This window comes from Carassius gibelio, chromosome A18 (genome assembly GCF_023724105.1).
Source record: "Carassius gibelio isolate Cgi1373 ecotype wild population from Czech Republic chromosome A18, carGib1.2-hapl.c, whole genome shotgun sequence".
Lineage (NCBI taxonomy): Eukaryota > Metazoa > Chordata > Actinopteri > Cypriniformes > Cyprinidae > Carassius > Carassius gibelio.
Genome location: NC_068388.1, coordinates 24,864,211 through 25,008,389, shown reverse-complemented (window position 1 = coordinate 25,008,389; position 144,179 = coordinate 24,864,211). Strand labels below are relative to the sequence as shown.

Sequence of the window (144,179 nt, the reverse complement as noted above, 5' to 3'; positions counted from 1 at the left end):
CACTCTGTGCTGTAAAGTGATGTGACCCCACTACAACAACCTCTCGAACGACACTGATGTTACTGAGACTGTTTCCGTTCCGCTCTGGGTGTTAGAAGGAGACGCTGAATTCAGTGAACTAATGTAACGGCGCCTCCCATCTGAAGAGAAGACGCCCGCGCGCACTTCACAGCGCAACTTTGCTCGTAGGATGTGAGTGTACCGCGCGCTTGATCTGGGGAGAGAGGGAGGGACTTTCCGGACAGTCCGCAGTCACTTCACGGACGATCTTTGTGTTTTTAAACTGTATCTAGATACGTGCACCCTGGTAAGTCTCAATCCAGTTAACCGAATGCGCTTCCTTCTCAATGCTGAGGATGCCCAAACATGATGTCTATGTAGGGAGATTTGAGATCGTTTGCATTGCATCCGAAAATAACGCATGCATGATTTCTTAGTATTCTGTTCCCTTAACTTTGTCAAACCCTGATCTTTCTTGAAGAACTGTGGCGTTTCTGTCGGCTGAGAACATTCAGATCTAAGCTTCTTGTTGCCAGTTGTGCAATAGCTAAAACGTTTTTTGGTGGTGATGAAATTCTAGTTAGTTTGGCTTTAGCTGTGTTACTGACATCCAGAGCCCTTGAGAAACAGCTGAGACCAGTCTAGTAAACCAGCAAAAGGTGAAGCTTTGATAAAACTTGATCAAGGAAACAGTGGTTATAAATGAAGACGAACCATTCCTGCGGTGTGAACTTAGCACTTGAACTTATCGCTTTCATCTACCCATGAATCAGTTTTTCTTAAAAAAATAAAAACACATTATCACATCAACACTTATTGACCATGATACTGTTAACGCAATGTAAACTACTTGAAGTTGAGCCCATTGTTGAAGTTAATGTCAATGGCAATTTGCAAGACAAATGTAAAAGATGTTGACTTGCAAACATGTTTATTTGATGCAAATGCATGCATGTCAGGTTAAAATTAAGTGTAAGGTTTGTAACTCTTTTAAATTATTTAGCATGTGTAGTCATTTACAATTTACTGTATCCAGCCAGGTGAGCGTTTCCCAAAACCATAGTTGTTTTTTGCAATACAATTTCCCATTGCTAACCAACTAACAGGTTAGCAACTATGCTTTTGGGAAACACACCCCAGGCTGATTTAGATGGTACCACATATAGCACTTTTTTAGTCTAGCTAATAAACTATGAGAAGTTTGACCGTCAGTCTTACACTACGCTTCTCTCCTCTCATACTCATGAAAGTATGAAGGTCTGACTGCCTCATGAACGGCTGGATAAGATAGACAGAACATATCAACGCTACATAATAATTAGCAATTCACTCAAGCTTTTAAAGGCACTTTGTATTGCATTACACAGTTTTTATCAATGTTTTGAAAGGCCATTGCACGCTAATGCATTTTTGGTGAGGATATGAGACAGGATGTTTGAGGCGAGTCTTCCTTTTGAACACTTTTATCGACATATTTAGAGGAACATGTGATGTGTTTTTATTTACAAGACGACAGACATATGCATGAGTCTCAGATCTATGCGTTGCATTAAGGTGTAATAACCCTCGTTTTGCAGTTCACAAATGTGCACTGTGAGATTTGAACATTGCTGTGATTATCACCAAACATTGCTCATGAAAATCACCATTTCTTCAGAAATCAGAAGTCTAGGCCGTTTCCCAAGTCAGCGGTTCATAGCAACGTTTGTTTTTGGTCCCGCTGATAAAAGGGTCAAGCTGTGCATGGTATTGTGAGATAGTAGTGTGGCACTTCAGAGAGAGCTTCTTCTCAGACCACAGATATAAACACTAGTATCAACTTCTTATTCTCATTTGCAAATTACTTTTAGTCAAATTTCCTCATCATTAACAGCCATATGTAGTGTATGTTAACACCATCTGATACAATATATATATATTTTCTTTCTCAAAGACTGAGGTTCCCAAACTTTCTTTGTTAGTCAAACCCTTTACATGTAAAATAATTCCTTGAGATTTTAGGTTCGTGTTTCAGTAATTTAACGACATGTTCATTTGTTAGCAGTCATGCAAGTAAATTAATAAAAATAAAAAATAAATCAAATGTAAATTCATTTCCCAGTCACTTTTTCTTGATTAAATACCCCGAAGCCTCAGCGGTGCTAGAGCTGCATCCATACATTTTGTAAATGTGCGGGTGGAAAGAGCTAGGCCAAACGGAAAAACCCGATATTGGTACGCCCCCGAAGGCGAACCTCAGGAACTTCCTGTGAGACGGAAAGATGGAAATGTGGAAGTATGCGTCCCTGAGATCTGTCGTGACAAACCAATCCTCAGATTGAATTTGGTTCACGATGATGGGAATAGTGAGCATCTTGAACCTGAATCTCCTCAGAGACCGATTCAAGTGCCTGAGATCTATTATTGGACGCAACCCCCAATCCTTCTTGGGAACTAAGAAGTAGCGGCTGTAGAACCCGGACTCCCTGTCTGGAGGAGGAATACGTTCTATAGCCTCCTTTACCAGCAGAGAGTTTACTTCTTGCTCCAACACCTTGGTTGACTACAGTCCAGACCACCCCATTGAACTTTGGTGGGCGGGAACCGAACTGTAGTCTGTACCCCTTTTGAATTGTGCGCAGAGCCCAAGGAGAAATATTTGTGAGATTTTTCAATGCATCAAATTACTCTACTAAGGGGACTCTACTCTCGAGGCTGGCCTCGGGTATTAATCTGGATTTGTTCTTGGCCCCTGAAGTGGATCTCCGGCAGGGTTAGACTGAAAACGATTCTCGATGTGTGGACGGGAATACTGCCTGGCCGCAAGCCTGTGGGGCAGACAGAGCAGGGCGCGCTCGCTGGAGACCGATGCGTCCCGAAGCTCACTTAACGGCGGGAAGTCGACATCGATTTCCTGCGGACTCCGAGGAGCAGACGACCTCGATCGCTCCCCCATGGGTGGAGCCGCCCGCAGAGAGCCTAGGCTGGCTAGGACCTCTTCGTTGAAGCCTTCTTCGCCTGCAGGACGGCCCTCAGGTCGCCTGGCTTAGGCTCTAGAAGCGAAGCTCTCGCCTGTCTGTAGGCGGAGGAGCTGGCGGATGGCTGCGGCTGCCCGCTTGGGGCAGGCTTCTTAGGCCTCGAGCGGCGAGGGAGGTATTGTTTGAAGGCTGGAGACTGTTTCTTTGCCTCCTGAAACCTGTCAATGATGACATTAACTGAGTCGCCGAACAGGCCAGAAGGCGAAATCGGCAAACTCGTTGTGTAAATCTGGAAAGAACGGTAAACCCCGATGACGAGGTTGCTCTCTGTGCTGCAGGAAACGCTCGTCCAACTTGCTTTTAATAAGCGTTTCCTGCCTCTCATGTGGCCAGCTGATATTAAGACAGGCCACTTACATATAACACTTGTTACAATTACTCAATAATAACTCACACAGATAATATTTACAGGCCATTTTAAGTCTTATTTTGATGTACATAAGCGTCATATCCATTTATATCGCGATGAAACATTGCATCTTCTCATGGCACGCTATATATATATATATATATATATATACACGTGTGTGTGTGTGTGCGCACATGATATGTAGATAAATATTATCAAGAAGTCTGTGAAAATAAATCTGCATTGTTCATACTTTTGATCTTTTATATAAATATTCACAAAAATGTAACATATACTAATAGATTTTTTAATTTAAAAGTTGTTCTGTTATCAATAGCTAATTTGCTACAATCAGTATACATGGCCTTATTAATATATTAATATTTATATTTAAAGTACAGTACATTTTCATGGTTCCATGCTTTATTATTATTCTTCTTCTTATTATTATTATTATTTAATTTAATTTCAGCACTATTTTACTTCTAGTATTATATTTGCTTTCATTCTTTATCCATTTTAACAATTGGTTCATTTTCAGTTATTGGCCAGGGTTGATTTTTTTTTTTTTTTGACATCTATTAAAAGTAGGCTTATCTTTGCGTTTGCATCAGTTCCAAATAAAATAATCAACTGGCATCAAGTACTTTTCATTTATAATTCATTTGCACTTTGACTGTTCACATCTTGTGGTGTTTCCTTGTTATTGTCAAATGTGTGTGGTTCTCACTTAGCATCAAGTGTTTCAGAGAAGGGTATTTTATGCTGAGCATGCTGGGACACACAGCAGCTTTGCTCTGAATGAGCCAGGGTTAAAGTGGGTAAACAGAGGAGCTGTGTATTTCTTACAGCTCATAGTTATTTTTATGCCATCAATCTTATGTATTTAAACAAACTTCACTGTTTAACTGCAGGTAAATTAATGTCAATGCATGTTAAAATTACGTGGCATTGAGAATATGGTTGTTTATCACCTCTTTCTCTCTCAGCCATTCTTGCTGCTTATTGCTTGCCAAGTTATGCGCACTTTAGAGGAGTTGTGTCTTTTTTTTAGAGTTGTTCACATGCTCATTGCACAGTCAGAAAATGTGCCGTTCTCTCCCGGAGCAGCCGTGTTCACATGGTTTTAAAAGTTGTGTTTATTGAGCACACTGTTGGTGATTTGTTCGGATAACTCTGTGAAAACAATCCTTTTGTCATGGCTCATTACATCCAGTTACATTACATCAAGTTTCCACACACATTTAGAATGATTCAGCTGCACAACATTAACCTCGTGTTGGCATAGCTCAAGTGAGACTGCCAGGAAAAAAGCATAAAAATAATATTAATACAGTATATACTAAAGACGAGACGTCCATTCTGATGTCCACATCAAATTACATTTACAAAGTGATATTATATACATAGAAAGCATATTCAATGGAAGTAAAGTGTCAGCTTTAATGTCAAAATATGGGTGAAATAATGTTCCATCAACAACAGTTATGTAAAAAAACTAAAACATTCTGACATACTAAATTGTATTAAATTGTTAATAAAAAATGTATTGCTGACAAATTGGTAAAATCGAGTTGTTTGAAGAATAGTAGCAAATATTGGTGAAGATTACACTTTTTAAAAATGGAAATCATATAGTGTTTTTGGGAGCTGTGATCCTTAAATGGAGTCTTTTAATTTCTTTATATGATTTAAATCATCACCATTATTATTATTTGTATACAATATATATATATATATATATATATATATATATATATATATATATATATATATATACATATATGTAGTAGTATTTAATAATGTATTTTTTTCAAGTGCAATGCAATCTCTATGTGTTCCAGGAGGGCTCACACTAACGTGCTTTCGTCATCATGCATAACCTTAACTTGTACAAGGAATGGTGGGAACAGTGACATCCAACAATATTTAAAACTATTTTCAATTTTAACAACAAGAAAAAAATTAAAAACTACTTTAATGTCTTTATCAAATGTGAAAAAAATAACGGGGACAGCTATTCAGTTGTCAGCTGAGCTTAATCGACATCATGGCGAACATTTCCTCAGCGCAGATAAATGCTATCGTGTCACTGAAAGAAATACCATTCAGTCGTCGAATCAATAAGGATAAATTAGCAATTAAAGAATTAAGACCACCAAGAACAAAGTATCTACAGAGAACGTGCAGTCAAATAAATGGGGATTTTCAAGGAAGTGGTTTGAATGGAAAAAATGGCTAGCAGGCTGCGAAGTAGCTAGCGCTTTATTCTGCTACCTCTGCATTTTTTTCCATCCGGAGAGTTTGACAGACATCACACTGGTGTTCTGTAATATAAGTGAGCAAGTAAGCAGTGTAATGGGAGGGAGCAGTGTAATATAAGTGAATCATTTGGTAAATGAGCAGGGTAATTTAAGTGAGTTGTGTAAATATTGATTTAGGTGACTTCATTTATTTCTTATTAAACTGAAAATGAAGTAACATTTTTTGGAAAACCACATCCTGGCTTCAGTCTTCATTTGCTGCTGAATTGTGTTAACACATATATAGAAACACAAGGAGAGCAAGAAATTGATTGTTAGAGTCAGATTATGTTTAATTAATACTATAGTAGTTCAGTTTCCTTTACATCTTTAACTAGCAGTTAATTTATCAATTGAATGGGGGATCTATCCTAATACCACCCCCCCCCCCCCCCCCCCCCGAGAGAATTGGCAGCCGCCACTATATATATATATATATATTCAGGCCATGGAGCAGATGAGTATTTGTTGAGCACAATTTGAACCAGCAAGCCTGGAAAGATGTTAGTTTAACATCGTGATGTCTGACTGTCAGCCATCGTGAAGGATGATGGCATCGTTTATTGGCCCAACCCTGGATTCATGCTCGAACTGGTGTAACCTAGTGAGAGAGGCTATATGAGAAACATTGGGGAATTATGGAATAACAGAATTAATAATCAGTAATCCAGCCATCGGATATAATCAAAAGTGATTTACTATTACTGATAGTTGCCATACCATCCAATTATAACCACATATGTCTGAGAAAGTGGAAGAAACCATGTTTGTGTATATACATATATATATATATATATATATATATGGGGTGGGGTGGATAAGACACATGCCTTTGCTGTGAGAGACCCGGATTCGAATCCACTGTGAGACACCAATGTGTCCCTGAGGAAGACACTTAACCCTTAGTTGCTTAAGAGGCATGCGACCTATGACAAATATAGCAATTGTAAGTCGCTTTGGATAAAAGCGTCAGCAAAATATATATAATATATACATATATATATATATATATATATATATATATATATATATATATAAATTCACCTTCAGAAGTGTTGGAAACTTTTTTCAGAAATAGGGTAACACATCTGCAGTCACACATATGCTCTCCGTTGGCCAGCTTTGAATAACTTGACCCCGCCCACAAACTCTGTAGCTTGTTAACATCATGTTGAGAAGATGCCTACGTTGGAAAGCAAATTCGTTTTATTTTCACTTCTGAAAGATGAGGCTGCAAAGAATGAGTGATTAAAATCCATTTCTTTCCCAATGTTTTGTGTCGATGTGTGATTCTCAAACGCTTACTCTTGAAAGATGAATCAGTGCCGGTTCATGTGGACCAGCTGACTCCACTGTATCTCCAGAGCAGGTTTAGGTTTACAGACCTGTAGCTATTACAGCGACTCCAGGATGAGCTTCGAAGTTGTCAATAAATCAAATCCAGCTGAGTTAGTGATGTATGAAGAACAGGCCCCTGTTGCAGAAGACTCCCAAAACAATATTAGGAAGCTTAAGAAATGGCATATTAGGGGCACTTTAATAGGTGTTTTACTGCTTCTAATGTCCATTTCAACTGGAAACCTCAGCGATTTGTTCGTGTAGGTATGTTTTTTAAGTTTATCAGAAACGTAGGTAGAGGCACCAGTGATTCTGGGCAGCCCATTGTCTAGTTTCAGTGAGCCGTGTTAATTGGGTGTAGCTTGAGTTTCCTTTTCTCAGCTGATATCTGTTGTGATCGTCTGCTACTGTTGCCCAAGTTCCCATTGCCATTATTGCCCACAGAAATGCCATTCATTGGATGTTTTCTCTTTTTCGGGCCATTTCAGGCCATTCTGTATAAACCTTAGATATGGTTGTGCATGAAAACAGACCAGCAGTTTCTGAAATAGCAGACCACATCCATGCCACATTCAAAGTCATTTAAATCACCTTTCTTCCCCATTCTGATGCTCGGTTTGAAGCAAATTGTTTTGACCAGGTTTACATGCATAAATGCATCGAGTGGCTTCCATGTGATTGGATAAAATACCAATAATTGTTGTTGTGCTTTCTTTTGCCTTTCTTTCATTCAGAACAAAATTTTTTCCATACTATAGGTAACTTTTTTTTCATGATTAGGTCACAATGTTTCTTCAACTTAAATGTAAAAATGTTATCAGATAACAAAGGTCTTAACATTTTTGAGGTTATAAGGGTGACAACTTGATGCTGGATTTTGGTTCACAAGGTTTATCCTGAAATTATACGTTGGCATCACGTGAAAAGTAGTTGAAACAAACTTCAATGCTGGTCATCTGACGAAACCGATTTCATTTGTGATTCGCACTGCCACTTATAGTTTTATTGAACTGCTGGGTACTGAGATATAGTAGACCAAAATGCAAATATAAGATCAGGTTTCTATAATAGATTCAGTGTGGTTTATCTTGTGAGGCTTTAAAGTTTTACTGATCATGTAAGAGTTAACTTGGATGCTTTTCAGCTCTGCTAATTAGAGCTCGACGGATAGTGGATTTTACAGATACTGATAGCTAGGGTTTTGTCTTTGTTTGTGCTGTGCAGGCCAATGATATAGAAATACCATGAGAGATATAGAGGACAGATGCTTTCGAATCACTCTCAAAGTACATTGATGTCAAACACCGATCGATCTGCACAGACCTGCTTCAAGTCAAACACACCTAATATGTAGCCTATCGCTTTGACTGTTGTCTGTAGATCACATTGTCTCAGGTGCCATGATTGACATTGGTGAATGTCATGAACAATGCCTGGATGTTAATGTTCAAACTAATATTTCTGTTGTTTCCTTCAGCATATTAAAAGAGGAAAACAAAGACAAGACCTGGATGTGTTATAAATCATGTCCAGGATGTGTCTGGGAGAAATTTCACACAATACCTCACTGGCTGATAACTGCAAATTACCTTGAAGGCAATTTTACAGATAGTGTGTTGTGTGCACCCTCTCAAACAGTATTATAGGCAAATCATTTCATCAGAATTGTAAAATTCTTGTTGAGCTGCAGAGCATGTGCACAATATTCAGGCCTGTGAACAGTTGATGTCCATTCGGTGTAATGTTGGCCTGCATCACATGAGATAAACTTGAATTAAACTAGCAGATATGATTCAGAGAAGTTCATGTTACTGTTTTTATTGTAGTGTTTTATCAATAAATGTAATTGTTACGTATGCATTACTCATAGGGTACATCAAAACATTAGAGTTTATTATTAATCAGTGTTTATGAAATATAATGTAGTCCTAACTCTTGGACATTGTCACTAGGATGGTACATTTTCAAAAGGTAGACTTTTGTACCCTTAAGGTACAAACATGGACTCTTAAGGTACAAAGGTTTGCCTTTTGAAAAATGGACCACCCCAGTGACAGCTGTTGTACTTTTTATTTCTGCGAGTGAATAATAATTATTATATGTCTTAAATATCTGGACAGTACTTAATTTATCAGACATTAATGTTCTGATTCAACAAAAAAACTATGAAGTTAGACATGAAATTCTGAACGTTTATATGATTATCTTGACTGTTTTGTTCTTGTCATGAGTGTCATCTTATGCTCTGTTGTGATAATGATATTGCGCTAGTGAAATTCTTGGGAACTGTTGTTTTTACTACATTATAAAATATGAAACATCTATAATGAAGTATACTACTTCAGTGGTAATGCCATTGCTTGTGTGGCCAAGTGGTTTTATTGTCATTTCCTTCCTGAAAATGAATGAAAGACTCTGAAACACTACAGTGCAAAAACATAAATATGTATGTCATATAAAACATAACAACCAAACGACAATTTAAAGGCTAGGCATTTCTTAAATTAAAATAATTTTTACTTTTTTATTTTACTTTCTTGTTTTCCTTATGCTTTTGTGGGAGTTTACAAGCCCTTAATGAGTCACTGATTTCCACAGAAATGCTGCAAGACATTGATTGAGCAATGATTAATTTCACACGTTTAATACACCCTTTTGAATTAGAGTAAATGGCAGGAATACTCTCAGAGAACAAGTCAATCAGATGTATTATTATTTTTATTTTTGGTAATTGGAGAACTTTGCACATTGTTGTGTCCTAATTTAGTAACCTTTTTATTTTTGCCATTTGACATTTTTGTATAAGAAAGGAAACCATAATATTGTATGTATGTGATCATGCATGTGCACGTGTGTATGTATCGCTCGGTCTGTGAGTGGATAATCTTATCCAGAATCAGTGTTACATTACAATTCTTTAAAGGGGTCATCGGATGCAACATTCATTTTTGTTATTGTTTGAACATAAATGTATGTTGGAAGTGTGTTTACACATCCATCCTATAATGATAAAAATCCACCCAGTGTTTTTTTCTTCCCCTTCCTCAAATCAGGCTGTTCTGAGACTCCTGTTTGAGTGACAGATGTCAAGGTCAACTTTATTATCTCTGAAGGGCAATTTGTTTCACAGCTAACAAACAAGCACCACAACACACTGACTTCCATTAATAACATACAAATATTTGTAATAATAATAAAACAAATATAATAATAATAATAATAATACATCTTAAATCTATTGGTCCTACATCAAGGGAAATAATATATTTGAGTAGAAGGAAGCATCTTAAAAACATTCTGCAAGGCATGACTTGGATCATTCATAATTCATAATTCATCTGTCTTCAAAGTCGTTCATTAACAGCGCGTATTCTCTCAGAGACGACAAGAGAGAAATCATTATTCGTGTTGAACAGGTTGTTTTTGAAAGTTGGTGCATAAAATTGATAAAGTGTAACTGAAGTGTAACAATTTATTTAGACTATAGGCCTATAATTAATTGTAGGCTATAATAGACTTGTTTTAAAATACATTTTTTCATTGAGGAGTAGCCTAAGCTAATAGCCTAATTTTTTTATTTCCTCACTGTGAGTTATAATGTGTCAGTAATGCGGTGATGCACTATGAAATTGTTACGAAGCAAATTAATTGTAATATTAACTTAATAATAAAAGTAACCTAATAATAATAGCCAGAAAATAACAGGTTTAGATTAAATGGAAATGCCAAATACTATTAATAATGACAATATTTAATGATATTGACAATATCTCTGGCTATAGTTCTTACATGCTGGACCTTATAGCCTAATATATTTTATTTACACGTAAGTAATGTTGTCCAGTAACTTTTTTCCATTATTTAAGCATTATTTTATTTATTTTTAAGGCTGCTTTTTGTTTGATTTATGTTGAAGTGTTTAATGCCTTTTATTGATGAGACTTTTTTGGTAATCAGTCTCTCAAAAATGATGTAAACATTTGGATTTAGATTTAACGGCCAACATATTGGTTATCAGCTTTCATATTAAAAGAATTATCGGTTATTGGTATCGGCCCAAATGTTCATATCAGTGCACCCCTACTTTAGGGCCTGGACATTTCCTCTCTTTAACACCAGAGGGGAAAAGTTAAAGAATGTATCTCTATCAATGCTGTTTTGCTCAAAAGAAGCATTTTTAAAAGCTACCAATTCCTGATTAAATTATGAACATTAAAACATTTATAAAAACACAAAATAAATTAATTGAAAACTTTGGCAAAATCAAATTCAAGCTTCCTGTCAAAATATATATATATATTTTTTTACAATGCATAACCATTAAGGAGTTCAACCCTCCCATGCAGAACGAGAATTTCCAGTATCAAACACTTATGACACATCCCATCTGGATATTACACCTATTTGTATGTCATGCTGATAGTATTTAATAATCTGTAAATTATTTCCATAGTACTGCCTTATCTGTGTATTTATTGTACATTTGTAACATATTGTATACACTTTATATCCTGTACTTACTGTTTATTGCACTTCTGGTTAGATGATAACTGCATTTCATTGCCTTGTACCTTACATGTGGGACACAGTGGGGCACAGTGTTTTGCAAATAGTCACAGTTATTTGAGTTTTATTGAACTGCTGAGTATTGAGATATAGTAGACCAAAATGCAAATATAAGATCAGGTTTCTATTATAGTTTCAGTGTGGTTCAGTTTATATATGGACTCTTAGGATTCAAAGGTTTGCCTTTTGAAAAAAATTTGTAGAGTGTAATAACTTCAGTATTACATATCTTTAATATCTGGACAGTACTTAATTTATCAGACATTAATGTTCTGATTCAACTAAAGAACTATGAAGTTAGGTAATTGCACACCTGTTAATTGCACTCAGGTGTCTTCACTTTCATAGTCATTATCCTGTCTATTTAAAACGTTCTGTTTCTGTTTTTGTCATGGAGTCCTTACTTTCCGTCACCTAGTTTCCTCGCATTTCCTAGCACTTTATTTCCTTTTCTTGTTCCTGTTTTTTGTTTGTTTGTTTATGTTTGGATTGATGTTGGTTACGACCCTGGCTTGTTTTTGATTCTGATTTGGATTACCCTTAATAAACCACACTGTACTTGGATCTTCCGTCTCCTGTGTTCCCGTACGTGACAGAAGGACTCCATCATGCTAAGATCCAGCGGTGTGGGATTTTGTATATGTTCCCCAGCCACCATAAAGGAGCGGATGGGGAGACTTTCTAACCTAACCACTCTCCGTCAAAAGGGGAGTGAGGTGGGGGCCTTGGCGCAAATGTTCTGGACAATGGCAGTGGGGATGGGGTATAACAATGTGGCCCTGATGGACCTTTTCAACGTCTGCCTGGATGACCCTTTACCTGGGTGGGAGATAAAGGGGCTGGAGATACTGGATTTTTTGGGGTTCACCAGTTACCTACAGCATCGATCTCGGTGGAATGACTCAGCCACACCTGTCTCTCTCGGTGGGATGGCCGACTCTAGACCGGGGTCTACAGACAGTAGGTCCGCCAGCACAAGATGGCCGCCAGCCGAGAGCCACGGCGCAAGATGGCCGCCAGCCCAGTGCCACTGCCCAAGATGGGATGACAGCCACAGTTGACCCTCCAGAGTCGAGTCAGGTTCCCGTTGACCCTCCAGAGTCAGGGCAAGTCACCGTTGACCCTCCAGAGTCAGGGCAAGTCACCGTTGACCCTCCAGAGTCAGGGCAAGTCACATTGACCCTCCAGAGTCAGGTCAAGTCACCATTGACACTCCAGAGTCAGGTCAAGTCGCCGTTGACACTCCAGAGTCAGGTCTAGTCACCGTTGACACTCTTGAGTTAAGCACTACCACAGTTAGACCTCAGGGGTCAAGTCAAGTCACTGGTGATCTTCAAGGACAGAGTCATGTCACTGGTGTTCTTCATGGGGAAATTCAAGTCACCATTGATCTCCATGTGCAAAGGCAAGTCACCAGTGATCTTCATGGACAAAGTCAAGCCACCAATGATCTTCATGGGCAAATCCAAGTCACCATTGATCTTCATGTGCAAAGGCAAGTCACCAGTGATCTTCATGGACAAAGTCAAGTCACCAATGATCTTCATGGGCAAAGTCAAGTCACCAATGATCTTCATGGGCAAAGTCAAGTCGCCAGGGTTCTTCATGGTCAAAGGCAAATCACCATTGATCTTCATGGGCAAAGGGAAGTCACCATTGATCTTCATAAGCAAATGCAAGGTCACCAATGATCTTTATGAGCAGAGTCAGGTCACCAATGATCTTCATGAGCAGAGTCAAGTCACCATTGATCTTCCTGAATCCAGTCTAAACTCTGCGGAATTACCAGAGCTTCTCCACGTCTCTGCTGAACTACCAAAGGTTCTCCAGGTCTCTGCTGAACTACCAGAGCCTCTCCATGTCTCTGCTGAACTACCAGCGCCTCTCCACCTCTCAGCTAAACTCTCTGAGCGCTCGACTGATCCTGTCGTGGCCATGGAGGACACCCTTAACTTGTTCATGTTCTCTGTTTCAGACTCGCCTATCCAGACTTGCTCTCATGTATTATCGATCCCACTGTGGTGGTCCTCGGTGCCGCCCTGGTGGGCTCCTGTCTCCACCGCACGGCTGTGGTGGTCTTCTGCGCTGCCCTGGTGGGCTTCTGTCTCGACCGCACGGATGTGGTGGTCTTCTGCGCTGCCCTGGTGGGCCTCTGTTTCGACCGCACGGATGTGATGGTCTTCTGCGCCGCCCTGGTGGGTTTCTGACTCAACCGCATGGCTCCAGTTCCACCTTGCTCCACCCTGGATTACTGCCCGGTCTGTTCGGCCCTGGGCTACTGAACTTCCCCATTTTTACCTGGCCCTCCGTCCCTCCCACTGGTCCTCCGCCACTCCACCTCCCTCCTGGTCTCTGTGTTCCTTGGTCTCTTCTTGGTTTCGGGTGGAGCATCTGGTAGCTGCTCTGTGGAGGAGGGGGTAATGTCACCCTGTCTGGTCTCTGTTTCCCTGAGTGTCCACTAGTGGTCTCACTTCCCCATAGGCACCTCACCGCAGGCACTACTATTCCCACAAGCCTTGTCCCTTCATCACGGTAATTGCAAACCTGTTAATTGCACTCGGGTGTCTTCACTTTCATAGTCATTATCCTGCCTATTTAAACCATTCTGTTTCTGTTTTTGTCATGGAGTCCTTACTTTCCGTCACCTAGTTTCCACGCGTTTCCTAGTCCTGGTGTTCCTGTTCTTTTTCCTGTTTGTTTGTTTGTTTGTTTCTGTTTGGATTGATGTTGGTAACGATCCCGGCTTGTTTTTGACTCTGATTTGGATAACCCTTAATAAACCACACTACACTTGGATCTTCCGTCTCCTGTGTTCCCGTACGTGACAGTTGGACATTAAATTCTGAACATTTTATCTGATTGTCTTGACTGTTTTGTTCTGTTGTTTTTACTACATTGTAAAAATGAAACATCTATAATGAAGTATACTACTTCAGTGGTAATGCCATTGCTTGTGTGGCCAAGTGGTTTTATTGTTATTTCCTTCATCAAAATGAATGAGAGACTCTGAAACACTGCAGTGCAAAAACATTATATATATATATATATATATATATATATATATATATATATATATATATATATATATATATATATATATATATATATATATATTATTTATTTAGGATGACATGCATTGGTTTTTATGGTCTGTGATAATGGATCGTCCTTGTTTTCTTTATGCTTTTGTGGGAGTTTACAAACCCTTAATGAGTCAATGATTTCCACAGAAATGCTGCAAGACATTGATTGAGCAATGATTAATTTCACATGTTTAATACATCCCTGTGAATTTTAGTAAATTGTAGGAATTCTTACAGAAAACAAGTAAATCAGTGTATTATTATTATTATTATTATTATTATTATTATTATTATTGGTAATTGGAAAACATTGTTGTGCCCTTAATTTAGCAACCATTTCATTTTTGACATTTTACATTTTTGTACAAACCCGATTCCAAAAAAAGTTGGCACACTCTACAAATTGTGAATAACAAAGGAATGTAATAATTTACAAATCTCATAAACGTATATTTTATTCACAATTGAATATAGATAACATATCAAATGTTGAAAGTGAGTCATTTTTAAATGTCATGCCAGATATTGGCTCATTTTGGATTTTATGAGAGCTACACATTCAAAAAAAGTTAGGACAGGTAGCAATAAGAGGCTGGAAAATTTAAATGTACATATAAGCAACAGCTGGAGGACCAATTTGCAACTTATTAGGTCAATTGGGAACATGATTGGGTATAAAAAGAGCCTCTCAGAGTGGCAGGGTCTCTCAAAAGTCAAGATGGGCAGAGGATCACAGATTCACCCAATGCTATGTCGAAAATTAGTGGAGGAATATCAGAAAGGAGTTTCTCAGAGAAAAATTGCAAAGAGTTTGAAGTTATTATCATCTATAGTGCATAATATCATCCAAATATTCAGAGAATCTGGAACAATCTCTGTGAGTAAGGGTCAAGGTCGTTGCCAGCTAAAATTCTATAGGTCAAAAAAGAAGCCATATCTAAACATGATCCAGAAGCGCAGGCATTTTCTCTGGGCCAAGGCTCATTTAAAATGGACTGTGGCAAAGTGGAAAACTGTTCTGTGGTCAGACAAATCAAAATTTGAAGTTCTTTTTGGAAAACCGGGACGCCATGTCATCCGGAATAAAGAGGACAAGGACAACCCAAGTTGTTATCAGCGCTCAGTTCAGAAGCCTGCATCTCTGATGGGCTGCACGATATTGGGAAAAAATTACATTGCGATATTTAATTTTTCTGCGATATATATTGCGAAATGAAATCTAATCTAATTTTCTCTTACAAACAAAAATGGGGTGAGCACACTTACATTCTCATTTTAAATGATTTAAACATCGACACCATCGTTTCAATTGATTAATATGCGTGAGGGAGAGAGAGCCAGACAGCGCTCGTGTTGTTTGAAGACGTTGAGTATGCGGCGCTCTCTCTCTCTCTTTCGCGTTCTCTCTCTCTCTCTCTCTCGCGCTCTCTCTCTCTCTTTCTCTCTCTCTCACGCTCTCTCTCTCTCTCGTGCGCGCTCTCTCTGGCCCATACAGTTAATGATTAACGTATCAACCAAGACAGCCTACATCGCACATCCTGCGATGTGACTATTGTGGATTCGTACATCGCGATATCGATGCTTAAACGACACATCGTGCAGCCCTAGTGTGTGTGGCATGGGCAGCTGGAAACCATCAATGCTGAAAGGTATATCCAAGTTCTAGAACAACATATGCTCCCATCCAGACATTGTTTCTTTCAGGGAAGATCTTAAATTTTCCAACATGACAATACCAGACCACATACTGCATCATTTACAACATCATGGCTGCGTAGAAAAAGGATCTGAGTATTGAAATGTATAAAGGGCTCCATTACCTTGTATCTTAAGTTATGGTCCCGTAGAAGCATTTTTTTGTAAAAAATAGACTAACGATTGTGTCATAACCAGCGATTGGATTGTGTTGGTAATAGGAACTTAACGTTACCTAATGCTAAAAGTAAGTTTCGTGCTTCTAACAAGTGCTTTCGAACTTCTTTCTGATCTGAATAGTAATAGTAAGTGTGGCGAGTGTGGCGGGGCCGAGAGACATGGGAACGAGGAGTGAGGCCAGGTGTAGTGATTGGAGATGTGCTGCACCTGCGCCCCACCGCCGGTCTCGAGTCCAACGTAGGAGATGGAAGGATATAAAACTGGAGCGACGACCGTGAAGGATGAGAGAGGACCAGGCCTGGGCCATATTTTATGTTTTGGTTTTTATTTGCGCGCACCAGTCATCCGCGAGGGGCTGGTGTGCTGTTTTGTGTTTATTTTGAATTATTAAAATGTTATTGGATTGTCCGCTGGTTCCCGCCTCCTTCTTCCGGATGATTAGGAAGTTTGTATCATTACAGTAAGTTATTTGGAAAACACTTGAGTTGAGGAAGGGAGATACGTACATAGTCTAGCTAGCGTTAGCTAGCTACGATTTCAATACAGTACTATCAAAGATCCTTGCTTGTTCTCAATGCTCTGGGGGGGGGGGGGGTGTGAGTAGGCTTTTGCGTTGAGAGCGTTTGGAAGTTGTGACATTACCGTGAGGAAAAAAAAAACATCATCCAAAACAAATCATGGCTAACAGTCAGATTCAGCCGTTTATTTATGATTATGATTAATTATGATAATGACAACAGCGTCTCTATGTGGTATGTATTGAAACTGTATATATTTGCTTATGTAACCCCTATCTCCCGGGTCCTTTCTGACGCTCCTCGCACTCGCTCCGAGCGGGGCTCGAACCTGGATCTCCTCTAACAAGGAGGCTAAATGGCTACAGCCACTAGCGTCTGTTTCTAGTGCGTCTCTTGAGATCGGGGAGGTTTACCTGCACATCACTACTCGCTGGCCTCCGTTACACTTAGCGGTTTTGGAAAATGACTAAGTTCCACTTTATGTCGTCTTTTTTTTTCTTTAAAGGTGTACAAGGTTTACTTGATGTGCTTACGCGCCGATAGCTTAGTTAACAACACAGAGATATTTTAAGCAGTTTTACTAACCGCCTGCGGTTCCAACACACGATCGTGACCCTTTTTCATTGGGATTGCATTATCCTTAAGAAATAAACGATATGCAAATCCAGCATCAAACTGGGCCTTGTTTGTAAAACAAGCATCTTCGAAATGCAGGGAACAGACAAAAATACTTGCACAACTCCATCGATGCTCTTTAAAAATAGACTCCGTCCACTGCTCCCTTGATGTGTTTTTTTTTTTTTTTGGTAATCTGTGCAGGGTTGTCTTGCCCTTGCAGATAGTAATGTAGATAGTAATGTTAAATCTTAATTGTGAAAAGTAATCCCCCGACCCCTACTTGTGATGGTCCACCGATTAGAACAGGAAAATGATGCACAGTGCTCTGGTATCTTAACTGCTGCTACGCAATGAAACTAGGAGTACGAGCGGTTTAAAATGGCGGACGCAAATCTTAGCGTTCAGCGGCCAGTAGGGCGTCTACCTACATGATGTCTATGACTGTGCGCTCTTGAAGACAGTTTCATAGTTTTGACTGTAGTAACTGAATGACACGCAGTTTGATTGCTGAATGGAGGATAACAGACAGCCGCAGTCTGCAATCTGTTTCTGTTTTTAACATTTAGTGACCCATAACAACACATAGATTAGAAAGAAAGTAATGACAGATTCAATACAACAAGAGTAAAACATCTTCATGAAAGTACTATTCACTTTAAAACTGCAAAGTTTCCACAGGTAGAACAGGCTTTCTTTCACAAAGCATCCACATGAGCCTCAATGGTCAACTTTTCATCTGTTACAGTACCAAGATATTTAAATTGATGTACAACCTCAACAACATGATCATTAATGTCCAAAGGAGAGATGAGTGTAGGATTCTTTCTAAAATCTATAATCATATTTTTAGTTTTAAGTACATTGGTGTCCAGAAAGGACAGTTTACACAAGTCGAAAAAATATGTCAGTACAGGACCATGACCAAGCTGAGACCTATCAGTTAAAAACACCATCAGCCAATTTATCAGCCCAATCAATAGTATAAAACCTATTTAAAATTTCTGCTAAGATATTAGTCTGGATAAATCAATAAAAACTAATCGCACTAAAGTCTTTGCACCCTCAAGATGTGCTAAACGGATCTAAATGTTCCTGTACCATGGTAAAAAGCTTATCCTTCACAACCTTCTCAAATGTTTTCATAATCAAAGAGGCACGTGCTACTGGCCTGTACTCATTTAAACAGTGTGGTACATCATTCTTAGGCACAGGTTCAATAATAGATTCCTTCCTTTATGGCCTGGACTTTTCCTCTCTTTAACACCAGGGAAAAGTTTAAGAATGTATCCCTATCAACACTATTTTGCTCAAAGGAAGCGTTTTTAAAAGATGCCAGTTCCTGATTAACTTATGAACATTAAAACAATTAAAAACATTGGCAAGACGAAGTCAAGCTTCCTGTCAAAAGAAATATCACATTTCTTACAATGCATCCCCATTAAGGACTTCACCCCTCCCATGCAGAACGAAAATTTCCAGTATTAAACATATACTCAACTTTATTTTTGAATAGATGCTTATTTCTTTATTGGGGATAACAAGGTCCTCACAGAAAGTAACATAAGCTGACACAGTCTCTTTAAGTTCATCTTAATCAACACAAGCATTTATAAACACTTGCCAATCTGTGCAGCTTAAACAGTCCTGGGGGGAGTTAAAGGGGTCCTTTTATGCCTTTTCACTTTTTCAACTTCAGTTAGTCATTAATGTTGCTGATTACTTTTCTTCAACAGATTCCTCCAACCACACCAGAACTAAACGACGTTCTGGTTTGGTTTAAGCCTTATTTTAAGCATCTGAAAGTCTCAGATTAAGCATCTGAGGTGTTCTGTTGATAGATGTAATTATAAACATAGTCATTTACTGCCAGCATCTGAGCAGAGGATTAACATACTTTTGTTTTTGAAGGAAATGCGCTGATCCCCGATCTGCCTAAATGCATTTAAAGAGCCAGTAAGATGAAAATTCTAAGCTTCCTATCACTGTTTATAAGTCTTGTACATTAGGTTTAAATCCATCCAAGGTTAAAAAACATTGTCATTTTGTCAAAATATCATTTTAAAATTACCTCAATTCTCAGAGATCCCCAAACGGTTCGCGCGAAGCTGTTCAAAAGATTCAGTTTCCTTAAACCCCACCTTTCGGTAGCATACTGTGTTCTGATTGGTCAACTAACATAACCAGTTTAGATTGGTTGTTCCGCACACACCTCTACGGTAAACTATGCGTTAGCATCTGTTTGGGGTGAATTATGTCTTATTCCTGTCACCGCGAAGCAAACAGTAAAATAAAAAACAGTCCAGCTGCTTTTTCTTCTGTGTGTGTGTATTGAAGCCGAGCGCTTCAGTTTGAATCTGAATAGCGCGTTCAGCGCGGGGGCGTGGTCACATTAGAATGAAGGGAGAAATGAAAAACAGACATTGCGTTGTTTTCATATGGATTACTTTATCACAGAATATCTGTTAGCAGCACTTGTTTAGTTTTAAAGTAGAAATGTCAAGCTTTCTATATATTCTCTCATGTCTCTTCGTTGAGTATTCACGGAGTTACACTTCATTTTAATGACGTGTTTGTACATGATGATCAGCGCAGACAAAGGCTGCAGACAGCACACATACTGATAAGACGCTCGGGAGAAAACAGACACATAACTTCATAATCATACTTTGCGTTGTGATTCGGAGATGCTCGTTGTTCTAAATAAAGTTGGTAATGAACCCTCTTTTATGGCCAAACGCTTTGAAAATCCCGCTGTACTCACCGAGATTAGAAAAGCAGTCATCAGTGAAATGTTGTGAACACAACAAAAGGGATTTGTTGTACTGCTCTGGTAATGTGGTGAAAATTAATTTTAGCCATTGGTTCTTCTGATCTTCATTCTTTGGCAGTGAAAATAAAACAAACGGTCTCCTCGACATGATGCTATCACACCAACCAGAGCGTCTGTGTGTGGGGGTGGGGCAGGTCAGAGATCCGTTTCTCCCAAGACGGTAGGCGGAGATTATTATGCAAAGTGCTCCTAGTGACGTACATAGAGATGGGCAAAAGATTTGAAATCTATAACGACTCGTTTCAGTGATTCAGAGTAGACTACTTACTTTAGAAGTTTAATTATTTGCACATTGTTTACACAGATGGACAGCTACATCATACACTGTAATACAGGTCATTTTTGATTTCCCATCTGTGTGGCTCTTTAAGTTTGCACAAATCATTCATGATCCAGCTTCATCTACAGAAGAACTGAGTATGAGGCTTTTTTAAATGAATCTTTGCAAATCGCTTTATTACTTGCACTACTGTCTGTTCGTCCAGAATACTGAATGATTCATTTGCACACTGGATTTTTCTATGCACCTTTTTACTGTCCATTGCTGTATATTACACCTATTTGTATATCATGCTGATAGTATTTAATAATCTGCTAATTATTTCCATAGTCCTGCCTTATCTGTGTATTTATTGTACATTTATAACATATTGTGGACACATTATATCCTGTACTTACTGTTTATTGCATTTCTGGTTAGATGCTAAATGCAAAATTGAATCTAATCTAATATAATCTAATCTGAAGTTTACAGTCTCCTCGTCACCCCACAGAAGAGAGGGGCGGGGTCAGCAGAGCTCATTAGCATTGTAAAGCAACATGGACTAGAGTAATGTGCTGAAAACGGAGCTGATTTTGACAGGGTAAATTGGTGTTTTTTTTACACTACCATTGAGAAATGTATAGACTTTGCATGTAGACCCTAAAGAATTATATCAACTTGTGTAAAACTGGCATCCGATTACCCCCTTAATTAAGCTATTTTTGACTCTCACTCTGACACTGAGACACAAAGAACCAAGTGGATTTATCATATCAAAAGCGAGGAAGTGAAATGTACTCAACAGATAGGGGAAACACTTGCAATGACTTTTATTTTTAACCTCCTGTGTGCCTTCTGTGGGTTTTTTTGTGGTATTTAGAATTGCACATGTCACGTAGAGAGGAGAGAGAGGGTGAAGGTGTAGTTTCTACATCAAGTGATGTGATGTTGTGTTTCCTCAGCAGAGCAGTATGGGCAGTTCAGCAATCAAAGGGCAAAGGCATGAGTGAAGATGACCTTAAAATCAGCCAAAAGTGAGTATTCAATCACACTCATCAAAAGTATTGGAAATATGGAAAATCTGATATTTTAAAATCTGTATTTTAAATAATTTTATGCAAAATAGACAAATAAATACAAACAAATCTGTGGACTACTACTTTTTTTCAAAGAGAGATTGAATTTTCAAAAGCCTCTTCTTCACAATTTCAAATTCTGCGATTTTAAAAGAACTTGGAGTAAAATTATTCGCAAACAAGATGCCAACTCCTCCACTATGTGATGTTCTATATCCATTCTTTAATCCAATTTGCAACATTTGTATCATCACTATGTTCCTTGTAAAAAATAAGTTGTTTATGTTTAGTTTTTTTGCATTCTCTTTTTATCATCTCTGGCTCTGTTTACTTTTAAAGATGCCATATGAATATTTGCCATGTGTAAAGAAAGAAAAAGAAACGGAAACACAGCCCTTTGTTGCTCTTTTGTTCTATGCTTACAGTATTTATCTTGCTTGCTTTGACCCTTCTTCTTATTAGTGGAGTTTTGAAGACAGCTTGATCCATCTGCAACTTTGACAAATGAATATCATCTGATAAAGATTTCTATACCAGACAAACCATATGTCAAACTATTTTTCGTGTCCATGGATTCTTCTGTAGGCAAGCTCACATTCAACCTTTTTTGATCTCTATCGGTCGAATCATGATCTTCCATGATCTCAGTCATGGTTTGAACATTTGTTTGCTAGTAAGGCACTTGATACACAGATACTGACTCAGATGAACCAGCAACACTTTGCTCATCTTGCACCACCCTCTCAACAATCACGTCATGTTTCATACTTGTACCTTTATTTTCGGAACAGGCTCGAGGCAGATGCCCAGTTCTGCCACATCTAAAATACTTAATTCTATCAGTAGATACAAAGACTGCATCATACATAGACAAAATAATCAAATCTGAATTTCAGATTTAAATTCAGCTCTGTTCTGTTTTTACTCAAAAATCATTTAAGTGAATCTCAGTAATAACTGCACACCTTAGTACATTTGTCAACCAGTCAGATTTAAGCATCCACCAGCCCCATTATATATATATATATATATATATATATATATATATATATATATATATATATATATATATATATATATATATATATATATATATATATTAGAGCTGGTAAGCGATTTACATTTTTTTATCTAATTAATTACGATGTCGTAAATAATGAATCTAATCAATCACACATCAAATTTGGAGAAATTACTCTGAAAAGATAATTTAAAGTCATTGTTGTGTAAAGCATCAAACAGAGATTACAAAAAGTAGGTTCAGCAAGACATATTTTGTTTGATAAAATTAATTATATAAACTCTTTTGGACAATTTGAGTAAATGATGACAGAATTGACATTTTTGGTTGGGTGAACTATAACTTTAATAATTTATTTTCTTAATTTTATTATTATTTATTACTATGAAAATATGAAATGATTTCTTTAATGAAAGGATACTCTAAATAATAAACTAAAATTGCCAGTAGGTGGTGGTAAATGTCTTAACGAATAAGTCATCGAGTCATTTATTCATTCTTTGTTTCGTTCAAATGGCTGATTCAGGAGTGAAGTAACTGGTTCATTTAATCATTAGACTCGTTTGACTTAAAACGGGTCAGTGTGTGACATCAAAGAACCGCAAGAGCTTAGAGAGCAGACGACACCTTGTGCTTTTGATCCGCTCTCGCGGTACTTTGAAATCAAACACTGATCGATCTGTGCAGTGCCACTTCAAACCCAATGCATATGCAATACGCGCCAAATGGTTCACCAAATTCATTCAAAACGTGGATTAAGAAATGAAATGCTGCTGTGGGTTGCTCTGAGATGGACAGTTCTGATTTGTCTTTATATTTTCGTTGGCAAAATTAAAACAGACAACATTGTTTCTAAAATACACAATATTAACTTACTAATGAACTGTATAAGATAAGGGCAACACTATAGAATATGTAACACTTGTTAACTATTAACTACTTTTCTCTCAATACATTTTTTATTTGCTGCTTATTAATAGTTAGTTAGGTAGTTGTTAGGTTTAGGTATTGGGTAAGATTAGGGATGTAGAATAAGGTCAAGTAGAATAAGGCATTAATATGTTCTTATTTAGCACTAATACATGGCTAATATTGTAGTAATATGCATGCTAATAAGCAACTAATAGCTGTTACCTATCTTAGTCTTACCAAGATAAGTATCACATTTGCACTCGTGTGGTATTGCACTTAGCCTGCTAAGCGAGTTGTGATTTAGGACATGGGCTGAAAGTATGTAATTCTGTAACACAAACATAGTTATCATCATGATATATTATCTGTAAGACAGATTCACTGAAGACAGACACAAAGAGGAGAGAATAGTCGCACAAGCAGAGAAAATACTGTACCAGACAGAACAAATTCATTGTTTGCGATACTCGAAATACTGAAAGAAAACCATAATTATGGAATAAGGGTGGGGGTTAATATGGATGTATGTCTTCAGAAAAGTTTTGATGGCATTTTCTTTTTCCTCTTATCTTCGTTTAATACATATTAAAGAAGTGTTAATAAGCGCAGTGCTGTGTACAGCAATAACCCAGGAAATGCTCTATTGCTACTGTTCTATAAGCGCCACCTGCTGTTAGAGATTGAATTTGCATTTCATCAGAATCAGAAAGATCTTTATTGCAAATGTGTTTACACACACAAGGAGTTCGTCTTGGTGTCAGGAGCCTCCAGTACAGAAAGTAGCCTACAGACATAGTGCAGAATACATATAATTAAGGTAATAAAACACTACTACTAATAAAGAGATATTCGTTCAGCCTTCCTGATGTTTTTGTTTTGTGCAGTTGGTTAATGTTGCATGTATTTTTCTTTATTTGTTTAAGATTAGTTTGGCCAGTAACAGAGTGAAATAAACTAATATTTATTGATAACATCAGAACATAAGATCGCGACCGAGATCGTGATGAACTGAAGTGGGTGACAGCTTTTTAGTGATTATAAATGGAGTGCTTTTAGTGCTATATTATGAAAATCAATAAAACTGCCTCTGTAAATATGCAAATTAGAACAAACGTTATTTACAGATACCCAGGATTAATAGTTAACCCGAGGTAGATTGTGAGCAGTGGAGCAAGATAAGCAGCGGTTCCCTTTACCCAGTTGGCAGTTGTATCAATCATGCATGCGTGTTAATTAATGACCTGTCTATCTATTCCTCCTTCTCTTCCAGCATGGATTTTAAGACTGCTCCCAGTTGTGCTCTTCTTCATCTGTTACTATTGCTCCCAGTTCTACTTTGAGAGGTTAGTACAGTCACCTGCTTCACACACATTATGTTTTCACGGGTTATTGTTGTTTTTGATCTTCTCAGGCTGAGACAAGCAAAGCTTTCAAGGTGTACCTATGCTAACTACTGATTTTCTTTTCTTTTTTTCTTCTTTTCTTTAAGCTATGGAGGCAGTGGAAAGTCCCCTCGGCCCACGGTCTCTTTATGTCACACCTATCGCATGAAGAGAAAGTGGGACAGTCTTAAATTGAAGTATGTGACCTCATAATCACATGTATGACCTATTTTGGGGGAACTACGTTGAAACTAGCTTACCGAGCTTGAAAATTGGAAATTAAGTTTCTGTCATCATTTACTCATTTTCACGTCATTCCCAAGCTGTATGTCTTTCTCTTTTGCTTCTGTGGTACATAGCATGAGATGAAATACAGTGGGAGTCAATAGTAACCGAAAGGTTTTGGTTAGCAACGTTTTTCAAAATGATGTGAAGATGAGCTAATGATGCAAGAATGTTTAATTTTGCAAGTACAGCAGTATTTATATGACGCAAAAACTATGAGTTTAATAGCACTTACACTTTGTAAGCTTGTTTTCAGAATCCCTCCAAAGTGCACACACGCACACACACACACACACACACACACACACCGTGAACACTCTTTACTGAAGAAAAAGAAAATGAAAAGTCACCTACATCTTGGATGGCATGAGACGCAAACCCACAACCTTAGGTTTGAAGTCAAACTCTCTAACCACTAGGCCACAACTTCCCAAAAAATGTAACGACTTTATATCACCCACTAACATATTGTGAAGCCAAAAGTGACGTTAGTCAAAAAAATTAAATAAACATCTTAGAAATGTCATATCATGCTATATTATTACCAAATTATGGATTAAATATTTTATCATCTTGTTTTATTTCAAACTGCACAGGTTTTGTGTTTGTTTGTGGAACTGATTAATCATATTAATTTGGGTTTATGCACCTCGGTTTTTGAGTCAACATTGACAAAATAATCAACAAATAATGCTTTGTTCACTCATAAACTGAGGAGCATTGGCTCAGATCAACCTCTCAGAAGGTCTGAGTTGTTAACACATTTTGCCAGCAGTCTGGAGCAATGTATTCAACCACATATTCAAAATAGTTTACTGTGTTTGTCACAGAATACAGACACAGAAATGGGTGAAAATGGACAGCTTTTTTCCCTAACGGGAGCTCTTAAAGCCATCAGGGTTTCTCCTGCAGCTGGTGTAGCCAGAGAATAACAGGGCACTTAATGAAAAATGAGAGTCGTCTCGCTCTTGGGCAGTGGGAGCGTGTTAAAGCCTGGCTGAACTATACAAGCAACAGATCCACGTGTGAGGACTCTGGCTGTGCTGTTATGAAAGACTGGCTCGGTTAACCCCTACATGTCAGATTTACACAACAGTGCACTGTGTAATACGAATCTGTGCTGATGACATATAGTCATCACAGTGCAATTCTCTCATTGTTTTCACAATGTAAAGCATGTATTCTGCATGACCATATTCTACATCCCTGATCTTTCCCAATACCAAAACTTAATAACTACCTTACTAACTATTAATAAGCATTAATGAGTTTATTGAGTGAAAAGTCATAGTCGATGGTTTGTTAATGGCGAAAATTGGACCTTAAAATAAAGTGTGACCTAAGGTTTTTCTATTTTAATACACTTTAAAATATAATTTATTCCTGTGATGCGCAGCTGTATTTCCAGCATCATCACTCCAGTCTTCAGTGTCACATGATCTTCAGAAACCAGAATAATGTAGTAATATAATATTTCACCGACACAGCATGAGCCGGAAGACTGAGCTCTTTCTAAAGCTGGAGGATTTCTTCTGGAGGGAACATCTGTCGTCTGAAGCTCTGCCCTACGGTTTTAAAGGCAGCGGTATGTACAGTTCCTCCGCTCTCTTATAATCTTTCCTTTAATACAATGATTTCATCTGCTGCAGGGTCATTAAGATAATGCCTATGTTAAATATGGCTTGTTGATGAAACCTCACATGCCCTCGAAACCTTTCAGGCAATGTAATATAAAGACGTTTATTTGTTGGTTCTGTGCTCAGCATGATATCACTCTGTTCATGCTGATAATAGTGCACTTTGTTCAGAAACTTTCTTCTTTGTCTCTGCAGAGCTCCTGCTTCTGAAGGTTTTGGCAGAGACTCTCAGCTACACAATGCCAGCTAACATTGAGAGGTGAAGTACGGCCGAGCTGCTTTCACCAGTGTCTGAACTCAAGCACCCGTACGCTTGCAGAAAACCCATTCCTCAGATTCTCTCACCTGCTTCAGCTGCTTATGACGTGTTCAGCGTGGCATGAATTACAGCATGCGTTACAAATGAATTACAGGGGTGTTCTTGCTCGTGTTCAAAATGATCTTGCTTAATATGTCTTTTTATTAAGTGTTTTAAAAGAAGTAAAAAAAATCTAAATATGCATGTTACTGCGTGTGCTATTAAATATAAGTATGCTACTCACAGTTTTCCCTTTTCATTTTGATGTTTGTCTAATGTTAATTGCTAGAAAATAAAATCACATTGAGGGTTTTAAAGGAAAAGTTCACCCCCCAAAAAAACATTCACTCACTCTCAGTCCATCCAAGATCAGGATGAGTTTGTTTCTTCATCAGATTTGTAGAAATGTAGCATTGCATCAGTGTCTCATCAACTGAATGGGTGCCGTCGGAATGATAGATGATAAAAACATCACAATAATCCAAAGCACTGCAGTTTATCAGTTAAGATCTGGAGCTGAAACAAATCCAGCATTAAGACAAACTTCAAAGCATCAAAAACACAATGTCCATAATGCATAATAACACTTTCTCCAGTGAAAAGTCCAGCTTCTGTTGTTTCTCACATCAAAATCCACCCACATATTTGTTTAGAGCCATATTGGACTGTGTTGGCTCATAATTGATGCTTGATCTGTGCAGATTTATCTCCTGATTCAGACGAGGTGAGTTTTCCAGTGGAGAAAGCGATATTATGAATAGAGGACTCGAATCTTGTCCAGAAGCGATGGTTTGAAGTTAAAATAGTCTTAACAGTGGATCTGTTTAAGCTACTTGTGGATTATTGTGATGTTATTATCAGCTATTTGGACTCTGACGGCACCCATTCACTGCAGAGCATCCCTTGCTGAGACACTGATGTACTGTAAATCTCTTCATATCTGAAACAAAGTCATCTACATCTTGGACGGCCTGGGGATGAGCACATTTTCAGCAAATGCCCATCTTTGGGTAAACCATAACTTTTAAGTCGTGTTTAGACATGGCTACTCTGAACCTAAACACCTCGTTTGACTACGAAGTACATGTTTTGTGGTGATTGTGTGTCGTACTCATGGAAAGTGCTCTGTGTGTCAGCAGCTTAGATTGCAGGACGTGTGCAGTCATTGGAAACAGCTTTTCCATAAAAAACAGTTCACTGGGGGAGATCATTAACAAATACAACGTGGTGGTCAGGTAATAACACCTTCACCTCTGCTTGACCTTTCAGTCTTAATTTAGCATTTAAGACTCCTCGATCTTCAAAAGAAGTCTCTTTTCTAATATAAGTGTTCAGAAAGTTGTAGTTTGAGGTCTTTAGTTAATTTCTCCTCTCCATCTCTTGTTTTCCGTTGCCCATTAAATATATTTGTATTTCTATGTACAGCGTGAAAGTCTTTCCATTAGTCTGGCTTGTGTTTTACATTCTTGTTTTATTGTAAGTCTGTTGAGTGGCATATAAAAGGCTGACTAAACAATACCTCCTGCAGATAGAGCTCTGCTTGGCTACTGTTTCTCAAGCAAATTCCAGTTTATTTCATGTAAGCTCTCTAACAAACTGGAGAATTTGGCTGAGTGTGTTTTTCCATGAAGTCCCGTCCTCGCCGTGTTCTCAGAAGCTAATCGCGGCGGGCGAGGAGAGCCGAGCCGCTTGACATCTGGTGTTGAGTTACAAATCCTGACGCTTTAAAGTGTGAGCAGAACACCAGCTCCTCTCTAATCTCATCTGTGAGGGAGGAAAGGGAGGTGTTTTTTCCTGCAAGGATTCACTCCTGTGAAAAATGACATGTAATGTGTGGGTCAGTTGATAAGGAGCAGGCATAATTTATATATAATATATATAGCATATTTACTGTCACTTTTGATTAATTTAATGCATGTTTTCCAATAAAGAAAATACACTTATAATAATAATGAATCATTTGATCAGCAATGACAGTAAAGACATTTATAGTATTACAAAATATTTATATTTCAAATAAAAATTGTGTTCTTTTGAACTTTCTATAAACCAAAGAATCCTGAAAAATCAGTTTCAACAATAATAATAATAATAATAATAATAATGTTTTCAACATTGATAATAATCATAAATGTTTCTTGAGCATTAATCAGCATATTAGTGTTATAACTTAACATGAGAAAGTTGTTATTTTTATTGGTACTTTTTTAAATATATTAAAAAAATACATTATTTACAAGTTTCAATAGAAATGACATTGAAGTATGTTTTAGTTTACCATAATGCTTGTCGATACAGACAATAGAAGTAATTCTGAAAAAAACAAACAAAAAAAAAAAACACTTAAGTACTAAGTACATTTCATTTAAATGTTTAACTGTAATACATTGTCGTTTAATTTTAAATGACATGCAATTACATGTCCGGAGCAGATTCTTTCCAAGTTTATTATTTCTGTAATCAGTCAGAGGAAACTCTCCATTCCTGATGCCGGATGTTTTAGTAGTTCAGCTCCCATTGCATTGTTACTATACTATATACACTGTTTTATCACAGGCTTGACTCTGCATCAAGAATGTGTACTAATCTAAACAAATAGAGACTTACCTGCTGTGTCAGAACACACACACACACACACACACACACACACACACACACACACAGTCTATAGTGTGATGTTTTGTAGCCTTTAGGTCCTAGTACTCACAAGATATTTGGTCATAATAATGAGGTGATGCATGGACAGCTTTGAATGACTTTGTTAGGCATGTTTCCTTTTTCTCTTTTTAACTTCCTGCCAAATCAGGAAGCTTTTTTAGGCAAAGGGAATAATGGGCCTGTCACCTCAAGCTTTAACACTCTTCCTCATCAACTGCACAAATGGGTTCAAACTATTCAGAAATTGTGACCAATAGCAATTTGTTTTTGTCATTGCTCGTTAATTGATGTTTTCAACAGTCACATTAGAATTGCATTAAATATCAATAAAAATTTCCATCACACAGTTTTGTTCAAATTATATAAAAGTATCAGCTTCAATGCACTTATCAAAATAACAAAATCAAATCTCTAAACCTTCAAATGATGAAAAGTAAATGTAACAAGTGGTGTCATTGTAAAAATGAGTTCTGTCTCTGTTTGGACAACACATCTGGCTCATACATGCATTATTCAGACCAGGGCTGAGCATGAAATGATACACGTGAAAAAGACTGAGAATTGAACAAATCGATGTAATGTGGCTCAGAGGAAGACAGGAATCATGCATTTGTGTTGTTTTTCTGACGATTAAGTGATAATGCAAGACTTCTTCACCTTACAAAAGTGAAAAACACTACAGGATGCATCATATTCTGTGGGAATGCATGAAACAGAGACAATTTTTTTGGAATAAGTGACCTCAAATTAGTAAGAAACAAGCACTGGATTTCATTCAAAAAATACCATGCATGAAAGAAGCAATGCTAATCTGATTTGACCTTTGACCTTGTTATATATTGCTCACATATCTTTCTGTGTCAGGCTGAATGACGCCCCGGTGAGAGGCTATGAGGTGGATGTTGGTAACAAGACCACGTTACGCCTGTTTTATCCCGAATCTGCCTCCTATAACCCCTATGTCCACAATGAGCCGGACACCCTGCAGGTCCTGGTTCCTTTCAAAGAGCATGACCTCCGCTGGCTCAAAGAGATCCTGTATGATGAGAAGAGGGTCAGTCTGTCTCACTTCTTCTCCTCATGTCCCAGCATGCACCTGGTTTCCCAGTAGTCATGAGGCAATGTGCTTGATTTAGGTCCGAAAGGGTTTCTGGAAGCCTCCGCCCCAGTTCTGGCTCGGCCGGGCCAGTCAGATCCGTGTCCTGGACCCATATTTCCTTCGCATAACAGCCAGCAAGCTGCTTCAGATTCCCCTGCAACCGCGCAGACAACAGGTGAGATCTGCACACGGCCAGGATTCAGGGAACGAGAAACACTCTTAATTTGGCAGAACAGAGGTCCCAAATCATACGAATATTTTTTTTTTTTGTTTGTTTTTTTTTTTTGGTCCAAAATGTGACGAGTTGCCTACATAGGCTGGATTTTAATGCATCATAAATTAATTATTTCCATTAAAGTTCCCTATATAGAAAAAAGAAAAGAAGACATACTTTTTAAATACGTTTTTAGAAAAATAAATAACGGAAATAAAATGTATTATTTTATTATATATATATATATATATATATATATATATATATATATATATATATATATATATATATATATATATATATATATGCATAAAAAAGATGATAAAAAATTAAAATCAAATAAGATGTATTATTATTTTATATAATATTTCTAAATGTATAAAACACATAATTCCATTGAATTAAAGATTGATTATTCTATGCAATATATTTTGCACGTTGTCAGAGGAACACTATATTTGCATTGTGCAAAACACAAAAAAGCTTTTGCTTCCATTTAAATACTTGGGGTTGGTTTCATTTAGCCTATTTGATAAAAAATCTGCAATAGTGTGAAATATTATTACAATTTAAAATACATGTTTTCTATATGAATATGTTTAAAAATATAATTGATTCCTTTGATGCCTGACTGTATTTTCAGCATCATTCCTCCAGTCTTCAGTGTCACATGATCTTCAGAAATCATGAAAATATGAGGATTTACTCATCAAGAAACATTTCTGATTATTATCAGTGTTAAAAAGTAGTTGTGCTGATCATTAATGTTACGGAAACTGTGATACATTTAACTTTTCAAGGTATCAGGATTCACAGATGAACAGAACGTTTCAAAAGAACAGCGTTGATTTCTGAAATCTTTTGTAACGTTCTAAATGTCTCTACTGTCACCTTCCATCAATTGAATGTCAGTTAAATCCTCTTCAAATAATGCTGACCTCAAACCTTTGACAGTCTTTGCTGCTCGTCCTCGTCACTTGCAGTAGTTAAGCTCAGACTATCATTCTTACACATCGAATTAAACCAGACATGCTGCTTAAAAAAAAAGAAAAAAAAGAAACACAATCCAACTGGCGAGCGATACACTCAGCATGTGTTAATGTTGGATTCTGCTGGTTTGTCAGAGAGAGCCAAGAGGTTTGTTTCTGTGAAATGTCCGTGCGGTCAGTTATCCGTAGTGTCCTGATAAACCCGCAGAGAATTACTGTACGATTAGTAATGTGCCTGTTTATGTCTGGTACATGCCAGTTACAGCCCTGCTCTTCCTCCCTACCCTCCCCTTCATGCACATTTAGATCCTCTTTCCCCTTCAATCTACTTTAGTATTTTTAGAGGCACACCCCTTCACAGATTCCTCTCATGTGGACATGTTTTGACACAATTGGACGCAGATTTAGCGTCTCGCTTCTTATACCCCTCTGGCTGCTGAAGGAGGTTCACCTCGGGACCGGAGGAGGATTGTGGGAGACACGCGTGTCACTGAGCTGAAACAACAAATTAACTTTAGTCTGAAGCTGGACACTGATTAGCCGGACCAGCTCAAATCTTCCTGTGAGCCATCAGCAGGAAATGCTGGCGGAGCCGCTGCTTCTAAAATTAGAAGAATTGTGATAGAAGAAAACGGACAATGTTTAGGGGAAATCATCAGGCTAGTCTGTGATTTAGTAATAGCGTTGGGTTCACAGGGTCAAACCAAAGGATATTACAGTTAACTAAAAGTAAAATTAAAACTAAAACCATAAAACAGTGACTTAAACTTAACTGCAATATCAAAACTGTGAACAGCCAAACCATAAAAAAATAAACAAAACTGTACAACAAAATGAAAATGAAAAATAGAAAAATTCTAACAAATTCAAAATATCAGCAAAATATGTAAAAATATTATGAATTAAACTAAAATAACAGTGCTTCTTTGCTAACATTAGTTTAGTTAATAATAATAGTAATATACGTGTATATATTTTTTTTCAGGCACACAACATTTATTTGGATACCTTTTCCCCACTTTATCTCCACATAAATATTAAATATTAATACAGTATTTAAAAATTAATTAATACAGTATAAAAAAATAACTAAGTGATGCTAGTCCTGATTATATTCGGAAAAGAACATTGCTGAGACATTTTGAAATCAGTTCACAAACTGGTTTGTGACATTACTGCTAGAAACTAGAAAATGTCCAAATCCTTGTTTTTCTTCAGTGTTTAATGACACATATGTAGAACAACTTAAGAAACGTGTTGTGTGTGTCTAACACTGAGCCAGTGGTGTTTTTTTTTTTTTTTTAGAAAGTACAGTTTTATGTCCTATGTTGATATATTCTCCATCAAAGCTTGTACGGGACATGAAAGCGCTTCATCTTCTTTAAAATAAAAAAAAAAATCAATAGGATATGTTACATCTCGGTCTTCTTCAGAGACGTCTACAAGTGGGACTAAAGGAAAGGAGAGCATTTGATTCGACAAACCTATATTTATACAGCACAAAAGTAATCAAATCTGCTTTAGATGACTCAAAGTAAAAGCTAAGATGTCCTGGGCTTGTGAATCACTCATAGTAATGTTAAGAGTCTTCAGCCGCCCCCTGCAGGAGGACAAACACTATTAAACACACTTCTCTGTTTCTCCGGCAGAAACCAGTGCATCCCACCACTGGCATTCTGGCTGTGTTTGTGGCTCTAAACTACTGTGACGTCGTGCACGTGGCTGGATTCGGATACCCAGAGTTCAGGAACCAGAAACAGCCCATCCACTATTACGGAAAGGAGACGATGAGATCCATGAAGGTTGGTTTTAAAGCATCCATGTGCAATGGAAAAACTGAGCTGTGTTTGGTGCTTTGACTCTCATGTTGGGAATGTGGTGTTTGTTTCAGAATTCCTACCACGATCTCAATCGAGAGGCTCTGGTGCTGAAGAGACTGGAAGACCAGGGAGCTATTTTATATCTTCATCCTCATTCCTGACACCCAACATAAACACAAATGAATAAACACATACATAAACGCGTGTAAATATAGCATTACAGACAATATCTTCACCTTCGGTCTGACTCGGACTGAACTGAAACTTCACGCTGCACTGATGTTAGAAGTTTCTGCATTTCTTTGTGATTCAACAATTTATCTCTGACCTCAAGTATTTATAATGAGTGAATCTTTCCTGCTTATTGTTTTGTTTCCTTTCGGGAACTTTTTTTTAAGAAAAGATCACGACTGGATATTTTGTGGACTTCTTAAGTATTTAATAAAATGATAATATGCATCTTGTTTTTATTTGGCGATTTACAAGCGATACTCATAAGATCTCAGATGAACAAATGAAGAGTGTCTACGGCTTCTCAGAGGTTTCTGTCTCAAATTGTGCTCAGATTTGTCAAGATACAAAAAGTCAGAGGTCATAATATGATTTCTCATCAAAATCCATATTAATACAGCTCTGTACTCGTACTGTGTGAGAGCACTGTGATTGCCTTTATTTGAATTAAAAATAAGAGACAAAAATGAAACAATTGAGAACTCCATTAAGTCTGATAAGCTATACTTTTGGGGTTTTATTAAATAAACTAAAAGATACTACAAGAAAATGGTTTTCAGTTTTGCAAAAAAAAAAAAAAAAAATCTGATTACAAAAACTTTTAGAAACAAAATAATATTAAAAGTGAGAAGTAAAAGAAAGTGAAACAAATAAATATAAACGATATAAAAATAAATACACAACAGAAAACATCATCTCTACATTCTTGAGAATAAATTTTAATCCTCTAAATGCAAAAATTAGCAAATTTATCAACTAATGCAAATTCAACAAAATCACAGCGTTGTATTCTTAATTTTTGACAGGGCCTTTAAGTAATAAATAAAAAACTGCAAATAGGGTGGGAAATAAATGTTGGATAAAATGCTTTCCCACCCACCCACGACCACCAAAATAAATAAATAACTAAATAAAACCATTCAATCAATCAAAAAATGGAATAAATAATAATAATAATAAAAATAATAAAATAAATGCTTAACACCCAAATAAAAAATAAATAAATCACACACACACACACACACACACACACACATATATATATATATATATATATATTTATTTTTCTATATATGATTTCTTTGGTTGTGAAGTGATGAGCAGTTCCTCACAGCGCCTGAAGAGGGCGACTGGTCAACGCTCTGATAACAGAGACAGTGACACACGAGTCTGCATGCACTGAAGCACATCACATGAACATGATGGCCTTCTGTTCACGCTCTGCTTTCAGATTAAAGTTTCGAAGGAGTTGTTTTTCAGTTTGAGTCAGCAGAGAGTGTTTTTGTGTGCCTGAATATGCTGCCAGACCCAGCCTCAGCCCTTAATATGACTGATGTCATCATCCTATCAGCATCCTAATACAGCAAAGATGTCAAGTGTGAGGGGAACTCTTGGTGTCATTCAGATGGATGCTGCAAACCATGAACCAGCAGCTTTCATAAATCAGAGCCATAATTGAAGGAAGCATAAGAAGGCATCACAAGTCTGTTCTATAAGGTACTGTAAGCATCCCTCAGATAACTTGTTTTAGTCAAATTCCAGACAGCTTTTCATGCATCCTTTAATCTCACAATAACTTGTACTGAATTCAGTGAAAAAAATCCATCCAAGCTAATAGACAAAGTGAGAGAAATGTCAATAAATAATAATTTCACTTTTCCTTTAATACTATGCATGTTATTGTATGCACTATTGAGATGCTCATGTCATAGTCATCAGCTCTTTTTGCCATCAAGATCTTCTCTGTATTCTCCATTAGTATACACTTATTTCAGTTCTGTGCCAGTACAGACAGAAACTGCTGCTTTTATTTTCTCTCTGAAGGGCTGCACGGCCACTCTTGAAGTAGTTTAGGGCACAAAAGAAGGAGTCGTTGAAGTGCGTCACTGGCCCTCTTTTTCCGAGAGTCTGAACAGAGGTGGTTTCGTTCCTCCTGCAGAATCAATGTGGAACCTGGATGCACTGCTTTGTCATACCTGATTGGTCAACCTTGTTTGTGTTATGCAACACACAGTTACATACTTGAAAAATATCTGTTTATATGACAACCAAAAACAAGGTCAGTGCAAGTTATCAATGGGACACCTTGTCCAGACATGACTGTAGATGTGGGTATGCATACGTTTGCATGCATCAGCCAGAGATCTGATATAATGATTGCATGCTTTAAGCAGAACATGCCTGTGTGGTTTTCATCAATAATGCAGGATTTTTCTTCAATCAATGTTTCAGTAGTTAGTGGATGTCTGCACATTTCAGATTCAGGTTTAAATGACCCATTGACTGGTAAATGACAGATTTGTGTGATATTTAAATGCTCAGCTCTGTTTCAGTAATCAGCGTAGCTGACTCGTATGAAAAGTATATGCAAATGCAGCTAGAAAAGCGTTTGCTCTTCGGTAATTTCCTCCTAGAGTACAGTTCTGCTGCATCATTATGATGCTTGCGTGTAATCCTTGGCTCAGACGCATAAAGACCTGCTAATTTTTTGCATAATTGCAAAATCAGCTCTCTTTACACACTTGAACTGTTTGCATGGGCCAACAGATCTGTTTGAGAGTTTGATGTTTTTTTTTGTTTGCTGACGGTGTATGAATTCTGAAAGCATTCTTTGAACATCAGGACGGTGTTGAGTGGAGATTATGTTGTGTATGTCTGAATGCTGCATTGTGCTCAATGCACCCACACTCTTTTAAAAAAATGTGCCAAACCTGAACTGGTCTTTTTTTCCCCATGTGATGAACCTTCCCACACGCTGTGGATTGCAGGGATTGTTCAGGTGAAAGCGCACACACTTATAACACAGCGAGTTTTGGTGAAGAAGTAGATATATACTCTGTTCACATTCTGCTTCTACTGTTATATCAGCAGCAGTGCATTATGATTTATATACAAGTGAGAGAACCTGGGAAGCATACAATTTCCCTGCCTAACGTAAGGTTAATTGCACTTGCATTTACATATATATATACAGTGGGGATCGAAAGTTTGGGCACCCCTTGCAGAATCTGTGAAAATATGAGTAATTTTCAAAAAATAAGAGAGATCATACTAAATGCATGTTAATTTTTATTTAGTACTGTCCTGAGTAAGATATTGTACATAAAATATATTAACATTTAGTCCACAAGACAAAAAAAAATGCTGAAATTATTAAAAAACCCCACTCAAAAGTTTGGGAACCCTTGGTTCTTAGTACTTTGTTCTGTTCCCTGATGATCCTCGACTGTCTTTCTGTTTTGTGATGGTTGTGCATGAGTCCCTTGTTTGTTCTGAACAGTTAAACTGAGCAGCGTTCTTCAGAAAAATCTTTAAGCTCCTGCAGATTCTTCAGTTTTCCAGCATCTTTGAATATTTGAACCATTTCCAGCAGTGACTTTATGATTTTGAGATACATCTTATCCCACTGAGGACATTTGAGGGACTCAAACACAACCATTTAAAAAGGTTCAAACATTCACTGATGCTCCAGAAGGAAACAAGATGCATTAAGAGCTGGGGGGTGAAAACTTTTGGAATTTGAAGATCAATGTAAATTGTACTTAATTTGTGTACCGGGAAACATACAAGTATCTTCTGTTGCTTACGAAGGGCAGAACTAAATGGAAAAAAAATATATTTCAACAAAATAAGACAAATTTGGCCAACTTCATCGTGTTCAAAAGTTTTCTTGCATCTTGTTAAGCTCTTAATGCATCTTGAATGTGAGGGTGCATGTGTTCATTTGTATTCTTTCATTTGTTCTGTCATTAAAGTCAGTGGCAGTGCTTAGAGGCATGTGGTGAAGCGTTGTGACATCTGCTAAACCAATGGGGAAGGGTCTCAATATTACTGATGCAATTTTTGCTAGCATATTAGTGCACAACTTCACATACATATTTTGTTTAGACTATGGTTTCGCTAGCTTTGAAAGCAGAAGATCCCACCCTACATGCTAATCACTCTCCAAAGCCACGCCTCCCTCCTCCAAAACACATGACCGGGCACAGGCATAACATATCTATATTCTGTATTGAATATGCACCTTTAAAAGTACATTTGTATTCTATTCTGTAATTTCAGAAAATATTAAATTACTGAAATATACAGTAAATAAAAGTGCACTTAAAGAGCGGCATTTTCATTACTATGATTCTTAACACAATTACACTTATGAAATGTCTTTTTCAAAGTTTTGTAATAATGTAAAATCAAAAGTTTTACTAAGATATGTTTTAAATCATTGTTTTAATAATATTTTGCCGTGCTGTACAGAAGGACTCTTATTCTTATGTGTTGACTAACTAAACCACAAGTTCCTGATTATAATTTAACCGTATTGTTATTTGATATTACAATTAATGTATTTTAAATGTGTTAAGTTGCAACTTAATTACAAAATGTATATTTACAAATATATTTAAATACATGACACTCAACTTTCTATGGAATATATTTTTAGTTTATCATAAATGCATTTCAATACATTCAGCAGTAACTATATTTCAAATATTAGTAATTATGAAATCATATTTAATGATACTGAAACCCTACTGAAGTGGGACAAATAAGCACTGTTAAGTTTAACTAACTGCATTTAATGTAAATTTAAACTATAATACACTTTCATTTAATTGCATGCAGTTGAGTTAAGAGCTCCCTTTGAAATTATGCAAAAATTAGCTTTGTTTTTCACAAGCAAATTGTATTTTTTGAAACTGAAAGGGAAAATTGCTAATATCATCTTAATTGTTGTCACGTCCTAAATGCATTTCGTGTATATTTGCACCTGTGATGCAGGTAGGTTTGCACAGGGTTTTCCTGATGATAGTCAGACACTCTTTGTCTACGTGTCAACATTCAGCTGAAGATCTGAATCACACGTTTATGCAGGCTTCACGAGTGTCCTCAGCAACCGGATTTTGACATCACTGCTTTGATTAGAGCCAGCGGGCTCCTTCTGCTCAGCACGTCTCAGGCTCTCGGGCCCTCATTGGTTTGTTTGTCTTCTTTGGCTGCAGTGTAGCACTGTGACGCTGAACCTAGCTGTTCAGACAAATACCCTCATGTCTTTGTTCAGTACACATGAATGAGAATGCACATTTAAAGAGTGCCACTACCCTTCATCACCACACAGACAGACATGCACAGATCTCATGTACGTGCACAACTTAATGTATGTGCAAATCTTAATTTTCCGGCTATAAATGTGATACAATTGCTTGTCAATTAACTTTGTAACTTTTAGCAAGTGAAGAAGAAATATATTTTAATGTGCGTTATGTATTAGGTATGTTATGGCCACTCAGGCCACACCACTTTCTTTTTCTCAAAAAGCAATGACGTTGTCAAAACATTCAGTGTAGAATCCAGGAAATTAGTAAACTTCCTTGAATTTTCTGTAGGCTTCTCGTAAAAACTACTGTACCACATAATGTGCAAGGTGTATATTTTAATTTTTTTATTTTTTTACAGACAAAGTGTTACATTCAGCTATCTTAAATGTTGCTGACTTTTTACAATCAAGTTTAATGCATAAACTTTTTTGTATTGTCTCTCCTTTATTTAAACCCAGGAAAGTGCAGATCCTGTTGTAAATAAGAGTGAAATATCTGTTTTATTCTCTTGTTTTTTAATTTTTTTATTATTACTTCTTAGCAGATTTTGATTCATCTAATAACATTTTTTTAAATAATAAAGTATAATAAATAATAATAATACATATATGATTTAAAATATATATATTTACATATTCAAATGTAAAATTGTATTAATTGTATAAAAATGATATATTATATTATATTATATTATATTATATTATATTATATTATATTATGATAACTTGATAACATGCACAAAAAGTCCTCCAATCAATATCTAACTTTATTTATTTAATATAGTGTTTTATGGGCTAAAAGTGACATTTCTAAAAAGTGCATAACTACTGTATGATGCAATAAATTGGTAAAAGCTGCAGTAAACCTAATATCTAACTTCTGTGGTTTGATCAGGTCAAACAAACATTTCTCCACATTTTTTTTTTTTATCAATTAAAAGGAAAACAGAAAAAAATAATCAAAACATTAAAGAAAAACTATAATAGTATATAAATTATACTATATTTGCACTCAATTAAATATAATAAGATAATATAATAGCTTATTTAGTTAGAGATGTAAATACAGCCTGTTCTCATAGGCATGTGATCCGTAACATGTTCTTTGAAGCACTTTGTGTGTTGCCAAACAGAGTGCAATATATTTACTGTAAATTGATTGGTGCAGCTGATGCCAGGCTCTCATCTATCTCACTGCAAGCTTTCTCTGTCATGGCAGTGCCATCGTTCTGACATGATTATGAGCATCCAGCGGGTGATGATGGGTTATCCCGCAACACCACAGGTGTCCTATATCCAAACATGCTGTGTTGAGTGCAAGTGCAAGACTAAGACAAGGCATTTGAAGGGCGATTCCAGTTTGTGGTTCAGATTGTGTGTTCCTCCCTGCCCGCGCTATATAACAACCAGGGATACACAGAGTCTGTGTGTGATCTGCCTTGGATCGAAGCACGCTGAGTTGGAGCCGACTGCTTCAATCCCGGAGGGCTCTCTTTGAGGAGAGGTGAAGAGGTGGAGTGGTGGCGGCATTTGCTGGGTTCACAGATAGATCTGCTGGAGGAAATGGAAACAGGCACATCCCTATCACCTACCTTGACCACCAGATCTGCCCGATTTCTGGGTTCGGAAGCCCGCACTGCGGCTACTTCCTCCCAGGATGAAGGCTTGGTGCTTCTCCTGTCTTCCTCTGAGGAGGTTCACGTGGAGATCATCGATGATGTCTCGCTCGCGCCCCAGATGAGGAGCTAGTGGAGGTGGTGACTCATGCAGTAGCCCAGTTAAATATCAATTTGCCCGCCGACAGATTGAGTCGCAGCAAAGCAAGTTGGATGAATGCTTCCTATGGTCAAGGCCACCACCTCCATGCCGGAGCCTGCCATTTTTTACCGACCTACACACAGAGGTGTTGAGATCGTGGACTAAGCCATTTTCAAGCTGCCTCTTCATCCCAGCTTCCAATTATTAGGGAAATGCGACAGGGCTGAGTGAGCTTGGATACAGGGCGATGCGCTGGGTTGAACAGACGCTAGCCAGCTATCTGTCCTCAGACGCGGCATCGTCCCTGAAGACTCTGGCACTGCCCTCCAAGCTTCTGCATACTCTAGTTGTTCCTAGAGTAATGAGCGCCATGGCGAATCGTTATTTACGTGGCGGAATTTGTTGGCAGAAAAGCTGAACGCTTCTCAAGAGAAGAAACCGATCTGCTCGTGTGCAAAGTTAAAGTGCGCGAGCAGATCATCTATGGCAGGGATAGGCAACTCCGGTCCTGGAGGCCCACTATCCTGCAGAGTTTAGCTCTAACCCTAATTAAACACACCTGAACAAGACAATCAGTGTTTTCGGGATTATTAGATAGATACAGGCAGGTGAATTGTAAATAGGTAATTAGCCTAATTGTAATACATGCATTGACTATCCTTGTCTCGAATGACAGCCTTGCGTCGCATTGTGCCAGATCCATGATAGGGCCCTATGTCTCTGTTACAGGCAAACCAGGCAGACCTGCTTAAGGAGCTTGATGAAGGCGAGGAGCTCATCTCTGATAACATCACAGAGGTGATCTCGCTCTCGGCGCCACCAAGGAGACTGCCTGTGCCATTGGGTGGTCCATGGCACCTGTGGTGGCAGCGAAGAGACATCTCTGGTTGAACTTGTCCGATATGAAAGTTAGAGAAAATGTCTTCCTCCTCAACGCCCCGCTTGCGCCCTCTGGCCTGTTCGGGCGATGCTGTCAACTCAGTCGTCGACAGGTACCATGAGGCCTGCAAACAAGTGACAGCATTTCAGTGGGTCCTCCATCGCTGCTCTCTAGCTCTGGGGGATGCTGGGTGGGAGCAGCTACCTCTGTGTACTGGCTCCTCGTACAGGGAGGTGCAGAAACAGAGCATTGCCACCCGCCCTCCCCCTCATCGAAGGTGCCGAAGCAACACTCTGGGCGAGGGACTTCCCAGCCTAAGCCGGATCTGAGGGACATACTTCAGGTTTGGAGGTCCTCGACCAAGAAGTCCTGATGCAGAGATGTGTACATCAGATTACACGGTGCCCGTCTCTCCTCAGTGCCCTTGAGAAGTCGATCTGCCAACCCTGCCAGAGATTCAGGGTGCAGCGGATTCCAGCGAGCGCTGCTCTCAGTTTCTTCCGCCAATGAGCGTAGCAGAGCTGAGAGGCTCGCTAACCCTTTGGGGGTCTCTAAAAGAGTTAGATCGGTTGCTGGGAATAGTGCTCTACTTCAGGCACCGATTTTACTGCCTCAGTTACACCAGTGGTCAGTCTTGAGAGACTGATTCCCTTAGTAGCAGCATGGAAACGACTGACAAATGTATCTCAATGGGTCCTGCATATGGTAGAAAAGGCTATTGCATTCAGTTCGGCTCTCACTGCTGAAATTCAACGGGGTTATCCTAGCATTGTGTAACAAGAAGTGAATGCCCTATTAAGGAAGTAGGCCATTGTGGTGGTTCCTTCTCAAGACAGGGAATCCGGGTTTTAAGGGAAGTCGTGGCCTAATGGTTAGAGAGTTGGACTCCCAATCGAAAGGTTGTGAGTCCTGGGCCTGCAGGAATTGTGGGTGGGGGGAGTGCATGTACAGTTCTCTCTCCACCTTCAATACCACGACTTAGGTGCCCTTGAGCAAGGCACTGAACCCCCAACTGCTCCCTGGGCGCCGCAGCATAAATGTCTGCCCACTGCTCCGTGTGTGTGTTCACAGTGTGTGTGTGTGTTCACTGCTCTGTGTGTGTGCACTTCGGATGGGTTAAATGCAGAGCACAAATTCTGATTATGGGTCACCATACTTGGCTTAATGTCACGTCACTTTTTTACTTTTTTTTACAGCCGGTATTTCATATTTCCAAAGAAGAATGGGGGGTTGAGTCCAATCATAGATCTGCATCAGTTGAACCACTCAGTTATGAGACTGAAGTTCAAAATGCTCATTATCAAGCATGTTGTATGACAAATCAGGTCCGAGGACTGGTTTGACATGATAGATCTCAAAGACGCATACTTCCATGTCTCCATCCTTCCACAAAACAGGAAGTTTCTGTGGTTCGCTTTTTGGCGGAAGCATACCAATATTGTGTACTTCCATTCGGGCTTGTACTCTCAATCTTAAAATTATATCGATGATTGGTTGATTATAGGTCAATCAGAGCAGATGGCGGCTCGACATCAAGATGTTGTTCTTGCCCACATAGGGGAGATGGGTTTGAGACTGAATGCCAAGAAAAGTGTACTTTCTCCATTTCAGAGGACCACTTATCTAGGCATGGTGTGGGATTCGACCACGATGCAGGCATGTCTGTCCCCTGCTTGTATCAAGTCGATCCTCATGTTGGTCAAGAGAGTCAGAGAAGGCCAGTCACTCACTGTCAAACTGTTTCAGAGATTGTTGGGTCCCTCACCGGCTGGGGTGCGGTCATGAGTGGCCACCCTTCCCGCGGTCTGTGGAGTGGTCACCATCTGGCATGGCATATCAATTGTCTAGAAGATGCTAGCTGTGTATTGAGTATTTACATATTTAAATACAGAGCTGCCCTGTGGAGAAAGACGGACCAACTGCCTGTGTACTATGGTCCCACCAATGTGGGTTTTTTCCTGCAACTAAGCAGAACCTTAGTCATTGTATAGTTGATGCTATCATCTGAACTTTGAGTCCTCTGATCTTCACACGCCTTGGGGGTCAAGGCTCACTCCAAATGGGGTATGACGGCCTTCTTAGCAGTTGTTTCCATGTAGGACATCTGCAACGCTGCGGGATGGTCCACGCCCTCCATCTTTGTGAGGTTCTATGAACTTGATATGCTGTGCTCTTCGGATACACACTAGACAGGGATTTAAAGTCTGGCAGTGTGGGCATCTCGTTCCCCATAGTGTTTCAACGCAGCTCGAGTTCCTAAAGAGGAACGTCTCAGGTTACGCATGTAACCATTGTTCCTCGAAGGAACGAGATGCTACGTCTTGATGCCATACTCCCGGCACCCCTGCCAGCACTTGCGTCACTTACGTCACCCTGCCCGTGATGTCACACCCTTCCATTGGACAGATTGCACACAATATTCAGAGTTTCTCATGCAAAAGATGTTTCCTATAGAGTTTCGATGCAGCTTCTCAATCCCTCGAGGAACCATGGTTACATGCGTAACCTGAGACGTTTTTTTTGCAACCGTCACTCAGGATTTTTTGTCCTGTTTTTGAGATTGGGGCAATTGTAACCAGGCTTATTATAGATAAATCAAATAAAAAACTTGAAACTAAATAAACTTGTCTAAAATAAAATAAATCTTCAACTAATCTTAATTTTATACTAATCTTAATCTTAAACAAATTTTATTTATGTTCGTTGCCAAGGCAACATTTCTCATTTTCATTTACCTTGATGTACTGAAATGACAAAAAAACAAAAAAAACTAAAACTAATGAAAATTGCAAAAAAATGCACAACAAAATTACTAAAACTAATTAAAAATACATTTGTTAAAAGGCTATAATATAAAAGTACCTGTTTTTACACTAGTTATTAAATAAAAAAAATGCATGAGTTATTTTTTTTAAAATACATTAATCTTTAAAATCTTTAAATATGTTATTCTTTTGAAATACTGAACATTAATTCACTAAATTGTGTTATGTATGTAAATATGTCATCTATCATCTTTTGTAGCGTTACTCTTCTTTTCCTCTCTCTTGTCACTGAAGTTCTAGGAATAAGAGCCCCAGAGGTTTTCCGTACACTAAAAAGGACAGAGAGAGTCTCTGAGGACATGAGGGTGACCCTGGGGGAAGAGACACAGAGATACAGCTGCGGGACAGAGTCCCTGAGCTTCTGGACTCATTCACACACAAGCTATCACAGACACATGCTCACAATTTACATTTATTCTGAATCTAGCTCTTGCTGACACATTGCATATTATTGATTCTGAATGGTTTTACCTATTGAATTCCACTCCATTGTAACTCAAGAGCTTTACAGTCATGTGCAGGAGTGTAGACTCATATAGCAGTTCTGATGCATCCAGGACAGGACCAGAATAATACATACATACCTATTGACCTCTGCTTTTGATGCATTAGGAGAAATATCAGATTTTCTGCACGCTGTTCCTCACAGAGGGATGTCTACAGTTTGAACTATTTGGCTTCAGGCTACGTGTGTTCCTCTCCTACTCAAGCTGCAGCTACATTTGTGCTGTTTTAAATAATTCTAACCTCACATGATTCTGAGGATAATTGATATGGAGCAAGTTTATATGCATTAAATCAGAAAATATGCATAGAAACAGAAATCATTTATCAACAGTTTTGATAAAATTTCAAACCACCCATTTCTATCAAACAGAGTGCAACAGTTGGGTAATAATCACATTTACTGTCTCCATAGGAAAATACATTTTTAACAAAAGCATATAGACTGTTGAAGACTTGTTTTTTTTTTTTTTTTTTTTTAACAATAACCACACACACACACACAGATTTTAAACCACTGGGGCATTTTGTCACTTCTCGTGGCATTTTGTCATTTTGTATAACGCTGGAACAAAATCAAATCATATTTTTCATGAACTTGATAAAACAGTAATGCATTTCATTATTGTCACAGAAAATATTCTCCTTACTTTCAAACTACTCAGCAAGGGAGTTGAGAGAGAGAGAGAGAGAGAGAGAGAGAGAGAGAGAGAGAGAGAGAGAGAGATGGGAAGCAGGATGGAAAAAGATGAATGTGAAAAAGAAAAGATGAATGTGGATGAGCAGGTTGTTTCTGGGTTTGTGGCTGAGGGATCGTCCCGGCTGTGACAGTTTCATTCCCCAGACAAAGACCCAGTTCAGCAGCAGCCTGAGAACAGCAAAAATACATTCCCACATTCTGCTACTTTCTGTGGATCTTTACTAGATGGTGAGAATAGAGCTGTTGTCTCAAAGTCTGTGTCCCTTCTAATAGCTGTTAGAAGTGACCCATTGTCACATAATGATTTATTTTATTTAGCTTTTGATATTCATCCCTTTAACTAGGCACTTTGGTGAATTTTAGTTATTGTATTTTATTTTTATTTATACAGTGCAAGAAACTTTTTTTTTCATCTTTGAAAGTTGAGGGAAAATGTAATTTCTTTTTATAACCATCCCTAAAAATGAGTTACTTCCTTCAATTTGTTTGAATTTTGATGAATGGTAGTTTGATTATTTTATTTTATTTTATTTTATAGTGGAAGTGACACATTATATTTGGAAGCTGAGGTTTTTTTTATTTTTTTTTTATTAGTTTATTCCTATTTGGCAAATTGATGAATTTTATTTTATTTTATTTTATTTTATTTTATTTTATTTTATTTTATTAATAATCATCACTTTAATATTAGTTAATTCCCATTTGTAACTTTGAAGAATTTTTTTTTTTTTATTTAATTTTATTTTATTTTATTTTTGGGGCCAATTTATGGATGTTGTCTTATGAAAGTCTCAGTATGTTTTCATAATAATTCTTTATATATAAAGGTTCAGGGAAAATTTTATTTATACAATTCCTGAATCAATTCCTACGATTTGGTTTTTTTATAAAAAAAAATATATATATATATATATATATATATATATATATATATATATATATATATATATATATATATATATATATATATATATATATATTTTTTTTTTTTTTTTTACTTAAATCCTGTAAGTAAACTTGGATGTATGTCAGGCGGAGGTAAATGGATGTGATAGAGGAATGTGAGTGGGCTCAGATCCATCTATTGATGCTGTAATTAAACTTTAACTAGCCCCAGTTTGACTGCTGAGTGAAATATTTCATGTGTGAGAAGAGGAAAAGGGAATAAGAGATTGAAAGACAATTTCCCGCTCTCTCTCTCGCTTTCTGACAGCAGCACTCATTCTAACTCCAGTCCAGTCGAAATGTAGTTATTAAAACTTTGGCTCTGGTTGAGGTCATGATAAGTTTTGTAACGGCTCACAGTAGTTGTTTTTCAGCAGAGCGATGATACTGACGATAGCTTTTCTTCTTCAAACCATGCTGTGAATGTTTCTTCTGTCATTTATATCTCACAGATGATCTCAAACAAGGACAAAGCACCCCACAGAAACATAATGACTTCAAGAGGGAAAGTGAACTGTTTTTTTTATTGAATCGTATCATTAAAAAAAGTCAAAATAAATGGTTTTCCTTTTGAACTTTTTCTTTTTCCCTATTTCTGTTCTCTGTGTAACTGTGAATCTTTGGTGGATTGAAGCAGCAGATGCTGAAGCAAGCTAATGTCTTCAGAGTAAAACAGGCCCAGGGCATTGTTTTTAAAAGAGAAAGATAAAAGATAATATGTGTGTGTGTATGTGTGTGTGTGTGTGTGTGTGTGTGTGTGTCATAAAGAGAGAGAGAGAGACAGAGACAGGTTTGAGGTTTAATTAGAACTTATATTGTGATCACATATGTAACATTACCCTATTGCAATTTACAAGCTTTAAAGAAAAGTAAAATGCAATCAGTGTACAGATTTTATTGGTTCATGAATTCCCTGAAAAAAAAAAAAAAAAAAAAAAAATACACAACTCAGGACCTGGGCATTGTTAGCATCATGTTTTGAGAATATCATTTTTGAATGCATAACTATAAAGTTATAGAAAAAATGAAGAAACTATAGAAACTATAGCTTCTATAGAAGAAATTATAGAAACTAATGCCAGTAGTTGGCGGCAAATCACTGTTTAATGAGTCATTGAATCATTCATTCAACCTATTCATTCAGGAACAAATCAAGGGGCTGTCTTTATGAATCAGCTAATCATTACTCAAATTATTTCTTCAAAAACATGGATTTATTCAGTGACCAAATGTCACTGCTCTGGGATATATATATATATATATATATATATATATATATATATATATATATATACATATATATATATACATAAATACACTCACCTAAAGGTTTATTAGGAACACCTGTTCAATTTCTCATTAATGCAATTATCTAATCAACCAATCACATGGCAGTTGCTTCAATGTATTTATGGGTGTGGTCCTGGTCAAGACAATCTCCTGAACTGCAAACTGAATGTCAGAATAGGAAAGAAAGGTGATTTAAGAAATTTTGAGCGTTGCATGGTTGTTGGTGCCAGACGTGCCGGTCTGAGTATTTCACAATCTGCTCAGTTACTTGGATTTTCAAGCACAACCATTTCTAGGGTTTACAAAGACTGGTGTGAAAAGGGAAACACATCCAGTATGCGGCAGTCCTGTGGGAGAAAATGCCTTGTTGATGCTAGAGGTCAGAGGAGAATGGGCCGACTGATTCAAGCTGATAGAAGAGCAACTTTAACTGAAATAACCACTCGTTACAAACCGAGATATGCAGCAAAGCATTTGTGAAGCCACAACACACACAACCTTGAGACGGATGGGCTACAACAGCAGAAGACCAAATAGGAAAAAGAGGCTACAATTTGCATGAGCTCACCAAAATTGGACAGTTGAAGACTGGAGAAATGTTGCCTGGTCTGATGATTATCGATTTTTGTTGAGACATTCCGATGTTAGAGTCATAATTTGGCGTTAACAGAATGAGAACATGGATCCATCATGCCTTGTTACCACTGTGCAGGCTGGTGGTGGTGGTGTAATGGTGTGGGGGATGTTTTCTTGGCACACTTTAGGGCCCTTAGTGTCAATTGGGCATTGTTTAAACACCAGGGTCTACCTGAGCATTGTTTCGGACCATGTCCATCCCTTTATGACCACCATGTACCCATCCTCTGATGGCTACTTCCAGCAGGATAATGCACCATGTCACAAAGCTCGAATCATTTCAAATTGGTTTCTTGAACATGACAATGAGTTCACTTTACTGAAATGACCCCCACAGTCACCAGATCTCAAACCAATAGAGCATCTCTGGGATGTGGTGGAACAGGAGCTTCGTGCCCTGGACGTGCATCTCACAAATCTCCATCAACTGCAGGATGCTATCCTATCAATATCGGCCAACATTTCTAAAGAATGATTTCAGTATCTCGTTGAATCAATGGCATGTAGAATTAAGGCAGTTCTGAAGGTGAAAGGGGGTCAAACACAGTATTAGTATGGTGTTCCTAATAGTCCTTTAGGTGTGTGTATATAACAAGAACTCACTGTGCGACTTGATGCTCAGGGGCGGATTTAGACATTTTGGGGCCCAAGGCAAACACAGACATGGGGCCCTCTACATCTCTTGTTTCCCTCCTTTTGTCAATCCTTATTTTTTTTTTAAAAGCCCTACTTGTTACTTCTCTTCAGCAGTCTTCACACAGTAATGATGTATAGACATCTGGAGTTGTATCTGTAAGAAAAAAAGAAAAATAAAAAGGATAAATTCTATCCTTGCTCTGAACTGGGCCTCTCTGCACTATTAAGCAGCGTTCTTTGTCAGTGAGATGTTTTGGCCAGAGTGCTTGGTCATCTTCAAGTTCAAGTGTAACACATTGGTCAGAATAGCCGTGTTTCCACTACCGAGCTAAGACCGGGCGTGCTAGTGCGTGCCAGGGCCAGTCGTGTTTCCACAGTCACTTCCGGGGCTTGATCGTGCCTCGCCGGGGCTTCCTCGGGGCCAACGGCCAGGGTTTTTTGGCCCGACGAAAACCTTGGGCCAAAGCGGGCCAGCTGGGGCTAGAGGAGGGGTTATGAACAAAGGCGGAGTTTCTCCGTGTCTGAAGAGCGTCAGCGTGGATCATTTCAAAAAGAAAACAGCTTTAACAGCAGCATTAACGACGTTTTAAAATAAGTTGAGCTCAAAACTCACTCTTAGTTAGCAGCAAGTGTTTGAAATAACTTGATCCGATGTGGATTATAATCACTAAACAAGGCAGAAATATTTATAAGCGATGTAAAAGACTATGCACGCTAAACATTAACGTTACACAGTAAACATGTTAAATATGACCGCTTGGAGAAATCAGACGTCAGCTTCTTATTCTCTATGACAATTGTGTATTTATTAAGTAACATTTTATCTGTCGTCTCGTTTCAAGAGTTTAGCTCCACGTTGCATATCATCAAAATATAATAATGATTTTTGTTCGGGAGCTTTTATAAAAATAGCGAGTCTACGCCGAGGATCATTTCAGAAAGATAACAGCTTTAACACCAGCATTAAACACTTTTTTTAAATCAGTTGAGCTCAAAACTCACTCTTAGTCAGCAGAGAGTGTTTGAAATAACTTGATCCAATGTGGATTATAATCACCATACAAGGCAGAAATATTTATAAGCGATGAAAAAGATATGCACGCTAAACATGTTACCATAGTAAACATGGTAAAATAAGACCGCTTGAAGAAATCAGACGTCAGCTCCTTATTCTCTATCACAATCATGTATTAAGTAACTTATATTATCTTTCACAAGCCTCGTCTCGAGAGTTTATCTCACGTTGCCTATCATAAAAGAATATAGCCTAATAATGTTTTTTGTTCGGGAGCTTTTATAAAAATATAGATATTATCATTCATTCTAAATGTGACGGCTACTGTGGCTAATAAACAGAAACAGACTCGACTGAATAAGCAGGCTATTTTCATAAGCGTTAAAAATAAATAAATAAAATAGAAATAAGTGTATTTATGTGTGATTTAATTTTGAGTCCTGATAAATTAAATCAATTCTATAGTTAAAACATCGATGATTTTGAATTTGAATATATAACAAAGCATGCAAACAAACGGCCGCTTTTAAGCCCTGGCTCGCACTGGGCCGACAGTGGAAATGCGGCTAGTGACTGCTAGTACTCATTACTCATCAATTTTGCTAAAAACTTTTTGCTTTCCTCCTGTTTCTTCCTTTTTTCAGCACCGCTTGGGTAGCTTCGCTTCATTTTTACTGTCAACACTTTCTCTCTGTACACAATGTCTATCACTGTCAATCACTTCTTCTTCATTTTCTTGGAACATTACAGCCTTGTCACTTTCGCAGATGTGCAGTAAGTGAAATAATGGAATAGTCCAATGTAGTGAGGTGGGGGGGGGGCCCTCCTGTCTGCGACACTAATGATTTGATGCCATTTTTCGCAAATGGAGTTTTAGAAATATATATTTTGCACGAAGTAAAAAAAAATAAAAATCTTTAAGCAAGTTAATGGGGCATTTTGGGGGCCCCTAGGTAGCTCGGGGCTCAAGGCAATTGCCGACCTTTGCCTAATGGTAAAGTCCGCCCCTGTTGATGCTTAAAGTTTTAAAATCCATATTTTCCCTCAGCAAAAGTGAACAGTTCTCTTACTCTCTAGAGGAAATCTGGCATCATTTCTCGTCAGTTCAGTTCAGCGCTTATAGAAGAGAAGGCAGGAATGGCTTATGTTCCATAATCACTGTCTTGGATAAGGCATATGGTATTGCATAATTCAGAAGCCACAGAAGAGATTAGATCACTCTGTAAAAACTGTAAAAAGAAATGGAGACAAAAGGACTGGCAGCACAACAAAAAATCTATTATTAACAAGGTCTGTTTCCTTTCCTTGTCTTTGTTCATTCATCACCAATATAAAAACATAAGGTGTCCAGCACCACAAATAAGTAACCGCTAGTGTGTTTTAAATATAGTGATCTGTCTGTAAGTGTGGAGCGCAGATGGGGTTTGGAAGACAATGACGATCTCAGTTCAATTTAGTTAGCTTCCTGCCAATGCTGTCTGGTCAAAGATAGTGATAGGTAATCATTTACAGTTTTTAAGAACCTAACAAGACTATTCTGATGTGATGAAATGAGTTAACAGAAATCCATCAGCAGTGTGAGCTCATAGGAAATGCAGCTGGATATTTCTTGATGGAGTGAATTTGTTAAAAAATGAACCCAATCTCCTTTAGCTGTGTGCTCCACTACTGCCTGCCAGACAGCCAGTTAAAGAAAGCCAAGTGTGATTTTCTTTTTCCTTTTGAGAGTTAAAAATGTGTGTTTCAGTCTCCTGTACCTCTTTTACTGAGCTCATTGCCCATATTTCACGTTAATGTTATAATCTTTATTTGACCCTGGTACTTTAACACTCACTATTCTAGTTCTATTCTTAAAAAAAAATCTAACTACCTTTCTAATCTTTTTGTATTATATTTTATTTTCATTTATTATGCAATTGTATATGTATGTGTGTGTGTATGTGTAAAGACCTCTAACTAGCTTGCTCTATTCTTTTCTGTTTTCTTTTTATTTATTATATTATTTAAAATCCCATGCTACGTGTACTGTATTAACCTAATTGAGACTTGTTATAGCACTTCTATATCATTGCTCTTTTTGTTGTTTTTGATTGCTTCCACTGTCTTCATCTGTAAGTCTGGATAAAAGCGTCTGCTAAATGAATAAATGTAAATGTAATAATCCACCAAAAATTATCGCCTTGATGCTGTTACAAACCTGTATGACTTTCTTTCATACACAAAAGAAAGGTTGAACACAAAAACTGTGTAGTCTGTGCTGGTAGCTTCAGAAAATACACAAAAGCAACATTCAATTTTCATAAAATCCTCCTTTATCACTTCATGCATCAGGAATTGCTTCTTGCAATTGGATTAAAAGTCATTTAAACTCACTGTAATTTATAATAATAATAATAATAATAATAATCCCGTACATTTATATAGCGCTTTTCTAAGCACTCAAAGTGCTTTACATAGTGCTTTGCCTCATCCACCACCGGTGTGCAGCACTAAACTGACGTTCAAGTTCAAAATCTAGTTGAGTCTTATATAACAACTAATCATGACCTAATAATAATAATAATTATATATATATATATATATATATATAATTTTTTGTGAAAAAAACACAAGAAAATATAAAATCATATACACAGTATGTAACATTTTCCTTTATTGTACAGTTGCATGGTTTGTCATGATTTCTAATGCAAGGAAACCTAATTGTAATCAATGATCACTTGTAAATGTAATTCTTCTGCCTTTTCATGGATTCTTATATATAGATAGTGAGGAAATGAGGGGCCACTCGATGATAGAGGCCTTTTAGAGAGATATTTTTATTAATAAACAAGGCTCTCAGTCCCTTTAGCCTAGCTGTACAGGTCTTTCTAACCCACTCCCACATATACTCCAAAACAGCTTTCACAATATAATCACAGTGCCTCATCCAGCCTTGTCAAGCAATGACGCACACATACACACTCACACACACACACACACGCACACACACACACACACACACACACGCGCGAACACACACACACACACACACACACACACGCACACACACACACACACGCGCGAACACACACGGTCTGACTCATGCTTTCTGGGTCCAAACTGCATCTGGTGGAACACAACATTTGTGTTTATAATAGACTCACAAACACACACACACACACACACACACACACACCCACACACACACACACACTCACACATACACTGGAAACACTCATATTCTGAGTAACATTCTGAGTTCAATCCCCCTGCATGGAGAACTTGCCTCTAATTACAAAGACGTGTAAAACAAAATCTGACATCTAAAATACAGAGTGAACAAATTAAAAACAATGAGTCTGAGTTATTGAATGACTAGAAATGTAGTGTGGTGTAACCATCAATTAAGAAGTAAGTAACATGTTTATTAATAATGTTAGAGTGCATTCTATTCATTATATATATATATATATATATATATATATATATATATATATATATATATATATATATATATATATATATATATATATATATATATATATATATATATATATATATATATTTTTTTTTTTTTTTTAGAAAAAACTATGAGGGGCCGTACAAGCCATAATTCCTTCTGGCACTCTCACACACATACATTCTCCATTCACATACATATATTCTTGCTTTCACACACATGCATTCTCCTTCTACATATATATTTCTTTTTTATACACCTTTTTTGGTATCCATTACTTCCTGTTTAAGCATATATGTATGCATGTAAATATTAAAACAGAAGATCTATAAGTCATTTCATGTTCTGTATTTTGAAACATTTACAATTCTTTCTTAATTTTACGTCACAAACTAAAACAACTAAAACTTAAACCAAAATAAAAATTAATAAAAAAAAACTCATATTATCATATAATCATATTAACCCCCCCCCCCCCCCCCCAAAAAAAAACAAAAAACTAATAAGAGATAATAAGAGATAAACGCACAAATAAATAACATCAAACTAAAACTAAAAGTGAGGAATATAAAGATAAAGAGTAATTCAAGCTGAAATGAATGTTGTAGTGTTTTCTCTCTCAGCTCTGCGTGGATCCTGACTCTGTTTAGGCCCTCGGCTCTGATCTTTCATCCATTGCACGTTCTCTCTCTCACCCCTTCCAGCCATGTACCATCAGCTTCAGATCCTTTTGCTCCGCTTCATTCTTTCCCCTCACATTGTTCTGGAGAAAACCCACGAGTCTTATCCCAGCAAACACCTCTCCAGGAGCTCCTCAAACCCCACCGCCTGCTCTTCCTCTCTCATCGCTCTGGTTTCTGCTGAGAGATTATTGATTCGCTATTGATGGAGGTTTTCTTTTTCGGCTCAGCCATATGTTCTTGTTCCAAGACTGATGGAGCTGCAAGAGGAACCCTGAAAGTTTCTGTGTAGTGCAGCCATTTCCACAGATGCTTTAGTCTTCTGCACAGTGTGAAAGCCATCTCTTCGATGGAAAAAACTCACGTTATATAAGTGCTTGAAATCCATCTATTTCAGCTGTCAGATTTAAGAGCATCTGTCTCTTTCAACACTCAATTAGCCATAGTGGCTGTTCAGATGAAACACTGAAATCAGCACAGCAGTTGAGCATATCAGTCCAGTCAATTGGTTGTGTGTTAAACAAATGTATTGTTTGCATCTTGCATACTTTCGGTGATCCTGTCAGAATGGACCTAAGACCTATATTTTGGTCTAGTGGAGAAAGGCTCTGCTGTATGTGATAAGGCTGAGAAATAATGTTGTAGCAGGAAACACTGTGGGCGTCAGATGACTTTTCACTCAGTAGATAAACTTATAAATAACAAACACATCCTCTCTCTCTCTCTCTCTCTCTCTCTCTCTATAATTATATAATTAAATGGAGTGAAATCAATAAATATGAAAATGCCATGTCATCATGATCTGTTTGAGATTCACTAGCAATAAGCTTAATAAAAAAAAATATATATATATATATGTATATATATATATATATATATATATATGTATATAGATGCCATGTCATCGGTTAAAATGTAATAACACTTTTCACACACACACACACACACACACACACACAGACAATTTCCTTTTTTTAATTCTCTAAATTGCATTTTTTCACTCAGAAAATGTTTGTAAACTTCACAAATAATTACAAAAATTGACAAGAAACACTCAATTAATGGACTCCTTTTTTTAAAATGACTCTTGTGCAGATAGTGGACGATACATTTCAATGCTCATCTATACTAACAGACTGAAGGAAGTGAGGTCACGGCTGCTCTGTGACTCTTCTGGAATAACTGTGGTTGCTTCCAGGCTTGCTGTGTGATTCATTTGTAGAAAGCCTGTTTTCTAGTCTGTTTTCTAGACTCCACAGCATGTAAAATGTCTGGAGGACTGCAGAAGAAACTTCCCCAAGTTTTCGATGTGGGAGGGTTAGACTTGGGATTTGATCTAGGACTGTTGTGTAAGTCTAACACATGATAGGCCCATCTGATGACTGATCCTGCAAAGCTCTGATAGTACGGTATACAGCTCAATAAAAGATCAAAATTAAAGGAACTAGCTCAGGACCCACTAAGGACCAGCTCAAACCACCTGCCATGCTTCAAAACATAACCTTACCAGAATATGCAGTTTTTTTTTTTCAACAGGGTAATTGTAAATGCATGTTAATTTCAAGTGTAAGAAAGCATTTTTCATGTCTGTGCAAATGACTCCGTAATCATCCCAGATATTACAGCATTTCCTCTCACCATGCAGAATGTGTTTGGCTGTCGGCGGTGGGCTTCTCTCTCTTGCCAACTTCAATTTGCACAAACAAACAGCGCTAACAATTCAGCACTCTACATTTCAATGCATTTCTTAATAGTGCAAGATGTCCTCACAGTGCAACATTCTGTGCTCTTTCTGTGCATTGAAATTCACCGACATAGTTTTAAAAAGAAAGTGGTGCGTGTTATGAAAAGCGAACATTGACATTGAAAATATTTATTTAGGATGTAATGTTTTGGATTGTTATATGAATGTCACTGTTATTCAGCTGTATTCATTATTCATTTCTCATGACCAAATATGGTAATGAATTGGGAATTGGATACACCCCTATTTTGCTGGTCATTTATATTTGTTTTGAAACAATGAGAAGAGAAAGGAAGCCCGGTGTGTTCTTATGAGCTGTAATGCATCCATGTATACAAACCCATATTGACTGTATAAATATGTACATCCTGACATCATTAGACAGTATGTTTTCATATAAATACACACCTGTGAAAGCCAGTGGATCTGTGTATACAGCAGGCCTGTCCTCACTGGGGAAGTTTAGGATTGTTTGATGAACGTCACTTTCTGGGGACCTCCACGTTTAAAAACATTGTTACAAATTCCAACCAAATTAGGTCAATCATTTTAATTTATTCATATTAATATGTGTATGTATTTTTAAGAAAAACTTCTTATTTTCAAAAATAAATAGGCTTGAAATGATAAAACAGTTGATACACTAAAGATTTTTTTTTTTTTTTGCATTTGTTTGTATCTAGATGCCACTTGATTTTAACTTTTGTTATCTTATTATTATAATCATTTTTTTTTTTTTCATATGGCTGTGGCCACATTTTATAAAAGGTTTTAGGCACTTCATATTGTGTTAAAATCATTGTAATGCACAGCCTTAAGTGGCTTATTTCTTTATTATGCATGTATTTTACTGTATGCATGCATGTCATTTTAAGAATTATATTAAATGCTTATTTGAGTTTCACAGGCAACATATCTGGTATTATACAGACAGACAAGACATTGCGCTGTTTTATACTCTAAGCCTTCTGACATTTGAAGCATTGCATATTGTTCTTATTGTTTTCATTAAACTCTTTTATTTGTCGTTAAACAACTTTCATGGAGCATGAAGACAGATGATGAGGAATATGCCTTAGTGAGCGTCAGGTAAACTCAGTGGTATCATAAATTGATTTGTGCTCCCAGTCAGCTGTGCCCAGATGTATCTTCCTCACAGGAACTTTACAAAAAAAGCATAAGTGGAACATTAAGAGAAATGTAAGTAACTTGAATGTGCCCCAGTTTCTGTAGATAATTAATTTCTCGTCGTCTTTGAATAATGCATATGCACCGGGGGCAGAAGGAGCTCTGTCTGGTAACATATGGCTGTAACAAAGCATATTGTTTAAGAAGATCATTAGAACCGCACCATTCAGAGCCAAACCAAAAACTTCTCTCAGCATCTGCAACTGTCTGTTTGTCCAGGAACCATTACACATCGATACACACAAAACAAAACAAAAAAGTGTTTCGAGCCAGAATCAAGTGTATATTTTCTACATTCACATTTTTCTCAAAGATTTCACATTTATATCAAACTGAAATATATGTTTTATATATTGGATAAACAATTACCTTATAGTGCATATAGAACCCAAAATCCCAAAAGACATTGTGTTTGATGATATGGAAAGACTGATACACTTTAAAGCCACTTTTCTGATTACTCACTTATTTACTTGATGTCTTTACTTTCAATGATTCTATAAATTATCATCATCGGCATCTTCATCCTTTTCCCTAATTTAACCACACACTGCTTCGTGCATTTGACATTGCTTTAATTTAGGAATTGATCCCCTTGTACAAAAACAAAACAAACAAAATAACAACAGTAGTCACTTATATGTTGCTTTGTATATTTTATTTATGTAAATAGCCTGCATATAATATTATTCTATGAAAATGACTTGCCATTGGTGAGTTCCTTTTAAAATGTGTCTTTAAAATACTGCACCGTTGTCTCTGCTGTGAATGAAGCTCTCCTCTCACCTTAAACTATAATTTATTTGTACAATTTTTGTAGAAAGCATTTGTGTTTTTGAAGTCTGCATGCCTTAGAAAATACCCTGTTTAGAAAGTGTATAGAACTCGCCTTAGGGTTCATGCTTTGAAACACAGCTCTTCGGACCGCTAGGAAATGCGACTGACAGTCTCACGCGAGTGGCCTCAAACTTGCACACAAATCAAATGTGATAGAAATGAAATACGAGTCCAGGAGTGTGGACCGGCCAAGATTGAACTTCAGAGACAATGCATGTGCAATATTTCCATTCGTTGCCATTGTTTTAGTGTACTGCAGGTTTTCATACCATGTGTCTGCCACTGCAGCGGTTGTGCTTTAATCTGACATTTTCCAGCGGCCATCTTGCATCAAATTCAAACACATGCACTTCAACATAAGGGGGAAATTGATAATTATAATGCATAATTATAATGCAGATAAAACATACAATAGAGTAGCTTAAAGAAACCAACCTCGCAGGCCTTCGCCGTGGCTAAACACGCAAGCGTTGTGTTTTTGCATTGGGATTCTATTAAAGCTGATTTGCTATGGTTAGATTAAGGGGTTTGACCTCTGAGTCATTCATTGTGGACAGTATATGGCTACTATTTCGTCCTTGAGGTACAGGGAGTTGATTGATACCATGAAATTCTATTGAAAATAGAGTATGTGTAGGTGTCAATGATGTATAAATATACAGATTCTCATCTGTTTGTGCGTCTAACCTTGATCTATGCATCAGATCGGCTCTCTAGAGCAATCCGAGGTCGTATTGCATGGGTATTGCAAGGATATCTCTCCATGCAAGGGGAAAGAAGCTTGTCAGTCTCTACAAAGTCCCTCAAGGATTCTCCTCCAAGCGGTTGGCAGATCCGTTGTTGGCCTCCGCTGGCTTCTCGCCGTCCTTCTCCCGCTCGTCCCGTGTGGTTTGGGTGGAGAAGGGGTCTGTGTGCTGCCTGAGGTCGGGGCTGAGGAGTGGCAGGTGAGGGAGGAGTGGACTCTCTTTTAATCGAGCGGACAGTTCTTTAGCGCTATAGGTTGGGGTGTTGGTCTCGTATATGTCGTGGAAGCTGTTGTAGTCGACTTCGTAGAAGCCCTTTTCCAGAGAAAGCACCGGGGTGAAGCGGTAGCCCCACAGCACTTCCGAATCCAAGTAGGAGCTGCGTGCTTGGCACGTCATGCCTGGATACGTGGAGAACAATATGGGCACAGACGCATACACATGCAGGTGCATACAAAAACACAAGGACACGTGCACATGGTTATTTACACACACACACACACACACACACACACAGAGAGAAATGAATGTGGGGAGAGAGGGAGAGAAAGAAATAATTTATGAGACAGGCTCTCAGTGTTTACAGTGCTTTACAGGTCAGATGATATTGAAATCACAAGCTTTTGTGGTAAGATATGGGCTGTATCAGTTTGTGAGCTGCAGTTCACAGTGCTGAATTACTGTTTGCCCTCCATTTTAGATATATAATATATGCAGTAATTTGATACAAAGCATTGTTTTTATTTTCTTCTCAGTCACTATAATACGAATGTAACTCTATTTTCTTCTATCTACAATGAGTTACTCATTAAACTACATTCAAATTTGAAAGAATAAAATACATTTAATTTAATGGCTGGTTCCAGAATATCTGTTATGAATATACATTTTATATTAAATTAAAATAAAATATATATTTTGTAATTTTAATTTTAATAAATAATTTATTTGTAATTTGTAATATGTCAACAAATTATAAATTTTCCACATGAGTGCTGTATCTGCTTACAGTTTTCAGACACTTCACCAATTGTACATCACATCTCCAAAAGGGAGATTAATTTGTTTGTAAGGCTGAACGTTTTACATTTCCTTTTCTGAGTGGTTTTGGGCATGTGAGCTGGAAGCCAAAGTGATTACAATGATAAAACAGCATATTTCATTTTCTATTTGTTGCAGTGTGTAACTATGTGCATCTTGAGTTACAGCTATTTAAACAGCATAGTTGCCCCATGACTTCAGGATGACATGTAGACCTGAATTAATGTGCTGTGTGCCTGCCCATTCCATATCGATTATGCCTATTTTTCATACACAGGATGCATAAAAAAAAAATAAAAAAAAACTCTCAAGATGATCATTATCTTTTCATGTGAGCAAATTATACACATGCTCTAAAACAGCTAGAGGGCAAAAGGAAATTTCAAAATTTGTATGCAAGTCGCGTCTACTTTGGTACAGCGATTTGTGTTTTGCCTTAAATGGGATCATGGGAATTCAAATCGTGCAGTAATCTTAGTGTAGACTTAGCATTATGGAAAAGTCCATGTTAATCACTACATTTATGTTTGAGTAAAACATTAAGAACAAAACGGGACTAAAACCTCATGCTTATAGGTATAATAGTCAGTGATGCCATATATTAAAGGTAAAACTGTAATTTCAGATTATAGAGAATTAAACCATGCCAGCATTTAAAGCCAACGGCGTCACAATCTACGTTAGTGCTTCTCAACAGGTGCGTCAAGACCCAAATATGTGCAGCTGGTCAGTAAATGCTAATTATAAAAGGCAATCTGCAATTCATAATATAATTATGCACTGGTAGCTAAATAAAAGATGGTTTTAAAAGGTTGGAGACCCTTAACAGACTATTAACTGTTGATGTCAATATCAAGCATATTTTAACACTCTATGCTGTTTGCGGTGCAAATTCATCTGTAAATTTATAGAAACCAGAGCAATTAGGCAGATGTTGATTTAGAGACAGATTGTGTGGCATGCATGTATCAGGAAATACCATGAATAAAAGTATGCTAGATAAACAAATTTACAAACCGGATTACAATTAAATCATTTAATGAGGTTAAAGAGGGTTTGTGTCAGCGATAGTGTTTTGTGCAGTTAATTAGTGGACAATATTATATTATATTATATTATTTAAAAGTATTTAATATTTAATAATGTATTTAAAGCACAGTCCGTAAGCAGTCTGTTAGTTTTGCCTCCGTGGCCATCTCTGTTTGAAACCCGCAATTGCAGTTATTTGTGGAATTATTTTCTTTACATGGGTTGTGCATCGGTGCAGCTCTTCAGCGCGGATGAATCTAATGATTTGAGGAGCATGTGTACCGGTCATTCACCGCATCGTTGTACATGTTGTACATATTCACTGTACTTTGGAATTACATATACAACGCTTTGGAAGTATCACCCAAATAAGAAATTTCACCGTAAAATGTCATCTGAACACATAAGTAACATGTCTACCACATTTGTTCTAACCAACCGAGATAAAAAAGAGAAGCATTAGGCTACAGTAAATCATGGTAACAATGGTGATTAAATTGAATGATTACTTAGTTCATATCACATCAAACGATACAATTTTTTTATATTGTTATGCTTTGTTCTCAAAATGTTAAAGGTACCACCATCATCATTGCGTGAATACATATGTTTATTAGCGTTACCTGTAGTTCTGTTTCAAGGGAACTTCGAACTGCGTCCTCTATGGGCCGCTATGGGGAACACCTCATCGTGACCCGTGTCTGAAGCATACTTGTTGTTGGCCGGTGATAACCTCTGACTTCACTACCGGCATGACTATAAACAGGCACCGGGAGAACAAGTCATGCTCTTCTTTGTCTTCACTGACTGTTTTGTCTGAAGCGTGCATCTGAAAGAACTGAAAAGAGCGATCTTTCTCTGTATATCATGGCGACTACTAGCAAGTATTCAGACAATGTTTACATTCGTGTCTGCATTCGTTGACACACGTGATCTTTGCGTCATTATTTGGGGGAAGAGCACGCACGCAATGTATTGAGGAGGCAATCTACTGCACTGTGAGCGTTTTTTCATTGAAAAAAGCCCCGCTCTCGTTTGTTTCTCTTTCTGAGGAAAAAAAGGCAGCCACCTGCTTCCCGCAGTTCAGGACCCACCGCTGCTGAGGCACGGAAGAGAATGAGCTCGTGAGAACACAGGTGGATCTGTCTGAATGGTTTGAACTTTCCCTTTCGCGCTCGTAATGGCGGCAAACGAGAGAGAACCTCGCGAGGATGATGTTATATCTTTAACACTTTCTGATACTGAGGTTAGTACTCTGCTGGGTTTTTACCCAGGAAAAGCAGGAGATATTTGAGGATGGTGAAGAAGCTGAGGCTGAGCCTTCTCAATTCTCCTGCCGTGCGTATGAAGAGCTGTTGGAAGCTATGGACCGCGCCACAGCAAAGTTGGACTTTCCATGAAAGTGCGCTTGCAAGGTGACGCTGTGAGACCCCAAAAAAACATATCAGATTGATCTGCTAAGAGACCTGAATAGAGGCGAGGGCTTTTCTCCTGTTCAGGTGGCCGAGCTGCGCCTCACCACAGATCTCTCTCCGTGCTACCAAGCAGGCCACCTTCGCCATGGCCAGGATTATGGCGGCCAAGATGGTACCGGAGAGACATCTGTGGATGAACCTGGCAGACTTCTGGAAGAAAGAAAAGGCTTTCTTCTCGATGCTCAGGTTTTGCCTTCTGAACTTTTCTGTATTTCCGTTGAGACCGTGATCGAGAAGTTCAGGTAGACCAATGCGCGATCTGCTGCTTTCAGACTCTTCGTTACACAAAGGTCCAGGTCTGAGTCTGAACAACATATAATTGAAGATCAAAGACAGGCAAAGAAGGCTTGTGTCGCGACTCATGCTCCTCCCCCACATGCGGGCAGGGGTAAGAGGAATTGTGGGTCACGAGGAGGTAAGCAGAACTTAAGGGATGTGATCCAGATGAGGTAGCACTCTCGTCCGAATCAGAGCAATACCGAGAGATCTACTCGTTCCACCAGCTCTCCACCTGATCGAGGTTAGGTGGAAACCTCTCGCATAACAGTCTCCTATGCTGGACCTATAATGTTTTTGGCTGGTTCTATGTTCATAGCAACCACCTTACTGATGGTCCGGACTAGAAGGAGGCGCTCTTTGAGCGGGGCTCCAGCGCAGGAGGGTGGGTTAGTATGTAACCCTCTCTGTATATATTTATGTGTATTAAATTGCTGGTGGTTATGTGTCTACTAATAAACTCTGTGAGTTTCCTTTGCAGTGCTTAATTAGAGTGTTTACTAAACACTCGTCACCACCAGCCATCCGGCTTCATGTTCCGGTATTAGGTGGCTGAGATCACCGGCTTCTGTGGGAGCCTCCTTGATCAGCAGAACTGGCACAGCACTGCAGAGAATTTAATGGATGTCCAGCTAGGTCACCCTGAAGCGGTCTCCTGGCTGCTTAGTTGTGCTTTCACATCCAGCGGAGGTGGAGGTGGCAGTTACAGAAGTCTTCTTGTATATGCTGCCTCTGGTGATGCTCCCCTCACCCGAGGTTTGTAAAATTTGAGCTTGCCTCTCCCGTGAGATTCAGCGCCTTGGTGATGCTTAGGAACCTTTAGGTACACAAGCTAAGCACTGTGTACTTTCTGAAAACCATATGGTGGTCAGTGAGCAGGTGAATACTTTGCGATCTTTCTAAAATGTAAGTGGTAAGACTCCTTATTCCTTAATTGTGCGCTTTTACTAGCACTAAACCGTTACAGCAGCATCCTCACATGTGATATAAGCTACTAGCTGGGACTGCTTCTTTATGTATATAGATATGATGTAATGACGCAACGACGCACATCGGCAAACTCTTATTTTCCGCAGAAACCTACCAGTACCACTCAAATTAGAAAACATTATTACAAGAATACCATTGTGAATCGGGCCAGAGTAAGGAGTTAGTTTGATACTTGCTCAAAAATTTATTTTGGATATATATATATATATATATATATATATATATATATATATATATATATATATATATATATATATATATATATATATACATATTTTTTTTTTTTTTTTTTTTTTTTTACCAAAAACAGTTATGGACTGGTTTGTTCTGATGGCTCATATTGTACAACCTCCCCACCACTGACCGCATCAGGAACAATAAATATCTGACTGCTCCACAGGGTTGGCGCCAGAGCGCACAATGTGAAGGGGCAATGAAATATATATATAAAAAAAAAAAACACGATCAAACACAAAACTTGTAAATAAAAAATATTGTGTGTGTTTGTATATACACGATTGCATGCGGCTGGAGATTCCGGTGTTTTTTGCTCTGAAAAATAACTAACTGGAAGCTCTGTAGGTTTGCTGTATAGGCTTTTAGCTAAAAATATTTAAATTACAAACACACAATAACATTTTAAACATTTTAAATTAAAACCAGGTTTGACCCAGACTCTGTTGCTATGGGAAGCCAAGCATATGAATAGCCTAATGTAAATTTGTTAACCCATAATAACAAATTGTAACTAATTAATCTAACATTTTCATTTGTGGCATGCTCAAAAAAAAAAACACTAAAATTATAAAAAAAATTCCCAATTTTCAGAAATAATAACAGCAGGCCTAATAATGTTATGATGTACCAAAATGAACTCTATAGGATATTTTAGCTTCCCTCACTTTAAAAAAAAAACTTTAAAATTTAACCGTATCAGAACAGAAAATGAAATATATAAAGAAATATATAATTCTAATGGATAAATATGATTGCATTATATAATAATATAGGCTTAGAAAAAAAAAAAAACAAGCCCCCCAAAAAAATAATTTCAAATGCAATGTATGGTAAAGTTAGGCACAAATCCAAATGTGTCCATATTCACCATGTAGCCTATTTGAAGTGAAACTATTAGTGTATTTATTAGGTAAAATAGGATTTGTAGTTCACGCGCATTCCAGTATCGACTGGAAAAATATCATAGTGAGCAAAAATATGCCACAGTGATTGAGGTGGATGGCGACAAGAGTGAGTTTTTATGAGTGAGTCGCACTAAAGACCTAAAGACTTTTATATTGAAAGAAAAAGTTTTGTAAACAAGCAAGTTATTTTTTAACAACAGACTGTAAGACATGGTTAACAAAAACACTGAGCAGTGCTGTCATTAGAAATCACCTATAACCTATAACCGATGATAGAACAGTACGACAAATATATGGCTTTCCTTGGGGAACATTCAAACAAATGTTTTATTGTGAATATTGGATTGAACTGAAGAACGAATGCTTTATCAGATGCAGCTTATCACACTTGTTCAGTCCATCTCTCTCTCATAATATTTGACTCATACATAATACAGTGAGTTTTTAATACAGTAAAATACAAGAAGCTTTCAATTGAAGAAACTCAACGTTTCCTATGTTACTAGTTCAAAAGTGATGTTTTCGAATTATTAATGGATCTTGAGTGCAGCTTTTAAACTGTCAAACTAAGATTTTAATCCTTTGTGGAAGGAAGTAGTCCTGCACACACTCAGTGTTTGTTTCTTATTTATTTACACACTTGTGCCATCAAACTGTTGTATAAATGCAATATCACACTCGTAGCGGTTCAGTATCGTTCTATATCCGAATGGCTATGATTACTTACAGCTGATTCCCAGGCATTCTGATATATACAGTATATGTGTGTGTGTGTGTGTGTTTGTGTGTGTGTACTGTATAAAGAGTTTGGTTCCAAAATAAAATAAATAAATCCATTTTGATAAATTTAAGTAAAAATGAGTTTTCTTTACCAAGAAAGCGGCAAGATGAAAAGCACTATTTTCTGTTTCAAACCCTCACATAGCATATTTAGGTTATAATAACATTACTAGGGCCGGGACTTTAACGTGTTAATTGAGATTAATTAATTACACAAAAAAATAACGCGTTAACTAAGATTAATTAATTACACAAAAAAAATTCCCGCATTTTTAATAACTTATTTTTGCACCGCGGAACGTTTCTCACTGGATGAGTTTCGGCGGGACCGATTATACTGATGCACCAACTAGCGTTCGCATATCGCCGCAGCACATCGAGCCTCAAGTATCACCTCAACGCAAAACATATAGCAGCTAGCGTGAACTTTACACTTTATGTTGAACTATGTATTATTTTGTTGGTGCAACTGGCAGTTTATGTTGAACTCTTTAATGTTTTGGCCAAGGTTATTGAGAGTTGGAATTAGCATGTTACGGCCTCTGAAGCAACAGAGAGATGTTTTCTAATAGTCAGGGTTTCCAATGTTCTGAATGTAATTGAGAAGGTTCCAGCACCTATAAGCTTCCTGAATTTCTGAAATGTACTATTTCTAAATTGTTTCTAAATATGCTATTGCTACACTTCATGGCAAAAATTGCACTGGTCTGCTAGACTTGGTTGAACAAAAATAAACAATATTTTGTTGCTTAAGCTTATGTATTCAGTCATTATTCAATGGTATACTATAAATCCATGTGAAAAAAAAAATACTTCTCACTGTTCTCAGGTCAAATATTTATATGCAATTAAAATGTGATTAATTTCAATTAATTAATTACAAAGCCTCTAATTAATTAGATTAATTTTTTTAATCAAGTCCCGGCCCTAAACATTACAAATTAAAATCCAAAATTCATAGGTTTTTCAAAGATTTATCATACATTTGTATTTTTTTTTTCTCCTAAAATACAAAAAATTCAAGAAATATTTTTTTTTCACAAAATGCCACAGTAAGTTTATCCATAAATGCCAGCCTCTGAACTTGGTCAATACTAATTATATCATATCATAATCAATACTAATATACAGGCACTGGACTAAAAATACATTCATCAGTCATCGCTTCCAAAATGAATTCAACGGGTCATCTTGTTAATGCTATAAATTAATTACAGCAATAAAATATTTTTTTTATAATGAACATCAAGAAAATGAACTATCACATTAGACCAAAGAAATTCCAAAATGACATTTCCCTTACATTCAACTTCCAAAAGTGCATTAATCTTTGACAAGTGCTATTTGCTGTATTAACAAAAACATAAATGGCATTAATGAAAACACTAACAATGACAAGCTATGCAATATAGCATTCATAATCAAATGTGATTTATCTAATGAACGTGATATAGAGCAGCTTGTCAGTGATCTACGGCTCTGTGTATTAAATGCCACTCCATCTAAAAGCCTGTGATGGAGATTTACCGGTGCTATTAATCACAGAACAGGCTTTACTGATGAGAGCCCTTGTTTGTTGATCACAAAGTAGAGGAGTAAAACTAAGATGCAGAGTGTATTAAAAGTGCCGCCATTACTGTCTAGAGTGCGTGGAATGATACACTGTGGATATATCACATTCTGCAAAAAAGGGAGGCTGGCGTTTGTTGCGGCTTGGAAAAAAAGGGAGAAAAAAATTACCTAATAAAATGCCACGAAACTCATTAGAAAAGAACTTAATCTGGAAGTTCTGGATCAGGACATTGACCCAAAACACAGTTCAGTCAAGTACTTTATCAGGGCAAAGAAATGTAAAGTCATAGATTGCCCAAATCAATCTCCAGATTTAAATCCGAGGAGACTAAAGACAGAAACTCCCCAATACAAGCAACAGTTGAATTGGCTGCATTAAAGGCTGGAGAAAAGCATTTCAAAGCATAAGACCAAGAGTCTGGTGATGTCTATGGATTGCAAACTCACTGCTCTGATTACATGCAAGGGATCTGCAACTAAATATTAGCTTTTAATCTTTTACAACTGCCTAAAATTCAACTGTTTCAATATTTATGCTCACATCAAATAGTGGAATGAAATCTAAAAGTGCTGTCCTTTTCATTTAGTAAAACATGTATGTGTCGAAAGACCTAATAATAAAACGTGACGTGTCACATATTCATCTTTTAATCATATTAGCATAGCAGAGAAATCAATTATAATCCATAGCAGAGAAATCAATTATGTCTTTACTGTTCCAATACTTGTGAAAGGCACTGTATATATAAAGACTACGAGTAAATTTTTGCTTACTTGAACTTGGTACAGTGTTGGTTCACTACTTGATGTAAAATCTGGGTCCTGAAACAAAACCAACTGAAAACCACTGATCTACATTGTAGCACTGATTGAAACTGAAATGAACTCAATGCTCTGAAAGTCTCTTTGACTCCCTCTGCTTTTGTGTTACATGTTTTAGAGCAGAAGAGTGTGTAGGTTTGAGTATGGCATATTTCTCTCTCTCTCTGTTTGTGTGTGTGTGTGTGTTTGTGAGCACGTTTGATTTATAGACAAAGACATGGAGAGGGTATGTTTATCTCAATAATCTAGCAATGGCCGGTTTCATGCACAGATGCTTTTCAAATCTATAAATAAAGGGCACAGCACCTCAAGGCCAGGGCTTCCTAAGTCTATTTGTGGAGAACAATGGTGACACTGAAATCTGCTGACACGTATGAGTACTATCATTTCTCCTACGATAAGAAGCACCATCATAGGAACTGCTGTGTTCCCATGCAGGAAAACCTTGCACGATTCTATGTTCCTTGTCATTGTAAGTTTTATAATTTAGCTTTAACATACAGTACATCATTATGCATTATATGTGTGTTGAAGTGGGGAAGTCGGGGAAGTGTAGGGAAGTCATGGCCTAGTGGTTAGAGAGCTTGACTGCTAACCCTAATGTTTAGGGTTTGAGTCTTGGGCCGGCAATACTACACGGATGTGCCCTTGATCAAGGCACTGAACCCCCAACTCCTCCCCAGGCACCGCAGCATAAATGGCTGCCCACTGCACCGGGTGTGTATTCACGGTGTGTGTGTGTTCACTGCTGTGTGTGTGCACTTTGGATGGGTTAAATGCAGAGCATGAATTCCAAGTATGGATCACCTTACATGGCTAAATGTCGCATAAGTCTTTGTCTCAATGTGCATAGATAATTATACTTTAAAAGTGCAGTTTTATGAAAAATGAAAAGCCTGGGTAATAAAAAACATCTGTAAATAATAATAATAATCCACTAATTATATTGTTACTGTACAAACACTTGTCTAATAGTTCATGAGTGGCAAAGAGACAAGAACTGAAAATCACTGCCTTCAGAGGATGCCAGAACTTTAAATGAAAATCCAACACTAATAGTCGGTGGTAAAATTTAAACCACTCAAGCACATATCAATAACCTTCAAACTTCCACAGTTCCTCTCTTAATTTAAACTCCACCTCATAAAGTTGGCATTTAAAAATCTATTTTAGTTATAGAAAATTAATTCAAAGCAAGGTGTGGGTTTCAATCTATGGGTTTGAGAGTCATTAATAACAAAATGAATGGAAAGTTAATGGACGCTACCTAAAAACACAGATAAGCTTATCTTAATGCCACCGGACATATTTAGTAGATGCCGCTGGTTATGAGCACTCAATGGGCTGCTGTGTTTCAGTCGTTCATTATGTTGACAAGAAGACAAGCACTCAGGACAGGTTGTCTGTCTCTAATTTGATCCAGATCTTTGATTACTAACACCAATTGATTTTAAAAACTAAAAATATTGATAGACTTTTTGCCCTGTGCTACTAAGGTTTCAGCGTTAATTGTACTACATAATAGCTAGTTTGGAAGTATTACAGATGCATCAGACTTAGTACAGATTCAGGTGACATGCACCAGAGACATGACTTTCTCTCTCTCTCTTTCTTTCTCTCTCTCTCTCTCTCTCTCTCTCTCTTTATATATATCTATATATATATATATATATATTTTTTGTAAAATAGTCAGTTTTTAACTATTTGATTCATTCCAAATAATTATTTTTATAATCAATATTTGGACCCACTTTATATTAAGTGGCCTTAACTACTATGTACTGTAGTTCAATTGTAATAATTAATTTGGTACAATGCACTTATTGTGTACATACATGTTTTTACATTGTACTTATATTTGAAAAATATCTGCATCTGTAATTAATTTCTGTAATTGCATGTATAATTACACGTTGACCCATTCCTTACACCTTAACACACCCTTAAACTTACCCATACCACCAATCTGTTTCCCAACTCAATAGCAGCAAAAAAAAGTTGCAATACAATATGAACACAATTAAGTACATTATATTTATTTTTTGATGTAAGTACATAGTAGTTAAGGCCACTTAATATAAAGTGGGACCCAATATTTTTTTTGCACTGCTTTTTGCAAAGTGGCTTAGTTTCAGAAGCTTGCCTGTGACGCTTTGCAATTATTCCTATTTAGCCAGCTCACCTGTTTTTAGAAAAGAGTGCATCAAATATATCATGTTCTGCAGTGACATGAACCTTTCACTAGGGGAAAGCTGTTTTTTGTGATCATATCATGACTCAACTCTACCTCTCATTACATCTTGATGATCCGATGGTAGCTGCTCGCATCTCAGCTTGTCTAACAGAGATTTTTTACTGGATGAAGGACATGAAGGACATCACCTTAAATTCAACCTTGCCAAGACAGAACTGCTTGTGATTCCAGCAAACCCATTGTTTCATCACAATTTCACCATCAAGTTAGGCACATCAACAAACTCCTTCAAAAAAGCTAGAAGCCTTGGAGTTATGATTGATGATCAGCTGACTTTCTCAGACCACATTGCTAAAACTGGCAGCAAGATTAATTTTGAATGAGCTGAAAAGAATACACGTCACACCTCTGTTTATCAATTTGCACTGGCTTCCAATAGCTGCTCGCATAAAATTCAAGGCATTGATGTTTGCCTACAAAACTACCACTGGCTCTGCACCCATTTACCTAAATTCATTACTTCAGACTTATGTGCCCTCTAGAAGCTTGTGTTCTGCAAGTGAATGTCGCTTGATTGTGCCGTCCCGAAGAAGCACAAAATCACTTTCACAGACTTTAACATTAACCGTTCCCTCCTGGTGGAATGACCTTCCCAACTCAATCCCAGCAGTCCTTAGCCATCTTCAAGTATTGGCTTAAAACACATCTCTTCCATCTTTATTTGACCCTCTGACTTTAACACTCACTATTCTAATTCTACCCTTAAAAAAATTAAAGGTGCTGTAGGGAACTTTTGTAAAAAAAATATTTTTTACAAATTTATTAAACCTGTCATTATGTCCTGACAGTAGAATATGAGACAGATAATCTGTGAAAAAATCAGAGTTGCGGTCCGTAACTTTTTTTGTGTTCAAAATGTAGAAAAATTAACATAATAAGCGAGTAGACCATGAATCCATTTTCCAAACCGTGTTTTTAGCTTGTCCTGAATCACTAGGGTACACCTATAATAAGTGTTTATATTCGGACTATTTTAGATTGCTTCGGGGGTACCGCGGCGGAGTAACCCAGTACCTTTGTGATTCTTCATAGACATAAACAGAGAGAAGTAGCTCCAGCTAAGATGTTCTTCCGCAAGACGCAAGCAGTTTTGTTTATTAACCGCTAGAGCCTCAAAAGTTACTGACTGCAGCTTTAAATCTGACTACCTTTCTAATCGTTATGTATTATATTTATTTTTTTATTATACAACTTTGTATATAGTAAAAGACCTCTAAAACTAGCTCTCTCTATTATTTTTCTATTCTATATGTTTTCTTGTTATTTATTATATTATTTAAAAGCCCTTAAAAGCAACATGTACTGCATTAAGCTAACTGAGACTTGTTGAAAACCCCTTATGTTGCAAAAGTTAAATGATGCAAATTATATTAGACTAACAATCATTAGACTCCCATCGGGTTCATGCAAATTGCAAGCAGTACTCAAGAGAATCACTGTAGATCTTCTGACCCTCGGTACTGGAAAAATAATAGACTAGACCAAAGCGGCTATCCATCATCTCTGACACATTCCAGGGCTAAATTAAAACATTGCTGTGTTCTACAAATCATACATCAGGTTGTTTGTGACCTTATTGGACTCACCAGGTCATTAGCGCTCTACTGCACATCAAAAGGAAGCCATCATCCCTCATTAGCAAGTGGGAGTAGACTTCGATCTGAGAGAGGCCAGCGAGCCTATTTGTAGGTTTATCCTGGACTGTGGCACCCTAATCTATACCTGGTAATCTGTCAAAGTCATCATTTACACAGACTTCTGTAGATCTGTTGCATCATAGCCCTTAGCTATTGACATGTGCTTAAGTACGCACATCTATACAGTGGAAAGTGGAAAACATTTCAAAGTGATAGGAAGGTTGAGGAGACTGCTGCTATGTCATATGGCATAAGCCATATTGTCTAGGGCCCAGAGCAAGGTTAGTGTAAAATTAAATTCTCTCCATTAGGTCCTTGGATATTTCAGTCAATATCAAATTAATGTTTATGTTACAAAAACTTCCAAACATGCACATTTTTGCCTTATGAATGCATTACAATTTCATCATACGATGCTTTTCACCTTTTCTTTGTTGATACCTAATTTGTATTCACTGCGAAATAAGCACAAAACACGATGCCTTCACGGGGAAGCATGTATAATGAATTGGGTTTAGATTAGCAGTGCAAGTTCTCTTTGGACAAACGCCCAATACATAATTTGAATAGCAAACATTCACCTAAAATATCTGATAAACCATGGGAAATGTTTCAGCCTGGGAATGAATCTACAATCAGTGTAGACACATTAGACAATCGAGGCCTCTTCATTCCCTAAACAGCCCTTAGAATAAGGAGATCTACTCAGATCAATATTGCACACAGTTTTCTGCAAGGTCAACCAAACAGTAGCCGAGAATAGGATATCTAGATAATCCATTCACTTTCATATATTCAGTTTGCAATTTTGCTGCTGAAGACCATGTATCAAAATCGTAGCGGTTAAATTTGTACAGACCATGCTTAAATGTAATCGCAATTGATTATGTTAAGCGGAATATGACTAATTTTTAAGGTAACAGATTTTAAATTAGATGCAGACTGAAAAAAACTATACACGGACTGCCACAGTAACTCCAAATCAACAGCATTATTAATAATCAGTTTGAATGCCACAATACCTTGGGCTCTCTGTTTTGTTTTGGATTGTATATTAGTCCAAACGTCTTAAACTATAATACCGCAACTGTGGTCTCAAAGATATTTCAAAACTGCCTTACTGTCATTGAGTATCAATGACCTGAGAACTGGAACAATGTTAATTAAAATGGAAAAATTATTATTTTTTTTTTGCTCCAATAAGCTTTCCAAAGGACCCCCTCCAGCAGAGTGGAACATAACCGGAGTACTTTCATCACCTTTCACCTCTTTCCACAACTCCAGCCTGGACAGGTTTGCAAAGACTGCTAGCCGGACAACAAGAGGTTTCTCAAATCCACCCTCACTCACATGCTGGAAATATAGCCTTAGCATCAATACTGAAACATTTATCTTCTTGTCAGTTCTTGAATGCTATTTTGTGCAGTCAGCATGCTTTTTGAAGGGATGACTCAGCATTGTCAGCAAATGATTAATGTGTTGCAGTTTTGTATACATTTAAATGACCGACCTTCTCTTACAGAAAAAAAAAAAAAAAATTCATTGAGGTCAGCTGCTCTACAGAGCTTGGCAGTTAATACATTCAGGTCAACGGTTTGCTTGATGTGAAGGAGAACATACCTGTAGCTTCGACCATGCCCTCCAAGATGACGACAATCTCAAACTCTTCCTTCTCCATCTGTGCCCGGGACATCTCCCAGAAAGGACTCTTCTCATTGATCTCATGGGAGATAATGAGAGGCGATACCAAAAAGAGGCGATCGTCTCCTGTGTCAAAGCCTATGTTGATGTCCGTCTGGTTGAGAGGTATAAATTCACCCTCCTTCGTCTGCTGTGAACGAATGAGTTTAGCACGGATTGACGCTTCCACGATGTGCGAATTCCGCAGGTCACCCACTCTGAACATCAGGCACATCTTGCTGTCCCGCACTGAGATCACGGCCTTGTGGGAGAACATCAGTGTCTCTGCTCGGTTCTTGGGCTGTGAGATCTTTACAAACATGCAGCCCACCATCATGGCGTTTACAATGGAGCCCAAGATGGCCTGCACCAGTAGAAGTATAATCCCTTCTGGGCACTTCTCTGTGATGACACGATAGCCATAGCCAATGGTAGTCTCTGTTTCTATGGAAAAGAGGAACGCAGAGACAAAACTGTTGAGGTTTTCCACACAAGGGGTCCAGCCCTCCTCATCAGCATGTAGAAGATCTCCTCGTATTAATGCAATGAGCCACCACAAAACCCCAAAAAAGAGCCAGTTGACCACGTAGACCAAGGTGAAAATGAAGAAACTGAGACGCCAACGTAGATCAACCAGTGTTGTGAAGAGGTCGCTGAGATAGCGATAGGTCTCTTGAACGTTTCCGTGATGGACATTGCACTTGCCGTCTTTCTGTACGTAGCGCTGGCGGGGTTTCTTAACAGGATCAGAGATGAGGTGGGTGCGATCCGTGGGGATTTGTGCTTCCCTCAGGTGCTTGGGGAGTTTCTTCACCTGCTGCAAGGAGGTAGAGAGATAAGGAACAAATTCATCCTTCGTTTACAAGATCAGTGTGATAAAGAATTCTTTGCAGAGGTCTGTCTCAATTCAAAATACTGATGACGATGATAAAACAGGCTACAATATCAGATACTCTGAACCCATAGACCTATATTAAGCATCAGTGTTTGGGAGATTGCTAGGGAGGTTTCTGGAGGCATAATACTGTACATGCATGATGTGATGCTTCCTACAGGTCCTCTGGTGTTGCAATCATTCAACATATTTTGCAAGGCAGATCAATAGCTCCCATCTGCCTCTTCTATCTCTTCCATTAGATGCTGTAAGCCAGACAATGACAGTGTGGATGGCACAGTTGCCAACATCAAGCATTCGTACTGCATACTGTTCCTTTCTAACAATATAAGTGCACTGATATCTTTTGTAACCGTCTTGAAATTGTTATGGTGTGTCTCTGCACAAACAGAACGTTCAGATTACTGCAACATAACATAACTGATGGGTTTTTCTGTTTTCTATTGCTGCTCTTTTTTCTCTCTCCTCTTGTACTCTCTATCATATGTTCTCTCTATCTTGGCCCTAGTCCATTTTTCTGATTCCATGTTCTACATCAGCTCCATGGGACACTTCCCCTATTACCTTCCTCTTCCACATGGGACACTGGCAAGCCCAGATAAGAATCTTTGCCCCCTCCCAAGTCCATAACACCATGGCCTCCACATGAGACAAGAACACAATGGCATGTTATCTTTCCCTTTGTGGAAGAGTGTGCTTTGTTGTTAATTGAAACGTGGCATCATGGTGGTGGTGGCAGTCAATTATAGGAAGGTCTTGAAGTGCTTATGAGAAACCGAAACACACAGAGACCTCCTGCTGTGTAAACACCTGCGGCCCCCAATTTTCTGTCAGATAAAGCCAAATATTGGCCAAAAAAATAGCAAACAAACATCTACAACTAGAGCCAAATTCCAGCATTTGGTGTGACTCCTACTTTGTAGATCAAGTTAGCTATTATATTCACCAGTCCTCATCATTTAAGTCATAAATGAAATATGCATTTAGCATAAATTAAATAAATGATTTAAATTTAAATAAATTAGACATAACATATTCAGCTTTATAAATATATGTCTTTATATATAGATTATTGCACAACTCCCTGAAATACTTGATTGAGCTTTGGGTAATAACCTATTTTGCATAATGTCCCTAACACTTTATTGGCAGCTAATTTCCTTGAGAATATAAAAAAAAAATATATAAGGCTTCTAATAATAGTTTGATGTTTTATTAAAAATGGTAAATAATTACAATTATTGTCCAAATGTCTTGGTTAATTAATCCATTCACATCATCACCCATTGCTTTTGTTCCTTGTGTTTTGACTGCCCCCATTATGATTTATTTGAAGGCCACTGGATTGAACTGCTATTTAGATGGGTTAATGATTAAAATATATTAAAAACATTAAATAAATCAATTAATTTATCATTTGTAGTCGTATTCTAAATGCTGAAGCTTTGTTTTTCTATTCCTGGTTACAGTATACTCCTTATTACTGAAGTTGAAAGGGATATTGGGGACAACTGACCTCTCTTGGAGTCACTCCTATTTCCATGTCGTGGTCCATGTGGACGCGAGAATCTCCTGCCATCCTCAGCTTCGACTGCAAACCTGAAACGGACAGATAACAGAAAAGAAGAAATTATAACAAACATTTTATGATTTTAAACACGTTTCCAAAAGTAGTACTTTTAATGAGGGGGAAATACTGAGTGATCTTTAATGAATGCTCATTCAGTCAATCTTGGGATTTACCACTTTAAGCCTTGATACATTACCATTATCCCGTTCAGATGGATAAATGTCATTACATGGATTTATTGTGCCCTATCCGAATATTAAATGGGTTGTTTTAGGATTACCACTGTTTACAGATTCACTCGAGCAAACAAGGTGCATTCAAAATCAGGGTTCATCTGACCAGCTAATGTTTCACTCACTTTCTCACCCTCCCAATTAGGTGAGTAAACATATTTATTATGTCAGACACCATGGGGAATTCTGTTCAACCATGGTTGTCTGACTCTCTAATGGACAAACAGAAAAACTAAACCTGACTGCTCAGGTTCTCACATTAAATAAAGTGTCTTTTTACATGTGACATAACATGACTTTGAGATGGAGCAAGCCGCACACACTCAGACACCTTTAGGGGAACATCTTTGATGGTTACTTGAAGGATTAAATCAAAGCTCACAAGGGAAATGCACTTTCTGAGTGTGTGTATTGAGTTGAATTTGTGCCTAAAACAGACTGGCAGCCTCAGCTGTTCCCTGCTCCCTAAAGAATAACTGCATCAGCACCGTCAGGCCATGAAAGCTGCCTCTGCTGTCTCCATCATCCAGTCAAACCTTCCCTCATACACGTAGAAGAAACGCCAACCTGGGTGAGCACCTCTGTGCACTCACTATCTCCATTCAGTCACATTTAGTGTTCACCTGTCAAATCTATCGAGCCAGCCTCTGAGCGGGTAGGGCCTGAACAGAAAGTACTGCTGTAGCGTAGGACAAAAAGAAGCACATTGGCTCTGTTTCAAAACCTACTGAGCTGTCTTGCTGTTTACAACATCCAAACTCAAATGAAATCTCATAAGTAACTGATTTGCAAAGATCTGTTGAGGGCAGCATCTCTGTGTCAGATGACTCATAATTGACTTCAACAGTGTCTGCTGTTAGCATCTCGCTATGCTAGCGATATGATGTTACAAGCCTAAAAAATAGACTCACACAAATATACTAGAGTTGGAAATAGTCAATTTTAAATGAATTCGGTCCCACTTTATATTAGGTGGCCTTAACTACTATGTACTTACATAAAAAAAAATAAGTACAATGTACTTATTGTGTTCATATTGTATTGTAAAACACTTTTGCTGCTATTGAGGTGGGATGGGGGTAAGGTTAGGGAGAGGGTTGGAGGTATGGGTAAGTTTAAGAGTGGGTTAAGGTGTAAAGTATGGGTCAACAGTGTAATTATAAATGTAATTACAGAAATTAAATACAGTTGTAATTACATGTCGTTTTTTTTTTTTTAAATAGAAGTACAATGTAAAAACATGTATGTACACAATAAGTACATTGTACTAAATTATTAATTAAAATGTAAGTACGTAGTAGTTAAGGCCACTTAATATAAAGTGGGTCCATGAATTCTAACTATTTTCTTGAAACCTTTCTGCATTTCAAAAAAGAGTTGCAATAAAGAGTTTTTCAACTCTGGATAAATTAAATAAAATAGAAAACAAATGAAAGATAAAATACAAATTTGACCAATGAAATGTTGATGGTGTCCCAACAGGTTCCTATAGCCACTAGATTTTGGAGGAGGGCTGTAGACTACATCTTACTGTACCTATGTTTTTTTTTTTTTTTTTTTTTTTTTAACGGATCTTAGGTATGGAAAACAGGATTTTGGTTAGTTTAAGTTCAGATGTCATGACATGGTTCATTAAGCAATGATTGAGCTCCAGATCCTGGTCACTCCCACACTGCACCTGTGCAGCTGTTGGTAATGTCATCATCTATGCTAATCGCTTACATAAGGTGCCTAATGACAGTGAAAAACTCCCACAACTCATCTGCAAGTCCTGCTAGGCATGTGCACTCCTGTGTTCTGAAAGCTGTTTAAGATAATCGTTAAATAACTTTCATACAAACAATGGCAGATTTTCCTCTAAAATATAGTGTATGAAAAGGAAGAGAGTAAAACCCAGAAAGAGAGAGTGCAGCCTATTTAGATGGATATTTTACAAATCCCCCACTGCTTTTTCCATAAAAAAAGTCCTTGAAACAGGCATTGATCAGCTAGGAGAGTAAATCAATGTAGAGTAATCAGGTGAACTGATTACCACAAATGGCGTTGCATATTTCTATTCCATGCCTAGCAATGGCCACACACATTTTCAGGGCAGAGAAAATAACCCTCATGGTGGGGGAATGAGATAATCATCACCTTGTAGAGATCTGCTGCTGTATTGGGCAACAGCTGATCTCTGGATAATTAGTGCCTCCTAGAAAGAATCTCTGTTGCAAAACAGCTAAACTCATCAGTAGTGAAGATTTCACAGGAATTGGAGTCCAGTCTCACTGGAGATTTGAGTCCTTTGTTTGACCCTCTTTCTTATTTGTCTAATTCCACTCTACTGCAGTGACATCACTCATCCCTATTTGCACGGCCCTGCTTGCGCGCAGATGGCACGTCAGAGCCGCCATCCACTCAGGAATACAGTGTTGACTGACAGGTCTGCAGTGAAAGGGCACACTGACGTGACCTGCATCCGAGATGCACATGGAGAATACATCACAGACAGACAGCAGGCCTCCTCAATGTCCCCTCCTCTGCCATTTCCACATTTTATGACAAAACGGTCCCTGTGCAACTCCATTTGACTTTGATGGTTGCATGCTGGTGAAATGAGCCAGAGCAGAGTCTGTTCCCTCCTGCTTATCATGCAGTTCTGAAGAGGCAACAAGCTCCTTATCAAGCTTTTAGAGTAGCATGCTTTTTGTGGTTTTGGAATCTGGTTGCTAGCCAGACAGGGGACACAGCATAGAGAGAGAGAGAGAGAGAGAGAGAGAGAGAGAGAGAGAGCGAGAGAGCGAGAGAGAGAGAGAGAGAGAGAGAGAGACAAGCTTGCATTCAATGATTTTGGTTCTGGTTCCTTAATCTCGTCAATGATTTCATCAATACTTTCGAGTAAGAAATGTTTGGGGGAAAATGCATAAGAGATAAATGTAAAGCAATATAATTTATGCACTTCAAAATGTCAAAATTATGCATTTACTTTTATTGACTTTTAACAGCATACATGCACACAAATAAATACAGCCTAGGAATAAATAGAACATGGATAAAGCTAAAAAAGACTGGTAACATTTGATTGATTTTATTTTTAGAAAACATTTTAAACTACACGTAATTGTGAGTTTTATGATCCTACATAACACATCTGTGTGCTGTGGGTCTATACATTTTATAAATTCACTAAAAAGAACCAAATCGTAAGTAATTCATTTTGGAATCAGCACAGAGCATTTGCTTTTGATTCACTATAAAGAACCAGTTTATATGAGTCATTTGTTAAAGTATCAGTATACTCTGGTCACAATGAGAACTGACTCCTCAGAGTTGTAAGTTTGGGAGTCTGACTTACACTAGTTATGTTTGTTTGTTTTTTGACTCACTAAAACGAACTAACTGAATCATTTGTTTGGGAATCATACTTTCAGTATGACTCAGTAGCGGTAATCAGTCAAGGTTTCTTATACGGTGTGCTGTTTAAATGAATGGATTAATGCATGCATGAGAATTGTTAACAGAGCGTAATTCTGGCGCAATATTTTAATGTTGGAGAATGCAGGCGTCAGGTTTGCATAGTGACGTGTGGCTGTCAGACTGCTGTAATTGCACTGTAAAAATCCTACTGTATAATTTGCTGAACTCAGCCTCTCTTCGCAGAGATAAGTGATCTCTTTTCTATGAGAAAGACACCACAGGCGTGCACTTGTATCAATACTAATTAGTGTTTTAATGGAAGGTTTGGTGGAGGGTTCAGCTGCTGTCAGAGTTCCTCGCACATGATCTTACCCCTACATTATTGCCTCTTAGAGCAGATCAGCGCAGCGATCAGGGAGACGCTTAAACTTGCTAAACCTGCAGATTTTTCAACAGACTGCAGTGCTGTTAACCCCCCCCCCCCCAATAAATAGGAACAGCTGGTTTATTGAAAAGAGAGACATTTCCTGCAGTGTCTAGGGAATTACCCACGTGTTGTGTCAACACACTGCAGTACCAATGATGTCCAACAACTCGATCTACTCAAACACATGGGAGAGTAATGACTGGTGGGGGAGGAAAAGAAAGAGCACACGCTGCAGCAATGCATTTTACTACTCAGATACGAGTCCATTCATCCATGTCCTGCAGTCATGGGTCGCGATTTTACCTCTCTTCCCTTTTTCTGTTGTAGGAGTAAGCAATTCTCAAGAGTCATCAAAACAAACTCAACAAGCCAGATTTTTGAATGGTGAACACATACCGGAGCTTTCTCCTTAGAATTTCCACCTAAGAATTTCTATAGCTGTGTAAAATTCAATGCAGTGTTCACTGCTGCCTACACGCTGAACACACTCTGAAGCTGAAAAGTAGAAAATAAATGGTTCATATGGAATGCCCTGCAACATTATGGTGAATTTATAACATGTACTGTATCTGTTTCACTGTAACAGACACATTTATGTTTTCACAGGGCCTTAAACATTTTGCCACACAAAAACACAGATTTTTTTTTCGTACTTGGCGCCTATGAAGCATTAATCTTCGCACATAGATTTATACCAGTGAACAACTGCAAAAAGTGCACATAAAAATAATTACGTTTCATGAAAATCCGGACACACCACTTGCTCTCACCACATTTAGTTTTGCTATATTTTGTGTGCAAAGACTTGTGGGTGAATTTCCCTCTGTGCTCCTGATGAAATATCAACACACTCTTTACTGATGCTTTTCTGCGCATGCACTGCACATATACACTTTCTATTTAAAGGGAACACTCTGTGAAGGATGAAAAACTGTCATCATTGACTCTTTCCTCGTGTCCTTCAAAGCCCACATGATTTACTTACATCTGCTACACATAGAATGAAAGATTATGAAGGCTGTTCTCCATGCAATTACCATGAATGGGAACTGAAGCTGTCAAGCTTTTAAAGGGCACCATGAAAATATTTTAAAAAGTCATCCTTTTGACTTGTGTGCTGCATTCATAATTTTCAAAAGCCAAATGATAAATGTATGTGGAACAGACAAAAGTCATTACATTTAGTGTAAAATATAGTACACAAGCCAGGGACACGTTTTATAACACGTTTGCATCCTTTTGAAGCTTGAGAGCATTCATTTTAGTTGCAAGGAAAATAACAACCACACATTTTTTCTTTAATGCCTTCTTTTGCATTAAAAAAAAAAAAAAAAAAAACATACTGGGAATTAAATGAAGGTGAGTAAATCATGTTAAATTGTGTGCAATATCCCTCCCAAACTGGAGGGACTTTCAGGTGCATAGTAATAATCATAGTGCATAGTCATAATGTATACAATTTTAAATATAAACTATGAAAATAAAACACTTATTTAAAAAATGATATATTTTATTTGTTTACCTTTGTGTTGTGTTACCATTAACTCAAATCAGAGAGCTGTAAACATTCAATCTAAGGACTAGAGTTTACTTTACGAGAGATCTGAATATACAGTATTCAGACTCCGTTCGGACACTTGGTCAATGTCGTCGCTGCAGCATGGTCTCTGGTGTAAGTGTGAGTGTGAATGTGTGCGGACGTGCATGTACGCACAGCAGAGAGAGCGCGATGATGGCTCGGCCGTCTATATCTGAAACTGTTATGGCACTTTGAGGTTAGTCAGGGCAAATGAGTTAAAATGCCCCTGGAATGAACAGCATCCAGCACGGCTCGCTGCCAGCATTGCATTCACTCGCCTGCGTGTGTGTTCAGGCATGCAAGTGTGTATTAGCATCCCTATCGCTCTGAATGACACCAAGCCTTCAAGCAGACATCCTGACAACACTAAGGACAGTTAGCCTAATGAAAGGAGTGCATCTCGTCCTATCAGTGACAGGAATAGCAGTGGCTGAAACTAAGCCGGACGCTGTCTTTGGAGCATTGGCGCCATGACAGCGACATTCCTCATAGTCCTACACCAACACAAGTGATGCTTCAGGAAGTTCACATGGGCAGCCAACTCCAAAAGGCTTTATAGGGTGTGTGTGTGTGAATGCATGCATCACTGGTCCAATGAAACTCAGTGAAGAGCGCTAACAAAGCCGTGCACTCTAGGCTGTCCTTTCTGGATTTGTATGTGTGTGTTTGCGGGGGTGTTTTTGTGTTAAGTAGAGAATAAGCTCTTCAACACTCTCTCCTGTGTTTATCAGATGGCCTGTCAGCTTCCTGAAGTGATTTGAAGCATCGAGTCTGCCAAAGCAGCCATCGTGTTCGAAGCGCCCTAATTAGCATTACAGAATCACTGCCTCAACATGAGCACTTAAAACACCGTAAGTCAGGGTCGGTCAATACAGTGGAGCACAAGCAGAAAATGCTAAATCTTTCTCTTTTGGGAACACTTGTAATCCAGTGATAATGGACTCTGATATCTGGGGAATCTCTGGAAATAATCAAAATGTCAGCACACGTGAGATGATGACTGCGCAGGCAGATCCTCCTGAAGACAGGCCATCTGTTCTGCACAAACACCCGATACTGGAAATTCAAGTCCTTATTCACTTTACTGAGCAAGGAGGTTAATGCTTACGCTACAATTTGTTTGCATTTCCATTCATGGGTTAATAAAAAGGAAACATTGGCAACAGTAAGGTTCTATGTGTTAAGATTAGTTAACTACTATAGATAACATGAACTAACAATGAAAAATAATTCCATTAACCAACAGTAGAGAACTGTAAACATATTAATGTGACATTAAATTATAAAAATATAAAACTTTTGGAACACTATAGTTAACATTAACTTCTTATACTTCTAAAACATTTTTAATTCTAATCTTAGTTTCACCATTTACTATTAACTTACTTAAAATCAAAAGTTGATCTATCTATCTATCTATCTATCTATCTATCTATCTATCTAGCTATCTATCTATCTATCTATCTATCTATCTACACTATTATAAAAGAGACAATGGAGTTTTTTGACATGCACAATTTCGTTGTGATCATACCGTAAGACTTTTATTGACCTTGACACAAAATTTGCATGTTTGCTGCCCCACTTGAGTCTTAAAAGGTTTTTACAAGAAGGTTTAGAAAAATTGGATCAAACAGGTCTGAACCAAAAAAGTTCAGTTGTTGCTTGACTGACACAAGAGATACGCTAGTGGAATTGCAAAAAGCACTTAAAATACTTTGAAGTAATGAAAAGGGCCAGGTGGTATGATGCTCCATTGACTTTGAAAGCATCACAGAACAAACGCATCTGATATTTGTAATATTGCAGCAGTGGCCTGAGTATGTAGTGCTTCATCAATCTAAAATCGATCACCTTCTTGACTTCTGAATGACAGAGATGCAAACTCTCACACACATACACACTGCAGTCTTTCACACTTCTCCTTGTCTCTTTGCTTAACAGTCAGAGATATCCGATTTATTGCAGCGATTCGATGATACTAAACAAAGTGGCTGGAATATTTTGATGGTGTTTGCTGAGATGTTTCTCCAAGCTCAAACGTTCAAACTTATAAATCAATGCATGCTATATTTAGCAAAGGCTTGTGCTTGTTTCTTTCAGATAAACATCAGATGTTCTCTGATTTGTTTGCATAAGCGTGCCGGTGGAAGCGTGTATGCATCTCAATGCAAAATCAAGGCCTGAATGTAACTACAAATCTGCCATTTAGCCACGCCTCTCGTTCCTTCATCTTCCCTTTTCATTATCTGTTATCGGCTTTTATTGCACACCGTCAGACACCCACACACACCCACACACACCCACACACACACACACAGCCCGTAAGGCCTGCTGTGTTTATGAGGCAGAAGGTAAAGGAAGGATTCTTCATTATGGAGTGGATCGGAGGATTTGTTTCACGAGGATGTGGCAGCATTACTTTCCGCTGTATTGCTATCGTCATCTCTATATGTCACAGAACTGTGGTCACATTCGGTGACAGGCTGGAGTGTAAACAGACGATCTACATTCAAATGTGATGCTGCGTTCACGTATTTGAGAATTATCATAACTCAGGGATTCAACACTGAGCTCCTCACATCCTTAGACTCACAAATGATTGGTTTCTATGGCAACACTCGTAACACCGAAAGGCTTCAAAATACCAAATTACTAAACGAAATCTCTGTAAATGAATACCTTGATACTTCATTGCAAAAAATCTAAGAACAAACAGTGTACACGTTTTTTTGTCGTTTTAACCGTTGGAGCCGCTGGTGTTTAACAAACAAATCCCACATGCCATGTCTAACAAAGATGTGCATGCTTAATATCCATAAACTTCTGTAATTGAACTTAGCAAAGCTGTTTAATGGGTTATATTTTGTTTCTTTTATTTTGCAATTATTTTTACAATATTGTTAGTATACTGTAACAACAACAACAACAATAATAATACATTTAAATTGGTATTTTTATTTTTGTTTATATGATTTTTTTTTCAATATCAATTTCCTTCCTTATAATATTTTGCAATATCTCTTTACCAAAAGGTAGTTCCTCAATGGCATCATCTTTCAGGAAGTGACATCAGTTGATGGGAAAACAACAGAAAAAAATCAGTAACTGCAACAGATTATATGAATTCTGTGATTTTTAATGGTATTAGTAAGTATTACTTCAAAACATTCTGTACTGTTTGATAATAGTATAAATTTTACAATTATCAATATATATTTTGACTGATAACTTAAGCTATTTATTTATTTTGTTAGTCATCTTTTTTTTCCCTCTCAGATAAATAATAAACTTTACCTTAAATCTTAAAATAAATTAATATTAAACATATATGTTTTAATTAATATATTACTATTAAAAAAATAGTATAGAGTATACATCACATCATGAACGAGCAAGCATAAGATATAATCTCAGACCTGTTCTTTAAACCGCTAGACACAGACATTCAAAGCACACAGGTCAATGCAGCAGGAAATAGAATTCCTCTCCAACCGCAGCTGACATGACAATATTCTGAATGTATTAGACTGAAGTTTTATCTAATTATGACTGAGCAGATGGATTGCGCTCGAGGACTTTCCGGCTTGGATCTTACCTAACACAGTGCAAATGGAAGCTGCACTTTGGGAGAAAATGAGGTGCAACTTACTTCCATCTGATGCACGTCCACACGCACTTTCACGCAAACACAGTTATGTGTGCATCATACAAAATCAATTTCTTTAAGGTAACCCACTATCAAATTATGTGGGGGAACTTCACATCATGAGATCAACTAATAATTCAGTCTTCAAGAATGATTAGCTTATACAATTATTGCTTATATCAAATGCACTATATCCTGAAGTCATCAAATTAATATGAGTAAGTAACAGAATAAAATGTAATTGTATTGACAAAAGCAGCAACAACCTTCGCAATTTATTATTTTCCATATATTCTATAGAAACATTCCAGTTTAAAGGGGTAAATACATTAAATGCATTTTGGCTAAACGATACATTTAATAAGTCACAGTGATTTATAATTTCTATTGCTAAGTGCATGACAGAACTGGCAGTTGGTAAATGAGAAAAAGGTCTGTGGTGTGACGCAGTTGTTTTGCTCTGAGTTAAGAGAATTGTCATGAAGTTAATGGAGTCAAAGGTCACTCCATCAGAATCAACTGTGCCATGGTGACCAGAGACTTGAATGACGTGTATATGTGGACAATTCTGCAAATGAATTAGGCTAAATGCTTTGCCTGCATTTAAGATGTATGTGTGCGGGTCAGGCTTTGCCTATATTGTAGGGAACCAATATCACCACAAGGATAGTAAAAACTGAAAATCACCTCCATTGCAGCAGCAAACAATCCCAACGAAGAAAAACGTTTAATAAACATACTAAAATATATAAGGGAAACTCTAAAAGGCTGAGAGTTAAGTTTAAACATATGGTTAAATGATATCAAATATAATTTGCATATTGTTTTTAGTTGCAACTGCATGTATATTTAAACATAACATGACTGTAGGTAAAGTGAAACCATACAGCAAATGTCTTACATTTGCCATTATGTATGCCATCTGCAAGCAAAGTATATGAACAATTCACACTCATTCCCTCTCCTTGAAGCAACGATTGAGCTAGCTTTTATTATTTCCCCCTTTATCAAGCAGCTACTGATTTGTTCTTTGCTTTTCAGCACAGAGTTATCTGGAGACCCAAAGTATGAGAGGACCAGAGAGACTAGACGGAGGAAAATCTCTCTTTGTGAGCGGTTTGTAGCTGCAGCTCCAGGCGAAGAATCAGAGAGAATCGATATGACTCCCACCAAACACCAGTGACTTTTCTCTCTGAAAGCGTGCACCCAACAACATTCGGTTGCCACATACGCTCCTGCACGTGAAAGCACATGCAAACTCTCTCCTGCACACACGTGCATGCACACATGCAACCAACAGGCTTGCGATACTGCGATGCACTAAAACACGTGTCCGCTCTTTAACCCGGGAAGGCTGACAAGAATGCCACCTTACATGCTGGAAGGCATTTAAGATCCATGGCATCGTTTGCTGTCTCAATGGGACAAGGGTCGCCTATGGGGTAATCCTGCGATCCCCGCCGGCTCTCTGTCCCTCTCAGCAGGCTCCTTCTCATGAGCGACGGATGATATAAAGACCACCGTTCGATGTTGATTGCATGACACAATCGCACTCAGCCGGGTGACGGATATTCTAACCCCCATTCCTCTCTCCCGTCAGACTTACCTTCATTCGAGCGCAGAGGTAGCTGTGCAGTGTCAAGGGAAGCATGTTAGGGCAGCTGCGCTCTCTTCTGAGTCCAGCTTTGATGTGCTCATCTCAGCTGCCTCACTGACTTTGTTCACACAGTGCTCCTCCACCTCCTTACCTCGCTCTCTTGGAGGATGCGAGTGAGTGAGAGAAAGAGAGAGAGGGAGGGATGTGAAAGTGAGCATGAGAGGATGTTTCCTCCCCCACAGCCCCCTGCTTCTCCATCTCCCCTCGCAGGATTTGTCCTTTTCATACTTGCGTGTGCGTGGAAGCATCCTAGCGCACAATCAGTTTCTGCGTACTGAGGTTTATGCAACTGCATGAAAAGATTTGACGAGAGAGAGAGAAGGAATCTAGACATGCCTGATAATCAATTTCTCTCATTTGTAAGCTTAAGAACAGCCTGAGGGTGAGATACACCACAGTGCAGTAGGGAAACTGGAAGAGACTGTATGTACTGAAGCAGAGAGGAGGCACAGGAGGACTGAGTGAGATAAAGTTGGACATTTGCTTGTCGCCCCTCTGCAAGGTCATCAGAACAGTGAGCAGATGTTTCGGGAGCATTACATCGAGGTTAGACATGTGTCCGTCTACCCACACACTTCCAACATGCGAATAAACACTGATTCATGACTCTGCAGTCTCCCCACACATGTGCATAGGCAGTCGCACATGACGTAATACACATTATCTGCCCAACTGCAGAAGATTCTGCAGCTTCTGTTGTATCTCCTGACTCCCAGCCTACATTTCAGTGTAGGCATGATATGGACCTGAGGTTTGGGTCCCAAATGGGATCCATATCAGTTAATCGTCCCCTGTCAGATGCATATAAGATATTCATATGGGCCGATTCAAATAGACAAGCCAGTTTGGGGCCCAAACTTCAAGCCCATTTCCTGACCTTGATTGGACCTACCATGAAATGTTAGCTGGGAATGTCAAACCTACAGATCCAGTAATTGATTACAGTTGCCATTGGTGTAAAAGTCATCATAATGGTGCAGGGGGCCCTTAGACTTATGCATGGGCCCCTTCTTGAGATATAATCCATCCCCCTTGAAAAGAAGCAAGCTGAGAGGCACCGAGAGCTGACGGGGATCACAGGATTACCCCATCAGTGTCCTCTGTCCAAATGAGATGACAAGCATCTGCTCCTTTTCCATGATGCCATGGATCTAAAATGCCTTCCAACATGTGAATAAACTCGTATCTGCAGTCTCCCTGCACACAGTCACTTACAGTATGTTGTAAAACGCATAATCTGCCCAACTTCAGGAGATTCGGCGGGTTCTATCTGTTGACTTCCAGCCCACATTTCAGTGTTGGCATGATTTTGGATTGAGTTTCGGGCCCCAAATGGGATCTGTATCAGTTAATTGTCCTCTGTCAGATTCTATAAGAGATCCATGGTTCAATCCAGATGGACAAACCCATTTAAGGCCCAAACCTTAAGCCCATATTGTGCCTACATTGGACCCACCATGAAATGTTGGCTGAGAATGTCAAACCAATGAGTCCAGAATTGGATTATGATGGCCATAAAGGGCATCCCAATAGTGCAGGGGGCCCTGAAAACCTATGCCCCCTGACTGATCATCCATCCCCTTTGAGCAGGAGCACGTTGAGAGGGATGGAGAGTGGGTTTACACCGGTACCAGCATGTGTCTGCTGCTTATGTTGCCATGAATCTAAAATGGCTTCCAGCTTGAGAATAAACTCTGATTTATAACTCTGCAGTCTCCCCACACACAAACGCACACAGTCACCTTTGTTGTAATACACATCATCTGCCCAACGGCAGTAGATTCTGTGGCTTCTGTTGGATCTATTGACTCCCAGCCCACATTTCAGTGTAGACATGATATGGGCTTGAGGTCTGGGCCCAAAATAAGTAGACAGGATTGGTTTAGTCAGATTAATTTGGGCTAATTCAAAAAGTGTCGATATGGATCCCATGGACAAGCCCATTTTGGGTCCAAACCCGGAGAATTTATCATGCACATATTGGCCCCCACAATAAAAACCCACTGAGTTTAGTAAAATATCACAAAACTTATATGTTGGCCCGCTCCTGACTATCCTGACTTAATTTGTGCTGTTTTACTCTTCATAGAAGCAGCTAATATTAACTTTTTACACACTTCTTAATGTTGCACACTGTGGCATAAATGCATTTACACAGGAATCCAACTGCAGAAAACAATATACCACATCCTTGAATGTAGTTTATTGATTAATGTGCATAGTAGACCCATTATACATTGTTCACTGATTGACAAGATTTAGGAATCTAGGTAAGAAACATTTGTTATTTCCCTTATGAAACAGAATTACACATTGGTGTACCTTTGGAAATAGCTATTTTTAATTGTTTTCAGACACCTAATTGCATGTTTGTTACACTTAATTGTAAATGTTTAATAGCATATATTTATAGTAAATGGAACTGGCTGACCTTAGAATGTTTTTGACCCACTTAAGTGTCTTTATTTGGAATTTTATAATTACTTCTATTTTTTGAATGTACTGACAAGCATTTATTCTAAACACATACTACAATGTAAACTTGTATATCATGTATTTAAATATATTTCTAAAAGCACACTTGCAGTGATAAAATAGAACTTTAAGTATTTAAGTTGTATTATTATTATTATTATTATTATTATGTAGTGTTATCACACACTTGCAGTTAAACTAAAAATCAAGTACTTGTTATGTGCCTTAATGTTTAGTAAGCCAGCACATCAAAGTGCACTAAGTTTGAACAAAAATTATCAAAACATAATGATATACATGTATTTTAAAGTAAATCTTTTATTTTTACTTTTAACTTTTTATACTAGATATGATGTGGAGGAATTTAGTAGTGAAAGGAATATTCTTAGGAATGAGACAATGTGTAATATGGAGTGTTTTTTTTTTTTTTTTTAATCAGGATCGTGTTATACAAGGTTTTTGTCAGGGTTTTGGTAAGGAGGAACTCAGGTGCAGACAAGATTTAACTCAACACAGGATTTATTATACAAAAAGGGAAAACAAAAACCCACGAGGGGGAAAACAATAGCTAGGGAAAAGACTAAATAACAAAACAAGACTGGGCAGACAAGATAAAGACACTTAACACAAACTATAAACAAACACTCACGGAAATACAAAACACTTCTTGAGGAACAATCACAATTCTTAGGGAACAAATCTCAATGAACCGACGCAAGACAGAGCACACTAGGAGATCTAAATAGGGGGAACAATCAAGACACGACAGGTGTTACAGATAGGACAATCAAGACACGACTAGGTTAACAAGGGGGGCGGGGCAAGGGAACGAGACAACACAAGCACATGGCCCAAAGACAAGGCCATGTGCTTGTACACAAAACAAGGGTCTGTCATGATCCTGCCTCAAGACTAGGAAAAATCAAGGACACGAGGGCAGGATCATGACAGTTTTAAAAAGAGCAAGGGGGGAAAAGTCTCTTGACCAGATAAGATAGGGGGATGTTTACTAAAGACATGTGCAGATCAGTTGGGCCCTGTATTTTACAACACATTGCAAATGTCAATTCATCTTCAAAAAATACCTAAGCTTTTGCAAAAAGCTATAACTGTGTCTGTAGGGAAGAACAGTTATCCTAAGAGTCTAAATGATTTTAGACCTGTCGCCTTGACATCATTGGTGATGAAATGCTTTGAGAAATTGGTCAGGGATGAACTTGTATTGAAAACTCAAAGTCTTTTAGATCCATGGCAGTTTGCTAATCAGGCCAGAAGAGGAGTAGAGGATGCTTCATCCACCCTGTAAAATATGATTATCAAACATCTGGAGGGACCACAAACCCATGTTAGACTTCTTTTTGTAGATATTTCATCAACTTTTAATACTATTCAGCCCCACGTTTTAATAAAGAAATCAATTTCAGAGTTTAAATTAGATTATAAGATAGTGGGGTGCTTATTCGATTTTCTAAGTGACAGAAGGCAGAGGCTGAGAGTTAATAGCACATTTTCAGATGCTCTTATAACGTCTACAGGTTCTCCGCAGGGATGCGTTCTCTCACCCCTTGCTTTACATTTTGTACACCAATGCCTGTGCTAATAAACACACAGACAGGTCCATTTTAAAATGTGCGGATGACACTGTTATTGTCAGTTTCCTGTGAAAGGATGAGAACTGTCATGGTCCAGTACTGAACGATTTAATAACATGGTGTGATAGTGCAATTTTGCGATTGAATATAAAGAAGACCAGATATATAGCTATAGATCTAGTCGTTCATTATCAGCTCAACCGACTATAGTTAAAGGTCTAGCGGTGGAATGGGCTAGCACTTAATAAACTTGAACCTTGAACCTTGACTTTTCACTCACTTGTCTTGTTAAATTGTCAATTGTATGCTTTAAGAAACAGTACAGTATATACAAATATAACATTTATTTAATAATGTAACGTCTGTGCCTATGAACAAGAAAAATGTAGGATGCTTACTTTTGAGGATTCTGTGTCAGTTGAGGAGCTTTGAAGTGAACAATAATGCTGGCAGACAATTATACGCCTCCTAATACTGGTTGGGATGCTCAAATGAACAGAGCAGCGTTATAGTGCATATATATTCACTAAGCAAGCACACTTAGTATGTTGTGTGCATCACATTTAAGAGACTTGTAAACTCAAAATAGTTGGATGAAGACACGTCACAGTGCTTCATTTACTTGTCTCTTTTTAATGTGTGATAAAGCATTACTTGAATGTCGCATCAATCAGCTGAACCTGTAATTGTAAAATCAATAAACATTTTCAATGGGTTATCAATCCTCTAAGTGTAATCAAGAGCATGGTCCTTCATTATTCCATGCGTGTTCTTTATTTGTTTACTTTTCTTCAATGAATCACTAGAGATTTGAGAGTAACAGACACGTGAGAACAGAGGAAGCAAAGCCAGTATGTCATACATCTTTAATTCTTCATTTCATCAGTCTCTATCAGTGTTTAAATTATGTTTGAAAAATTTTAAGTGCTGTTGAAATGTTCTGTAATCTGTAGAAATAAAACCCTTTAGTGCATTTTCTTTAAGGCTAAGCCAGCATTTGGTTTAAATGTATATTCTGACCCGTTTCTTTCTTTCTCCCTGCTTTGGTTGTCATTGTCAGGTATAAATTAACATGAATTGACCCTGTCAGTGCAGATTTGATCAGTTTGAGCTGGAATATTGTGACCTGACAAAACTACAGGAGAGATAAGATAATAAAGACAAAACATACCAAGGGCAACAAGAATAACCGGGACAGGATGATTAAACTCTTACTAAATTCTTCTTCTTCTTCTTATTATTATTCAAAATATTTCATATGAGGTGTACAGTTTAGGTGAATTATACAGTCATTCTACATGCGTATACAGATAACAGATAGACAGACAGACGATAAATAAATACAATTTGAGACAAGTATGGAAATCAGGGTTGATAAATACAAACTATACATATGAGATAGCTAAATAAATTCAAATAATTCATTCAAATTATCAAAGGCAGAGCCGGGAATTTACATTAAATTACATTAATAATTTGTTAAAAATGAAACGTATGGCTTATCTATTTGAAATTACATGTGGAATATTACAATGTGGTGATATTGGCTTGTAAAAATCCAGTGAATTTGTCTTCAGGGGCTCAAGTTCATCCTGTAGGTCGTTTCTCAAAGTGTCTCGAGCAGACGTTGGTTGATGAGAATATTTTTCTCAAGCATTTTTCTGCGGTTGCTCAGAGCACTTTTCTGAAAAGATGATGTATGGTCTCAACCCTGGACCAAATACAGTTTTACAAGACTTGTTGAACTAGGAAAAGCCTTTAAAAACCTTTATGGAATTAATTATGTTTCACACATTTGAGAGATGTGAAGAATGTGTTTCCTTTTTGTTAGATGATGATGATGATGATAATAATAATAATAATAATAATAATAATAATAATAATAATAATAATAATAATAATAATAATAATAATAATAATAATAAAATACAAAAGCAACTTATTTTGATATTACAGTGGAGTGAAGGGTGGAACTTGTATTTTTTTTTTTTTTTTAATGGGACAGACAAGATAATTAATGCAAATGTCATTACATGATGCAATTTGTGATTGTATGCGTACCTATCAGTAATATTTACAGACATTGCAAACTCCACATGACTAGATCAGTGATGTTTTAGTATCAATGAGATTATATAAATGCTATTTTTTATTATTATTGTTTTTTTATAAAAACATTATATTTCAACTTTAGTTTTGATTTTAAAAGAAAAATGAAATGAGAACTAAAAAAAGCTATGATATGAAATATATATATATATATATATATATATATATATATATATATATATATATATATATATATATATATATATATATATATATATATATATTATAACATGCTCTTTTAGGTCATGCTGTGTATTTTCTCTTTTTTTCTCTCCTCAAAAGGAAAATGCATCATATTTAATGTTAGAACTTGTAATAACTATTTTATAGTTTTTGTCAAGTTTGCATGTTTTTTTGCACTTTTACTTCTGAACCCTTCTGCCTGTTTGCTGTGAAGTCAGAACATAAAGCACAGTTTGAACCCCAGTTCAGGAGCATTTCTAAAGGTCCTTCATAAGGTCCTCTGTACAACACACTTTTGGTGAAGTCGGCCGGATTTACCTCAGCACCTGCAGATATCACGGAGCAGGTGGAGGAGAGCAAAGATATATACATTACATTAATTCGATTGGATCCTAAATCAATCAAACTGGAAATATTATAGGTAACCTGGAGCTTCTGCTCCCCTAAAATCCCCAAACCATTCCCAGGTTTAACTCCATTAGTGACGTCTAGTTGCAGTCTTGAGGGTACACTTTTTCATTTGTAGACAGGATGCCATGCTGGTTATTAAATCTATCGCTCTCTAACTTTATGAGTCGTTTTCCAGGTTAAAGTATAGATATGACACCTAGAAGATAAAGATGTACTACTAAGAAATCAATTTATTATGCGTTTATCCTTATCAGATCCCAACCCAGCAGACCATAAACACTCACAAAATGGTACAAAAGTTGTCACTATGCCAGTCTCCTTTCAAAGGGAACTAATATCTATTTTTAAAGTCCTAATATGTAGCTTTAAGGTACTATAATATGTAACATTTAGGATAAAATTTCTAAAGGATAATGTAACACTATATATATATATATATATATATATATATATATATATATATTCTGTACGGGATATCCAGTGTCAAAATAATAATAATAATAATAATAGTAATAATGCAGCTGAAATGGCATCCTGAGGTGGGATAGATTGCTGTGTTTTGTTGAATTATCTTCTGTTACAGCTAATATTCATGGCCTGGACTGACGTGTGATTTTCTCTTTTATCCTCTTTAACGGGAAATGTGCGTCATAGTTGATGTGACAACAAAAGCTTGTAGGCTGGGTAATTTCTGTCTCTTTTTGTCTGTGTTCGTAGGAAAAGCTGCATCATATTTGATGTTATAACATGCCTTTGAAACTGAGTTTTGTGTTCACTGCAGTGATTGTTTGCAGTGTTGAACCAATTTGCAAGGTTTGTTGTAATCACAGTTTCTTTACCATTTCACTTCTGTAAGGTTTATTATTTTGTAAAAAAAGAAAAGCAGAGCCCAGTGTTATCTCGAGTGCATCATTGGTGGTTTCAGTGTGTTGCTCGAGTATTGAGGTGGATAATACTGCCTTCCATGTTCCATGTCCAATTACCAGAATTATCAGTTGCAAACTTTGAACAGCCCTTCAAATCATGATTACAACTGAGGACTTCAGGAATAATATGATACTTGAGTATATAAATATACATTAGGTTATTGCTGTTGACATGAGTGTCTTTCACTAAACACAGACATGTTTTATCGTACAGTAACAAAGTAAATAAAAAAAAATTGTTTTGTCAAGATACAATTACTTGTGATTTAATAAAAATAAAATAAATAATAATGACACTGAATGTCATTTGTGAACCATGACAAAAACCATGCAGTTGGTTAATATTATTAAAATAAATAAATTATTATAATATTTTTATTATTATTATTATTATCATTATTATTATTATTATTATTATTATTATTATTATTATTATTATTATTATTATTATTATTATTATTGTATTGTCTATATTTTTATATATATATTTTTTTTTTCAGTTTTCATTTATTTAATTTGTATAGTTGCTGTTATTGTTGTTGTTGTTGTTTTATAAGATGTTGTGCCAATTATATCCAGACTATCCAGACTTTACAGCTCATTTTAGCTCTGATGATAACACAGCTTTCATTTGCATCTCTGAAGTCTTGATGAAGTTTGAGTATTCATGGCTACAATGTGTTTGTGTTCCTGCTCAGCAGCGACACCTTTCAGAAAGCAGAGGAACTGCAATGCTCCCACTTTTCTTTTCTTTTCTTCCAGACACTTTCCTTCCTGCACTAAACAAGGAGCTGTTGGCTAACAAACACGCTGTGTGCCAGCAGTCCTTGGCCTTGTCTTTCTGCTGGCTAGCTCTGACCGGCGAGGTTCATCAAGTCAAAGAGAATCTAGAGAGGATCTGACACATTATTAAGTACCGTGTATAGATTTTATGAACTCTCAGAAAGTCAGTGAATTAAATGAGGCTTGAAATGCAGAATCAGCTCATTCTAGATGAAGAAGGAAATGCCAAAAGGCTCTGTATTGAGCAGCTGATCGAGGTTTGTTTTCACGACTCTAAAGGAAGGTGAGCTGCAGTTTTTACCTCTTCACAGCTGAGATTGTTAGATTAAAACATCAAAATGTACAAACTGATGGCGAGTTTCCTCAAATCCCCTGATGGCAAAGTCAAGGTTGGTTTATGGAGTAAATCAGGATGTTGCTAGTATTTAAACTCACTTTACAAATAATGATATACTGCCCATGAATGATAATGACTTCCAGGACTTGAAGTAAATGATACATGAACGTGTTATTAAATTTAGTTTAATGAAAAACCTTTTAAATAGATTCTAGCTTAGAAAATAATGCTCATGACATTTGGCTCCAAACGCTGCTCGACTATTTGATTTGGGAGTCAAAAAGCAGGCAACAAAAGCATCAAATATGTGTGTCAGCGTCGCCGGGAGCGTGTGACTCATTCGAGTCGTTCAGTGGAACTAAGTTGGTCATTAACGTTCACACTTCAACAGTGAAATCGCCCCTCAGTCACCTGGCGCAGGTCATTATGATCATTATGATCACAGAAGGGTGAAGAGAAACTTTACTGTGCCACCTCCACTGAGAAGTCAACGCTTCTGTCAACTGTTTGGATGAGGGGAAAGTTCAAAAGTCAGGCATCTTTCCAGTTTAGAGTATGTCATTTATATGTAACATTATAGTTTTTCATAAAATCGTCTCCTTATGTCCGTTTACTGCACGAGAAGCATCATTTGTGAAGTAGAAAACATCCAGGTCATCGTTTTCTTGACAGAACGACAGCCGTTTTGTTGTATAAATTGGATTTGACACTTACGACTCTTGCCGTTCGCACAAATACACAAATGAGTTCACATCACGGCAGAAAAGTCGGTGTGGAAAAACTTCTTTGGGTCAGTGGTCTTGAATGGCAGCCTAAGGGAACATTTCATGGTTTGGTATTATTGAAAAGCTTATTATGGATTTTCCATTGAAAGCTTGACTGCGTTAAATGGTCTTCAGCATGTCAAAGTGCACGAAGGTATTGGACTGAATGAAGATTACAGCTGAATGACTGACAGGAGAACCACGGTACCAAATATATATGCTGTGACTTGAAAGGTGAAGATTAAGATTAAAAATCTTAGATCAAGCTGAATAGTGTGAGCATCCAGTTTAGACTCTAACACTTTGTAAATTGGTCACTAAAGGAAGTGAAAATTCTCCCGGTTCTTCCCAAAGTAAATCAGATGCAAAGCTGTGGTACTTCAGCAACATTTCTGTGTTTTAGCTCAAGGCTCTTTGAATTCTCAAACACCTTCAGTTTAAATTGATTCAGTTAACCAATAAACACAAGGCCATCACGAAAGAAAACTGCGCTGCGATGACAAACGGAAACTCGCACTGCATGATAATCAAAGCATTTGGCATTGCTTTGAATGTCTAAAGTGTTTCTTCTTGGCTAGTTTTATGATTGAAGTGGAAGAAGAAAATCTGTTATAATTTTATCACCTTGTATGACTTAATTTCTACTTCTGTGGGAAACAAAATAAGATACTTCAAGAAATTTCCATGCAGTAAAACTACCACTAACATTCTTCAAATCTTCTTTTGTGTTGCACTTTAAAAAAGAAAGTCATACAGGTGTGATACGACATGAAAATGAGTAAGTGATGACAGAATTGAGATTTTCAATAACATCTTATTACAGTTTATTAAAATAATGTTTATACTCAGACCAACAGCACAATTGTGAGTGTTATTAAAACTTTTTTTTTTCTTCAAAATATTATTTCTTAGAAACATGCATTTTCGACACAATATTGCAAGTTATTTAGCTCCAAATGATGCACTACAAACCGTTTTGAGGAGCAGAACTAACTTTTGTGTAAATAACATGTAACAGAAAATTGAAACAAATGAGGATTTCCAGAAAGCGATTCAGCGATTTCGACAGCCCTGATTACACCCGTCCCGGATTACAATGACAAAGGACGTTATCAGTGTCAGCAGTCTCGGAGAATCAGTCTCCGTGGAAAGAGAACGGCTTTGAGCTCTCAGGTTGAAATCCCTGTCATTTTCACTCTCTGTCCAAAGAACAGAAGATCAGAGAAAGAAAGATGAGAGATTCCTCGTCTGAAACCAAGTCCTCGTCATCTTCTGTTTCACATCACTGACGACTAACATCTAGAAGAAACAGGCTGATATATCTGATTGAATAAACGCAATGATTTCTTTTTGCTCTAAACTTTGTACTAGATCATGTACAATACTAATGTGATCTCATTAATGCTTGCAGAATTCATAAGTAAAGTCTGTTTCTAGTACACTTACATTAATGCATGTTCAGATAGACACTGAATGAACATTCTTCATCATATACTATCAAATTAAGGTCTTGCTATGGGATTGTGTCTGAATATTGAACTTTGAGTAACATTATATGTCAACGACCAATTTGCACTATTAGCTAGCATGCATATTACTAGCATGTTGCCTGCTTATTAGTAATAAAGCATGTATAAATGCCTTATTCTACTTGACTTTATTTTAAATCCCCTAATCCTAGCTAAACTTAACAATTCCTTACTAACTATAAATAAGCAGCAAATTAGAAGTTTATTGAGACAAAACTCATAGTTAACAGTTAGAACTGGACTTTAAAATAAAGTGTGACCAAACTCCATTATATTGAAACGATTTGATGTTTGTCAAAACATACAGAAATGCAAATACACACAGACGGTATTCCTCTATAGTTCCCACAAATCAAAACCGCTCGAGTTGGAGCAAAGCGTGGCCTTTGACCTTTGTGGTTTGCAGCCTACTGGTGACCCGAAACTTTCACAGAAGGCCGATTTATCGCTGCATGCATCACTTAATACATCATGAGCATCACTGCTGACGAATATTTATTGCAAAGCAGTAAGTGCTAAGTGATTCTGTGGGGGTGCCTTTAACAGTTCAGTGGTATCAGCATGGCGTGCGGGATGTGTTCGTGTGTTGATAAGTACTTCCGTCTTGAGTTTGCAAGATTAAATGCACCCTGCAGGCTCCCCTTGTGTAAAACATTTCTGTGTATACATAAACAAGGGATAAACACGGGATGACTGTGTTGTGTAGGAGGGAAGCCTACAAAAGGGAAGAGTCGGGCAAGAGTTGTCAGAGACACCTGGCTACAAAGAGAGAGAAAGAGAGAACAGCGAAGTGTGAAAGAGTTAAGGAGGGACACGACTTATTAATCAGTAACACACACATGTTGGTTTCCAATTTCCTGCTGTAGCTCTCATTTAAAAGACGGGAAAGAGCGGACGAAACGACACAAGCAAGTGAACCGGAGAGCGAGTGAAGTTATCACACCTCGACTTCTGTAGCAGGTAAGCTGAACATCTCATCTGTGATGCTTTCTTACATCTGCAGTGTACATCTCTGCTCATCTGATGTGCAGTCTGGCTCACTCATCAGCCCTGATATCCCTCATGGTATTTTGGGAACATTAAAATCATAAATCTGCACAGCAGATGATTGGTGGTGGATGGGGACTGCGGGTTCCTCTGGCTGGGCTGAACAGTCACTATTCTGTGCTGTAATTGAGCTTCAGAACAGATTTGATGTGTATTCTAATAGACTCTGCATTAAACATTAAGCACACTCCAGAGATGGATCTGGAGCGACCCGAGCAGCACTGAGCCGCAGATAAGCGGAGATCACCCGCAGCTAACTGCCCTGACACCTGCATTTTTTTACGCTTTTATTTATTGTTGTAATTAAGTACAAAGAAACGTTCAGAATGTGTCAAGTGGAGTAAAATGATCGTGAATCAAAGCCTGCAGTAAAACCATAGGTCTGACAAACATTCAGGTGCAAGACAAAACTGGCAGCTTATGGCTTACTGATTAAAGCATTTTGCAACTCAATGCATAGCTAAAAACAAGCTTTTTTTTTTTTTTGGTAGTCATATTTTAAGTTTGTACACCCTTTTAAATGTGAGTTTTATCACAATTTTAAACAAAATTTGAAACCCAGTCTCATGAAAAAAAAAAATACTTATGCATACATTGCAATGCAATTTCCTAATTTAATAAATAGACATCATAATTTGTATGAAAAGTAATAAAGGTGATTGGTTACAGAACCAGATTATCTTTTCATTAAAGCAGTTCCTTGCACAAAACTATGAACTCAACACACTTTATAATAAATCTGAAATATTAATGCCATTAGAAATAAGAGTTTGGCTAATGGCTAATAAACAATAGCACGCTCACTCATGCATTGCTTCTTGCACTAAGCACAGCTATAACTAGTTTCAAATGAACTCTCATAAAGAAAGAAAAAATGCGCTGACATTTTTCTGTCTTTATTTGATATCTGTGATGTAAAAACAAAGATCATCAGCAACTAATAACACTGCAGCTGTAACGTTTTTCCCAAATATATTGGGTATGTTATCTGAAATGGCCCGGTTTCAAAAGAATTGTTTACTGTTTCAAAATGTGAAATCACGTCAGGTGGTCATGCACGTACAGTGTGTGCTATGAATCTTATCTCATGCATAACAATAGCCAGTGTTTATCCCTAAATACTCCAGTCTGTTGGACAACATGTTCTCTGTCCCTGTTTGAAACGCTGTAGCCGAGAGTTTCAGCGCCGACGGTTTGCTATTTTGTTATTCATTGGGTCTTGGTTTTGGTTCTAACAGATATCGCTTCACTCTCTTCCCAGACAGACCTTCAAAATGACTCGTTCCTTGAGAGAGCTGGTGAAGGAGTACATAACAGAGCGGCGAGTTCGCAAATATCGCCTGGTGACCAGAGATGGACGCTGCAACATCGAGTTCGGCAACGTGATGCACCGAAACCGCTTCGCCTACGTCCTGGACATATGGACCACCTTCGTCGAGACCCGATGGCGGTTTGTCATCTTGCATTTCGTGGCGTCCTTCACCCTCAGCTGGTTCATCTTCGGCCTCCTCTGGTACTGGATCGCCAGAGACCACGGTGACTTGAAGTGGCAGAATCCCCCCAGTAATCGCACGGCTTGCGTCAATAGTGTCAACACCCTGACTTATGCCTTCCTCTTCTCGCTGGAGACCCAAACCACCATTGGTTATGGAGATGTGTACATCACCGACGTCTGTCCCGGAGCCGTGGCTCTGCTTATAATTCAGAGTCTTATGGGCACCATAATCAACTGCTTCTGGTGCGGCGTGGTTATGGCAAAAATCGCTCTTCCCAAGAAGAGAGCCAAGACCATAACCTTCAGCGACTCTGCAGTTATCTGCCCTAAAAAGGGCACCCTTTGCCTTCAGATCCGAGTGGCTAACCTGCGCAAGACCTTGATGATCGGTAGTCAGATTTACGGCAAGCTCCTGAGGACCACAATCACCCCTGAAGGTGAGACCATCATTTTGGACCAGGTCAGCATTGACTTCATGGTGGACGCCGGCAAGGACAACCTGTTTTTCGTGTGTCCAATGACACTATACCACATCATCGACAAATCCAGTCCGTTCTTTGACATGGCGGTGGACACTCTCCATCAGCAGGAGTTTGAGCTCGTGGTGTTCCTCGACGGCACGGCCGAATCCACCAGCTCCTCCTGCCAGGTCAGGACCTCCTACATCCCTCAGGAGATCATGTGGGGCTACGACTTCCTCCCGATCATCTCCCGCAGCAAAGAGGGAAAGTACCGCGTGGACTTCTCCAACTTCGCCAAGGTGGTGCCTGTACCGACCGCTCACTGTGCCTACTGCTACCACAACGAGGCGGGACACCATCACCACTCCATCAACGGCATTGATAACCAGGGCTTCGTGGTGATCGACGTTGAGATGCCCAACATCACCAAAATGTAAAGCTTTTTGCATGACATGTCTTGCACTATACTAGAAACACTGGACACAAATGCGTTTGGTCTCTCAGAGCGAGCACAAGAGCCAAGACGAGTGTTTTATCTTTTGAAATTCCCCCATCTTCCCACCGAAGAAATGACTGCAGGAATCCATTTCCATGAAAAGTATTTATTATTATGAAGAGCAGCTAGCATTCAAAACTCTCGGACAATATTGGAGATATAAAAGTGCGAACTGTCTTGGAAGTAACAGTAGAACTGTCTTCTGTTACATGTTAATTAGGAGAGAGATTATCAACTGAAAGACTTTTACTATTGTCAAGCATTTCAAATACCTGTGAACAAGCTGATGCTTTTATGTCCCGAATCACTCCGGGACGGTGTATTTTATTTTTATTTTTATTTGTATTTTTTTTTTAAGTTGGTAGATGTTGTTAATTATGTATTATTGAATGTGTACTGTAAATGTCATTTTTACTTTGTAAATAATAAAATAAAATCAAAATAATTGGAAATGGTGGGTTAGTTCATGGAAAATGGCTTTCTAAAAATCAACCTGCAATTTCCAGCATCTACAGTAAAAACATGACCACATGAGGGCGTACAAGACAAAGCAATAGATAGACAAATTGTCAGCTTGACAAACTTTTGGTGTGTGTGTTCATGTGCATTTATAATAATATATGATATAATCAATTACCGGATAAAAAACATAAATAAAATCTAATAATTTGTGCATAAGGCAGGGTGGTGTGTGATCGAGTCCTGCTGTCTGAGGTTGTGGCCCGCTGAATCACTACATGACACATCAAATAATAAAGAGGCTTTAAAATAAATCAGACATGGGATGAAGATAATACCCTTAAGAGCTTTCACTGCCAAACGCTTCAAATTAATATATCTATCATGTGTTTACAATCATTTAGCACTGACATTACATCAGTGAATTATTTCCTTTTTATTATTTCATCTCAGTCATCTCAGAATTTCCAGTGTGTATTTCTTTATTTATAAAAACAGTGGATCAAAATCCAAATAAATGAATACTCACCAGATTGAATGTGTCATCACGATCCTCAGATTTGCTTAGATTTGTCTTTGATCAATGGATTAGATGAAATATCACACAGTCTAGACCATACGATTGATTCAGAGACAGATGCCAGACACAGATTTCCCTATCCGTCTGTTTATAAGAGTGACTCAGTAATTGACTGACTACAGCTGAGAAAAAGATGTCATTATTTTGATGTGATCATATGAACGTAAGCCAATACATGATTAGTTTAGCGGTTTAGTACACCACCCTTTTAACAAATTCAATCAAAATATCATTTCAAATTACACATCGCCCAAATGACACACAGTAAAGGTTATATGGAGAGATTTGTAATGTAAAAACATTTATTTTGTCACATTTTACCTATAAAACAGACCCTTTTACAAAAGGTAATAATAAATTGCAGAAATTAACAAAAAGATTAATTGCAATATTTCTTATATATTTATATAGTAATAAATTTAATATCCAAAACACTTGCATATATAAAAAAACACAGTTCCTTCATATCTGAGAGTGATCCCTTAAAGAGATGAAAAGCTGGCTTTTTTGCTTAATGCTACAAAAATACACAAGGGGGAAATCTTGTGTGAAACTAACACTTGTATAACACTGTCCAAACACTTTTTTTAGGCACAGTAACACAATTTGGCTTTAAGGAATTCGTATGGCACTTTGGGAACATTGCTTACGTAGAACAGATTGTCTCTAGGCATGTTTGGTAAGGCATTTGCAATATCAACTGCATATCAAAATAACTTCCTTGTGGTCGTGGCAATGCACCAAGAACTTTAGAAAAGCATTTTCTGAAAAATACAAGAACACATTCATAAACTTATTGCCCATATGTACAGATACAAAACACCTACGTGGTACAAACTACCTTCAGTAACTGATAAAAAAGTTTGCATTTTGACCGAGGTCAACTCGTATTAACGTATGATTCTTAACACTGTCACATATGAAAATAGCTCTGCATAATTTATACAGTAAGATGCTTTTAATGCCTAGTAGACCTTTGTTCAAAAAAAATAATAATAAAGTACTAGCAAATAGGTCTGACAAACGCACAGCGTTCGCGAATCTCTGGTGTCAGCGTCTCATGCTGCTGTTTTAACTGTTATTACGTTTTCTTTTCTTTCGAAGAGGTACTTCATGGTGCCCACATTCAGTTGGAGTTTTTAAGACAGAAATCTCGTGTGAAATCAACACTTTGGCTGTTTTGAGATGAAATCGAGTGGATTTTCACTGGCCAATGAATCGGGACACCATGCATCAGAAATATAAAGCAGGTTTCAATCCTTTCACATCAACGCCATCAGCAGAGAGGAGTGCTAAAGATGAGGGAGAGAGTTTAGCTTGAGCCAGCTAGCCTGAGAAGCTCCTAATAAACAATCAGACGCCACGTCCTCCAGCGAGGAGGAGAAACGGCGCTTGAATGCCAACATTTTTTCCAGTTGCCAGATTTGCTTCAGAAAAGAGAGTTTCAGTCACGACTTAAGAAGAGAAGATAAACTCGTCTAACCGAGCTGGGTTTAGATAAAATCCAAAGGGAAGCAGGAACTAGATCCAAAGATATAAACACTGGGTTCACAATTGCATTAAACACACAGGGTGAGTTTACAGTGATTCTTTTCTCGGTCGTTCGCCGACTTGTACAAAACAGAGGTGGTCTTTATTGGCTAGAAGGGACTCTGGTCCATCGGTGCAGCTTTCGGATGTAGAAAGGCACAAGACACATGCACACGCTCTCCAAAACACACAACAACCCAACGTCCTCCAATAAGTAGTACTCCATTTGAAAGAGGATCAGCCATTATTTGGTCCGTTTTGGTCTACTTTCTCTTTCTTTTCCAACTTTTCCCTCCAATTCCAGCTTCCTGTTTTTGTCTTTGCTTCGAGTTGCAGTTCAAGTTTTGGCGTACGGGCAGCGGGGTGAAAGGTGAAGGTTTTAGTAGTAACTGCCTAGGTGGGGAGGCACGTGTGAATTGGTGTGACGCGGCATGCTGGGATTGGGATAAATCCCTCCTGTCGGGGAGCTCCAGTATGGGTTGGTGTGCCCGAAGAAATTGGAGGATGTGACGGGCATGGAGGGAGGATGGGGCGAAACAAAGTTGACCTTCTGCTGGTGAGCGTGGTAGCTTGGCACATAGGGCAGTTCGGTTGGGTATTTGTACATGGTGGTCTCGGTGGGATGGGGCTGCAATGCTTGAGCGATGCCGTGGAAGTCAAACTTGTAGGCGTAGCGCTTGCCGTGCACTTTGGTCATGATGTTTTTGTCGTAGTAGTAGCGCAGGGCACGGCTCAGTTTGTCGTAGTTCATGTTAGGCTTGCTCTTGCGCTCGCCCCAGCGACGCGCGACTTCGTCAGGGTCCGTCATCTTGAACTCTCCATTGGTCCCTTCCCAGGTGATGCAGCCGGCGTTGGCGCTGTCCGAGAGGAGCTCGAGCAGGAACTGCCACAGCTGGATCTGACCTGAACCTGGACAAACACACACACACAGTTTTACTAGAGTCTAACTATAGAGTCTCAAAGCATGCTGGCAACACCAAGGTCATGGGTTCGATTCCAAGGCAAAGTGATAAACTGGTAAAATGCGTACTTTAAATAAAATGCACCAAACTTTAAATAAAGTGTCTGTCAAATGCATAAATTTAAAATGTAAATATATAATACATCACTACCATTTTTTCTTCTGATATTAGAGTTAGAGGAGATATATATATATATATATATATATATATACACTTTGTAAAAATGTTCCAAAGTTGTAATAAAAAAAAAGATTAATGAAAAATAAAATTTTACTTTTAAACATTTTACATTTAATTCAAATTGTGAGATGGACATTTATTGTTTAATTTACTAATAATTTCTGAGTAATTTAATAATTTCTAATAATTTTTATTCGTTAATTTTAATTAATGAATAATTGGTTGATTCTATACTATTTCTGTTATAATATTTGGTCTAAAAAAAAAAAAAAAAAAAAACCTAAACAATTAAATCAATCATTTTAAATGTGAATTTAGGCAATCAACATTTTTAAAAATGGATATCCATTTTTATTTTTGCTAAAAATGGCTTTTGTTGACAGTTAAATCACTGCAAATTAAATCTACATCTACACTGAAAAGAAATGATTAGTTTTTTTTTTGTGCTGTTTATGTAAGTTAAATTATTATTGTTTCTTTAATTTAACATTTATTTTATTATTTAATTATTAATGTTTTTTAGGTTTTAATTTTAGTTTATTAAGGAACCCATTTTCTTTTCAGTGTAGATGTAGATTTCATTTGCAGTGATTTAACTATCAACAAAAGCCATTTTTAGCAAAAATAAAAATGGATATCCATTTTTAAAAATGTTGATTGCCTAAATTCACATTTAAAATGATTGATTTAATTGTTTAGGTTTTTTTTTGTTTTGTTTTTTTTTAGACCAAATATTATAACAGAAATAGTATAGAATCAACCAATTATTCATTAATGGCCATAACATGAAAATAACCTGCTATTGCCAGAATTTTTATGAAATATTAATATTTTAATACAATAAGTCCCATTGAAAAGGTGTTTGTAGATTGTAGTTTAATATAGCAAGATTTCATGTTGTTACCTGGGTTGGAAAGTCGACTGCTAGTGGGTCCTAATATCTGGTAAGGATCTGAAAGCAGAGAGAAATGAATCTAGATGTGACCTTTGAACTGGACAATTTCCACAATTTTAAAGTCTTGAACCTGAGTTCCAGACAGTATCTGAACTGGTCTTTCCAAATGCAAGCGCTGCTGCTTACCGGGCTGAGGACGAGTCTGTTCAGTGTTCTTGGACACGGTCTGAGACACCACTGTAGGAGAGCCTGAGAAATGGAAAGACAGAGTGCCACAGCAAGAAAGAAACAGAGAAGAAAAGTTAAGCACATTCGTCTGGGCGAGCAGACGCACAAGTCTTCATCCAAAGAAAACACGGGCAATATCTGGCCCAAATGCTAAGCACTAATGCACCTCTTCAGTGTCCCTAAACTAAAACTGCTCAGTATTACTGTCCAGATGAAAGCCTCAGTATCAAACACACTGTCTGATGGACGTCTGTCACTCACCTTTGCCACTGTGCATGTTGTTTGACCAGCCTGCCCTCCGTACAGCATCATAAGACGCATCTGGAGAGAAGAGAAAAGAATATAAGGGACTTCATAACCTGCTTTTGTTTTCCTAAAGCTTTGAAAAATGTATTAATGTTCCTGAGACATTTTGTGTGGACTGATTATAGTGGTTTATTATATCCCACTCAAAGTCCTCGTTCATAGTCACTCTCTCAAGCTGTCTGTGTGTGTATGAAACAATGAAGATGTGCTACATCTGCTGGCTTTGACCTGACTGACTCACATACTCGTGCAAGCACGCAGAGACACTGAGAATAACTTAGAATAATGTTGTCAGGATTGAAGGAGAATCTGTTTGGATGTAAGAACTATATGATCATAAGACTGTCTCTGTTTTTAGAGATCTCACAGAAACACAGATTGCAAGCACATTTTGAGCACTACGGTATATAACAGATATAACATATATATTCATTCGATGCAATGCTGTTGTGGTACAGAGCAGGTCTTTTAGCGTTAAAACTAAAACCATAAAAATAAAAAATAAAAAATAAAAATTAATAATAAAAATATAATCAAAGACACTTATTATAGAAATTGTGTTAATAAAATATAATTCACAATATTACCAAAAACTATACTAGTATATCAATGATAATTATATAACACTGGCACTGAGTTTCTTTTTATTCTATTTTATTAACAAGTTTCATTATTATTATTATTGAAATTAAATATACATTTTTACTCTATTTTTTAAAATAACAGTTTTTCATATTTTAGTTATTAATAGTCATTCCCTTTTTCTATCAGATGTAGTTGATTTATTACAATGCAGAATGTATGAATGAATATCCTCTTGAGAAAATTTATTAAAATGTCTTTTAAAATGTGAAAAGCATGCGTGCTTCCTCTAAGTTTTTTTTTTTTTTTAACTCTGAAAGGCAACACTGTATCAGTATCCCATTGCCAGAGTCTCCTTCATTCTCAAACATACTCTTAAAACATTCCCATCATGCCTTGCAGCACTGCAGTGATCCCTCTTTCCCGAACGGAAATTAAGCAGTGACTGGCACGAATCAAGTCTCTATATGCCCTAGATGGACGTTTGGCCCTGGCTACGGAGTGAGTGTTTCCTCTAGGGCTTACAGGGGCTCTGTGTATGACCATATGAGAACGTAAGCGACCGGATCGGATCAAACCCCGAGAGACGGCCCTAAAATGTTGGCCCAATGCTAGTAAACTGAAATGATGTCTTTGAGAGTAACCTTTATGGAATGACTGTCCTTAGGGTTAAAGCTTTAGCACAAAACTCCACCTGAACAGAGCCAAAGCGTTTGCAATGGTGACATAACACCGCCCTCTTCTGGTCACTGGAGATCTCATCCAAGCTTTGGGTGGAACTATGAGACACTAACCTCTCAAGACAAAGACAATGTTTGGTTTGGAAAGACCTGATAAAACTACATGGCCCACGTTTCAGAATCGAAACAGGATCAGCAGCCAGCGATTCTCAGCAGAAGCAGAATCCAAGAGAAAGGAAGATGCTAATCTCTGAAAGCAGAGAGAGAGAAAGAGAGAAAGAGATCACGACTTTCCCTGCTCCTGTTTCTCACCGAATCCACAGCCCAACCTGACTCAGAAGACAGAAGTACTACACCACAGACATTACTCTTAAAATACTGTAAAACAGTTTCATCTGCCGTCTGTTCTGAGGCTTCTCAACATCATCCAGACCAAAGGAATGAGTCGCCAAATAATGAAGAAACGAAAATACAGAACTGTCCACACAATACACATCGAGCAAATAAAATGAATAAATGAATCAATAAAATAAGATAGATAGACAGACATGCAGATAGATAGATAGAGCCGGAGAGAAGAGAAAAAGAGAGAGAAAGAGAGAGAGAGAGAGTCCTTAGAGAGTTACGTTTCCTGTCTGCCGAGTCTCTCACACAACCTCTCTTTGTTTTACTGGCCTTTTTTTCCCTCGTTTTTTCATCCCCCTCCACCATGAAAAACACACAGCGGCCAGGAGAGAAGAAGAGGGGTCAGGACGCGATGAGGAGAACAGAGCGAGATGGAGAGCAGACCATACACATCATGGGAATTCAGAGAGAAAACAGCGGCGGTGGCCATCGCTACCGTCTGACAGAGCGAAGAGAAAGACAGATGGATGCGACTGCGAGATCTTCGCTTTCAGATCTGAAGTCCGGAGGAGCAGCGAGGCCCGTGTCCCTAATGCAATCACACCAGAGCTCAACTGTGTGCATCTGGGCGAGCGGACCGTACATTTAGATCTGCTTCACTAATGCATGCTTCAGGATCGTGCAGTGTTTGACTGCAGAAGGTGTATGAGGCAGCGAGAAGAGAGTTCAGTGTTGTTGGTGTGCTGTGTTTGGGTGTGGCGTCTCCTCAAGAGACCAGACTGCTGCTCTCTAGTCAAAACAACACTCTCGCCCAGCCAGCCAGCCGTCTAGACTAGCTCAGCTTTTAAACAGCACTCAAAAAATCCAATGTATGTGGCCATTTTTAACCAGCATCTATAATGTGATTCTATTTTTTGTCCAAGTAGCGGTTTAAAAAGGACGCACTCCTGCACTCATGCTTAACAGAAGAGAGAACGCAGTGCAACTCACAGGCTCTGTTCCAGAAATCTAGTGAGTTGCCCTGTTGTCTGTGCCCTACAGACAGTTTCCCAAATGAAATGAAACCTCAGAAAGTGTGTTACGGAACGTACACTTCAGCAATACTGAAATTACTATAAAAACAGTACTCAAAAATAATGGGAAAAATGGTACTGTAATTAAAGTATTTGTTCTGTATATATATATCTATACATAGACTTTTTTTTAGGTAAATGTTAATTTACTCAGAAAGGACACTGCATTTTTCAGAAGTGACAATAAAAAACTTCAACTTTCTTTTCATCCAAAAATCCTTAAAAAAAGTATGTTTCCTCGAAAATATAAAGCAGCACAACTGTTTTCAACACTGACGATAAATAGAAATGTTTCTTGAGAAGCAATTCCGCATTTTAGAATGACTTCTGAAGATCATGTGACACTGAAGGAATGATGCTGAAAATATGGCTTTGATCACAGGAATAAATTACATTTTAACAGATATTCACACAGAAAATAACTATTTTAAATTGTAATAATATTTCACAATATAATCTGTATTTTTGATCAAATAATTGCAAACTGTGTGGGCAGAAGAGACTTTAAAATAAAATAAAAAATCTTACTGAACCTACATTTCTGCATGATAGTGTGAAAATTTGAATACATAGGCATCATAATCATGCTTGATGATTACCTTTAGGAGCAGGATTTTGATGCCTTAAAATGCTCACTGAGACTGAAACCGGGCCATTTAGGACAATAAAACTGAAGACCAGTACTTGAGATCAGTGTACTGTAGTATGGCATTAACTGCTCTAAGTGGACTATTAATCAGGATTTATCTTTAACTACCCGTGAAAAATCAGCTTAGAAAAAAAATGGCCTGAGATGAAAGGCCAAGTGAAAATAAATCCAGCTCATAAATCTTACTATCAAACATTTAATCTTCAGCTGATAAATGGCGACCTGTTCAATTGCCACGTTTTGAGGAGTTTATCATTTTTATGCCTTGGATTGAATGCACAGCTCAAGGGAAGGTTTATGGATCACTACATTTCAAATCCAGAGATATTTAAGAATTGTAGAAAGGATGCTCTCATGAAACACAGTCACTTAGTGGTGTGATTGACAGCTGTGAGAAGAAGGTCCCAACCGTCTCAGCATTATCTTATCTTCAAGCTGACTGTACTAATCACCCTAATATGTGACGAGAACAGGTGGTCTGTCTTCTGGCTTCTATCAGGGCAGCCGGTCCTCTGCTGTGCTCTCAGGAGTATCTCTGTTATTGCAGGCAAAGTGGACCGTTCTCCAGAGAGACTGTCAAATGTTTGCTTAAATGGTTTATGCAAACTGATTTCCTTGATGAGTTTTAGAGTCTGATTTCATTTGGAAGTGTATCTTGTGTTATCACTGGAAAGTACACAAGTAAATTACATAAATGAGTCAAAGCAATCGTTGTCTATATCTCTGTGGTCATGTAAATCTGACGATCATAAACCATTTAAAAACCTTGGGGGACACAACTACAAAATAGGGTTTTTAGTAAATATTGTAAAATAATACCTTTTTTCATGAACATGAATAATTTGGTGTCATGTATCTAATATCAAATTAGTATGCAAAGAAATGTTTAAAATAAATAATCTAAAGATAATAAAGAGAGAGAGAATGTAATGTTAAAATTTCTGATTATTTAACACCTTAAACAGCATTTTATGTCTGAAATGTGCATTATAAATAATAATAATAATAATAATTATTATTATTATTATATAATCATATGATTTGCTGCACATACAACAGTAGACTTCTGTTTTATTTGATTATTAATAACATAAATGTTCATATGAATTAAATAATTATTGCTTTAAAATACATTATTTTAAAATGTTTTATTTCATTAATTTCACTTATTTATAAATATTATATATATTTATATTTATGTTATAAAGCTATAAAGCTATAAAATAATTGTTTATCATTATTTATTTATTTATTCTTTTTTATTTTTTTATTTTACAAATGGTTATTTATAACTGATTTATAAGTGTTGGGGACATGTAAAATGATTGCTATCACATTCTCAAGCATGATTTGTGATGTTTCAGAGAGCATATCATGAACTGCATGAACTTTTTATCACTTTGTACTGTTCATCAAAAAACATCATAATTTTGAATGAATAGGCAATTTTTTTTGTCCTGTTTTGACCCCCTCATCTGAACACTCTTTTGGATTAGACGTTCTTCATAACCAAATCTGCAGTAAAATGAAGTCAACAAAGGATTGAACTTCATCCACTCTTTCCTAACGCTGAAATCAGAGTCTGTGTTGTTAAACAGCCTGGCACTGTCGGAGCGTCTTTATCTTGCCTCTCTCGTTATTTACACTACATGTTTTTCTTGGTGGGCGGGGCTAAACAGCTGATCTTCTTCTGCGGAGGCGGGGTTTAGCCTCATTATTAAATCATGAAGTGACATATTCCACAACCTGATGTTTTGTCGGATTGACTTCGGTATAAGCTGTTTTTTAGATTAACTAGAAAGTTACAGGAAGTTTCATAGTACAGCGACCTCTTAAATGACAAAAGATCACAGTTTCTCAGTTCACGACTCCTTTAAACATAGCATTTTTATTTCACTTTCTGTTGACACAAGCAACAATTCATTTAGGGGTAAACTAAAAATGTTATTTTACTGTATACCTTTTCAGTGCTCTTATTCTATAAAATCTGTCTAGGTAACGTCTGCACATACAAAAGCACCCTAAATCACTGCTATTATGGCACACGTGTCTCCATTAACATCTCAGTTCAGTTCTGCTGTATTGTTCCCAGAGACATCTCTCTCTACTCGTTCTCTGTGTGTGTTCATGTCTCACTCTTTCCTGCTCGTGGCTTTTGTCTTGCTAATTGTCTCTGTGCTCAGGTGGAAACTGAATGGTTGACTCTTTTTATTCGTGGCACACAAAGACAGCACCTGCTCGGCCCTGGGCCCTGCTCTGATACAAACTAGAAAAAGATGGAAAGATGGGACAGATGAAAGGATAAGACTCACTTCCTCATGTCTTATCCATATGCACTGTTTACCTAAAACACCTTTTGTTTTTATTATTATTAATGTTATTATTTTATTTTATTTATTTTTTCAGTGTGTCATACCGTCTTTGGCAGCCAAGCGAGGAGACTGGTCGTTATGAGATGGTGTGTTGTATGATATGGATGAGCTGCCTGCAACACATAAAAAATAATAAAATAATAATAATAATAAAAAAATATGTTAGAATAATATAGATAGATAGATAGATAGATAGATAGATAGATAGATAGATAGAAAACCAATTTCTATTCCATTCTTAAAAATGTTAATTATTAAATCTAGTGAGGTAAATAATCGGTCAGCATGACAAAATTAAATACTTTTAAGTTCAATATTCCTTCTATACTACAATTCATAGCCTTTTACTTGTTTCAATATATTCATCTTTAATTACATAATATTATAATATACTGTATAACATGTATTATATAATATTATTACATAATAATATAATAAAAACCTCATATTCATAAATATTAAATTATTATTACAATCAGTGAGGTTAAAAATCTGCAACAATAATTATATATATATATATATATATATATATATATATATATATATATATATATATAAATACTTGTATTCTATTGTATTTTACCCACTGATCTATAATATAGATATATATATATATATATATATTAGGGATGCACGATAATATCGGCACAACATCGGTATCGGCCGATAAAAGCTTAAAATGACCGTCATCGGTATCGGCCGATATGAATATTTCTGCCGATGAGCCAAACCGATATTCTCCAAGTGAATTAATTGACCTGTTTTTCAGGTGTGAATGTCTGTCTACATTTGTAAAATAATACATTTATGGTAGAATCAGTACAGAAGAGATACATGGATTTCTCTTCAGTAAAATTAAAGTTTAAATATATCAGGCGAAAATGTTTATATATATCGGTATCGGTATCGGCATCGGCCAAAATTATTTAAAAAAAAAAAATCGGCATATCGAATATCGTCCAAAATCCAATATCGTGCATCCCTAATATATATAGATCAGTGATTTTACCCAATTTTGGGTCAAATATGGACTAACCCAACTTTTGGATTAAAATGTAATTAAAAAATTAAATAAATGAACCCAACAGCTGGGTTATTCCATGTTTGACCCATGGACATTTGAACAGTTTTTTAGACTGTGTGTATTTTATACTGTTGCATAAACAACAATTTTAGCATTTGCAATTTTGGCCATGAAATTTGTACCTATGGACTTTTTTTGTGTTGCTTGTTTCACACAAAAGAGAGCATCTTTTATAACAAGGTAACAACCATTTCTGGCTGATTCTCAACATTCATTTCTCTTCACACAAGCCGCTCCGTTTTGTCATTACAATCCAAACACAATCTACACTTTTCACAGAGAGAGGCATTCATGTGCAGTCAGACAGTGTTTTCAGTGAGCCGTCCCCGAAGCGCTCTCTTAATTTTAGCTGCTTTAACTCATAAATCAGCGCAAAGGAAAACAGAAGGAAAATTGCACTGGCAAAACACGAGTCTCCCTGCTGTGGATGGAGGGCTGATGGTTACAGCGTTGGGATTTCAGCAGATGCTGAAGGAGGATTCTTTGTTTTTCCTGAACGAGGAACGGGAAGGGGTGACATTTGGCATTTTTGTGATCTTTGATCAGCTCAGAGAAGACAGCAGAGTGTTTTATCATTCATGTGTCAGTGTTTGTGTATGGAATTTTTAAAGACAAATATATTATGTGTGTGCGTGTGTGTGTAATTTATTCCTTTAATCTACATGAAGTCAAATAGATCGGCACAATCATGGACAAGCGTGGACAGTCTATATATCGTTTTATACAGTATATGGTTTCATATATCAATCTCTCATAAACATTTTCAAAACTTTCAAACCATCAAAATGACACACTTTGCTTTTCTAGTCAAAAAAATGTTGAATTAATTTATTGGGATTTTAGCTCATTTTACCTTTGGATTGTTTCAGACCAGATTGTGAATTTGAAAGTTGAATTAGACTTTAACAAGCGTTCTTAATTCAGCTCTAAATGGTGCAGAAGCCTGCCATGAATATCATGAGGACTGCATGCCATTAAAAACACAATAGTTTAAAAAAAGCTATTTTACCAAGAGTTTTCGCCTTATAATGAGGTAACGAGACTTTCATTTTTATTACAACCACCAGACTTTTTTTGTTTTGTTTTGTTTTTTTACTTGAAGGACTAAAAATAAAATACATTTAATAGAATTCATAAACTGGAGACAGTTCATCACAGAAGAGTAAGCACTTATTTTCTGTGCATATCCAAACTCACTCCTAGAAATGTTCTCACACACACACACACACACACACACACACACCCCTTTCCATTCTGTGTGTGTAAAGGCAGTAGTTCAGCTCTGCTCCACTCCTGCAATGAAAATCCAACAGATTCTCAAACTGCAGCCAAATTGAAAGCAGATTGGTGAGTGGGCGGCAATCACTAATAAAATCTGAATAACTGACCAACAGCAGTCAAAACAAGAGCTCCTCCAGCACCACTGAGCTCCTGCATCACATCCGTTCACACTCAGCTCTGCATCTGTGCTGTGTGAATGTGTATGAAATGATCACGCTGCGGACTGTCACACCGGAAACACTTAGTGTGGAGTTCTGTGATTGTGTTCGTGTTTGTTGTGTTGAGAGAAGAAATAAATCATCTTTAGTTTCAAAAAGAAATCACTCCAGTGAACATATGGACCTACATAGATGTACACGGATGAAAACTGCATGACACACCCACTCCATTCTGTCATCATTAACCTACCATCATGCAGTAGTTCATATTTTGAAGAAGGTTGAAATATTTTGCTCATAAATATAACTGTGTAATATATATCTAATATAGCTATCTAAAATATTTAATGTTATTTTACAGTAAAATACTTTTAAATGTACTTCTAAGTGTGTTTGTTTTTTTATTAAAGTTATATTTGTTAAGTTAGGGTTTTGTTTTTGTGGTCTTTAAATGTAAAAGTCATGTTTATTTTCATAACAGTGTTTTATATTTGTGTGTATGTCTATATATTAGTATTTACCTCAGCTTGTAGAAAAGCTAAACTTTTGTTCTTTACTACCTGTCTTTTTAAGGTCGTTGACAGTATATTATAAAAGTAAAAACTATATTTTTGTAATCTGGTATATTACCATATTTCAGTTAATTATTCAGTCGTGTATACTTTTTTTTCCCCCACTCATCTGTACACTCATAAAGACTCAGAAAGGTTTATTTTAGTGATCAGTTCTTGGAAAAAACACTTTTGTGTGTGAAGAACATTGAAAAATTCCACTTTAAAGAATCTTTAGTGGAATGAAAGATTCTATAGAATTTAAATCCACCAACAATGACATTAAAGAAGAGTGTGAAGCATGGAATTGTCACTTTCATATTTTATTTAATCTTTTTTTTTTTCACTGCAAATTCACATTTAGTTATTATTATTATTATTTATTTATTTATTTTTACAGTGTACAATTTAATTCAAAGGGGTTAATTCAATCAGTTACTTTGGACCTGTGTTTTGGAATATTGACTAATTCTACGGAAAAAAAAAAAATAATAATAATTGAGACATTTTTGAAAATATCTCCTTTTGTGTTTCAGAGAAGAATAAAAAGTAATGATATGAGGGTTAGTAAATGATTTATGGTCTATTTGTTTAAAGTCAAAAACAGTTTTTTTTTTTTTTTTTTTTTTGGCTGAGAGTAAGTAGCCTCTGGTAGATGGGACCATCTCTTTTATTATTATTTGATTTTGACTCGGGACATGTTCCAAGGCAATACAAATGGTGGAGTGAAGGATTAGGAACCATTTCTTCTGTTTCCAAAACACACAGGCTAAATCAAAGAAAGAGCGGAAGGCAGATCCACAATGCCCCGGCGCGTAAGCTCTGGCTCAGTCCCGGGGCAATCCTCCCTAATGAAAACACCAAAACCAAGTTCTCTTCAAAAAAACAACACCTGACAGCTCACAGAAAGGCTGGGCTCTGCCCTGCGGCTCACAAAGGCTCTCTGTTATACTCCGAGTCTGTATGCAGGCCCACAGCCTGGACACCAGCACAAAACCGTTAACACCCACGGAATAAAGTTCCCATTACCTCACAGCAGAATCCATCACTAGTTTTTAAGGAGGACCGTTTTAACCGCTGTTGGGACTCCACCCACCTCAGTAGCGGGCTGTTGTCATAATGTTTAGATGGCCCAGCTGCTCTCGACATCCCAGCAAATTGCATCTAAATGCGACCCTTCGGAGAACGCGTAGCTTTGTTTATCGATGCAATTCTCGTGCAAACAATTCGCACACAGCATGTCCTCCCGACATTTCGCTTACAGATGGCACGGATGTTTTAAAGTGGATGAGTGTACTCGAAGCTGTGGGATTCTTGCCAAAACATGCGGGGAAATAACATAAGAAATGCTCTGGAAGAGAAATGGGCCGAGATGCCTCTGTTGTAAATTAGGGATAAACTTTCCCGAGCCGTGTGTCGGCAAGGGCCTCGCTGGCCGTCTCCTGAGGCCATGCACCTGGGCTTCATCTCTCTGAGCGCTCAGGGGGAGATGCTCTGCACGGGACGGTTGCTGAAATTCACAATCATTGTGACTCTGCCAAACCAAATGTGTCCGGTAAACGTCAAGCAGGTGGTGCGAGATAGGAGCCCTCCCTACTAAAGCATTCAAGTGAAATAAAACGGAGCATACTGTGCAAACTATTAAAAAAGTATTTTATAAAATATTGCTGTAAACTTGATCTCAGTGTGGTTTGAGTGACTGCTAAAAACAATGACAGCAGCCATGTGGAATAAACTAGGCTCCATTGCTTGCATGGATAGTCATGCATTAAACAGTTACAATTACTTCCAAACGTTTCACTGTTGTGGTACAATTATTACAAGCTTTTCTAAACGGTTTGGGAACTATTTATCGGTCAGTTGCTTGGCACCTCATAAATAAGAGAAATAAAGAAAATATAAACACTGCTCTAAAACATCTTCGGAGTTTGGGAATAGTTATTTTATTATTGTCTTATACACTCTCAGAAAAAAGAAAGAAAACAAAGTGCACTAGTGCAGTATCCTTTCAAAAGTACACTTGTGTATCTTATTTAACTCTAAATGGTGCAAATTAGTACCTTAAAGGCACACATTTTTACCTTTTGGAAGAGCACACTCTCTGAAAAAAAGGTACAAAATCTTTAATTGTAATGGTACACTTTCAATTTATCCCCAAAATTAGCATTTTTTGTGCCTAAAAGGGACATATTAGTAAATAAATGGTGGATATTAGTGGCTACCGTTCCAGTGACTTCTTTTATACATTTAGCTTTCTTAAAGTGCATCACCCCAGTGATAGTTATTCCACCAATTATTTTCTGAGAGTATAACACAAATAGTAAAATATCAGGGTTTCAATAAATTCTGAAACATAGAGAAACGGTGTGCTAATCTCACAGGAACACAAAGAGGCGGTGGACTCACTTTCCCTGAGGTAATTGAGATGTGAGAGCAGGACATCCGTGTTATAGCCGTTGGTTAGTCTCAGGAAGTCCTCTTTGCTCATCTTGCACAGTTGTTTTCCGTCTGTGTTGTGGAACATGGCAGTGTCCATCTCCTGAAGACCATACTCTTTAATGGCCCAGTCTAACCATTGCCGCACATGCTCTGGAGACCAGAGAGAAGGGTCTGAGAAGGAAGTAAGGACAACTTAGGGTAGAATCAGGGATTAGATCGCTAACAAGCAGCTTTCGTTGGTTTAGGTTTGAAGAATTACTCCAATATCACCATTACCTCTTGTAAGGACTAAAGAGATAGAAAGTAATGATTTCTGCTCTATTACTGGCTCCAAATGGAAATCTAAAAATAATGACCGTTCCAAACCCCCAAAGGTCATGCATTATTATTATTTTTTATAGTATCTTGTTTTCTCCAGAAACTTTCATTAAGTTCAGATCATCGTTAAGGTCTTGAGGAAAATGAAAATCGCAATCTCAAGAAAATAATTGTTCAGGTTGTTGGCATGTGTAGAAACAGTATTTTTACAGTTCATTTGGTGCAGTTTTTACATCTTAAAGGTATAATTCATCCATCATTTACCATCATTGAAACCTGTTGACGGTAGCCATTGACTTCCACAGTATGAACCAAAATAAAAAAAATACTATTGAAATAAACGGCTGCCGTCAACTGCTATTGTGTCCAACAGCTGAAACTCATAAAGGTTTGGGACAATTTGAGGTTGACTAAATTATGACTTTTTTTGTTATTTAATTTTTTGGGGAGGGTCAATAATCCCTTTAAATAACATCTTTAAATGTAAAATACATATATTTCAAATATACATATTTAAATATCTCACTGGCACACTGCAAAAATTTAAAATGTAAAAAATAATAATAATAAATTATTTGGAGTATGTTGAAAGAAATCAAATATTATTTTGGTCTTTCCACTTTAAAGTGTCTCTTTTAATATAATGTGTTACTTGCTATTTCTTTGCAATTAATTGTGAAATTGAATAGCAATTTCTGAGAGGATTCATGCATGTATTTATTTATTTAATCAGTGCATTAAAGCTGCATGCCATATATGTTACCTGCTGGGACGATAACTCTCCTCTCATTGGTTGTCATGTTTGGGGGCGGAGCACACTTCTCATCCATGTAGCCAGTATAGTTCATCTGAGATGCGTCGGTTCCACCCAACATTTTATTGCATTTACCCACACTACAGTCCACCGGGGACTCTCTGCTAGAAAGAGAAAATACAAAAATTGCTTACTAATGCTTATTTCAGAAGAACAACTCACCAATACAGAATAATGGCCTCAAGTGAGGCTTTTAAGCCGTACCTGGATCCATTGATGTGGTCATACTCTCGCTTGACGTGAACCCGGCCGGGCTGGCTGATCCACTCCTGCTGAGGGGCGATAGGGTTGATCTTGTGAGGCTGAGCGTAGTCCTGTGTGCCGGACGCAGTCATGTCTGTCTTGGGTAAGGGAGCAGCAGCAGCGTACGGAGGCTCAAACAGAGACTGGTCTTCACTCACCACTGACAGCGCCTCCTGGAGGAGACAACCGACCCAACACTGTATCACTGTTTCTCATTAAAGCACAGAGCAAATGATAAATGACTTTCAGTTGATCATGTGAAACCAGAATTAAGCTGAACAAATTGTAAATTGTTTTAGCTGAAGGGCAGAATCGCAGATGCTGTGTGCAAATGAAGCAGTGCAATTGATTGCTAACACATCGCTACACCACTGCGACGGATACGGGAAGAACGGCATGAAGTCAACATGAAATGCAACACGTTTTACTTCATTGGACATAGTTACATGTGGAACGGGACATTCGATAGAGAAAAGAAAAAAAGTAGAGAAGGATTATTCCATTGAATTACAAAGCAGAATGAAGTCGGGTGGTTGAAGGGGAGGAGCTAAAAACAGGGATTTGTGATGTCAGCAGAAAGGAAATTAGTTTCAGAGCTGAAGGAAGTTAGTGTGTTTTGATAAAAGATTATGAATGGATTATTTTTCTTGGAATAATGTGCACCTGAAAAGAGCCTTATGACAGTGAATAGGGTAGGACATATCTAAGAAACTGCAATCAACAAATTCAATTAAATATGCAGTTTTATTTAAATTTCAAGGGAATTAAGCTTCACTCTGACTGTTGAACCTTAAAAAACTTGTTTTCGATAAGTAAACAACTTTATGTAGCTACTTCAGTTCATTTCATTTCATATTTCCATGTGATATTCAATAAGAAAACAAACATGTAGAGTACGTCTTGGTTTTATCCAGTGGGAATCACAAAGCAGAATCAAGTCAAGAGGTTGAAGGAAAGGAAGAAAGGAAAGTCGTGTAGGAGGTGAAGTTGTTGTGTTTTGGTCAAATATAGGCTCTAATCCCCGCCCCTCCCCAGCTGTTATTATTGAGAAAATAATAATACTAATACTTAACTTATAACAACCGTTAACGTCACATTGACCACTAAACCTTTTGTTTTGGAGAAGCATTTCAAGATGTGACTCTCAATTAGTACAAGATTTCTGAGTCTTGTTCATGACTCAACTATGAGACAGAACAGAGGCAGACAGATGTGTCCAGGGTCACTTCTACATTTGCTCTCATTGCAGGCGCTCAGCTGGGGTGATGTCGTTTTATTAAAGAAAACAAACGCGGCAGACAGACCCCGCTGGAGAAAGCAGCATCTACACGTGTCTCAGTCAAACCTTTCTTTCGCTTTTCTAAAACCTTGAACCAGTCGCCTAGATTTCCAGCTGTTATTTCAGTTACAAACATCTGTGAAACCCTTAACATTCAGTCACCGATGCGTAGATTCATCACACACACACACACACACACACACAAAATACTGAAGATAAACAATCACAAGCCATTGAAAGATGTTAATTGTTGAGCGAGTTTAGAACTTTGATACTCTTTGATACTAAAGTAACGATTTCTTCTTTGCATCTTTTATAGAAATACTTTTCATAAAGCATACAGCATCCAAATATCAAACTGAACTTCGGTGACAGTCGTCATCAATTTGACCAGCGTCCCGTGGACAGTATCAGGGCGACCCACAGCAGCAGCCTGTGTCATGATAAGTATTGCAGAGCTAAGGAATGCCTTCATGGTGCCAGATAAGACCAGAGCTGCTATTATGACTGTTACACGTTACTTACACGCAGACATATCAGCCTCCACCATATAATTCATGATTGGCAGTCAGTCGTTCCCAAGATTACAGAGGGTTGTAAAAATAGAAAAAAAAATCTAATTCCACACTCATGCTCATACATACGTACGGACAGGCCTGTCAAAAAGGCGAAATTCATAATCTCTATGAAACAGAGAGCCAGGCGATGGTCAGAGTACAAGTGCAAGCTTCTCGTTACAATGAGGCTAAAATACTCACAAAGGTGCTATTTTCCTTAGGCTATAAATTGGCCGTGGCTTCATGGCTGGGTTAAACCGTCCAGAACCACAGGCTGTAGATTTACGGTGAGGTACGCCAACAACTGAACACACTGCATAAATAATACACCATGCAACCGTATGTTATGATTCTCACTGGAAAGGGAATTTTGGGAAATTTCATATTCGTAAAATGTCATCATCACTGCTCGTCCCTGAGAGGATGCGTCATTCATTCAGGATGTGCGGAGTTAAGAGCACGGTGCTATTTTATACAGAGTGCATTCCTGTCTTTTGTTTCAGGAGGAAAAGGAAACCTGACAGGAAACCAGACTGTGTGGAACAGGAAATACCCATGGACTGAGACGCCCTCGTCGTCGGCGACTAAAGTGTACAGTTACACCTCCATCAAGAAAGCTATACGTGTCAAATTCCAGTGAAATAACACACAGATTCCTCTAGATTACATTAATGCTACAGTAGATACAGTACACTTATAAAAACTAATATATGATGACTTTATTGAAAATGATTGTGGGTTGCAATTTCATATTAGGAGTATTTTATACACTATGTTCTTACATTAAACTTTAAAGCATGTTAGGCTATGGCTAGGGTCATACAAAATAATAAATAATCAATAAAGATCAAAAATGAATCATGCAAAACAGAAGATAAGGGTTCACAGAACAAGGGTTACCTAGGGTTGTGTGTGTGTGTGTGTGTGTGTGTGTGTGTGTGTGTGTGTGTGTGTGTGTGTGTGACTTAGAAATTATTTATGAATTAATTAACGATAACGATTTAATTATGCATGCAATTATGTATAATTATATTACATACTACTACTACTACTACTATTACTAATAATAATAGTTTTTACCAGTAATACAAATATGGTTTGTTTATATTTAACAGCCAATCACAACAGTGCTGATCATATAATAATAACAAACACTAGATTTGCATTTTTCATACCATCAATTCTACAAGGATTTGCATATCATGCTGTTGCATCTAAACTGTCTATTTAACATGATAACATCTAACACAAGCATGGTGTGTACGACCCCAAACATATACCACACCCAAAACCACTTATATGACCGCAAAATAAGGAGTGTTTGAATCTGCAGCCCTCCCCTCCACACAAGAGTCAACAATCAGTCAGAAATCTTCACCTTATTTGATGCTCAGAAATATTTCTTTCAAATACTGTTTTTAATCAGAGATGCGGATTATTATTATTATTATTATTATTATTATTGTGATTGGAAATATAAAACTATCTAAAACGCAGAGTAACGGTGTGGACCACACACACAACTAATTATTCTAAGTAGAGTGCGTTTCCTTAAGTGTTAACAGCCCATTCAGTATACTGCATAGCAATTATTATTAGGTATCAGAAGAAGGAAGCTGTGGAGTAATATTTTATTGTGGGTGGGCTCGGCGTTTAAACTATATGAATGTTTGGAAAACCTCGGCACGGTGCCACTCCAATTGCGCAGTCACATCTCCAGCCTAAAGCTGTCTGATTTACACACTGCACTGCATTCACACGCGCGCGCCACGGTACACCGGAGAGCATCGTCGAGCGCCCGACTTTCGCTCTTCTAACCCTTAAAACGAAACGTTTTTTTTTTCTTGGCGAAGCAGCTTAACTCCATCACAAACAGCGGATCTAACCGTGCGTCCTCACGAGCGCCCGAGTGTGTGCACAATACATCTGAACGCTCGTATCCTCCGCGATACTTTTCAACTTTCAACAAAAGTTTCGACGAAAAGGAAAAGGAAATTTGGAGAGAGAGCGAGAGAGAGAGAGAGAGAGAGAGAGAGAGAGAGAGAGAGAGAGAGGAGGAGGAAAAGCGCAGCTCGGAGCGCCTGAAAAGTCCAAGACAGGCAGAACTACAGGCGTCTAAGAAAAAAGATCAGAAAGATCCCTCTCCTCATCTCTTACCTTAATAGTTCCGTCCATTTTGCGCAGTTTTCAGTGGAGCCCGACAATATTCCAAACATGACACGCGTCTGAATTAATTCCAGCTCTCGATGTGGAGGAGAGACGGAGACCGTTTCGCCGGATGGTTTTTTCCTCTAAATTTGGGAAGTGAAGTCACTGCGCTTGAGAAGGAAGCCGTGTGCGTGCGTGTGTGTGTGTGTGTGTGTGTGTGTGTGTGTGTGTCACTGGCCCTGCCTTCATTACGACAGCCAAAGCAGGATATTTGTCCCGAGAAGATAAGACACCAAAACAATAGTGTTTCTTTCCTTTGCACATGTTTTTGTCTGGAAATATTTACAGAACGCCTGCCAGCTCTTTACATTTGTTGCGCTTTTTCCGACATTGAGGTACGCGGTTTGGTAGAAATTGCAATAACGCATCGAATGTATGTTAACAATGATAAATAATGCATTTCAAATAAAAATTTTGATTAATTTTTTGATTAAAAAAAACGGGAAATCTTATCGACTTTTTACATTAATGCGGGTTTATAACTTACAAGATCGAATAAGCGTTTAAACTATAAAATGAATGTCATCATATTAGGAGCCGTGTTCTGCTATAACGGAAAGCGCGAACTGGATCTATATGGTGAAGTGAAGGATGTGACGAGTCTGTCCGAACTTCTTTCGCTGCAAAAACGGGTTTCCGTGAATAAAACCGAAGCGCCCGGAGTCTGACTGCTCCACACGTGTGCGCGCCTCTGAATGCACATGAACAGCATATCTCCAGCAGCAATGCTGCTCTCCGGCTGGATGTGGATCATATAGAGGCTGATACCTCTCGTGTGCATGCTGTTCGGCATTTCGCAAAATCAATAACATATGGCCTCACATTTTTTCATGTCTTCATGGGAAATGAGGGGAATCGTCTCTATTCTAGACTACATTTACTGTACATTAAATATTTACCTTCGTCCCGAAAAAGTACTGAAACTCTATAAAACATTATATAAAACACATTTTGCAGTGTCAAAATTTTGCATCAGTATAATATTGCAATAATACCATAATATTTCTTTAAATACACTGTTTGTGATTCCCTTTACCAAATGCAGAGTCAGTCTCCACCCCTACTCCCCACCTCTCTATTACCGAGCGCACTTTAGACGCGCACCCAGCCCAAACCGTGACCAGACCCCCGGATCCTGAGGCCCCCTGACCGAGAGGGCCATGCCTATCTATGTAGGGGAGCGAGACTGAGTCTGCGCCGACTGGCTCGCACGGTTCGCGACAAGGGGGTCTAGAGGGGGAGAGGTCCCCTCGAGAGCGCCACATCTGGATCCTGCTAGGGGTCAAGGCTTCTCCTGCCTGAGGCCTGCACAGTAATTAACGGAGACACCTTGTTTAACCATTTCGAGTCAGGGCCCCTCTCTCGTGCACAGAACAACACTGGCTTTTATTTCACTCAAATACAATATATTAATAAATTTCTGCGTTCTGCATTCTTGTGGAAGGTGGAGGAAGCTACTGTAGGTGACAAAGCTGAAAGATAGGAAATGTGTTTTAGTTCGAATTATCCTTTTACCCAAATTAACACTTATTTATGGCTAAGTAATACATATTTGGATCATCAAATCAGGGTTGGGACGTGTATGCGAGTTGCAGTGCAAGGGTGGACATCATTTTCAGAGAACGTGGGACTTAATAGCTGAAACATATGTTTCCCTAGAGGGGCCGCTTAGACTCCACCATTCTTTTAATTAAAACACCATTCTCTCTGAGCACATGACGAGGCGGAGATCTGCCGGAGAGGGTCACTAATGACAGTATAATTATGTTTTATGGTCTCTATTTCGATTATTATAAATGAGACGTCTCTTTACTTGAGACTAAAATATATATCAGATAAATAGCGAACACAAGCATTTAATTCAAAGTCATGAACTGCGAGTTAAAGCAAAGTAGCCCATATTGATATCCTAGATCAGTATTCGTTGTTTGATGACAACAATCTTGTCTTGCTCTGTTTAGACATCATCTGCTTATCTAAACCAAGGCTTTTTACAGAAACAGTGTGTAGCCTATTCAACTCTCAAAATGTAAAGACAACTTGAAATGTAGTTTTATTTATGGCGCAAACATCTTCGTGAGGTGCATCATTAAAACCAAGGAAAATCAGCCTCTTTTCCCGCGTGGAACTAGCCCAGGTCATTACAAGTCCAGCGGTAACAAACATTTCGGAAGGCCGATAAACAGATGCATGTTGGTTTATGTAGTGAGCCGCGGAACATCTGGCGCGACGCTGGAGCTTGACAGCCAGGCATTTCTCCCAACCACGACCTGTGGGAAGCAGTGGCCTAAAGCTACTGGAAAAACCCTGAAGAGCTGGAGTAAGACTAACCCAGAGAGAGACCAGAGGCTTCCTCAACTTCAAAAGGAAGAAAGAAGAAAAAACGGTGTGGGAACAACATGGTCTATTTATCTATCAATTGTATGGTTCTAGGAGAAATACTCTTCTCATCTTGTCCTGACAGTTACGAACCGCTGTCCTCACGAATCACAAGAACAAGTAAAAAAAAAAAAAAAATACTGAAATACTGCAGCACACAACAGCAAACTGTCTGGCCTCCTGCTCCGGGCCATAATTAATTTGAGATTTATTTTTATTGGAAAGCTCCAGTCTCAACCGGCCTTAACCAAACACAAACCTTAACCTGTGGCTTCGCCTGAATGAAGCTGAATATTTCTCTCAAACTGGCCTTTCTTGAGGCGTGCTGAGGTAAATCCTCTTTCCCGCTCAAATTCTGCCCGCCAGCAACAACACCCAGACATGACCGTTTAAACCCGGTCTCATGAAAGTGCCTATCAATGCCACGACTTTCTATTTCTATTCGTGATTTGGCCTGCATATGAAGCGCAATGGTTAGAATTGGGGTGGGGTGTGGGGTAGGTGCGTCTTATACAGGAGTAACTGCGTATCATATGCACGCATAAACTACCTATCATTTGCGCGCCAAAGTAAATTCCTTCGTGAAAAAAAAAAAACAAACAAACAAAAAAAAAAAAAACATGCCAAATACAACAGCTTGATTTTGGATGTATTAGAATAATTGTCTAATGCAGACGCACAACGAGAGTGTTTACAAATGAGAATAGATCGAAATAATAAAACATAATAACAATAAAAACAAAACTATTCCCAGCGACTTCTATTGCTTCATTTTAGTGTTGTTTAGACGTGGCCCAGCTCCACTGCCACGCAGCGCACTATTTATTATTCAGTCTGTGGAGAGAAAAAAGAAGCTGGATTTCAAAGAGAAGGTTTTCCCTCTACATTCCTGCGCTGCTAATGTCTCGAAACAAATCGAGGACTGTTCGTGGGACGGTGAAACTCAGCCCCTCTGTGGAGGAACACAAACTATAGCGTATGCATGAAAAGCTCCCTTATGCAGGGGGCAATAAGTCTCCATAACATAACAACTCGGCTCTGGAAAGTATGCTGATTGTAAAGATATAATGAATGACTTTAGCAGGCACAATACTTCATTTTCATAACTCCGTCTGTGCGCTCTGCACTAAGCCTTTTGATATAATAAAGTTATTGCCGTGGCACTTTGCCATAAATAACCATCCAGATATGCCAATGTACATTTCAACCTCTCAAAGAATGAACAGTGATAAACACAACATACCGTTCATAAACTGGTAGCCTATTTCTTCATGTTAGCACCAGAAAGAGGGCTTTTCAGTATAAGTGACATAATCAATGTAGACCCAAGACCCATCTGTTGGAGAAACTTCCCTATGCATGGATGGCCGAACTTAGTTCTTGCAAAAACAGATGTCTGCCATTTGCAATGTTTACATTCTTTAAGACCATGTCGAGAGAAAGAGAGAGAAAGAAAGATAGAAAGAAAGCACCAGTCAAATACAATAATATGCAATAAGTAATATTTGTGAAGGTCAGAGATGGCCTGTCCATTTGTTCAATTGCCGGATGAAATGTGAGACTAAGCTATACAGACAGTGTACACTCTACCAGATGTGTTGCAAACCAATTAACCAATTCGTCAAACTAAACGTATTTCATGCATCATACATTTTAAGTCAAATATGGCGAGAGGTGATACCGGAAAACCGCGTTTTTTTTTTTTTTCAAGCTGTTTACATCAGTCATCAATGAAACTGGAAAGAGGAAAAAGGCAATTTAGAAGCTCCACTCTGTTTCCTCCGACATTACCTGCTCGTAGTGACGATGCTGTCTTACCTTGACGTAAGACGACGTGTCGGGGACGGTCTGAAACATGTTCACTGGACAGAGAGCCCGGAAATGTGCGATTTTCACTTCACGGCCCCTTTAAAAAACACAAATCCACGGGTCACCTTAGAGGAAACTAGTTTAATTAGTCAAAACTAACAAATAAATATACCAGAGTTAAACGTCTATAACAATAATGATAATAATATTTTTTTGAAAAAGAACAAATTTAACCAAATTATTTCATAATCTGATTTAATTCCGACTGTAGCCTTGAGACAACTATCCCACATTAAGATCGGAAATGTAACTTAATTTCATCTGCTAAATTCCGAACCTTTTCGAAAGCAAAGGATTTCATTAATTATTATTTAGCAACTCCTTGATTTCAATCTCTCACAAATAACAAATATGCACAAAAAAAAAAAAAAAAACTTTTTATTTATTTTTATTATTATTATTTATCTGAATTACACGAATTCTCCTCCTTGAGCATATTTCCCTTCGCCATGCCAGTTCTTCTCAAAATTGATTTCCGTCTCAGTTTCTGTGGAATGCATTTCCTCATGCCCTGCAGCGATATTTTCAGCATTCTCTGTGTTTATCTGTATCATGTATAATTGTAAGATCATTCGCAGCGCAGCAGTTCTTGTGAACAGTATGTTGGTCTCCAGTTAAACCACATCCAGTAATCTAAACAGGGAGGTCAGATCTGGTTCATGAGCTTGTATGAGGGGCACGAGCCTACAGCACCTTTAAACAGAGCTGCATTGATTCCTTAAGAATTGTAGCCTATACCTTTAATCCATCCGGAGGATTTTTATTTACTTATTTATTTATTTAATTAATTCATTGCACAGACCTCTATTTCAGTTAGCATATTTCGGCTACAGGTGGCAGCACATGCAGAATTAATATAATTAATAATAATAATAGTTTTGATATTTTATACTATAACAATCAAAACATCAGTTATAGATTTTTTGCTTGTCTCGTTCCATTTCTTTATCTTTCGTTTTTGAATGTGCTTATGAGACAAGGCTGTACAAGATAAGTCAATTTGTGAATTATTCTATAGGCCCAGCCCCTTGCACGTTCAGAGCAGCCACATATTGAAGCACTTTTCGTTTTAATAAGTGTAGCTTACAGAATCTGGGGTGAAAGGGCAGCTCGGGGACGGTGTCTTTGGCCTTTGCTTCGGTGTGCAATCACAGAGCAGACTGGCATTAGCATTATTTAACATTCCTCAGCCGTTCAGCAGCACTATGAAAATAACTGATGGCCAATCAAAACACAGCAAGAGAAATAAAGAAACATAAGCCTACCAGAACTTTATTTCTCGCAAATCGTTCTGATTTTTCCATTGACAATAGACTGTTTTAAAGATTTATTTTATTTATTTATTTTATTCTTCTTCTTAGAGGCTGTAATTATTAAATGAGGATTTATAATGAACAGCGGTGTGACAAGAATGAACTATTGCATCACAATCTAGTTTAAAATAAATAAATAAATAAATAAATAAAACATTTTGTTTGTTTGTTTCAGTTGTTAACTAAAAAAAAAAAGAAAAGAAAAAAAGAAAAGCTTTTCTCAACCACTTAATTTTTCTGAACAACTTCGAAAAGATTCATAATATGCATGCATCGTTATGTCTGCATTTGTTTCAACCCATTATTACTGTAATTTCTGTTATTATTGTTCAAGTTTTTTTTTTGGTGCCAATACAACTTTATTAAACACAAAATAACAGGTGTAGCATGCAGGTTGTCAGTTTGATTTATTTATTTATTTATTTATTTTAATTACAATCGCAGCCAATTCTATTTTTTACTTAACTTCTGAAAAAATTATTTTAATTTATGCATGAAGGATCACGACCAGATGACACATGTGATTGCTTGTTTACACACTTTACATTAGATTGAAAACGGAAAACGTAGAATGATGGATCCGTGCAACTCTTTAATGGTGGAAATTAAAATGCATTCGTCAGTTGTCGGTAAGGAATGAGATACCTGAACATACTGACCGTGATGAATAAATCAGGAGTCTTATAATTCGCTCGATTTATATTCACAGCGTCAGACCCCGGGCTCCTGCGGGCGAGAGCTGGGCTCGCCTCATAAACTTTCCCGAATGCATCCAATTTCTAAACGGTAAAAGAGCATAGAATTCCGCATCTGTGGCCAATTAAGTGACTGGAGGCTCAACAGGACTGTTAAGTAACTGCATCGCCTCTCCTCCGAGGAGGACCAAGAGCGTCTAGTGTTTCACTCGAAGCGTCTTTCTCGACTGTCAGCGCATTGGAAACCAGCAAAGAAACGACACACAAAAGTGGGCAAGGAAATCAAATCATTCGCTAATGAAAAGTAGCTCCACGTGCATGTGTTTATATCCCGAAAAAACGATGCTTGTATAGCGACAAAACTTTCCAATCAAACTGAGATCAGAAAGAACGCGCGAGCTCAAACACACAATACTCACCTGTCTCGTCTCTGTCACTGGGTATTTCTGAACTCTTTTCCAGTCTTAAATAATTAGTTCCGTCTATGAGAAAGTGATTGTCATGGATAAGTGTGAGTTGTGTGGAGGAGGCGTGAGAGGAGGAGAGGAGGGATGTGTGAATGGGGAAAGAGAGATGGAGAGAGCCAATGAGAGAGCACGAGCTCACCCTGAACATCCACTGAACCGTGAAATAAGAGAGATCGGACTGAAATGAGCACAGCAGCATAAAAGAGAGCGAGAGGAGGGGAGAAAGCCTGGAGAGGACTGGAGACATCCGAATCATCAACATTCAGATCGAAAAGTCTGACAGTTACATCCATTCATTCATTCACTTCATCCATGCCATTTCGAAAACTGAGCATTTACAAAGCACAAAATTAATTTAAAAAAAAAAAAAAAAAAAAAAAAAAAGGTGTGCTTCATGGTAATTATTGCTTGGGAATATGCATTTAAATTATATTTTATTTTATTTTATTTTATTTTATCGAAGGCTCCCGGAATCGCCCTCTTGCGCTCATTGGACTCCTGTCGCTTCCACGCGTCACCCGTGACCGTCTCTTTCCTGTTAGATTGACCCTGTTCACTTCACTAACTCCATTTCCTCCAGCCCAGGACTGCTTCACAGAGCACGCGCAGGTTTACAGTCGCGAGAGCCGCTGACGCGTGACGTCTGAACATCAGCCAGCAGCCGAACACGTGATATAGACTCCTCATCGATCTGAACTGAAGACTGTTTTTTTTTTTTTTAAGCTGTTGATTTGAAAGCTAGATAACACTTTACATTGTGTTCTTAATTACACTTAATTAACCATGCTGTTGTGATTTCCAATTATTACAAAATGGAAAATGTGCAACATGGGTGCAGCAATAAAAGGTGTTAAATATATAATTATATGTGTCTTTGCTAATGGATTTGTATCTTACAATTTAGTTTGAGCTCATGGTCCCTAAACTAGATTGATAAATCTTGATTGATAACCACACACACACACACACACACACAAGTGGTACAAATATTTTCCCTTAAGTCTAAAGTCATCTGACTGATTTTGTTAAACCTGAGTAAACTCTGGCACAAACAGTATTGGGAATAGCACGCCACTTTCCCGTAAGATCACACAAATTCTTTTGAACAATAGCAGGAAATTGCCACCTTACCCAGACCGGAAACATCTCTACAGGCAACCGTCACTTCAATGCCTGAATAACAATTACAACATGTGCAATGCTAAATTCTTACATTCATTAACCAACATAAAACTGACATTATTCTATGCATTATATATAATTATTTTTTATTTTATTCTTCAATGTATCTTGCCTGAGTAACTCCTGGAGTTTTACAGATGGCGGGACTAAAATCCCATTAATGGCTGGATGACGCACTTCCATCCGAGTGAGAAACAATAAACAGTGCTAGTGTTAGATCTCAGAAACTGTCTCTCTCTCTCTCTCTCTCTCTCTCTCTCTCTCTCTCTCTCTCTCTCCTTTGTGTTGTTGATTTAAAAAGTTGTTACTGCAATCATATCAAGTAGTAATAAGTGAACTAAGAATTCCAGACAGACGAGTGTGAAAGAAATGAAGAAAAAAAAGATATTCAAGCATGATTCATAAAAACTGTTGTCAGTTGCAGTGGTCTAGACTCTTGAAAGTTAATAAAAAGTGGTTACGTGAAGAACCTTTAGCATCCTTGGGATCCTTTCCATTAGACAAAAGCTACTTTATATAATTCAAATTTTTCAGGACTGAATGATGTTTCAGCAATCAAAGGTTAAAGGGGTCGGCACTCAAGGAAAGAGAAGATTTGAAACATATCCGTCTCTATAAAATGTTAAAAAATGTAACTGTCTCTCATGGGATCTGGCATCTCACGAGCCAAACTCCTGCATCTCATCTGTGATCAGCCCCTGTGGCTGGTGTTAGCGTTAGAGATTTATCTCAAAGGTCCAGCTCCGCCTCCTGGGACCTCTCTAATATCTGTCTATTTAGGAATATGCAGAAACACACAGACGCGTCTGATTACATCGAGTATGTAGTAATGAAGGCCTGGATCCTCCAGTATAATGCTTTATTTATTTAACTGGAGGAGCAAGAGAGCAGCAGAGATGAAGATAGCTCATTTTTCTACATCTCTCTATGTTCTCAGGAGGGACGTGTAAATGAGATGAAGTCAGGGCAACTCTTTTCACGCTAACCCCGTCAAGGCCCAAATGCAACTGGATAAACCCGAGGGCTTTACTAAACTGAAGCACAATCAGGCTCATTGGTACTTAAACATTAGTGATTTCAGCACAGGAGAGTGGAAGACAGTCTGCATAATCTCATATTCTACTCCCTCAGCGCTCATAAAGCCACACAGAGGATGGCGATGAACGCCTGGAGAAGGCTGTCCTCGTTCACGAAGCCTCACATGGATTCCGTGTGCTGAGTGTGAACTCTCTAGATTCATGGTTGGTCATATGAATTTCACAGACAAATGAAACCGGATCTGGAAATGTGTCTTTATGCAAACAGCAGACCACTCAGGCATGTCATTAGAATTTGCAAAGGGAAATTTAACCGCTGTGGTCGGTTTATGAGAGAGCATTTATAAAGGTAAAGCCTTACCAGTGAAAGCACTGAACTTCTAATAAGACACCAATCATCACGGCTGTTCGCTCCATCCAAACGAAGCAGTAGATGACCTCTCAGTAATGTCACACATCTGGTTTAATCAGACTTTCAGACAGAAATATAGAAGTTTGACCTACAGAGTGTGAAGAAAAAATTGCAAACTATAAAGTGACATCTAAATTGCATAGTAGATCACATCCTTACATGCCATCTAGGGACTTTAGTTACTGAATAATGTCCATTATGCTCAGAAAAATATTCTCTCTTTAAGGCTGTAAATTATACAGTATGGTTTTGTCAGACCAATACAAACCGGTAATGCACCTTCTGAACTACTCATTCAAAGAACCAGCTCATGTTAAGAGTCATTATTTTAGGAAATCTGCATCTACTGGTCGCCCAAATTCACTGACGAGACTGAAAACCTGTGATAGGTGCTTTTCAAACCCTGCTTCGTGAAGCTTTGAAACCTTTACAAGTCATTTGTTTCGAACCAGTGATATGGAGTGTGGTTTTTGCCTTTTTTGGTTTGATTTTATAAATTTGTATATATTTTAATGACTTATTTGTATAACATAAAGGAAGAGTTGTAGTTATTAGTCTCTATATTGGCTTCATAAGGGAAAGAAGACAAGCCTTATAATTTAATAAAATAACACATATTATGCATATACTTTATATTTAAATTACAATTAAAAAAATTATAATTATGTTTGAAATTGGTTTGTAAAAGGTGTTTTTATGCATGTTTGAGCTGAGTTGTTGTTGCACTTGCACTGTTCTGACCAGAAGGTGGCGTTTCATGAACTTTGAAAAAGTGAGCATTTTTCGAAGAAATTGATTCAAAGTTTTGAAAAACTTAGTTTCTCCTATAATTACTGTAAAATAACATAAATTATTATTTATTTCAGCGTAGTGTAAGGTAGAGTCAGTAGACAAAGCCCACACTATGCAACTGGGTGAATTAAGCCCAAAATATACAGCAATCATGACACAAATGCTAGTGTCTACATAAAACCGAATACACAGCCTTTATAGGCTACTCCATTTGATAACATGCTTGACACATGCATACTAGAAAGCTTCATCCTTGTTCAGTGTCTGCATTGTTTCTCTCCAGAAGTTATATCATCGATGAAAAAAATATTTCATTTCATATTTCATTTTTCAGGGGCTATACTTCCTTTGTCATTCTGCTTTGTGTAGGGATCATACAAATAAAGACTGCACTAATCTAAAATCTAAAATTGTACCCAGACTTAGCACCATATCACAATTATTAATAATATCTGTTTCATATTTCATTCACCAAGCCTCAGAGAATCTCCAGGTCATTAATCGTTGCATTTACGACTAGCCAGGTGAAACAGAGCCATGTGAATGAAAAATAAATAAGAATAAAATAAATACTTGGGGGAAAGCAGCAAGTCAAGGTATATGACTACACACCTCATCTAATAAATGTTAAAATCATCTCTCCTAAATAAATCCTCTGACCACTCATCATTCAACAGGCTTTCTGAGGGCTCTTAAAGAAAAGCAGCAACTGAAATGAATACGCTGTCACCTCTCATTTCTGTCCACAGCCCGGTCCTGTGAGAGAGCGTGTTGTTCCCGGGGAAGCAGGACAGGACTCTCAGGTTTAACGTGCCATGCTCTTTTTCTCAGGCATGTGCTTTGAGCCCCCCCCCCCCACCTCCGCTCCCCTAAACCCCCACCAGACGTGTCTGACAGCCCGAACTCACCATGAGCCGCTCACCAGACTACAAAACTCATTCATCTGTGGCTCTGACGCTCAAATCTGGATCCAATAAAGCAGGACACTATTGATCCCTCGTCTCACTGAAACTTGCCATGGTGCTTCTTCACCACCAGGGGGATCATTGAGCCAAGATTAGGACAAGAACATGAGAATGAAAAGACCTAATTGTGCAGCAATCTACATTTTGTGTGAGATGGATGCCAAATGTCGTCATGTTCTGTTTATGTATATGTTATGTTATGTATAAGCAAATAAGCATCTCAGAAAATGCTTTATCAACAATGCAAGGTAATGCACATCCGGACGCTGGAACTGCTGACAAGTGTCCATATCTTATTTAATTGCGCAAGACTTTCAGATTTTCTTCCATCAACTACTATTATTTTGCAAGGCACAATATAAGTCTAATATGTTTGTGTGCACCAGGCCTTCTTGGGAGGCACGAAGTGAACCCCTCCCTCTCTCCTGCTCCCTGGGGCAACAAACAAACGTATGAAACGGGAACCAGACCTAGCCACATGCAAATGCTCAATTTGCCTGCTGAGTTAGGGGGTTCGCTGATTATTTAATGAGAGGAATACCTAAAGAGTAAGTAAATGATCGAAGCACATGTGACATGGGACGCCTGTCTGAAAGCATGAAGTCGGAAAGCCAGCTTCAAAAGGAGAGACAGGGAGCTGACCTAAAACTGTGCATGTGTGACTGACTGCAGGGGCACTGCTCTAAACACCCTGGCAAAAACCACAGCATTCTTCCTCATCCTTAAAGACTCAGAACACACACACACACACACACACACACACACACACACACACACACACACACACACACACACACATTAGATTAACATTTCAACATGAAGACATCGAGTAATGTAATAATTTCCACTGACTGATAGAGGGCAGAGTTGAGCTATGGAAGAGGCATAAGTCTCTTTCAAAGTACACTAACTAGTTTAGAAGAAAACTAAATATAATAACTCGAGTTTAAAGCAATAAATGTAACATTGTATAACAAGGTTTCATTTGTTAACATTAGGTAACTGGATTACTTTTGAACAATGAATACAGCTTTTACAGCATTTATTAATCTTAATGCGTATCTCAACATTTATTAATACATTTTAGAAAGTTGTATCTGTTAACATTAATTAATACACTGTGTTGTGTACACTGTGTACAAACCTTATTGTAAAGTGTAACCACAAATAAATGTATTTAATGCATTTTATATAGTCCTCAAATATGTTCTTTTCTAAAACAGAAGATGTTGCGTATTGTCCATTGTAAATTTGAAATTGCAGTAACGCTGACAAAAAATAATAATTACTAAAACATTTATTTGTAATTTTATAAAGAAAAATATGTACATTCTAAATTTTTAAAAATATTTTAAAAAATATTCGAATTCTACAATTTGTTGTAACACCCATTAAAAATAAATAAATAAAATGTTGCTGACTTTTTTTTTTTTTTTTTGCATGAAATGCTTGTAATAAATGCCAGTGTACTAGGTCACTTTTTTTGACACTGTCAAGTGTTTGCTTGGCATGTTTTTCACAAGCTCTGACTCTTGACAACATCTCTAACTGAGGGAGTGGATCTCATGAGCACAAACACAGACATGTAGAGCCGTCCAAAGACACACAAATACATCTAGAAGTAAAGACAAACACAAGCACGCTGCACCCACACAATCAGATGCAAACGTGTGCTCACAGCCGCACTGACACACATTCCCTCACATCAACACCTGCTTCTTCATTTATCTTACACCTACATCTTCAGTAACTTGTGTTACGAGCTGTATACAAAAGAAAATTTAGCCTAAACCCTTCATTTGAAATGTTCACTCATTGCGGTCGCTGAACATTAAACAGCGTATTTTACTTCGGAAAAAGTGACATGCTTTAAACAGAAAACTCTGTCATCATCTTCTCTCGTATTGTTTGACGACTCTCATCGAACACAAAGCGAGTTATTATTAAAAAGTCACAGCTCAACGAAAATACACAGTAGTCTCTGACAGTCAAATATAGCTGCAGAAAATGTACACACGATGCCTCTGCTGCCATCCCCCACTATTATCATCTAATTTCATCATATACACTTCTAATAAATGATCATATGCAGTCAAGCAGAGACAGATAATGTGGGCAGGGGTGAAGAAGTCTTTGGGACGAGTGTCTTGGCCTCCATATTTTGAATGTTGGAGTGCTGATTTGAGCTTAGATTAAACATAGGACAGGAACGGACAACATTCACAAGACCGCTGATAAGAGCAAAGAAGGGTTTTAATCACCAGCAGAGAGAGAGAGAGAGAGAAGTAGAGCTCACTCCATTTCCTCATTGAGTATCAGACTACAGGATAGACACTACATCCTTAAACCACATCTAAAAATAATCCTGTTGTTTTGTGGTGGGGTAGTCTGGTTTATGTGTGTGTGTGGTCAGGCTATTGTCTGGTTGGCTGTGCATAATAAGCACGCTAGCATTAGAATATGTGTGTTGTGAGAATCTGGGAGTTAGAGCAGAGTTTGGAGATGATCTGCAGGTTAGGAAACGTTAATACATCCTTACATGAGCAGGAACACCTGAAAGGCATTATGTGAACTGCCTTGATGCATGTATTAAATGGACACTGAACATCATAGTTATGGAAACAGATTTGGGTCTAAGATTATTATTCAGAAAAGCTATGTAACTCAGTATAGAGCCATAACACTTTTGCAAGCTTTTACAGGCGTCACTTAAATAACCAAGTATAAAAATAAGGAAAATAAGTCAGTTTAAATCAATATCACACTTGTGAGGCAATGTTATATGTGGAAATACTTCTAAATATCAACTTAGAACTACGGCAACGAAGGCATGGAAACGTTTTAGAAAAGTCATTGAAGCATGCCGAACTATTTGTGGTTAATTATTATTATTTTTATACAACCATCCAATCAAAAGAATGTTGATGTTGAGCAACTTACATTTCAAAAGCATTTTTGCAGTTACTCTGTTTTTCGCTTTGCTGATGATAGCTCCAGACAAATCCACTGTAGCGCTTAATTCGTGAATGTGTTATCGCCACCTACTGGTGAAATAATGCAACCTGCAGAAATCCATTCAGTTATTTCCATTCAGAATGATCATTCATCACAATCTCATAATTATGGTAAGTTTCTAGCCAAAAAGAAAAGAAAAAAATGGGACAAATATCTAAATATAGATTATGTGAAGCTAAAATGTGTTATTGGTTAAAAAAAACAGTGTAAATAAGAATATTACGTTTTTGGAACAGTTTATCTTTTATCATTTTGGTGATTTCCTAATTTGCTGTGAAAGCTAGGCTATAAATTGTGGCTGGTAGAGCATTGTGATAGCAGCGCAAAAGGTTGTGGGTTCAATTCCCAGGGAACACATTAGGTAAAAAAAAAATGAATGCACTGTAAGTTGCTTTGCTAAATGGATAAAGAGAGTCACTCAGCTCTTCCAATCAGTACACTCACGAAACAGGCTGTTTTGAGCACATTTGTCACACAAACACTGAATCAGTGTTTGGCACATCCTCTTGTGAAAAGAGGAGTAACTGAGGAAAACCGTGATCCGCTATTCCCTGCTAACGATGCCTCTGAGTGTGTTTGTGTGTTTAATGTCAGATTTACCACTAATGAAGAGAAGTTCTGCTGCTGGATGTTGAGGCTTGTTTGTGTTGGCCCGGTCCCAGTGTCTTATCAAGACTGAAAATGAATTTTTGCTTAATCGTTGGATTGCACTCATTTTTAATCTTATTTTTTTCCTTTCCAACAGACAAATCTTCTTCACTGGCACACATTAAACTCTGCTGTCATCCATCTCCATACAGAGACACTCTGAGCTGAGACAGCTGTAAAATGCAGAGAAAGAGCTGAGAAAACATCAAGGAAAAGGTAAAAATATAAAAGGCCATAGGTGGGAAAATAAAAAGGTAACTGCAACATTTTATCTCACAATTCTGACTTTTTTTCTTGCAATTTTCACAGAATTGCAAGATATAAACTCAGAATTGTTATATAAGAACATTGTGAGATATAAATTCAGAATTGCAAGATATAAACTTCTGAGAAGTCTGAATTGTGAGATATGAAGTTAAATTGCAAGAAAAAATTGAAAAATACAATTGGAATTGAAAAATAAGAAGTTACAAATAACTATTTATTTATTTATTTATTGGAAGCTTTTTTCAACCATGAAAAAAATAAAATAATAATAATGAAAGAGACCACTGAAAATTAATAGAAAGTACATGAAAAGTAAAATGTACCTGATTTTAAAACATTTATTATTATTATTATTATTATTATTATTATTATTATTATTATTGTATATGGATATTCTAGAAAATGTCACTTTTTAACACTAACTGAAAACTTGTGAGTGAGTAAATGCAAGATTAAATAAATAGATAAATAAAATAAATAAATAACATGTTTAAAACTATCACATATTATAAATGATTACACATGTTACTCAAATAGATGATACATTAAAAAGCATCTCTGTTTATGTACATAAATGGTTTTAAATGAAGGAAAAGATGAGGTGCTGAGTTTAAGGGCAATCAGATGTTGAATACAGCAGCTCGTGTCTCCTGAACACTGAACACAGTCCATGACCGTTCCTCACCTCACTGGACAAACAGAGCTCCTCAGAACGAGCTCCAGCACATGTGTCCCGACCGGGGAGTGTGGCAGAGGTTAGTTAGGCCCATTGCGAAGCCCCTTGGAAGGGCAGAAGTTCTAGAACATCCTAAAAAACTTAAAACATCTAGAGAAAGCTCCACATGCTCCAAGGCAGAGACCCACATTTGGACCTAAGGTGCAGTTTCTTTACTGTACATTTACTTCCATTCTCATGATGGCCAGCTCTCGGGTTTGGGTGATGAAGAGTCGATACTGTCACGAAGCATTATGAGCTCTCTTTCGTCATCATATCCATGGCTTTAATCTAAAAATACCTCAGGAAGAAATAAAACCAAGGCTTCAGCAGAAAATAAATACCTCTCGGAAACACTGCGGCCTAAAATAGACGCGGTCTTCATAAAGACCTCCTTCTTTGTAGTCGCTGGAGCAACATCTGTGGGGCAGTTACTTTAGGTGAATCAAAGCGAGGACTTTCTCTCACACGATCTCTCGCTCTTTCCCGGCTCGAAACGTTAGAAGAACCTGCAGCATTTGGGAGGATTCTGATAAAAGCTCATATGTCTCCTGTCCTGCAGTATCTTTGGGAGATGTGCTGGCGAAGCGTTGACTGGATGAATAGACAGACTCTGCTAGATGATAAAGCTCTGATGTTCTGATTTATCATGTCATTTGATGGCTAATAAAAGGTCTAGCAGCATTTAGACGCTCACGTCAAGGTCACTGTATTCTTTCGGCTTAACACTTTGAAAATCAATTATGCAACAGTTGAGTGTGAGGTGTGATTCTGTGGCGTTAGAGATCTGTGAGATACGCCAGCCGTAAAGCAGTCAGAAAGAGTGAGTGATGAACGCTCAGAGCTGCTGGAGAGGGAAAAGTGCTCTGTTTAATGTGTGGCATGACCAGACCAGGAGAGAGAAAGAGAACCAGAGCGAGAGATGTACAGAGACAGCGTGAGAGAGGCAACAATGCATAGGAAAAAACTTTATTCATTTCCTGCAATGATTTTCACAGTACTCTATCTAGCTAGCTGTCTATTGGATTTAAATGTGTGGCTTTAATGACTACTTGAAAGAAAAAAAAAATGAAAATAGTAATGAAAATACAATAATATAAAAAAATATATATATAAAAAATGAAATAATAATAATAATAATATCAGATCAAAATTACATTTGGTTAAAAATCTATATAAATTAAATAGACATTTTTTGCTACCCTTTTCAAAATATTTTAATTTTTATTTTTATTTTTATTTTTATTTTTATTTTTATTTTATTTTATTTTATTTTATTTTATTTTATTTTTAGGGGGGGAAATAAATAAATCCTTTAGCACGATGATAATGATTGGGAGCAAAATAATAATAATAATAATAATAATAATAATAATAATAATAATAATAATAATAATAATAATAATAATGAAAAATGTATACATAGACCAACTAATACAAATACCTAATTGATTTTAAAGTTTTTTTAAAAGATTAAGTTTCAAATACAGAAATTCTTGAAATTCTGCCAATAAATAAAAAAAAATAATAAAAAAATAAATAAAATAAAATAAAATAAAAAAATAACAGTAAATACATTTTGTTGTTTTAAATAAATATTAAAAATTCTTTATTTAAATGTTTTATTTTAGGTAGTTGCCAAGGAAACATTTCTCATTTTTATTGAGCTAAACCTAACGTACTAAAATAATAACAAGGTTCATGAATTATATCAATATCATGAATTATAAATTATTATAAATCTTCCCTTATCAAAAGAATAACCCGGATATTTGAGTATGAAAGGAAAGAGTGAGAGAGTAGGGGGGTGTTTGAGGGGGCGAGCGAGAGGTGCTGGAGTGATAAGAGCGTGCAGGAGGGGATGAGAGGAGAAGAGCATCAAGGCCTCTCCTTTGAAGCCGTTATCATGTTAATTGAAACAGTATTGTGGGCACACGAGGAAGATCTGGATCACATTCACTGCCTTTTATTTAATTTGGCTCATCAGAAGGAGTGCGTCTTACCCACCAATCCCGTTTCTCTCAGCACATGGCCATAAGTCACGCAGCTCCCCTTTGCCCCTGATGTGTTGGCCCTTCCTAAACTCTCTGCTGGCTTCAGAGAGATTCCCGTCCGAGACAGAGCAGGATGACATGCACTTCTTCATGCTTCTCACCTTGGACTTGAAGCACCTCCAGATTTACTTTCAAGGACCCGCACGGAGGATCTCTGACCACACACTTTCTAATTCAAACAAATGAGAGCCGCGGAGGGCTTATCACTCACCGACACGAATGGCACGCTGATAAAAACTTCAGGAAAATAATTTCATCAAATAATCCTGTGTATTCACCATGGTTATTACTGAAAAAAAAAAAAAATTATTACACCTTTAATTCACCTTTAATTACAAAAAAAAAAAAAAAAAAAAAAATGTATATAGTAATTAAGTTACTGAAATCATATTTAAACATCTTCTTCTTCTGAGACTTAATTTTAAAATGTATCTCCTCCTAGAGCTTTCAAGCTAGAACCACCAAACTCACACCTTCAGACTGGTCTGACTCGGTTTGCTATATCTTTTCTAACTGATCTGGCTTACAGTTTTAGTAAACCAGACTATCAAAACCACCTAGTAAAAAGCCGTGGGGGGAAGTCGTGGTCTAATGGTTAGAGTCGGGCTCCCAATCGAAAGGTTGTGAGTTCGAGTCCTGGGTCGGCAGGAATTGTGGGTGGGGGAGTGCATGTACAGTTCTCTCTCCACCTTCAATACCACGACTTAGGTGCCCTTAAGCAAGGCATTGAACCCCCAACTGCTCCCCAGGCGCCGCAGCATAAATGGATGCCCACTGCTCCGGGTGTGTGTTCACAGTGTGTGTGTGTGTGTGTGAGTTCACTGCTCTGTGTGTGTGCACTTCGGATGGGTTAAATGCAGAGCACAAATTCTGAGTATGGGTCACCATACTTGGCTGAATGTCACTTTCACTTTTTCACTTTTTAATAGACTCTCATAGACTTTCATTGAGGGGGTGAAAATAAGACAATAAGACTTGTAATGTAATTTAGCTGTCTACTACTATAGCAAAGCTTAAAACTCCCTACTGAAAATACAGCTCAAACCAGCCTGAACTGTTTGGTTGCTTTGGCTGGTCTCCCAAGCTGGTGGTTTTAAACTGGTTTTGGCAAACGTCACGTTGGTCTTAGCTGGTTTTAGTTTTTTTTTTTTTTTTTTTTTTTTTTTTTTTTTTTTTACTGAATCAACTGATTTTAGCTGGATTAACATATAAACATGTTAATAACATGCTAATAATTTTTTTACTGAATCAACTTACTATTCATCACACTTGCTAGTCATGCTAGAAAAATGCTAGAGACATGCTAGTCATACTAGCAGCATGCTAGTCACTAGCTAATCATGCTAATAACATGCTAGTAACTTTGCTAATCATGCTAGCAACATGTTAGTTACTTGCTAGTCATGCTAGCAACATTCTACAGACATGCTAGTCATGTTAGCAACATGCTAGTCACTTGGTAGTCATGCTAGCAACATGCTAGAGACATGATAGTCATGCTAGCAACATGCTAGTAACTTGCTAGTCATGCTAACAACATGCTAGAGACATGTTAGTCACTTGCTAATGACATGCTGGTCACTTGCTAGTTACATGCTAGTTTCAATCTTTCTGGCTAGGCTTTTTCAAGCAAACTTGAAGTTTGACCACAAACTTTACTATCTAATTCCATATAAAATACTCCAATATATATATTTTTTAATCATTTGTTTTTTCTTCCTTGCAATGAAAAAAAAAAAAAAAAAAAAAAAAAACATGTTAACTGAAATAAAATGATTTATTAAAAAGCTTATTGTATTTTAGTTAGTTGCTTGGGAAATCATTTTGCATTTTTATTTAGTTAAACATGACAAAATAAAATAAAATAAAATAAAATTAAATTACAAAAATAATAAAATAAAATAAAAAAGTTAAACGTCAAATATAGCAATTTTGCCAAATGTAACTTTTAACACTAACTATATAAATCATATTATATTTTATTTATATAACATAATAAAATAACAATATTTTTGCTGAAATACAATGAATGTTACAAATACATTTAAAAAAAAAAAAAAACATTTTTTGTAGCTATTGCAAAGGAAACATTTCTAAACATATCATCTTGATGAACTAACATGGCTAAAACTGAAATAAAAGCTGTATTTAGGAACCACACATGATAAATAGCCTCTTTTCTCCTCTCTTCTATCCAAAACTCATCCTAGCTCAGCAGCTCATCATCGCTTCGGCCCAAAACTGCCTTCTGCCCACCAGTAGCATAAAGAGGGTCCTTGGACAGTGTGTCCAAACAAAACCGCTCCCTAAACCTCTCCCTGATGCTCTCCTCCTCTCCATGTCCAAGCAACCTGCTGGACAGACGTGACCGGAGGAAATCCACTCATTGTGACCCCCATTGGCCGCACTCTTCCTCTGTATATGGACTTTTTCCTCCAGCGCTTTACGAATCAGTGCAGGCTGCTGGACGCCATCTGTCAGACACTAACGGAGGAACTGGCAATCGCTCCACTTCCTCTTCAACCTTTGTGACGCAATCAGACTCAGGAAGAACTAGTGTGAATAACTAAGACAACAGTCCC

The 144,179-nt window shown here is 37.6% G+C and overlaps 4 protein-coding genes across 17 annotated transcripts in view; 2 read left to right on the top strand and 2 right to left on the bottom strand.

The window, feature by feature from the left end:
* LOC127934353 (CMP-N-acetylneuraminate-beta-galactosamide-alpha-2,3-sialyltransferase 4) overlaps positions 1-34,609 on the top strand; it is a 34,637-nt gene extending 28 nt beyond the window's left edge. Inside the window, exons 1-12 of one of the 7 annotated variants that reach the window (XM_052531674.1) lie at positions 1-307; positions 21,245-21,360; positions 21,725-21,793; positions 25,039-25,111; positions 25,258-25,347; positions 26,923-27,020; positions 27,268-27,331; positions 28,507-28,605; positions 30,893-31,082; positions 31,165-31,302; positions 33,980-34,132; positions 34,222-34,609. The exon at positions 1-307 is cut by the window's left edge and continues 28 nt beyond it. In XM_052531674.1, coding sequence (XP_052387634.1) covers positions 21,772-21,793; positions 25,039-25,111; positions 25,258-25,347; positions 26,923-27,020; positions 27,268-27,331; positions 28,507-28,605; positions 30,893-31,082; positions 31,165-31,302; positions 33,980-34,132; positions 34,222-34,311 — 1,017 coding nt within the window. In that variant the 5' untranslated portion in view covers positions 1-307; positions 21,245-21,360; positions 21,725-21,771 and the 3' untranslated portion in view covers positions 34,312-34,609. Of the gene's footprint in view, positions 308-21,244; positions 21,361-21,721; positions 21,794-25,038; positions 25,112-25,257; positions 25,348-26,922; positions 27,021-27,267; positions 27,332-28,506; positions 28,606-30,892; positions 31,083-31,164; positions 31,303-33,979; positions 34,133-34,221 lie in introns of all 7 variants that reach the window. The other 6 variants (XM_052531673.1, XM_052531676.1, XM_052531675.1 and 3 more) reach the window with 6 other exon arrangements.
* Positions 34,610-58,355: 23,746 nt separating this feature from the next.
* Positions 58,356-87,525, bottom strand: LOC127933904 (G protein-activated inward rectifier potassium channel 4). Its single transcript, XM_052531012.1, has 4 exons — positions 87,356-87,525; positions 76,409-76,491; positions 73,938-74,814; positions 58,356-59,700 (listed from the first exon to the last, which is right to left on the bottom strand). Exons 2-4 carry the CDS (start codon positions 76,469-76,471, stop codon positions 59,360-59,362), a joined length of 1,281 nt encoding a protein of 426 aa, XP_052386972.1. The 5' UTR covers positions 76,472-76,491; positions 87,356-87,525; the 3' UTR covers positions 58,356-59,359.
* Positions 87,526-99,306: 11,781 nt separating this feature from the next.
* On the top strand, positions 99,307-102,452 carry LOC127934583 (ATP-sensitive inward rectifier potassium channel 1-like). The gene is made up of 2 exons (XM_052532064.1): positions 99,307-99,475; positions 100,824-102,452. Exon 2 carries the CDS (start codon positions 100,837-100,839, stop codon positions 101,953-101,955), a length of 1,119 nt encoding a protein of 372 aa, XP_052388024.1. The 5' UTR covers positions 99,307-99,475; positions 100,824-100,836; the 3' UTR covers positions 101,956-102,452.
* Positions 102,453-103,324: 872 nt separating this feature from the next.
* On the bottom strand, positions 103,325-130,613 carry fli1 (Fli-1 proto-oncogene, ETS transcription factor). Of its 8 annotated transcripts, none has more exons than XM_052531719.1 (10): positions 130,463-130,613; positions 127,958-128,072; positions 119,705-119,916; positions 119,450-119,601; positions 118,336-118,539; positions 112,900-112,968; positions 107,110-107,169; positions 106,807-106,869; positions 106,630-106,677; positions 103,325-105,492 (listed from the first exon to the last, which is right to left on the bottom strand). In XM_052531719.1, exons 2-10 carry the CDS (start codon positions 128,021-128,023, stop codon positions 104,963-104,965), a joined length of 1,404 nt encoding a protein of 467 aa, XP_052387679.1. In that variant the 5' UTR covers positions 128,024-128,072; positions 130,463-130,613; the 3' UTR covers positions 103,325-104,962. The 8 variants fall into 8 exon arrangements, with proteins under 8 accessions (XP_052387679.1, XP_052387681.1, XP_052387678.1 ...); XM_052531721.1 differs by having other exon boundaries at positions 127,985-128,072; XM_052531718.1 differs by having other exon boundaries at positions 119,450-119,604; positions 130,463-130,612.
* Positions 130,614-144,179: the final 13,566 nt, after the last annotated feature.

Bases quoted from the DNA above. Each gene is read 5' to 3' on its own strand.
- fli1 (XM_052531718.1), bottom strand. From the start codon at position 128,023: ATGTTTCAGACCGTCCCCGACACGTCGTCTTACGTCAAGGTAAGACAG. The intron at 119,917-127,957 runs GTAATGTCGGAG...TGTCTCCTCCAG, and splicing joins AGCATCGTCACTACGAGCAG to GAGGCGCTGTCAGTGGTGAG. The intron at 106,678-106,806 runs GTAAGCAGCAGC...CTCTGCTTTCAG, and splicing joins ACAGACTCGTCCTCAGCCCG to ATCCTTACCAGATATTAGGA.
- LOC127934583 (XM_052532064.1), top strand. From the start codon at position 100,837: ATGACTCGTTCCTTGAGAGAGCTGGTGAAGGAGTACATAACAGAGCGG.
- LOC127933904 (XM_052531012.1), bottom strand. From the start codon at position 76,471: ATGGCAGGAGATTCTCGCGTCCACATGGACCACGACATGGAAATAGGA. The intron at 74,815-76,408 runs GTCAGTTGTCCC...ACCTCCTTGCAG, and splicing joins TAGGAGTGACTCCAAGAGAG to CAGGTGAAGAAACTCCCCAA. The intron at 59,701-73,937 runs GTATGTTCTCCT...CCACGTATCCAG, and splicing joins GGGCATGGTCGAAGCTACAG to GCATGACGTGCCAAGCACGC.